This window comes from Ammospiza nelsoni, chromosome 11 (genome assembly GCF_027579445.1).
Source record: "Ammospiza nelsoni isolate bAmmNel1 chromosome 11, bAmmNel1.pri, whole genome shotgun sequence".
Lineage (NCBI taxonomy): Eukaryota > Metazoa > Chordata > Aves > Passeriformes > Passerellidae > Ammospiza > Ammospiza nelsoni.
Genome location: NC_080643.1, coordinates 18,100,422 through 18,244,600, shown reverse-complemented (window position 1 = coordinate 18,244,600; position 144,179 = coordinate 18,100,422). Strand labels below are relative to the sequence as shown.

Sequence of the window (144,179 nt, the reverse complement as noted above, 5' to 3'; positions counted from 1 at the left end):
CCCCACAAAGCAGAAAAACAAACAAAAAAATTTCCTTCTGCATTGCCTTGAGGGGATCAATTTCTTAACTGGAATGGCTAGGTAGGAATGGAAACAGCAAAAAGCTACAAATTATACTAAATTAGTTAAGCGCGGTGCCTTTGAAATGGCTCTAAAAGTGGAATTGTGTGGGCAGTATCAGCAGAGAAAAGTGTCCTCAAACTTAAGAGGCCTTTTTTCTGCTTGGATATTGGACACTTAAGAAAATTCATCTTCTCAAGGCAGAAAGGGACTCTCAGCTGGGCCTCAAACAAGTAAAAATATCTTTATTTGTGTGTGTGCAGGAGAGCATCCTGTGCTGGACCAACTGATAATGTAGGGATGTAAATCAGAGATGTCTTGAAATACCCAAAAAATGAAAAATGCAGAATTTCCGTGTTGCTGACATGCATGGAAACCCCACACAGAGCAGAAAAACAACAATTTAGAGAGGACTCCAGTGCCAGACAGGAGAGCAGGAATTCTGCAGTGCTGCTGATGGTGGAAAACTCCCTGTGCAGTTTTATGGGTGAATTAGAGCAATTTTTGGGTAAATTGTTGCATTTTGGGGCTGCAGCCTTTGGGGTTCTTGCTGTGGCCAATGGGGTTAGGCCTTAAAGCTTAAACTTCAGGAAAGTCCAAGATGTTGAAAATATTACATATTTTAGAATAAAGTTTATAACAAGTCAATAATAAATAATTATAAAACAATAAATTTATTACAAATGTCCAATAAATGTTCAATAAATGTACAATAAATTAATAATATTTTAAAAATAAAATGTCCTTTAATATGACAAGTGGCAAAGACCGTAGAGCCCATTGTGGTGACTTATTGCCCTGAATTTTTTTGTCTTGAGGACAATGATTCCTGAGGGTTTGACAGTTTCTAACTCCATCAGAAGCTGCAGGTGTTGCTGCTGCCATTATTCTGATTGGTTACCTTGAACTGTTAAGCAAAAGACAATTTTCATTCCAGCTTTTCTGGATTTTCTGTCAGCCTTTTTGGCCCCATGTTGGCCAAGCTGCCTTGACAAACATCGTCATCTCTTTGATTTATGCTGATCTTAATTAATAAAAATCCTTTTGAGAAATCATAATTCCACCAGCTCCTTCCTTTCACTCCATTCCACTGAAAGGAGACAATTTCATTTTTTATCTGACATTTTAATTCCTATCTTAGCACCCAAACGATACCAAGCTGGTGGAATTGGACAATTTGATGCTGGCCTGTGCTTTTCTGATACCACAAAAACCCCCAAACCAAACATCCTGGGCTGAAAACCCCACGTTATAAAAAATCTGAGAACAGCCCCATTTATTTCATTTTTTCGGTCACAGCTGTCTCACCCTTCCCTTCTTATGCTGACTTGCATAGAAAATGTTCCTGCAAATATTGTGATTTTTGTATTGGGGTTCCAAGGCACAAAATGCACAAGCCCCCTGATTTTGGGGTTTTTTCCCCACTTTCCATCCCAATGTAAAGTTCGTGCTTAGAAAACTCAGTAATTTTGCTTCCCCTGCCTCCCTTCACCTTTAATAGCTGCAAATCTTATTAATTACCAATAACTCACAGCAAGGGGCTGTGGCCACAGACAATTCACCAGCTCAATTTTCCATTAATATTATGAATAAAATTTAAAAAAAAAAAGACATTAGAAATCTCTTTCAGGTTGCAAAGTCAAGCACCAAACAAAGAGGAAGTGCTGGAATTAAACTTGCCTTCAAAACCTTAATTTGGCCCTTTTATGCACAAGTATTGTGATATAGACTTTAATTACATGAACACAGCCTATTTTTTCCACATCTAAATGCATAGATGTGCAAATTCTCAAGCAGTTGACTTGATTACAAGGATGCATAATATAAAAGTTCAATAGTCTATTGATATTTAGTCAGATTGCAGAAATTCCACATATTCATGGCAGCAGCTGACTATGTTGGGAGACTATGCCAAGAGCTGAACAAATGAAATCAGATTACTGCAAATGACAAGGAACAAATAGCCAGGAAAAAAAAAAAAATAGCAGGGCCACAGGAAAAAAAAAAACAACAAACCCAGCATGGTGAAGAGTAGACAACTGAATTAGGTTCAGCTGAAACAAAGCCAGAATTCTAAAGCAGTCCACAAATAATATTTAGTTTTTTCCTCTGGTCCCAGGAAAACAGAGGGATCAGCACAGCACCACTTGATATTGGCGAAGTCCAGAGACCAAACCATGGAAATGGGGTCAAAGCTGAGCTTTGAAATACACACAAAATATTCGAGCCGACATCTTGGCCCGTAGGTCTTCTTCTGGCTGCAGAAAAAAAATAGAAAAAGGTTAATTTGAAGGTTAGAACTAACCTTGTTCTGGTTTTTTTTTTCCCCCAGAGCCCAAAGCAGAGCTCATGGCCAAGATGCCACCTCGAATATCCTTTACTGTCTCAGCTGTGAGGTTTATATTAACCTTTTCTCCTAAATTTGGCAGTCAGGATGCTCTGAAGGTTTTGCTGCAGTGTGAAGAAGCTTGTCTTGATCTTCTTTTTATCAGTGACCAAACAAGCTCAGAGCTGGAAATGTTGGTGGCAGCGTTGCCCCCCTTTTGCACCTCCCAGAGCATAAACCAAGGCACAGCTGGGCTGGGACCTCTGCAAACAGCAGCCAAGGAGGGAAAATCTTTATTATTCACGGATTTATTTCTCTTTTTGATGTCTGAGGGAAATGTTTGGAGATTGAGGAACATTATCAGGCTCTTTTCCTACGTGCTGCACATTGTTCTGCTCAGTAATTCATGCTTGATCCTCACTTGGTTTGCTGGAGAAAAGTTCAGGACCAGACCTCAAAACGGGCCTGGTAAATTCCATACACTGCATATAGTCTAGAGATAGTCAGATAAGATTGAATATTCAATCCAATTTTCAGCAAAAACAGATTTTCCTTTAACACATCTCTTTTTATTTTTTTTTGGCCACTCTGATTCCAGCTGATTCTCTTCAGCCCCAGCCACATCCCTCCCCATAAACAGGGATACTCAGAGCTAATTCCAACTTAAAAGCTACAAATTGCTCTGAACAACAGCTTTACCCACTGCTTTCCAGTATTTTATTTAAGGTTCTTTCTGTGATGGTATCTTTGGTGATGTGAGCGTTTGGCAGAGCTTTTTATTTTTCATTTCCACCCAGAACTTCCCACATCCCACCTCATTCCCACCCTGATACCCAGAGCAGAGCATCCCATTGCAAAAGCCTGAACCTTTTCCTAGGCTGTTCGATTAATTTTTTTTTTTATTTATAAATGTGGTAATTGAGAAGTGTTTTTTAAAAAAATTTTTTTTTTAGTTTTATGTGAAGGGTGAGATAATATAGGTGTTACAATTTCTGTTATTATTTATTAAACTCCAATATCTCTATAAAAACTAAACCAACTAGAAATCGCTATAAAAAGTCTCTATAAAAACCCTGAAACTGGCGTGAAGCGCTGAAATTATTGTGTGATACTACATAAAGATTAACATAAGAATACTAACTTTCAATAAACAACTAAGCTGGTTTTACAGGAAACATATATTCAGTAAAGTATTTTATATATTAAGCTATTATATTAATAGTCAGCTATTATATTAATATTTTATATATTATTATTTATATATTAAGCTATATATAAGCTATTCTTAATATTATGAAATGGAGACAAAGAAAAGTAAAAGAATAATAGAACAGATGGATTTTTTGCATTTTTTTCTATAAATCCATTTCCCACATTAGCCTTTTCCAGGGCATTTTACAGGACATCCCAGTGGCATCAGGGTTGTTGGAGCAAGCGGCGCTCACCTTTTGTGCCAGGGGTTAAAATGCAAAATAAAAAACCCAAAATAATACAAAATACAAAATAAACAACCCAAAATAATACAAAAAGAAAATAAATACAAAATCTAGTGCAGCCTGCACGGGTGCACTGATGTTGGAGTGTCTCCCTGCCTCTTCTTGAAGCAAGATGTGGGAAATTCAGCTTTTAGTTCAAATTACTGAACTGAGCCTTCTGCTAATTTTTCAGTTCCGTGAGAGAGTTAAGGAGAATTTTGCAGCTCCTTCTCAGGGCTCCCAGGCTGCAGTGCACAAATATAGTCCAGAGGGAGGAAGAGCTCCAGGGAGAAGCTGTCCAAGGCAGTGTCAGTGCCCTGCCACAGCAGAGCCGGGCACAGGGGATGCCCAGGGCATTGCTGCCTCCTTGTGCTGCAAGGGGCTTTGATTTGGGGCAATTAAAGCCAGGAAGGAAAGGGATGAAGCTCAGGAAACAGGCAGCAAATCTTGGTACCTAACCGCGTTCCTGTTTTTTGTACGGAAATATCTCATGAAGCTCAGGTTTCTCTGGTTTGAAATGGGGTGTTCTGGGGAGAGCAGCACAAATCCAGGCACAAATCCAGCATAAACAACGTGGAATGAAGAGAGAAAAACAAGAAGGATGTGACTTGATGGGCTAAAGTGGTAATTGGACAATGAACTGCAAGGTGCAAATGGAGCAGAACTGGTCAAAGTGAGAGACCCCGTGCCCAGTTGTGTATTTTGGGAACAAATGGATTCTGTCTTTGCAGGTGACAGAGCAAGAGCAGGAACCACCAGTTTGGCTGTGCTGGGGACAGGACACAGGGCTGGATCTGCTCCACGAGCAGCCTGACAAGCACAGCCTTGTTATTATTATCCTGATTTATTCTTTTCTGAAGCAAATGCAACGAGGACTTTGAGGCTGCGGGAGACGGGATGGCTGCAGGCTGCTGTGACAGAGCTTGGGGCTTGTTCCTGACATGTTCCCTGCAACTGAACCCTCCCTCCTCCCAGGGATATCCAGAGTTCCATGCCCTGACTCAGTCTGGAGCAATCCCACGTTCTCCTGGTGGCAGTCTCATTAGAGACCTCCAGGAGCAAGCTGGGCATGGAGCTGTGCCACAGCCCCCTGGCCAAGCCAGGCCAGCCTCAAAGAGAGAGCAAAGAGAGCACCAGGTGCTCCTGCTGCTCTCCTGAAAAAGGAATGGAGTCAGAAATCACCTTTAATCCATTCTGTGCTGTCTGAGAGGGGGCTCTGTGCCCTGCAGGAACTCTGGGTCCATGGATTGCCAGGCAGGGAATGATGCCTCAGGTTTTGGCTTTTATATTTTCAGGTTCTGTGCTGCTTTAGTGTGTGGGTCTGGGCTTCACATCAGGGATGGTGAGCTCTGTGCACAGAGCAGGGAGACAAAACAATTCCTGCTCCAGCTGGGCACCAAGGACAAATGATCCAAACCTCAGCCCAGGAGCACAAACACCGTGGGCTGGAGAGAGAAAAACAAGCAGGGTGGGACTGCAGGGGCTAAAGCTGGAATGGGACAATGAACTGCAAGGTGCAAATGGAGCAGAACTGATCCCAGTGACAGAGCCCATGACTGCTCGTGCATTTTGGGGCCATTTTGGTTCATCTTGGGTTCATTTTGGGACCATTTTGGTTCATCTTGGGTTCATTTTGGGGCCATTTTGGTTCATCTTGGGTGCAGCCCTGGCTGGGCTCTTGTGCTGCCCAAGGTGCATCCATGGAGGAGATCCTTTTAATAAATCCCTGCTTTATTCTGCAACTCTGCCCAGCCTCTGTTCCAGGTCACCCTTCCCAAGGCATCAGGACTGTTCCTTATTCCACCAGGCAAAGCTCTGTCTCTGCAGAGGAAGACATTGCAGCTCCTCTTCACTGGAGCAATGATTTCCAATCTCATTTCAAAGAGCTGGAGTTAAAAGGATGAAGAAGAAAATACCTCAAGTATTCCCAGGTGCTCTTTCTTGTCACCTATAACTCAAATCCTCTGTCCTGCCCGTGGCCTCGCCACTGGTGCCCAGAGGCTGGCACACAATCTTCTTCTCTATATTGCAGCAGGAATTTTATTACTCTTCCAAGACAAGATTTCCCTAACTAGCTTTCCTAACTAGCTGAGAATGACATTTTTATGGGATTAACACTTGCAATAAAATGCAGCCCTGGCTCTAAAACTCAGTTAAGAGCACAGCATAAACGAGATGTGACAGTAGAAAAGATGAGACATTAAAAAGATGAAGAAAAGCTTCAACCTCAGCCTCCCATAGCTCCTTTAAACACTGAGGGCCATGTGATACTCAGTTTCCTGTCCCACAAAACACCAACAGACCTCTTTGGCAGAGGATTTTTATCACATCACCTCTGATTTCCATGCCAGTCCCATCCTCTGAGGGCCTCAAAGCCACCAGCAAGGGTTGCCTAGTGACAGCACTGAGCCTGGTGGGACCATCCTGCTACTGAGTTCTGCACTGGTAGTTTGGTTCCAAAGGATGCTCTGGAACAACAAAGGACACTAATCAATCACACTGTTTTCTTAATTAATGCTTTTGCTGGTGTGAAAGTCACTGCTTTCCAAAAAATCTAACTATTGGTCAGCTCTCTCAGGGAATCTGGGAGCAGCACATGGCACTGGGTCCAGCAAAAGAACCACAGGTTTCAAACAGCATCTGGAGATCTCTAAATCCACAAAAATGTCATTATTTGCCATGAATTATTGCTGGTGTGACTTCTGAGCCACAGAAACAAAGCATTTCAGGTGGAGGAGATGACTCCAACTCCACCTCAGCTCACTGAAGGTCTTTTTAATTAATTTTATTCCACTCTTGCAATCAGTGTGAGGCCCAGGGGCTGTTTATTACATATAAATGGATTACTTTAAATCTAGACCAAAGGCAAAGGCAGCAGTGATTTGTGTCTTTGAGAAAACACAATAATACTCTTGGGCTAAGTGGTGAATTTCTGTTCCATCCTGCCCCAGCTCAAAGACAGAAATAAAAATCCTTCAATGATTGAGGACAGTACTTTATTCCCCTTTGTTTCTGCTGATCTGAACAGATAAGTCATAGCTGTCGCTATATTAAATATGTTTCTTCTATTAATATTAAAATTTGGGAAAAAATTGGACAAAATTTGGGTAAGAAAATCCTGGGTGTCTTAAATCCCATGGCCAGCACAGTAAGAATCAATGAGACAGAGAATTTATAGACCTGTAAATAAATCAGCAAGGTGTGAAGTACATCCTAGAAATGGGTCTCAATTTGTCTTTGGGGAAAGTTTTAGGATATTCCTACTCCTTCATCTTCTGGTAGATGCTCAGGTAAGAGGCACTTAAAGTTCAGGAGCTGGAGGATTCTTCTTCCAGAAGGTTGAAATCTGCTGGTGCGCAGCTCACACCACACAGGATTTTTAAGCCCCTGCTTTGTGAAGCCTCTGTGCCTGAGCAGGCACTGGGACACAGGGACAGAGAGGGGCTGGGAGAGGCATCTGAGCAGAGTGGCAGGGACGGGGTGGCTCCTTCCAGCACAGTGAGCCAGAGGTCAGTGCTGCTGTTCACAGCGTTTGTGCTCCTGCCATGTGCAGCTCCTGGTGAGCACCACCCTCCTGACTGTCACAGATATTTTCTGAAAAATCCTTTCCTTGGGATTTTTCCTCCTGAGAAGATGGGAGGCCTCAGGAACAAAATGTAAACAATGGTTATCTGCTGCTGTGGAATGCAACAGGTGCATCTGGGATTGGTCTCGTGTGGCTGTTTCTAATTAATGGCCAATCACAGTCAGCTGGCTCAGACTCTCTGGTCAGTCACAAGATTTTATTATCATTCCTTTCTATTCTTAGCTAGCCTTCTGGTGAAATCTTTTTCTCTACTATTTTAGTATAGTTTTAATATAATCTATATCATAAAATAATACATCAGCCTTCTGAAACATGGAGTCAAGATTCTCATCCCTTCCCTCATCCTGGGACCCCCTGAGAACACCACCACAATTGGTGACCCCGAGTGAGGAACATTGCCACACCTGACCCCAGACTAAAGCCCAGACTAAAGTCTGAACCTCTCCCAGATGCTCCTGTACAAGCTGGTGTCAGACTGTCACATTCCGTGGGTACTGCACACCAAAACCCCCCAAAGATCCAGCCCAGACTGGCATTGCAATAGCAGTGATGGAATCATCCCAGGTTTGATGGGAAGCAGGATTCCACTAATTCCACATGGGAATGGATTCATTCCCACTGAAAATTGTCAGTTCTCAGCTTCTTTTCTGCCTCTGTCCAGGTCAGGATTGAAGTGCTCAAGATGGTATTTGGTGTTCAAGCTCAGGTGTTTGTTAGTTTTTATCTCCATCACAGTCTCACAAACCCTGAGTTCTACAGCATTCTACTAACTTGAATTCGCTGGCAACTCCAGCATGGCAAGAGATGAGGATCTGACTCCATGTTTCAGAAGGCGGATTTATTATTTTATGATATATAATATATTAAAAATATACTGAAAGAATAGAAGAAAGGATTTCATCAGAAGGCTAGCAAGGAAAGAAATGGAATGATAATAAAATCTTGTGACTGCTCGCAGCCTCGACACAGGTGGCTGTCATTGGTTAGTTATCAAGTAAAAACAATTCACATGTTTACCCAAAACAATTCTCCAAATCACATTCCAAAACATGAAGCTGAAGCTTCTCAGCTTCTCAGGAGAAAAGATCCTGGTAAAAGGATTTTTCATCAAATATGTCTGTGACAACTAACAAGCTACAAAATGGCTCACTCATTATCTATCTCTACAAAGCGTTTTTAAGGATAAACTGTCCAATTAAGAAATGACACCTAAATTATTTTTTACTTCTAACCCAATAACCAACCACCCCTGCCTGCAGTGTGGACTTTTTTATCCAATCACACAAAACCACCCAAACCCATGGAGAAGAAGGTGAAGAAGAAGAAGAAGGTGAAGAAGAAGAAGGTGAAGAAGGAGAAGGAGAAAGAAGGAGAAGGAGAAGGAGAAGGAGAAGGAGAAGGAGAAGGAGAAGGAGAAGGAGAAGGAGAAGAAGGAGAAGGAGAAGGACCAGCCACTGCCCTAAAACCTCCATCTTGCTTTATATCTATTACTATATTCTAAATCCTTAAACTCTGAGTTTCCCACCCTGTGGTATCACACACTTCTGATCAAACTCCACACCCTCAATCCCCGTTCTGTCATTCCATTCTGGAAGCTTCTCCACAGCCTCAGGTCAAGGCAGTGTTCTCTTGTGGGTCTTTGCCTTTCTGCACAGAAAGTTTAAAATTCTCATCAGCCAGGGTTCCAGCAGAAAATGCCTGTCCATCCATGCCCCCAGACCTGAATTTCAGCCATCAAGCTCTGCAGAGCTCTCCCCACACAGATTTCTGCCTCCTCTCCTCAAATTCAACTTTTCCTCTCTGCCTCTGCTCTGGCTGCCAAGAAACTGCAATGAGACCTCAAGTGGCTTTGGGGAAGGCTTCAACCTTCATCCCAAAGACATCAGCTGGCACCATTCCCTCTATTTTCATGGCAGAGGCAGCTCTCTTTAACAAGCGAATCCCAAACAGAGCGAGCGCTTTGACAATTATCATTTTGAACAAATATTTCCAGCTCCACGCAAAACACCGTGGCACAAAAAAAAGCAAACTTTCAATAAACAGAAAATAGATGATTGTTCTCAAATGACAGCTTTCATGCTGTTTATCCCAAAGGATCCTCAGAGCTTATGGAGTATGAAATAAATTTGCCACTGGTTAAAAATGTAAATTCTTTAAATACATAAAACCCTAATGAAAAGGCTTGTAACATTTCCCTTTTCCTGATTCCCACTTTTCTCTTTTTATCTTTGTAGAAGAAGACGTTGATTGTAATTACAGTGGGAACTAAAATGTAGGCTTGATTTTGTGTTTAAAAAAAAAAATTGGGAAGTAAAAGGAGCTCTTGGTGTGATTGGGTGTGTGTGTGTGCTTCCACACATGCATGTGTGGCTGAATGGTGTCACGGCATTAAAAAATACATAAAAGACCTGATAAATTCCATATTTAAATGCACATAATTTATGGAGAGCACACAGAAGAGAGGCTCTGCTGATGGAGATGAGAGAGAAAAGCTGCTCTGAGCTTCCAGCCCCTCTTTGGTGCTTGCAGAGTGCACTGGGATGCAGGAGGCAGGGCTGACACTGCTGTCCTTGGGCACAGCGAGGATGGAGGGATCAGATCCCTCTGCAAGAGCTCAGGTTTTGCAACCCAGATCCTTCTTTGCTTCTTTGTCTCTTAGTGAGAAGAGCACAGACACAAGAACCCCCACAACAACATTTAGTTTGTATTTTTAGTGAAATATCTCACAAATACTTTCTGCCTTTTTCCTAAAAAAATACTATTTTTACAATCAAACAAAAAAACAGTGAAAAAAAATGTACCATCACCTTCCTTTAGTTGTGACAGAAGTACAAAAGGAGCTCTAATGCTCACGTGGGCTTGAGTTCAGATTCAAATTGTGCTTTATATAAAATTTAGGCATTCTTCACGTTTTGTAAGTTCCTCACAAGGGAACTTTGACTTACTGGGTTGTCTAAATTTGCTCTGAGCATGAAGCTCGTGCTGACTGTGGGACTAAATCAGGCAGCCCAATAAAGCTCAGTCAGGTCTCACCCCAAGGTTGTGGTAGGGGAAACCCGAGTGCTTGAAAATGCAAACCCACAGCCACATTTCTGTGCTAGATGGGGCATTTTTCACACCACTCTTAGATCGTATGAAATTCATCCAATTTGCCATTGCATTAATGACAAAGGAGTTGGGAAAAGTTTAAAATACTCTGAAGCAGACTAAAATATTGATTGCTCACTTCACATTTTTATGTGGGAGTGGAGATGCTGAAAAGTTCTTTGTTTTTTTTTTTCTCTAAGTGATTTACTTATGTGAAGAAGAAGAAGGAAAGAGAAACAGATATTCCCGATCTCCTGCTAATACTGCTTCACAGATTGCAAACAGTGGGAAATTGTCATAGATCTATTACAAAGATTATAGCAATTCCAGGGCTGTGATTTCCAAAGGCCTTGTTCCATCTTTGACTACTTTGAGACCACAAAAGGATTCCAGAGTTTCCCCTGACTGGAAGTTTTCAACACCTTCCTTCCATGTCAATTTTCTTCTGTCAAAACGTGACAGTGCAGCTTTTCCCTCTGGGAGAAAAGAGATTGAATTCCCATAAATGCAGCACCTTTCATAGGTTGGCTCCTCTCTCCTTGGCCACATATTTCCAGAAACCTTTCAGTAATTCATTGTCTCGAGCCCTCTGTTCCCTTCTCTCACACAAGCACAAAGATGCCTGAGGGCACAAGGAGAAATGAGTGTCAAAACCTCCCAAGATTCATTTCCTCAGGATGAAGATAAATCAGCTCTCAGATATTTTCAGCTGAACCCCTGGCTGGAGAATTTGGGAGGATGTGACTCTCCAGCCTTGCCTCTGAGCTCTGCTGGGAGCAGTGCATGTGGAGTTTCACAGGCTCCTTCTCTTCCCACATCTCATTGTTCTTGTGCCAAAAGAAAAGAACCACAACTCTATTTTTAGAGTAGGTTGCTCCAGCTAAATGCATCCATCATCCTCTGAAGTTATTGTATGTGGGTGAACCTTCTCTTTTCATTCCAAACTGGGCTAAATTTTACAAAATGCAGGCAGGGAGCAGCAGATCTGACTGTTCAGAGAGGGATCTGCACAGGCTGGACCCATGGGCTGAGCACCTTTGGGAAGCTCCTGCCCTTGGGTCTGCTGAAATCTGGGGGATGAGGAGCTGGAGGTGCTGGGGACAGTGGCTGGACATGAACCCAGCTGTGCCCAGATGTGCAGGAGGCCAAGGGCACCTGGGCTGGGTCAGGCATGGAGAGGCCACAGGAGCAGGGCAGGGATTGTCCCCTGAGCTGGCCCTGCTGAGGCACCACCCCAAACCCTGGGGTCACTTTGGGGCCCCTCACAAGAGGGACCCGGAGGGGCTGGAGGGGTCCAGGGCAGGGAATGGAGCTGGGAAGGGGCTGAGGGAGCTGGGAAGGGGCTGAGCCTGGAGAAAAGGAGGCTCAGGGGGGACCCTGTGGCTCTGCACAGCTCCTGACAGGAGGGGATGTTGTAAAGTGAAGGAGAAGGTGAAGGAAGAGAAGGAGAAAGGTGAAGGTGAAGGAGAAGGAGAAAGAAGGAGAAGGAGAAGGAGAAGGAGAAGGAGAAGGAGAAGGAGAAGGAGAAGGAGAAAGGTGAAGGAGAAGGAGAAGGAGAAGGAGAAGGAGAAGGAGAAGGAGAAGGAGAAGGAGAAGGAGAAGGAGAAGGAGAAGGAGAAGGAGAAGGAGAAGGAGAAGGAGAAGGAGAAGGAGAAGGTGTTCTCCTCTCTCAGGGATCAAGGGGCAGGACAAAAAATGGCCTCAAGTTGCACCAGGTGAGGCTGAAGTTGGATATCAGGAAAAATTACTTCGCTGAAAGGGTGGTCAGACATTGAAAGGAGCTGCCCAGGGCAGTGGAGGAATTGTAGAATCACAATCCCTGGAAATTTTCAAAAGACACCTGGATGTGGCCACAGTGTGGTGGTGCTGGATCCATGACAGGACTCAGCCCTCAAGTCCTTCCCACCCTTTCCCCACTCCATGATTCCATCCCCCAGCACACCCTGGATCCTTCACAAGTCCCAAATTACCTGATTCGCCCTTCCAGTTTCTGTTGTGGATTCAGAGCAAAGAAGCAAAGGGGAGTTTGCACCCTGCTGCTGCTGCTGCTGCTGCTTGGAAGTCTCTGCACGATGGATTTGTCCAAGTTATTTCTGTTAAAGGCATCTATAAATAACCTGCATAATGCCTCAAGAGTGTTACAGAATTATTGGGAGTTTTGCCTGATTAGAAGAAGTAAGAAATAAAAATCTCTGAGGAAGGAGTTGAGGATTTTACCCAGCAATAAAGAACAGAAAGTGAAGGGCCATATATCTATTTGTGGGCTTAAAAATGAAGAATACACTCAAGTGTTTTGCTCAGCTGGAGGTAATTTGGGAAAAAATATTGGTCCTTATTTAGCCAATACAAAAATGGCCACAAGATGTCTTGCGTCACTCCATGTGTGAGTTTCATCTGAACTTTTAACTGCTATAAAATAATTTATTCAGTGTTCTCACCAAAACCTTGTTTGGGTTTCACTTTTCATGCCCATGATCCAGAAGCAATTTCTCAGGAGCTTTCTAGAGAATAAAGGCAATGTTAAGGTGGAGAATAAACTGCCAAAGATTGGCCTTGGGCACTGCCAGGGATCCAAGAGCAGCCACAGCTTCTCTGGGCAGCTGTGCCAGGGCCTGCCCACCCTCACACGGAAGAGTTTTATATTTAAAATATATTAATTTTATATGTAATATATAAATTATTTTATATTTTATGTATATTAATTTTATTATTATGTATATATATGCCCTAATATTTAATCTAAACCCACTTGAAGCCATTTTGAAGCCATTCCCCCATCCCCTGTCACTATTTCCCCTGTAAATATTATAAAAATGCCCTAAGGAAGGCTGTGTCTTTTTCCTGGAGCCATAATTTTGCTTGATTTGGTTGTCTCCATCCTTCCCAATGCTTTTTGATGGATTCATGGAAAGATGTGTTTGTCCATCTCCTCACTCTCAGGTGAGATTTCTTTGGAAATCCAGGTTGGAGGTGGGACAAGAATGCTCTCATGGATCTTGGGCTGCCACATTCACTGCTGGTTTAATTGATAAACACAAATTTAGGGCTGGATTTATGTGTCTGAAAACCTCTTGGAGTTTCTTTTTCCCAGCACAGAGTTAAAGCTCCTCACATCCCTCCTTTTTCACCTGAGTGATTTCAGTCTGTGATAACAGGATCAGAGGAATCTCTCTTCTTTTCACAAAACCTCAGCCTTTAATTCTCTTTTGCTGCAAAGTCAGGGTGGTGGGAGAAGCTTTTACCACCTGGGCAGTGAGTTGCTGCTCTGCTAATTTAAACTATAAATTTATCTAAAATTATAAATTATCTAAATTAGAAATCTAAATTATAGATTTTCTATAAATAAAGGCTAAATAAATATAAATAAATATAAATAAATATAAATAAATATAAATAAATTATCTAAATTATATTATACTGGATTTTGGGAAGGTGGCTACCTACTGGAATACCTTCCAAAGAGAGTTTTGTATTCCTGTGCCAGAAACCCAGGAATTTTCCTCAGCTGAAAAGCTTCCTGCTAAAAGCCAGGTTTCCACTACCTCCTGCAAATGGGGATTATTGGGAAGAGCTGACCTGGGGCCCTCTGGAGACACTGAGCTGGACCTGTGCCTTCAGTGGGTATTTGATGAGATTCAACCACCCAGCTGTGCTGCAGAGACACAGATTCCAGCTCAGGCACTGATGCAGGAAGATGCCCCGTTACCATGGATAACGTGGTGGTTTTAATATGGTCAAAAATATTACAATTTATAGTTCATCTAAGCCAACCAAGAGCATCAATGGCATAAAAGATTATGACCTCTAGATTTACTCAGATTTCTGAGGTGACCATTGCTCAACCACAGCCTGGTGGACATTTTTCAGTATAAATTTGAACAGTTTATCACCTATCACCAAAAGTCAGAATTCTCCTCTTTTGTTTGACTCAAGGGCAGAACTCAGGAGCTGAGGGACAAGGGAGCACCAAGTACTCCAGAATTGCCCAGGAAATGCCTAGAGAGTGATGCCTCAGGTTTTGGCTTTTATATTTTCAGGTTCTGTGCTGCTTTAGTGTGTGGGTCTGGGCTTTGTATGAGGGGATGGTGAGCTCTGTGCACAGAGCAGGGAGACAAAACAATTCCTGCTCCAGCTGGGCACCAAGGACAAATGATCCAAACCTCAGCCCAGGAGCACAAACACCGTGGGCTGGAGAGAGAAAAACAAGCAGGGTGGGACTGCAGGGGCTAAAGCTGGAATGGGACAATGAACTGCAAGGTGCAAATGGAGCAGAACTGATCCCAGGGACAGACCCCATGACTGCTTGTGCATTTTGGGACCATTTTGGTTCATCTTGGGTGCAGCCCTGGCTGGGCTCTTGTGCTTCCCAAGGTGGATCCATGGAGGAGTTCCTTTAATAAATCCTTGCTTTATTCTTTAATTCTGCCCAGCCCCTGTTCTAGGGCAGCCTTCCCAAGGTTCCTGAACAGTTCCTTATTCCATCAGGGAATGGATGCACAAGGCACCAAGAGAACAAACTCCACAAGCACCAGCATCCCCTGACCCAAATATTAAGGAATATATAAAATATTAATATTGAAATATTGAGCGATATATAAAATATCTCATTTCCAGACAAGAGGAGTTTGGTTTCCTCACTATGGAAGCCTCCAGAAAGGCTGCCCAAGGACACAGCCACACAATCCCAGTGCTCCCAGTCCCTCAGGAGCTCAGCATCTGTTACCAAGCAACTGGGGAGGCAATTTGGGAGCAGGCAGCACCCTCAGCACTCTCTCCTTGCAGACCTGTCCCAGCCCCAGCCTCTCAGTGCAAATAATCCTCTGCACAAAGGCTCGAGGTTGATGTAAGAAGATTATACATTTCCAGAAATAAAACTGCTTCAACACTGCTCTAATCTATAGTTAGGGGGTGTTCAGTGTGCAATTTTCCTCACAACCACTGGATATTTAATGCAACAACTGATCAGGCCAGAGCTGTTTCTAGGTCAGAGACACAGTTTTGGGGAAAACTTTGCAGTGAATTCATCTCTTGGTCAGCAATTGTTGTTCTTGCTGCCATAGCTCAGGCTGAGCTGCAGGAGGGCTTTGTCCTACTTGAGAAACTCCCAAAGATCTCAAAAGGTATTTCTGAACACACATTATGTGAGTCTCCATGTTAGATGTTGATGGACTTAATTTAAGAATTTGTATCCCAAAGATCTCAAAAGTTATTCCTGGGCACGTGCTATGTAGATCTCCATGTTAGATATTGATGGATTTAATTTAAGAATTTGAATCCCAAATATCTCAAAAGTTATTCCTGAGCACACATTATGTGGATCTCCATATTTGATATTGATGGATTTAATTTAAGAATTTGAATCCCAAAATCTCAAAAGTTATTCCTGAGCACACATTATGTGGATCTCCATATTTGATATTGATGGATTTAATTTAAGAATTTGGATCCCAAGGATCTCAAAAGTTATTCCTGAACACACATTGTGTGGATCTCCTTGTTTTAGATATTGATGGATTTAGTTTAAGAATTGGCTCACTCTGCATCAGTCATTGAAGATATTATCCAATTTACTGTGGGAAATAGCTGGTTTGTGGTGGGCAGAGGCCACAGGTTTTTTATGGGGAGCTACTGGAATATTTACTATGAGAAGGGAAGAAACCCCTCAAGTATTGAAAGTGAAAACTTACTCAAGTATTGTCAGTGAAAACTGCATAAAACAGCTGGAATTTAGGCACCGACACAAATAAAATTGTATCAAAAATCTGATGGCACTCTGGTCAAAACACTGGCTCAGACAAGTGAAAAAACAAAAAATTTTGGGTCATTAGACAAGTGACCTTTAACTTCTCAAACACTTTTTTACCTGAGCAAAATTTACATAATCTTCTGAGAGGAGACTGGCTAAGCATTTTTTGCTATCTCTTTACTATTAATTTACTATTTTTCACGATTTGTTGCCAATTTTCAATGGTTGGGTGTGCTCAGACATGCAGACATTTAACCAGGTCGGCGCTCAGGCAGTGAGAAGAGCCTGAAGGAACAATTGTCAGCAGAAAAAATTCAAATTACAGGGTGGTGGGGGCTTCAGACAGCAAGCAGGAATCAGCTGAGCATCTCAATTTTACACCATGCAGTCAGTCAAGGTTTTGGAGGCTTTCACTTAAGAAGTGTTAGAAAAGGACAAGAGGCGGCTCCAATCTGTTTCCTCCTCTCAAAAGAAGCTGCTGTAATTGGAAGCGTTCAACAGGATCCCAACAACACCAAGTGCTCTCCCAAAACCAATATTTGTGTCCTGCAAGGGCTCCCTGTGCTGCCAGCCTACCACTGATAAGAGCTGCAGGAAATCTTTATCTAAACCCGCAGATAACTGGGCACTTGTAATGCAGAAATGAAAATATCAGGCAGACAAAACCTAATCTTGCCTGGCTTTGAGTTTAGACTGAAAACCCCTCTCATTTTCTGAGCTGTGTCTCCCATCGGGGACAGCACAATTCAGTGTGAGCAAACCACAGAAGGAAAAAACCAACCCGAACTTTCCACCTGTGCCTAAGCTCTGAGTGATGCTCAGGAAGATTTTAAAAGGATGATGTGTTTTTCCATAGGGACCTAAAAATAACATATCTCTGCTCCTAATATTGGTAGTTTTCTGCTTTTAGCAGGAAATGGGACATCCAAACATGACAGGGCTGTCCTGGGGTGGGTTGAGCTAACTCAGAAGTGTTCCAGAATTTTTATTTTCATGAAGTTGGTGGAACACAAGATTGCCCAGGGGTTGCAGAGGCTTTGATTGCTGGGAACATCCCAGAGCAGGCTGGATGAGCTCTGGTGGAACTTTCCCTGCCCATGGCAGAAATGACCTTTAGAGCCCCCAGGATTCCTTGTTGCCTTGGTTTGGAAAGCCAGGAGTCTGCTAAGGAAGGCAGGAGCCTCTCCTGAAATGGAGAATGTAAACCCTCCCCACCCCTCCCAATTGCTATGAATTTTAAATTAAGGGGCTCTCAGGCAAAAATATGGGAGCAGGAAATAGCAGTTCTTTAATAGGGAAAGGAAAAAAAGAATAAAGGATAAAACGAACAATGCAGTGCACTAGAACAGCACTGACAGAGTCAGAACCCAACCTGACACCCTGTGGGTCAGGCTGTTGGTGGCAGTGCCATTGGAAATGTGGCTCAGCCCTCCTGCAGTGTCAGGGGTGGTTCTGCTGGAGCAGGGATCCTGTAGAGAAGGATGCATTCTTCCTCTGAAGATCCAGTGGAAGGAGAGACAGCTGCTGTTCCTCTGGGGAATCCCGTGGAGAAGCCGTGCTGGTGTCTCAAACCTCTGGATTATATCTGGGTAACAATGCTTGGCTCCTCCCTCTGGATTATATCTGGGTAGCAATGCTTGGCTCCTCCCTCTGGATTATATCTGGGTAACAATGCTTGGCTCCTCCCTCTGGATTATATCTGGGTAGCAATGCTTGGCTCCTCCCTCTGGATTATATCTGGGTAGCAATGCTTGGCTCCTCCCTCTGGGCTCACATCTCCCAATGGGATGCTGTAGTTCTTATCAGCCATGCAGTGACATTCAGTAGCTGTTATCAGCAATGTCCCCTCCGGAGGGAGGAGTGAATGTGGTCACTCAGAGAGAGAGATAAGGCAAACTGCCCACTTGGCAAAGGGAATCTGCCATACAGATGGGAATGGATAACATCTTGCAGTTTTTAACACTTGTGCGCAACAGGCTCTGGGGCTGCGGATCTGCCCCAGATTATTTGACATGATAATGCAAATTTCATTATGAAAAATCTCAATCTGCATGAGTTTAAATAGGCACAAATATACAGAAGTCTTTTGATCACATCAGGTTGAGGGCAAAATTTGCAGCTCCAGGAGAGCTCTTACAAACCCTCCCCAGTCCACTGCAGATACAAAATCAAGCTTAGCCCAGAAGCACCATCTCCCCACTTTAGGAGCTCTGCTGAATTAAGCAGGAATATTCCCATGAAATCTCTTAAGCAGATTTTCCTAAAGTCACCAGAAACTTTTCACAGAAAGCCTTTTCCAGACCGCTCACCCTGCAAATTTCCTTTTTGGGTGTGTTCATCTGGATTTCTGAGGGTTATGAAAGCCCCCAGGTGCAGCAGGACAATCCTCACCTGGTGGGAACCTCACCCCAGTCCTGGTTTTGTTTGGAATCCCAGCTCAGGGGTGTTTTTATGAGCTGCAAAGCTGTTTAGGTGGAGATCTGGGGGATTTAAGGTTTGGTGTAACATTCACCAGAGCAGATTTGAGGCCAAGTTTTAGATAAAAATTCTCATCTTCCTACAGCAGGTGCCAGGAAGAACCACCCCACACCCTGTGAGGTTTTTGCATGGCAAGAATGCCAAAATAATGCAAGGATTGATCCTAAAAGGACTTCCAGCAAGAGCTTTCATTGCTGCTCCAGGAATGTAAATGATGTTTAGGGCCATGGAGCCAGCTGTGCTTGGTTAAACTTGCAGTAAAATGCACCAACAATCAGCCACTGTAATCAAGCTCCTAATCAACCAAAATAGCTTGAAATGCACCACAGCTACCTGCTAGAAATCAGTTTTTATCTTATTTTTATTGCTGTTTTACTCAAAGCTTGGGGAGGTGCAGTAAAAGAAAGACAGAGCCAGGCAGGGAGTTGCCAAAGCAAGGTCAGGTATAAATGTATTTATGGCTAATGAGGCCAAAAGTGCCTGGTGAATAAAACAAGACACACGAATAAACAATTGGTGTTAAAACAACCAATAATCCAATGCAAAAGAGGAAATAAAACCCATTCACTGTGTCACCATTGCCTCACAAGGGCTTTTATTTCCCACCCCCATCTCGCCAGTAGTTGAGCATTAACAAATAATTGATAAATTGAAGCATTAATAAATAATTAATAAATGAAAGAGTATCAGAGAACCCCAAAAAAGTATCAGTGGCGTTGGGCTCCTTTCAGAGGAGTTTGCAGCAGCCTCTCATCTCTGCAGGTTCAATTTTGGGGCAGAAGGTGGAAGCACATCACAGCCCCAGTCCCATTTCCTCCCTGGCTCTGCAGAGCTGTGGGGCTGCCTCTGCTCTCTGCAGCCTTTTCTCCCCACAAGCCTGGGTTTGGAGCTGAGCTCAGCACATCCAGCCCTCCTAAAAGGGTGGGAATGGGGTTTTGGCTGTGGCCACACCAACCACAGAGCTCTGTAAGGGGCACCTCATGGCCGTGAGTTGGCACAGCCTCAAAAATAAGAAATAAACTCAGTGGGAATATTTTCAGAATTACAGGCACATCCCCTCTTTGATGACAGCCCTTACATATGAACAGAAAGAGAGAGGATTTGTTTTTTTTTTTGGTTTTTTTTTTTTTTTTTTTTTGTTTTTTTTTTTTTTCCTGGGAAAGAGCTCTGTGCATCTTGCATTTTGTATTAATGAGCCTTTGGAAACTTCCAAGGGCTGCATTTTCCTGCCCATTTACATGAACGATAAAGAGGCACACGGGGGAAATGAAGGCCCTTTCCTGACACTTGTTTAAAGGGCTGAGCTATTTATGTGTCACTGGGGAGGCATTCATTGATTTCCCAGAGATGAGCTGGGTAATGGAATTCAGAGATTCTCACTTGGAGTCACTGAGTCAACTGCAGGTCATTACTGCCTCAAAAGAATCAGCCCTTTGCAGCAGGAGCTGGCTGACATCTCTGATCTCACCTCATCTTGTTGCTCCTCTCCCAGAGGAGCCCCAGATTACAATTCCTGGGATGGTCCCTCTGAGATTTCTACTGCCATCAGAATTCCAGAGGAACCTCCACCAGGAACAGATTCCTGTCGCAGACATCTTTTATGAAAAATCTTTTCTTTAGGATTTTTCCTCCTGAGAAGCTGGGAGGCCTCAGGAACAAAATGTAAACAATGATTATCTGCTGCTGTGGAATGCAACAGGTGCATCTGTGATTGGTCTCATGGGGTTGTTTCTAATTAATGGCCAATCACAGTCAGCTGGCTTGGACACAGAGCTGAGCCACAAACCTTTGTTACCCTTCTTTCCTATTCTATTCTTAGCCAGCCTTCTGATGAGATCCTTTCTTCTATTCTTTTGGTATAGTTTTAATATAATATATATCATAAAACCTTCTGAAACATGGAGTCAGATCCTCATCTCTTTCCTCAACCAAAAACCCCTGTGAACACCGTCACAGTTTCCTGCTTGCCAAACCCCTCTAGAGCAGGGCTCGAGTTAAAAGACAAACTTGTGTGACTCAGTCATCTCATTATGTAATTAAAATTTTGCACAGCGCCCTGACATTCCATTCTGTTGTAATAGATGGGGAAATTATCCAGCTTGCCACAGAACTTACATTTTGAACAGCATTTACTGGATTTTCCAGCTATCTGTATCTGGTATTAAACATGTTTTAGGAGTAATTAGCGAGTCTATTTAGATTTTAAGCACTGTCTGCAGCCTCTGTGCAGTTATTTCAGCACCTTTTCTCACACTGGGAGTAAAAGGGTGTGGAAGAGGGAGGGAGAACCAACTACAGTGAATGTGACCAGTGGTTTATAAAAGTTAATCAAGGTGGGACGGGCAGGAGAATCACAGCAACTCTACTCAGAAGAGGTCAGGGTGTCACACCTGCATAATTTAAAATGTGTTACCCAAGTTATTCGTGCAGTAGTCCATGAATGGAGAGGCTCCTCTGGTGCCCTTGATGCTTCTCCACCCTCCCAAGCACCTGAAAGGATCATTCTCTATCTCTTTTAGGAGCACCCACACTCAATTTATAATTTTTGGCTGATTTGTGGCTCAGGTTCTCTGTGCAGCAGCTCAACTCCATCACTTGCTGCTTGTCCTCAGGAAAGTCACTTCTCTGCAGAGACATTTTATGCTTGAATTTTGTAATGGCACCATTCATGGTCCCTGAGCTAAATTAACTTCTGCCTTCTTGTCACTCTTTGAAAATGGAAAGCTGAGGACAGGGTTAGATTTTATTGACTTTTGATTTGATTTGAACACCCAATTTTCACACTGCTCAGAAACTCTCACACTTTTAGGGAAATGGGACAGACAAATAGTCAGAGCTGACATTTTCCTTCTTTCTACACCCCGCAAAAGCCCTGCAGCACTGTGAGGCTCTAGAAAGAAATCCTGAAACATCCAAGATGATACAAAAATCCAAAATGAAACCTGGGATACTTTAGCCTGATACCATGTTTGAGTTATCCACAGGTTCTACATGGGAACTTCTGAATTATTTCACCCCCTTTTGCTGAGGAACCTGGTTTTACAATGGAAATGTAAAGATTTGGATTGCCAAAGCACTTTGAGCTTTGTTACAGTGACATCCAGTGGCATTGAAAGTTTCCTTGCTGGTGGCAGCTTAAAGCAGAGGAATCTCAACTTGAGCAGCAGCAGCTGTGCAAACATTTCTGCTCAGGACCAGATCAGTGACCAGGACAGGAGAAGCAAATGCGTCAGCTGAACTCTCCAGATTAAAGAAGGGCATGGAAACTGGTAATAGATTTATATAAATTACCTGCTGGTGTTGGGAAAAGCAGAACTCTCTGCTGGATTATGGAATTTATGGGAATTTCTGAAGAGCAGGATCTGGAAATCCCAGTTTATTGAGTCCAAAGGCACCTTTAAAACATCACCTCAGCAAACCCCACTAATACAATAACCACATACTCTGCTGCTAAACCTGGGGAAACATTCTCTCTTCTCTCTTTTTAATCCAGCTGTGCTGACAGAAAAGGCATCAGAACCAGATCCCTGTGCACATGTGGGCCCCAAGCCCTGCAGAAAGGAGCCCACCTCAATTAATTCTTAAATGGTGACAACACCAACAGGGGCATGAAACACTTCTCCACCCAGGACACACTAAAAGCAGGGAAGGCTCCAATCTGAGGCAGGTGTCACAGCCCAGAAAGGAGATATTGGAACAACTTGGACAAGGCTTTCCATTCCAATATCAGTTCTAACCTGTGCTACAGAAGCCTGCTGTTCCTGCAAGCTCAGGTTCCAGGTTAATTCACTGTTTCATTTATTTTATGTGATCACGCAAGTCTACACCTAGTCCAAACAGGATGGCAGAGAAAATATCCAGAAAATATTTTCATTTAAATTTTGCATGGATGTGGAGAATCCAGTCCCATCTGAGTCCAGTTCCTTGGTGCAATCTGATCTCCAAAGAGCAGCACAAGAAGGAAAAAGGGGAGGATGTGGCTCAGTTAAAGCCTGGCAGAGGGGAGCCCATGTTCAGGTTTCAGACATCGCCACCTCCTCTGATCTTTACAGCTGAGGAGGAGCTCAATGAGATCCCATCTCCCCAGGCTGATGGGCTGTGCTCCCTGCCCAGCCTGGTCCTAAATCCCCCAAAGAGCATCTTCACCTGGTCCTAAACCCTCCAAAGAGCATCTTCACCTGGTCCTAAACCCTCCAAAGAGCATCTTCACCTGGTCCCTAAATGCCCCAAAGAGCATCTTCACCTGGTCCCTAAATCCTCCAAACAGCTTCTATCTTCACCTTGTCCCTAAATCCCCCAAAGAGCATCTTTACCTGGTCTTAAATCCTCCAAATATCTTGACCTGGTCCCTAAATGCCCCAAAGAGCATCTCCAGCAGCAGCCAGAGGAGCCAAGGGAGCCCAGATGGGAGGAAGGGGCCACTTTGGGGGTCAGGGTGGAAGGCAGATCCAGCTGTGGGGCAGATCCAGCTGTGGGGCTGCCAGAGCCAGCTCTGAGGGGACAATTCCTGAGGCAATTCCTGCTGTGGAGGGGAGAGGAGGAGTCAGCACCAGGCCAGAGGAAATTCAGTGTTTTGAGCACCAACTTTTCCAAAGAAGGAGCCACAAGGAGTGGAGAACCAGAGTTGAGTCAAACAAGGGTGAGACAAAGCTGCAAATTAGCAGCAGAAGAGGCCAATGGATTTCTCTCTGTCCCCCTCCTTCCTTTCCCACACAGTTCTTGGCAAAACAGAGAGAAAAGTATAGAAAAAGTATTGAGGGATGGCAGAATTATCACAGAATTATTTAGGTTGGAAATGCCCCCTAAGACTGAGCCCAGCCACTGTTGGCACATCCAGGTACAAGTGACAGCAGAATTTAGGCTCAGCCTCCCTCAGTCTGCACAAGAAAAGAAAATATTTCTGGTTTAACACTGTCCTCCAGTTGGTGTTTCAGACACTCCTTGTCCTGCAAGTCTAATGGTGCTGAAGAGCTAAAAGTACCACACAAACACAGCTTAGCCCATGCAAAATCTGCTTCAAAAGACAAAATTGCTGAAGCAATTTCCAACATTTTTCCGAAGCAAACGTTGCTCAGACAGACAAATCTGGTTCTGACATGCTCCCCAAAAATAGCCATGTCAGGCTCAGAATTTACATCTACATAAAGAAGGTTAATGAACCAGGCAAATTGTACTGCACAGGAAACAAATGCCAAATATTGCTCTTAGCTTTTTCTTGTGAGTCAGTGGCTGCTCTGGGAATGGGGGCACTGAAATAAATAGTACCACAAAAGCCTCAGTGCAGTTGGAACATTCCAAAATGCCATGGAGCTGTCAGTCTGCATGTCAGAATCGATGTGCAAGCTTGTCAGGAGAAAAGCAGGGGGGATTTGGGGCTTGAAATAGTCACCAGCTTCTAGGGTTTAGTTTAAAAGCTATAATAGTTTAAAAGTTATAATATAAATATATATATAAAACAAAACCCATTAAATAAAAATATTTATATCTTAATATATAAATAATTTTATCATTTATATTTTGTATTAAATTATAATATTATTTATGTTTCATATATAGACATTATTATTTTTCTATATAAATAATATATAACAAATAATACATAATATCTACAAATATTTATAACATCCACAATACAACAAAATTAAGTAAAGGTAATAAATCACACACAAAAAAAACCCCCAATAACAACTATCTATTAGTTTAGAAAGTTATATATTACCTTATAACAAAGAAACTTGTAACTACTCCTAACTTATAACCAATTATTTACTGCTTTTAAATCTCACAACCTCTAATATTTATCTAAATAATAAATCATTCTTAACCTAAAAATAATCCCATTCCTTCATTAGAACCAACAACAATAATATTAGTGGTATTAATGGAAGCAAGGTCACCTCAGGATTGTAAATCAGGCTCTTTGTTCAGAACTGTGCTGTAGGAATTTACTTTTCATGTGAAATCATAGGAGATACAAATTTATTCCTGGCTGAAAAAGAAATATTCCTGTCAGAGGTGACAGGACAAATCAGATTATTTGAGGATGTACAGGGCTCCAATCCAAGACTAGACTTGGAAGCATTAACAAGGTTTGGGGAAAGAAGGAATTTGAGAAAGCAGAAGAATTTCCACTGCTATTGACAGAAACTCAGCAATGGATCCCAGAATTCCCAGGGCAAACCCTGAGGGTCCAAGCTGGGATTTCAAAGAATTCCCAGAAATTAGAGCTGAATGGCCTTGAGAATGAGAAACCTCCCAGCTGAAGCCTCAGTGTGAATTATTCCTCATTTTCCCCCTTTCAGACACGTCCTGGCCCATCTCAGGTGTTTTTTTTTCTCTCACACAGCTCTGGTCAAAAAGAACACATAGAGATGGGGAAGCCTTTGCTTTAAATGCAAGCAAAACCACAGTTAAATACAAATTGCACTTTGTTCCTCTTTTCCTTCACCTTTTCTGGTTTCCCTTTGCCTTTCCTATGCTGGTTTTCACCTGCACCTCATCACCTCACACCTGGATACAAAACAGTGGGTGTTAAGTACACCTGCTGCTAATTAAATAGGAGGTTTGCTTCGGCTGTTGATGCTGTGATTCCCAGATATTCAATGAGGAACCTCAGAACCATGGCTGAGGATGGGCTGATAGTGGGGACATTTTAGGTGTGCAGGCTGGATGTTCTGAGATGTTCCTCAGAAATATTGGGCAGGGTTCAGACGGAGCAAGAACAAAAGAAAAGTCAAATGTGAATTTGACTTTCCATTTTCATGTAACCTGGCCTGATCAACAAAACCAGACATGAAATTTATGGGAGTGGCTTTTCCTGCAGGATGTCTTGTCATCATTTTCCCTCACACCACATGTTATTCCCCATAATTTAAACATCTATAACACTCTCAGTGGCAGCTTCAGCCTGAAGATTTATGGATATGTAAGAAAGAAGTTTCATTTTATCTTCTTGTAAGGACTCATTTCATTCTTTGCATCATGATTCAGATCCAAGGAAACCTCTCCTGACCTTCTGTCTTCCAGCTCTGGGGACAAACAGATTTTGTGTTGGCATGTGCTGCCACCTAATGATAGGGAAACCAAGACTTTGGGAGGAAAAACCTCAGAACTGCATTAAAAAAGAAAAAAAAAAAGAAAAAGAAAAAAAAAAGAAAAAAAAAAAAAAAAAAGGAAGAAAAAGCAGCTACAGAAGGGATTTGTACATTTTATCACCTGGTACAGGGAAGGGCAAGTCCATGTATGAAAAGTGAGGGTAGAGCTGGGTGTGAGGTGGGGATTGGATCCAAACCCAGGTTCAGACTGCTTTCTAACCAAAAGGTGTCCCCACAGCACCACAAAAATCCTGTCCAAGGTTCCCTGTGGAGCACCTGCAGCCCGGGGTGAGGTTACCCTGCCCCTGAGGGCAGCTCAGGAACCTTCCCCAGGGAGCTGCTGCCTCCTGCAGCACAGGGCATGCGGAACAAGCAGCTTCCTACCATTCCTGATGTGACATGGGACTTTCAGCTGGGAGAAATCTGATTTTTGAGTCAGCTTTCACTCACTGTGTCCTTGATAAGGAGAATTAATCTGTCTTGGATAATTCCATGGGAATGCTGTGAATGCAGAGTGGTGGCTGCTGCAGGGAGCTGCTGCCTCCTGCACTGCACAGGGCACGCAGAACAAGCAGCTTCCTACAATTCCTGATCTGAAATGGGACTTTCAGCTGGGAGAAATCTGATTTGTGAGTCAGCTTTCACTCACTGTGTCCTTGATAAGGAGAAATAATCTGTTGTGGATAATTCCATGTGAATGCAGAGTGGTGGCTGCTGCAGGATGCAGAATCCCAGTGTGCAGAGTTCCCTGAGTTTCAGGGTTCCTCAGACAGTTCTATCGGCCCATGAAATACCCACATTTATATATATAATATTTATATCTATATTTACATTTATATTTATATTGTTTATATCTATATATTTATATTATTTATATTTACATTTAATAACAAGCCCAGGGAAGCAGAACCACATTTCCTGTCCCCAGTGCTGCCTCTTCACTCCATCCTGCCTGCAGATTCCTCCCCAAAACAGAGCTAACAACACAACTTCTCAAAGATTGGATCATTTCACAAAAAAACCCCAAACTCTATAAAAATACAGGTAAATTGAACTAAGCTGAATGGATAAAATTTATTTCACCTTTCTACAACAACTCAAAGGACACATTAATAGGATACACAATAGGATTAGTCCAGACTATGTGTTACATTTCCCAAAAATACCAAACATGGCTTTGTCAATATCTGCTGAAAAAAACCCTTTAATTCCAAACAATTTTAAACCACTTTACTTGAATTAGCCAAATAATTAGGATTTTTTAATTAGCAGCAGCACTGTACTACACAGAGCAGGGTTACAATCCAACCTGCAGGGGTGGGGTGGATAAAACAGGGGTTTGAGGAGGCTGAGCTTGCCAAGGGCAGGAATAATTAAGGAAAAACTTGCACATTCAATGAATCTAAAACCTGAAAAAAACCTCTCAATTTGGATCACAAAAAGGCCTCTGAAAACACCCAGAAGCACATGAAAAATATCACAAACTCCAGAAGTAACAACACTCGAAAATGAGTTGAAAAATAAAGGTGCCACCCCTCCTTGCTGCATACTCAAAGAAAGGAGAAACCACAGCTTCATCCCAAAAATCCAACTTCTTCCTGCCTTCTCTCCCCATCACTTCACTCTCCATCCCCAGTCATGGGCATTCATGTGCAGCCAAGTTTTTTAATTAATCCAATTAGCTAATAGGCTCTAATAGGCTCCAACAGCCCTTCTCCTTCTGCTCCAGGAGCAGAGGCTGCACTGGCAGCTGAAGATGTTGAAAGGGAAGCTCAGGTGTACAGAAGGACAAAAATGATGCCTACAGGAGATGGAAAGGAGGAATCTGTGCCCCAAGAACCCAAAAGGTTTCCTGTGAAGTCTCAGGAAAGAGCTGGGCAAAAATGCAGAGACTTTTAAGCATAACCTGGGCTTGTTTGCTGGAAATAATATCTAAGAATAAAGAGGAAAAATGAAAAGCTGATTTAAGTGTCCCTTGCACCACATCATGCTTTCATCCCTGCAAACAGCACATAGAGATTCCCTGATCCTGTTTGATCTTAATGGCCTATTCTGCTCTTATTGCTGTTTTCTGAGCTGTTTTTTCCTGGTTTTCTGAGCTGAGTTTTAGGTTCCAAGGTCTTTAGCCTGTGATTTTTGCCTCCATTTCAACCCAGCCAAAAAAGCTGATTTCACTGGGAAAGGAAACCAAAACCAGGCAAGGTGCTAAAGCCCAAAGGAATTCCTGGGCAGGTTTCTGTTGGAGTTTACACATTTGTTCTTCAAAGGTGATGTGGGGCAGGCTGGGGGAGACCTGGGTGTCTCCAGAGCAGGCAGAGCTCAGCTCCTGCTGCTCCACTGAGGGCCGTGAGCCCAGACACAGCCTGACCCCCTGGCACCAGTGAATAACCCACAGAAAGCCTGTTCTTGTCAGGAAAATTAATCCTCAAACACCAGAGGTTTGTGTCCAAAAAGGAGGAGATGAGTCCTGAAACTTGATTTAAATAAAGAGAGAGGCCATGGACATTTCCCATAGGGTCTCTCCATTTGCTAGAGAATGCAGCCTCCTTTTTATCCCAATTTCCTGGCTGCATTTCCCTCTCTCTTTCCACATTGGCTGAGACATGCGACAGGTACAGACTTCCCAGATCACCTAAGACAGACCCCTTCTAATGTACCCCCCTTTTTTCTTTTCCTAAGGAATTTCTGCTTCCTCCCATTGCTTCTTTCACCTCTCAGCTTTGCCCACAGTTTGTTTGTACAGACAGACCCCTCTCATTCCTTTCATGGATCTGTGGAATCCTTCCCATTGTTTCTTTCACCTCTCAGTACCTAATTTCATTTACCAGCAGACCCCCAGATTGTTTTTAAAGCCAGATCTCTCTCATTCCTTTCATGGATCAGTGGAATCTTTCCCATTGTCTCTTCCACCTCTCAGGACCCAGCTTTGTTTACCAGCAGACCCCCAATTTTTTTGTACAGACAGATCTCTCTCATTCCTTTAATTAATAAGTGGAATTCTTCCCTTGTTTCTTCCACCTCTCAGTACCCAGCTTTATTTACCAGACCCCCAGCTTGTTTGTAGACAGATTTCTCTCATTCCTTTCATGGATCTGTAGAATCCTTCCCATTGTTTCTTCTACCTGTCAGTACCTAATTTTATTTACCAGCAGACCCTTCTCATTCCTTTAATGGATCTGTGGAATCCTTCCCATGTTCCTTTCACCTCTCAGTACCTAATTTTATTTACCAGCAGACCCCCAGTTTGTTTGTACAGACAGACCCCTCTCATTCATTTCATGGATCAGTGGAATCCTTCGCTTGTTTCTTCCACCTCTCAGTACCTAGTTTTATTTACCAGACCCCCAGCTTGTTTGTAAAGCCAGAACTCTCTCATTTCTTTCATGGATCTGTAGAATCCTTCCCATTGTTTCTTCCACCTCTCAGTACCCAGTTTTATTTACCAGCAGACCCCCAGCTTGTTTATAAGACAGACCCCTTCTCATTCCTTTCATTGGTCAGTGGAATCCTTCCCATTGTTTCTTCTACTTCTCAGTACCTAATTTTATTTACCAGCAGACCCCTCTCATTCCTTTCATGGATCAGTGGAATCCTTCCCTTGTTTCTTCCACCTCTCAGTATGCAGCTTTATTTACCAGCAGACCCCCAGTTTGTTTGTACAGACAGACCCCTCTCATTCATTTCATGGATCAGTGGAATCCTTCCGTTGTTTCTTCCGCCTCTCAGTATGCAGCTTTATTTACCAGACCCCCAGCTTGTTTTTGGAGCTGGATCTCCCTCATCCCTTCCCTTCTGAGCCCTGCTGAAGGCACGAGGGGCCATGGCTTGGCTGTGCCCCTGTCCCCTGCCCTCCCCCTGCCCGTGGCTGCCAGGGCTGTGACACCAGTGCTGAGCAGTCCCACGTCACTGCTGCTGCCAAACTTAGCCCTGGCCCTGGAGGTGTCTGCCCAAATAGCTGCTGTGTGCTCCTCTGAGCGTGGCATGCCTCAGCTGCAGACAGCTTCCAGCCCTGTGGCAAGAGGGCAGGGATGATTCATCCTGAGGAGCAGGGCAAGGAAGGGATGGTGTCAGCCCCGGCTCTCAGCGCTCCTCAGAAGATGTTTTACAACAATATTGAAGGAAAAGTGCTGTGCCTTCTCCAGAGTGGAATGGAGGGGGGATTGAGGGGCTGGATTAGCCAGTACACTCCAATATTTTGTCATTAACCACTGCTAGCAAGGAATTCTTGACTATCCTTAGGCTTCTCTTCTTGTTTAATTGGAATACCACAAGGATGGTAATCCCTAATTCTCAAAGCCATGGAGCTCATATAAATTTAAAATAAATATAAATTATAACCATAACTATAAATATTTCCATAAATATAAATTAATTTTATAAATATATGCATTAATATAGTTATAAATATAATTTTAAAAATATAAATATAGATATAAATAGACCCGTTTTATAAATATAAATATAGATATAAATTTTTAATAGATATAGATATAGATGATATAGATATAGATGATATAGATATAGATGATAGATATAGATATAGATATAGATATAGATATAGATATAGATATAGATATAGATATAGATATAGATATAGATGTAGATAGATATAGATAGATATAAAGCCATGGAGCTCATCACGGTGTGAAAGGAGCCTCTCCATCAGCTGATATCAGCACCTTGGAAGAAACAGGGGCCTGGCTGTTACCCTGGCACAGAGCAAAACAGCACAGGAGTGGCACAGTCAGAGAGGAGTGGAAAGGTTTTGTCAAAATCCACGTTTTCCTTATTCGAGCCAGGCTTGGGTAGTCAAGATGAGAAAGAGCCTTTAAGAAAAGAATTTCATTTCCTGTGTTGCAGGCTGCAGGATAAGAGGGTGCCTCAGGGGCAAGAGCAGAATTTTTCATGAGTGTGTTGTGTGTTAAAGTAAGAATTTCTCCCTGCATGTGGGCCTGAGATATAAGAAAGGGTCATAGAAAAATTTGGGTTGGAAGGGACCTTAAAAGTCACCCAGCTCCACCCCTGCCATGGCAGGGACACCTTCAAAAGTCCCAGGGTGCTCCAAGTCCCAGTGTCCAGCCTGGCCTTGGGCACTGCCAGGGATCCAGGGGCAGCCACAGCTGCCAGGGCCTGCCCACCCTCACAGGGAACAATTCCTGCCAATATCCCATCCATCCCTGCCCTCTGGCACTGGAAGCCATTCCCTGTGTCCTGTCCCCCCATCCCCTGTCCCCAGTCCCTCTCCAGCTCTCCTGGAGCCTCTTCAGGCCCTGGCAGGGGCTCTGAGCTCTCCCTGGAGCCTTCTTTCTCCAGGTGAGCTCCAGGGCAGAGGGGTCCAGCCCTCTCATCACTTTTGTGGCCTCCTTTTGACTTATTCCAACAGTTCCACATCCTATTGATGCTGGAGGCTCCAGGGCTGAACACTTCAGGCACCCAGCAGAGCACAAAAGCATAAAATCAGAGCCCTGGCTGGGAGGTTCTTTCATTTCATTTCATTTCAGCAGCTGGAAGATGCAATTCCCTCCCTGGAGCATCTCCTGTGGCTGGGCAGGGAGCTGAGGGCACTGGGAGCTTGACTTGGGCAGGGTTTACATCGCCAGCAGCTCCTGAAGCACTCCCTGCATGGCTCTGACTGTACCAGGGACACAAAGGGGCCCCACCAAACCAGGCATGGGTGGGAAGGAAGGGCCAGCAGCAGGCAAGTGGTGACTGGTCAGCAAAAAATCTATATTTATATTAATATTATATTTATATTTATATTATATTTATATTTATATTTATATTTATATTTATATTTATATTTATGCATATATTTATGCATATATTTATGCATATATTTATATTTATATTTATATTTATATTTATATTTATATTTATATTTATGCATATATACTTATATACTTATATGCATATTAATATCTACATCCATATAATATCTATTTATATTATTCATATTTAAATTTATTATATTTATATTTATAATTTATATGGTAACTTTTTACAAATTTGAAAATATATTTTAATTTTTTAATTTCTAAAATTTATATTATTATAAATATAATATTATAAATTATACTACTTTATATTATAATTTATAGGTATAATCTTTCTATTTATATTTACTTTTGCTTTATATTTTTATCTATATTTATTTATATCTATATTTTATATATTTAGATATAAATAATATAGATATATTTATATAGCTAGATATAATAGATATATTTATATAGCTAGATATAATATAATATAATATAATATAATATAATATAATATAATATAATACAATACAATATAATATAATATAATATTATATTATATTATATTATATTATATTATATTATATTATATTATATTATATTATATTATATTATATTATATTATATTATATTATATTATATACATTATATGTATGATGTAACATAATATAATATAATTAATATATATGGCTGAGAGAAACTAAAGTTCCCTGGGGTCTATATCTATATTTATTTTTTAATATATATATATTTATACCTAAATATCTATATAAAATACAGATATAAATAGATACAGATATAAATAAATATGGATATAGGCCCCAGGGAACTTCAGTTTCTCTCAGCCACAGATTTGCTGCATGACCTCAAACAAGTTGCTAAATATCCTTTTGTTTCTCAGTTCTGCACAAGGATTTTTTTTGCTCTGCCAGGGTAGCTGGGGTTATTTAATTCATTAAGGGATTGCCATGCCCTGTACATGGATATAAACTAAAATACACAGAATGGAGTTTGCCCATTTCCTTTAATTTTTGAGAACAAAGTCAGTAGATGAAATCTTGTGCCCTTCAAAACCAAACAGAAACACAAATTTCTTTGTGTAAAATGTTACATAAACCTTAGTGGTTGTTCATTTTTATTGTATTATTTTTAATAATTCTGCAGATATTTCAGAAAAGGGCAGATAAAAAAGAGCTGGGTAAACACAGAGCTGGGTTTTTTACATTTTCCCCTCATATAATTTCAAAAATCCCCCAACCACAATTAGGAAATTCACCATCCCACTTCCCTCCCCACAAAAAGAAAAAAAAAAATCTTTTTTTTTTTTCTTTAAATCAGTAAAGTGTTGAACAAATCAGCAATTAGGAGCACACAGAGCACAGCAGTAAGAGCAGGGATGCTTTAGAGCACAGGTGAAATGTTCACAGCAGCACAGGGAGCAGCTCCTGGGCACAGCACAGCCTTCCTGCCTTCACACAAAGCACAGGGAACACTTTTTGTCCTACAGCAGCGTTTATCCTGATCCCTGTCATGCTTTAGGCCTTTAGCTTTTTTATTTTTCAATTCCTGTGCTGCATTAGTGCATAATCTCAACTCCAGACAGAGTGTTATTTACTGCCTTCACATTTTGGTCAGACAGAATTCCTCTCTGGGCCTAGAACTCAAGGACACCTCACTGCCTCAGGCCCCAAAAGTGTAAATAAAAATGAGCTGGGGGGAGCAAACTGAGGATAAATGACTTCATTATCTGCAGCTGGAATTGGAGCATTAACCCCTGATCTGTGAATGCCCAAACTGGTAATTGTGTGACAAACTCGTGCCCATGGCCCACCTTGGGTGCAGCCTCTGGAGGCTGTGGCTGCCCAAGCTGTGCCCACTGAAGGCTTTCATAGACTCCCACTTTATTCTCTTAACCCTGCCTGGCCTCTGCTCTGGGGGCCCCTCCAAGGCATCATTTCCTGTCCTATTTGGGGTTCCAAAAACACCAAGGCATCCCCTCAGCCTGTGTGGCGTCACTTTCTGCCCATGGATGGCCCCAGGAGCGGGGTCTGAACCTCTTGGCACTTCCTCAGAATCCTGATTGCCAAGGGAATGACACTGAAATCCAGACTGAGCACGACCTAAAGGTGTTGAGGAGCCTGAAATCCAGGCTGAGCACAACCTAAAGGTTCTCAGGAGTCCCAAATCCAGGCCAAACACAACCTAAAGGTTCTCAGATTCTCTCATGTTCTCATTTCTTGGCCTGAAATCCATGCCCAGCACAACCTAAAGGTTCCTCAAGTCCAGGCTGAGCACAACCTAAATGTTCTCAGGAGTCTGAAATCCAGGTCAAACACAACCTAAAGGTTCTCAGGAGTCCCAAATCCAGGCCAAAGACAACTTAAAGGTTCTCAAGAGTCCTGAAATCCAGGCTAAGAACAACCTAAAGGTGTTCAGGAGTCTGAAATCCAGGCTGAGGACAACCTAAAGGTTTTCAGGAGTCCTGAAATTCAGGCCCAGAACAACCTGAAGGTTATCAGGTTCTCTCAGGTTCTCATTTCTTGGCCTGAAATCCAGGCCCAGCACAACCTAAAGGTTCTCAGGAGCCTTAAATCCAGGCCTAACACAACATAAATGTTCTCAGGAGTGCTGAAATCCAGGTCAAACACAACCAAAGGTGCATCTCCCTTCACTGATCAGAAAATATCTTCACATTCTCCTTGGGAGTTACCATAACCCACCCCAGGACCCACGTGTGGCTTTGGGGCCTTGGCTCTGCAGCCTGGGTTGGTGGAGAGAAAGCCCAAATCACAAATATTGTTAGAAATAGTCCTGACTTGTTGGGACTTCCAAAAATGTGAATTCCTAGATTTTGGAGTGTCAATGTCAGTTCAGACTTTTCATTTTATATAAATGAATCTGTGGTTTCAATTCTGGAACATTTGTCTCCCAGTTTCCCCATGGGATTGAGTTTTGACTCTCTCTGAGGGAGGCACAAAACCATGGTTCTGTGCCTTCCTAAATCCAGGTTTCTTCCAAATGTCCTGCCCCAAGCACCTCACAGTGGAGACATGCAAACAAGACTTAGAGGATTTGAAGTCCTCTGCTAGGTTTCCACTTTGCCACACACAAAATAAACTCCTACAAAAATAAAGTAAAAATGAAATGGCTCTATTAGATTTAATGAAGTGACTTGAGACAAAGCAGTTCCATAAAAATGCTTTTTTTTTTAAGAAGTAACAGCAAGAGCTCAGAGAAGTGCTGACTGCAGGTACAGTTCTAGCCAATATTAAGATATATTTAGTGATTTCTAGGGAAATATTTCCTTGGGAGAAGGTCAGGAGCCATTTCTGTTGCTTACAACTCCAGGTGCTGTGTCTGAGCTCCGGTGGGTTGGAATTGAAGAGAAGGCAGCAGGTTTTATGATGTTTCTTCTGGGCTGTCTCTTGTCTTTGTCCCCAGATCCTGTGCAGTGCAGGATGCTGTTCCTCCACAGGTTTCTCACACAACCATCAAATAACAAAAACAAGCCAAGAAAAAATTGTCCAGAACAAATAACCATGTTTGGAGTATTATCAGGTAAAAAAACCACATTCTTAGACAAAGTTTAGGAGTTTTCATACTGCGGCATCTGCACACCTCCTGGAACAACCATCCAGCAGCTGGATCCACGTACAAAACCACATTATTTAAAGCCAGGGAGTCAGTCCAGAGCAAGGCCTGACTGACACACTGTGTCTGAGGGGTCACAGAAGCCCTGTGTGAGTCCCCTCCTGCACCACACAGAAGTGACCTCCTGGGGCTCCTCCATGCATAAAGGACATCACCCCAACCTCCTGCTAAAGAAATCCCTGCTCTGACCTCAAACTCCAGCCCAGCAGGGCAGAGGAAGCAGTGCTTGATCTGAGGTGACCTGGGAAGGACCTTGAAGAGGAATCAGAATTGCAAGGATCATCCAGCCCAGCTGCTGGCCCTGCACAGGACACCCCAAAGCCCACCCTGTGCCAGCAGAGGAGCTGGGTAGGGCTGCACTGTAGGATCCCGGATTCCTGTGGAGGGGAAATAGTTGTACAGACAGAGACAGCCCTAAAGCTGGCCTTAAACCAGCTTTTTTTGTTCTTTTACCCTCAGGACACCTCCAGCTCTGTGAAATAAATTGATCTGTTGGAGGAGCACACACAAACACAGGTCACTCCAGGGAATGGGAAGTGCTGGCCAAAATTCAGGAGCAGCCACTCACATGGGAAAATGGAAAATGTTTGGGAGCACATCCTGACAGAGACCAGGAACTTACAGCAGCAAAATTCAGAGCCCTTCAGAACCAGCCTCTATCCAATCTTCAGGAAAACAGTGGCTCAGGATGGGCCCATTCCACATTTCCAGCCCTGCTGAAGCCAGTGGAGGGTGGAGGGAAGGAGATGGGAGCAGCTGAGGCGCTGTCAGCATCACCAAACTCGCCCTGAAAGGAGATTTCTTCCCAAGCAAACAACAGGACAGGCTGGTCCCCTTTATATACACACATGGACAGCTGAAATGGGCTGAAATGCTTACAGGTTAGAAGGTCTATACAACATTACACCTGCCACAAATCAAAGTAGAAAAGTTTTACAGCACATTATACAGGTCCCTCTAAAAGTCTAAAAAAAAACCAAAAAACATTGACTGGAATCACCATATTACAAGAAGTCATCACTAACAGACCATATAATACTATTTCTTTTTCTTTTACAGAATCATTATGGATAGAGTAATTTAAAAAAATCACTTTTTAAACAAGTATACAATTTTCACTTTAAAATTAACTGGTTAATAAAATTCTGTGCAAAACAAGCCAGCTTCTATAATTAAGTGAATTTATTTATTTCTTTATACAAAAAAAATAAAACAAAGAAAAAAAAAGTTCTTTCAGAAATGTGTCTCCTTTTCTGTGATGGTGGAAATGGTGCCATCTCCTTTCAGTTTGGCATCGCAGTCATTTATTGCTGCAATGTAGGCTCCTCCTCCCAGCTTGCCCCGCATTTTCAGGTCTGAGCTAGGTGTAATCAGCTTCCTGAATTTCTAGAAAATTGGAGAAATTGCAAATCATTATGTTTTTCTTGGTCACAGACACCTCTCTTTAATAGATCCATTAGAAAAGGATTTTCTCCTGCTTTTCTCTTTTATTTCCCTCAGACCTGCAGGCTGCACCATTCTGGATAAATCCAGACCAAAGAAAGCAAAGCTCAAACCAAATTGAATTTTTATGCTAATTTAATCATCCCCTTTCATGAAGACTCTCAGCACTGTGTCTGCTCTACAGGTACATTTTGTTTCCCATTTTGTCATCCATGATGTCCACTGGAAAAAGCAAATAAACCAGAGACAGCTAAGGTGTATTGAGCTGTGATAGAGCAAAATCTGCTTTCACTTTTCTAGCAATGACATCCACAGCAAGGTTGCTGCTCACAGCAGGAAGTTGGCTCCTCAAGAAGCTCCCAGCTGTGATTCAAAGAATCCTCTTGTCATCCTGGCAGGGAAAAGATAACGACCTGTCTGCAGTGCTGCAGCTCCAGCAAATTCTTCTCACCAGCAGGGACAAGTGAATTGAGGAGATATTTAATGTTTAGATTTGTGCAGACTTCCTTTTTTGACTCTCTGAGACAACTTAATGATGGAAAATTCAGTTTTAGTTTATCTATCCAGTAAAGATTTCCTAGGCAATCTCCAGGCTGTGTTTAACCAGCTGGACAGAGTCTGCAATGTGGACAAAACGAGGCTTTTTCGCAATGTTAGAACCCAAAATGGTTGAAAAAGTTTTGCATTTTTGTTTCTTCCACTGTTGTTTCCTTCACTACCTTTCTTTGAAGCTCCCACAGAAACGAGCAGCCTTCCAAACTTAAGTTTGATAATAACCTCAGTCTAGACCTGAGCTAACCTGACACCAAATGTCAGAAAATTCCACTGAATCTCTATATTTCCCAGAGTTTCTCATTTAGAGAAGTGAAATTAGGAAAATTGTCTAGAAAATAGGAAAATGGGCAGCCCAGCTCCTGGAGAAAATACTGGCAGCACAACAAAAACCATGGAAAAAGGGAATGGCTGATACAAACCTTGAGGGATTTGGGTGATAGGCAGTCTCCAGGCTGTGTTTAACCAGCTGAACAGAGTCTGCAAAGTGGACAAAATGAGGCTTTTCTGCAATGTTAGAATCCCAAATAGCTGAAAAAGTTTTGTATTTTTGTTTCCTCCACTATTGCTTCCTTCACTGCCTTTCTTTGGATGGAGCTCCCACAGAAACGAGCAACTTTCCAAGCTTAAATTTGATAATAACCTTGGCCTAGACCTGAGCTAACCTGACACCAAATCTCTGGATCTATTTATTTGCCTGAGTTTCTCATTTAGAGAACTGAAATTAGGAAAACTTTCCAGAAAATGGGAATGTGGGCAACCAGGCTCCTGGAGAAAATCCTGGCAGCACAACGAAAACCATGGAAAAAGGGAATGGGGGGTACAAACCTTGAGGGATTTGGGTGATAGGCAGTCTCCAGGCTGTGTTTAACCAGCTGAACAGAGTCTGCAAAACGAGGCTTTTCTGCTATGTTGGAATCCCAAATGGCTGAAAAAGGTTTGTATTTTTGTTTCTTCCACTATTGCATCCTTCACTGCCTTTCTTTGGAGCACTCACAGAAACGAGCAACTTCCAAACTTAAATTTGACAACAACCTCAGCCTAGACCTGAGCTAACCTGACACTAAATGTCAGAAAATTCCACTGAATCTCTTTATTTACCTGAGTTTCTCATTTAGAGAACTGAAATTAGGAAAACTTTCCAGAAAATGGGAATGTGGGCAAGGCAGCTCTTGGAGAAAATCCTGGCAGCACAATGAAAACCTTGGAAAAGGGAATGGCTGGTACAAACCTTGAGGTATTTGGGTGATGTTACAACATTTTAAGCTACAAATTATGCTGGGACAGAGCACCTTAAATTGGTTAGTTTACCACTGGCAGCAAAAAACCCAACAGGAGTTCAGAATAAAGCAGAGAAAGTGCAGAATTCTCTTTCCAGCAGTGGCTGAGAGCCCTAACGCAGAGAACAGGGATGTGGCACTGCTGTTCTGATCAAAGGGTGCAGGTGAGTGGTGGAACTCAGGACATCCCTCTGGCTGCCCTGGATGGCTCCAGCCCCTGCCAGGGGGCTCAGAGACCCTGGCACAGAGCCCAAGACCCCTGTGACTTTGATTGTGACCCATGGAAAAAAATTACCAACCTTATATGAGGATCTGCAAGCCACAAAAGTCTAAGTAGAATAATAGTTTGTCATGGGGTGAAAAATGGATTTTTGGGGTTTCTGGAATGGAGGTTCAGGAGGCAAGATGGAGGAATCTGGGCATGTCCTGCCTTTCTCCTTCTCCTTGGCCTCCATCTTCTGCTGTGATGTTGGCACGTTTAGATTGGTTTAGAGTAGAAGCTCACTGTCTAACACAGGTGACAGGTATTGGGAAGTTATGGTAAATAGTGCACACGTAGTTTTAATATAAAAAGATAACACCGCCCTGAGGGCAGTCAGTGTGCCTCTGTCTGACCTGCTGGACGGACCTCAGCAGCCCTGAGAAAGAATTTTATAGATAAGAAACAATAAACAACCTTGAGAAAGAAAATAGAAGAGCTCTGACTCCTTCTTTGACTGCCAGCCTGAGAAAAGACACTTTCTAACACATCTCAGAGTCACTTTGACCAGCAGAACTCCCGAGAGGTGAGGATAACACCCCCCTTCCCAGCTCTTTTTGCAGCATCACTGATCTCTCTGCAGCTCTCTCTCACCTCCATGAAGGTGCCCTCTGTCTTCCAGAGCTTGATGCAGATCCACAGCGGGATGCAGACCATGGAGGAGAGTGCCATCATCCAGCCGATGCCGTAGCCCCAGTCAGGGTAGATGTACACATTGTTGTACTTCAGGGGCTTGTACTTCACCAGGAAAAAGATGAAGATTCCCTGAAACAAGCAGAGATATTTTGTCAGAGGTATCTGGGCAAAGCCTGTGTGTGTAACAAGGATTTGGCTGAGCGTTTAGGCCAGGCTCCCTGAGGAGGGAGAGCAGAGGGAAGCTCTTCACTCACAGCAAAAAACCCACCAGCAAGATCCTCTTTTCCGTACAGCTTAAATAACAAATCTCAGAGGCTCCTGCAGGAACGAGCAACCTTTCAAGTTTAATCCTATTTACCTCTTGATGACAATAAACCCAGCACTTTGATGGCAAACAGCACCTGGGCAGGAAAGATTAAGTTTTGCTGCAGTGAACCAGCTGTGATTAAATAACATGAGCTGGGTTGTCTCCAGCCTGTCAGGATGAAAAATGAAAGCCAAATTTTTTGAAGTTGCTTTAATCCAGTGTGTGTATCTGCAGTTCCAATGCTTTCATCCTGCCAAAAACCCTAAAATATCTGTCTCCATTTCTAATCAAGCAGCTTGGACCATTTCAATGTATGAAACAGAGAAAAGCTACCATGTATTTTTCCCCAAAGTGGTGAAACGAGTGCACATGGTATGGAGACCATTTCAGATTTGGTGCAAATGGGTCAGAAATTTTCCTAAGTTTGCAAATGGGAGCCTGGATGTCAAGGTGCCCCAGCTGCTGTGGTTTGCAGTTGCCATCACTGGAGTGTTGCACAGCTGGAAGGGGTTTTGGCATCTCATCCTCAATTTTAAGGGCAATCAGCTCATGCTGCTTTTGGAACTTTGTCCCTGTGATGCTGTCACATCTCTGCAGAGCTGGCACCAGCTTCCTTCCCCTCCTTGATGCCTGTGGGATGGGCTTTTGGCCTCTCCTGCTACTTTTAAAAGTAAAAAATGTCTTGTCTCCTTTGGAAAATATCCACTCCCCCCCAAAGAGAGAGGAGAAGGGAGGAGAAAGCAGCAAAGGACCCAGCCCAAGTCTGGATGAGCTTGGGCTGTGTGTTGGCACACAAAGTGCACCAAGCACAGAGAAAAACATCTCTTTTGTTCTGGCAAATCTTCATTTCGGGCCCTGGCATTATTTGTGTCCCTATGATTGTACATACTAAGGTTTTTCACAGAATATTTAACAATTTTACAGATATTTAACAATTTTACAGATCCTACAGAGTGTTTTTTATTTGCAATACATGCTATAAATCAACAGGCATTTCTCTCAACTATTAGCAGCAGCAAAAATAGAAAAAAGATTTCCAGAACCCCCTCTTTATATCTAAAACAAGTGTTTTGGACATTCTGTACTTACTGCACAAATACCTGGAGTTAGGACCATCCAGCACCACTTAATCAACGACACAGGTTTGTACCCAATCATGTCTTCAATGTTCTCATAAAAGCGATTGCTGCCTGCCCAAAACCAAAGGAAAAGCAGATGTAGAGTGCACATGGAAGGGGTTGTCCAAGTCAAGATTTAAAGCAGTGAAATACAGACAGGGGAAGGCTGAAGCTGCTCCTCTTTCCCTGTAAAACTCCTCCCTCCCATCTGCCCTGTGTTCATGGCATGGGTTGATCTACAGTTCCTGATGCTATAAAACTTCTGCTGCTATGAAACTTTTATTTCATACAGATCGTTGTATCTCTTATCAGAGAGGGAGGTTTCATTATTGTGGCACAAGCTGTCACAAAAATATGAACATTTTGTTTGGTCCTACTCTCCTTTTTCCTCCACACCTTGAGTTTTGCTTTCCTTCAGAGCAAGTATAATCCTAATATATTCTGCTTAGTTGGTTTATTCTCTTTGTTGTGGGATCAGGTTGTAAACAGCCCCAGCCAAAGAGTATTTATTTTATATATAAATATAATTTGTATATGTAAATATATTTAGGTGCTCATGTGTGAACCCAAGGATAGCTGGGCACGTGATCTGCAGTTCTATGGCGCTTTACAAAGTGAAATTATGCAGAGTGAGCATCTTTGTGGAGAAAAAGGCATTTATGATTTTTTGGGGGGAATAGGAATGTGGAAGGTCCTATTCCGTAAGGGTACAAGGTTGTCACTTTGTTTTTATGCAAATAGAAAACTTTGATACGAAAAACAGAGGGATTTTCATCACTCACCATACACCCAGCCTATGCAGACACACTCAAATATGGCCACAAAGAGCAGGCACATCCCACTGGCTGCATAGGAGTCAAAGAGCTGGAACACATACATCCCACCCTGGAAGAGAAAATGGGAAAGGGGAAAAAAACCCTGGGTTGGCACCAGTGGGAATATTTCATAGCAAATCTCTTTTAATTACACTGTCATGCTGCTGGCTCCCTGGCAAGCTTCCTATTCAAGTTGGTTCCTTCTTGAACAAAGAATTTTAATTTCTTGGTTTGTTTTTTTAATCTGCACTTCTTTAAGGGTGGTAAATCTGGAGTGGGGAGAAGTATATTTGATTTTTTTTTCCCCAAAAATGCTCCCCCACCTCCCTGCTTTTACCTCTGTTTTTTTTTATCACATCAAGCTGTAGATATTCCCAGGTGATTCTGACCTCCAGATCCTGGTTCTGTATCTGTGTTGTTAATATGTAAAATATTTAATTAAAATGTGGGGAAAGAAGGTAAAATCTGTAGCTACAAAAATCCCTCTCTGATGGTGTAGGGATTAAAAATTGAGTAAAGTGACCTAAAAAGTGTGAATGCAGCTTACAGACTTGAAGCCACATGGCTGAAACAAGTCTTTATTATTTGTCACAAAGAAAAAGAAATAAGAATTATCCAATCAATAACATTAGGGTTCAAATAATTAAAGTTTTATGGATAATATTATGCTTTTTATGTAAGACATAATTAAAATTATATGGATAATATTACACTTTTTATGTGAGACACAATTATTTATCACATCTGTATTTAATATTGAAATAATGAGGATCAGGAGTTCACAAGAGAGCATTTCAATGGGAAGGAATTCCAAGGAAGGAAAGAGGGGCTTGAGATGAGCTCCTCAGTTGGAATGTAATATTTTTTGGGGAGCTCATGTGATCCATTACATCTCAGACAACTTTCTGCAGATGGAAGAGAATCATAAAAGTAGGAAAAAAATGAAATTTCTACTGCAAATTCATCATGGCTCAGCAAATACCTGAGCAAATTGCAAATTTAGAAATCAACCAATTAAGACAATACAACGTAAGGAGAACAAAACCCCTGCATGGATATTCCTGCAGTTTGCACCACTTGCTTCCCTTTCACTTCTCAGTTTATATTTTATATTTCTTTTCTTATATTTCTTAGTATATCTTAAAATCTCTGAGTGCTCTCTTCAGCATGTGCCCTGTGGAGGGGTTATTCCAAGATTTCCCATTTTGCATAGCAATGATTTATTTCACTGAGAATAAGAATGATTTACAGGTAAATATAAAGTCAATAAGAATATAAAATTTCTGTTCAATGCATTATTTCACACAGAGCATCATATCTCTTATCAGAGAGGGAGATTTAATTAGTGTAATCAAATATTAATGTTCCAAATTCCAGATTATTCCAAGTTGGAAGGGACACAAAATTTCTGCTCAGAGATTGGCAGCACTGATTGACATGGCTGGTGATCTGGAAACCAAAGATCGTTTGATTTTCTCTTTTCACTTTATCTTTATTGCTCTTTCCATCCAAAATGTGGCTGTTCCTGCCCAGGGCAAGCAAGCAGAAGCCATGATCAGTGTGTCAGTCAGCTGCGCTGATTGACATGCCCTGGTGATCTGGAAACCAAAGATGCTTTGATTTTCTCTTTTCACTTTACTTCATCTTCTTTATTGCTCTTTCCATCCAAAATGTGGTTGCTCCTGCCCAGGGTGAGCAATCAGGAACCACAATCAGTGTGTGTGGCTGGCTGGTGCAAAGCAGATGGAATTTCCTTGGCTGGGCTGTGTATTTCTCATTAAAATATCTCCTGAGCTCAGCTGATAAAACAAAGCCACTTTTCCAATTTCAGATGTTACACAGGAGCTGAGAACAGTCTCTCAAGGATTTTGTGGCCACATTCCTGTCTGTGGCAAAGGTTCTTGTGCTTTATCTGTGGTGGTTGTAACCAAAAGTTCTTTCTCTCTGAGCAGTGCAGGAAAAGCAGGGGAGAAAGTGGGGGAGAAGGCTGTGGGGAGAAAGTGATGCATTCATTGATATCAGAAGGCCAATCAATTACTTTATTGTCATCATGATATTTTCTGAACAATCCCTTTGCCAGGATTTTCTCCTCTGAGAAGCCTCAGAGGAAAATAAAATCAAAACTTATCTGCTGCTGCTGTGGAATGCAACAGGTGCATCTTTGACTGGTCCATGTTGGTTGGTTCTAATTAATGGCCAATCACAGTCAGCTGGCTCTGAGAGTCACAAGATTTTATTATCATTCCTTTCTATTCCTTGCTAGCCTTCTGATGAAATCCTTTCTTCTGTTCTTTTAGTATAGTTTTAATGTAATATATATCATAAAATAATAAACCAGCCTTCTGAAACATGGAGTCAAGATTCTCATCTCTGCCCTCGTCCTGGGGCCCCTGTGAACACCACCACATTTTATTATACTATATTATTCTATATTATATTAGACTACATCTAAACTGAATCTGCACAAGCACCCAGCTCAACTGCACAGAATCCTGTGACTGTCACCCAAGAGTCTCGGCACACACACTTGGCCCTGAAAGGCCAAGGAAATAAAACCCCATCTTTGGGTGAATAATCTCCACACTGCATTCTGCTTTGGCACAGCACAGACACAGCAAAGGAGAAAAGAATTGTTTTGATCATTCTTTTCTCTGCTTCTCTCAGGTTCAGAGGGTGTGAATCCCTCAGAGCTCTCACCTCAGTTAGCATGATGAGGCCGAGGAAGTAGGAGACGACGGAGAGGCCGAGGATGAGCAGCTCCCTCCTGTAGCCCCTGCGGAACACCTTGGGGTACATGTCCACCACGGCTGTCACAATGCTTTCCACACACACAAACTGCAACAAAGGACAGCAAAGATCCAGTCACATCTGTCTCCTCTGCTGCTGCCATTGCCATTTGCCACCTAACACTTTAAATATCCTCCTGTGTTTTCATCACACAGGGTTGGTGATCCCCGGGGATGCTCCATAAGGAGAAGCTCAAGCTGAGGGAACATCTCCAAATTAAAAAGTCCAAAGTTATGGATTTCCACCAAATTCAAACAGTTGGATTCTCTAATATTATCCCAGACTGCATTTACCCTGTAGCAGGTGGACTAAATGAAAATTAAACCTTTCAAATGTGGCTTGAATGGGAATAAATAATGTACAAACCCTTCATTGGGATCATGTCACTCCAGGCACTTTTGCCAGTTTTGCCATGCATCTTCCAACCTGCTAAAGGAGCAGCAGGGTTTGGGGGAAGTTCTCTCCATTTACCAGAAGAGAGAAGTTCCCCAGAGCTGTTGAGTGCCCAAGCCAGGTACCTCTAACAAAGTTCAGTGTCTTTAAGCATCAAAAAAAGCAAAAGCCCTGAGCTTCTGAGTCAGGGCTCTGGAACAAGGTTTCTAAAACAAACTAATTCTAACCTAGTCAGATGTCTATGAAAAGTCAAAAAACATGGTGTTCTTCTTACACAATGGAAATGGAATCAGAACAACCTATTAGGTACTAGCAACATATTCCTAAAACTTATTACCTTATAAAGAACTATCCCCATTAATCACCATATAGACAGCAACACTATCATTAAAATAGAAGCCCTTTTAGTATCACCACCTGGAAATTTACAACATATATATATATATACACACACACATATATATAATTTTACATCAGCTTTTAAACATATATGCCTGAAAAAAACCAAACTCTCCAAAATAGACATTGGAATAGTCAAAAGCAGAATCCAGAAACTGCTCACTTAAAAAAAAAAAAAAAAAAAAAAAGACTTTTAAGAACCTGTTAGATCATTAAAAAGAACAGTTATTAAAACATTAAATTTAAGGATTGGAAATGTCATGCAGAACGAGCACTGCTGAGCTTTAGAATCATAAACTTTCTGCACCCAGTGATGCCAAGGGCTGAGCTGCATGCTAAAACTCTCAGGCATTTCACGTTTTTCTTTGAGCAGCTTTTGTAATTTTTACAGTCACACAAGGACAACGACTTCTGTGCTGCCCCTTTGCTGCAGGATATGACTGCACATTCCTTGCTATGGTATCTTGCAGTAAAAATACACCACAGAAAATTACATTATCCCTATCTGATATTCAGCTTCAAAATTCATTGCCAAGTGCTTTAAGAATGGGCTGGTGTTTTACTGAAGCGTGAATTTTAATCAGCCCTGTTGAAGTTCAGACTGATTTCCATGTTAATAATGAGAGCAGGAGTCAGGCTGAGCCAGCCTTTGCAGTGAATCATGAAGGAATATCCAGAATCACGACTGAGATTTAAAATAGCAGAGAATCAAGTTAGGGTTCAGTCTTTCATCAGGCTGATGCTGTTTAGGGGCGATTTCCACCTTTTGGGGAGGTGGAAATAAAAAGCTAAAGCTCATTGCAGTGGTGTTTGTTTCATACCTGACTGTCCAAGCCCAGGAAGATGAGCATCATGAAGAACAGAGCTGCCCACAGAGGAGACAGAGGCATCATGGTGACAGCTTTAGGGTAAGCAATGAATGCAAGCCCTGGTCCTGAAAAGGAGTAAAGAAATTAAAAGTTTATATTTGTGTGGGAGTTTGAGATGGAGTTCAGCTCCTCCAGAGCAGCCTGAGCTGTGGGAGAACAGCACTGCTGCCACCAAAAGTGAGCAGGGCTCACTCAGCATCACTTTTTACACTGTTTTATGTAGACACAGCCATTTTCTCACTTTTCTTCTTCCTGCTCCCTTCCCCATCCCCTGTGGAAGCTGAGAGAGTGAGCAGCAGTGTGGATGCCCAGCTGCTGCTCAGGGTCAGCCCACCACAACCTGATCCTTCTGCTGTGGCAGACAAGAGGAACTAAACCCAAGGCTGAACCCTTGACAAACTCTGCATCTCTCATAGTCTAAACAATTTTATCAGAAATGGCACAACCCTGGACAAAGGATGCTCAGCTTCTCTTCAGGCATCCCAGTGCTTTCTGTTCCCCTTTTTTGTGTGGATGTGCAGCTCTACAAACATCCCTGAATAAATCATAGCTCTGCTCCTGTGATTGCCTTATGTAACTTAGGAACATATCCTGGAGTCTTCATCTATAACTTAGGAACATATCCTGGAGTATTTTTTTTTTCTCCTATTTTTCTTCAAGTTGGTTCCCATCCTGCTCTGTGTTTTGGGGTGCAGCTGCTGCTGCTGTGTGACATCGGCTACATATTTAGAAAAACCTTCAAAATAGAACATTTTTGTAACTGATAACTTCTCAGATCTGCTAAGGCACCTTCTCACCTTGCTCATGTTTTTCTGGTTTTATTTATCAGCTGCTGTTTATGAAGCCAGCCAGCTTTCAAAGCAGGGGCACAAAGGCCAGTAAAGGAGAACTCTGTGCTCCTGCTGCAGTAACTTCAGTGCAGATCTGTCACACTCTGCTGCTTCTTCATTTAAAGCAGCATTTACAAGCTCCTATAATAAAGTGGAAGCCAGTTGTATGGATTTTAGGAAAAGATAAATATTTTCCATGAGAGCATCAGTGAAGCCCTGCTTGTTTTGCACTTTTCCTGGGATTAACTCCATGAGAGTCATTTTTCGTCCTCAACAGCTCAGCATTACATTGGTTTGGTGTTATATTTTTTAAGGGGTTTTTTGTTTTTGTTTTGGTTTGGCTTTTTTTTTGGGTTTTTGGGGTTTTTTTGGGGTGCATTTTTGGGTGTTTTCTTTTTGGGGTGCAGCCTCCTGGTGTTTTCTTCTGCTTGAGGATGTTACAGCCACAAAGGTGTAGAGTAACTTCTATTGGATCCCCAGCTCCAATGATGGTTGTGGATGGTTAATTTTTCATAAATCTGGGCCTGTGTGCCCTTCTGATTTCTCATTTTTTTCTTTAATATGCTTTTTCATTTTTTTTTCCAGAAGGAAGAAATATTTGTGGATTTCAGTCTGTCTCATTGAAAGAAGGTGGAATGCAGATGAGGAGGATTAACACTCTCAACTGAGTTTATCTCTGCTGAACAACATTCTGGATGCTCAGCTGGAGAAAACTTGTGTAATTTGTGACTCCTTGAATTCATGATTTCGGTTCTATGCACAGCAACATTCATCTTTTTCACACACAAATGCGTGGCCACAAAAACAGAGTTCAGAACTCTTCCTGCAGCAGTTATTCCATTGAGTCATCTCATCCACAGACTGTGAACTCTGGCCTCAGCCTCTGGGCAATTTTGTTAACTCAGAAACCTGCTTTTGGAACTCACCTGACTCTGCAACTTCTGCAATGGGCACGCCTTGTTCATAAGCCATAAATCCAAGAACTGAAAAGATAGCAAAACCAGCAACAAAGCTTGTGCCACTGTTCAAGCAGCAGAGCATGATGCAGTCTCTGAAAATATAAATAAAAAACACTGCAGTTGATCTCCAGAGCTGGGGTTTCTTCCATCCACTCAGCCAGAGGACTGACACAACCCTGGGCTGCAGGAATGGAAAGTTCATTAACAATGTTGTTCATTAGCAGTCAGCTCCCAACTCAGATTATTCCTGAGAGAAACCGGGAATTAGGAGGATTATCAGAATATCCTTGCTTGTGTTCTAACTGCTGGGGTTGACTTGTTGCAAGGCCCTTGCAGTTTTCAAGTAAAATCTTTAAAAAACATGTAAAACTATGTCAAACATGTAATAATTGTTAAGAATAATTTCTCCATAATAATTATACTAATAGATTCCAGAGGGTATTAGAACTCATTAATAAACTCTATAAAATGGTAATGTTTGTTTGCTGGGGGAAAAAAACCCAAAATGTGGTCAGATCTCAGCTCCTTCTATCCCTGTTAAAGAACATTGGAAAAATATATCCATGCAATATATTGGCAAAATATATCCATGCAGTTTGATTGCTAGACACATTTAAGAAAAAAAAAAGGTAATAAATAAAATTTAAAAAAATAAAAATAAAAAGAGGCAAAGGCTGTGCAGGACCAGAGATGTCTCAGACAATCATATCCCACACTTCAAACCATGACAAGGACAAGGCCAAGGTGAAGGAGGATTTCTTTGCCCAGGCTGGAAACGTCACCAGAGTAAATCACTTTGCAGAAAGGGAAGATCCTCCTGCAGAAAGGTGTGATTTCCCCCAGAGCCCAAGGAAATATAAATATTGCTGTTCCTGCTGCTCTGACAGCTCTCCAGGAGTGACAGGTGATTGATGCTGACAGTCCCTCCTTGGGGACTGCTTGCAGAGACAGCTGTGTGCTTGAGAGAGTAACAATCCAACCTGGATGTCTGGAGTAAATAAGAGTTCTAACCCACTGAAACACAAGGCAAGCCTGGGCTGTCTGCAGCCCATCCCTTAATCTGCTTTATCCCCATCCCACTGTGGCTCTGAAGCAGATTTTTGTGCAAGTTATCAATAAGAAGAAAGGACCCTGTAAAATCCAGCAGATTCCTAATTCTCAGCTTCAATAATTCAGTAAAGGATCACATCTTTGTCACAGATTTGTTGAGAATCAGAGACAAATCCTACTTCCAAGTCCTGGCAATTATTCCCTCCAAACTTCTCTGCTGATCTCCCTACTAAATATTTGTCTCATTTAGTATTTTTTTCCTGCAACTTCTCATCCATTTTTGGAGCTCAGAATGAGGTGAGCAGTTCCAGCATCTTGTTCCTTCACTGATGAGCGCTGCAGTGGCTCCCAGATGTGCCCAAAGCTCTCCTGCCTGCCCTGGGACTCACTGGGCACCAGGCACACACATTTCCATGGCAGGGAGCACCTGCACCTCCCTCAGCGGCAAAGCCAAGCACCAGCTCAGCCTCTGGGCCATGGGAGGTTTTGGCTCCCTCTCATCACCTCAGCTACACTTCATTTGACCTATTATTTTGGGAAGATTTTATGTTTTCACAACAAATTCAGAGTGAAAATAATCTCTGTGGCATAACATCTACAAATTGCTAAAATATGCCCAGCAATGAAAAAGAATGAACATTCCCATTTGTACTGGAGACTCAGACATGGACAAGTGCAGTGATGTTCACACTTCCTTCATGCCTGGACTCTCTCTCACACTGTTCATTTGCAATGAAACACTTGCTGAAAATACAATTCTAACCTTTATTTATTTGCTTTTCATAAGAAATTCTCCCTGTAGTTGTGACCAGCCAGGCCAGTTCTACACTTGGGACGTTTTAAAGCAAAATAGCAATCCAAAATAAAGGACTGAGGAGCACAGAGGCCGTTGTGCTTAGCAGAAATAAAAAAAAAAAAAAAAAAAGAAAAATCAGCCCCTTTTTGACCTTCTGAGTGAATTTCAGCTGTGAAGAGCTCTGGGGGGACTATCACCCCACCTCTCTCTCCTCAGCAACTGGTGAGTTCAACACCAAGAAATTGAAACTGAGTCTGATGAAACCCTGTTGATAAGAGAGGTCAGAAAGATGAATTTTATCATCCTCTGGGGGGAAAAGAGAGCTCCTGCTTTGGGAGGATGCAGCCATACGATGCCTCCACTGGGCACGGGCTGTTTGCTTCAGATAAGATTTGCTTTAGATAATTCCCTGCTCCAAATGCAGTCTGAACAAGATATTTCCTTCTGAGGAATGCTGTGGCACAGGGAATTTGAGAGCTGCTGGTTCTGAGTGGGAGATAAAGGCTGAAGCCTCTGGCAGTGATGCTTCAGGTTTTGGCTTTTATATTTTCAGGTTCTGTGCTGCTTTTGGGTCTGAGCTTCATGCGAGGGGACGGTGAGCTCTGTGCACAGAGCAGGGAGACAAAACAATTCCTGCTCCAGCTGGGCACCAAGGACAAATGATCCAAACCTCAGCCCAGGAGCACAAACACCGTGGGCTGGAGAGAGAAAAACAAGCAGGGTGGGACTGCAGGGGCTAAAGCTGGAATGGGACAATGAACTGCAAGGTGCAAACGGAGCAGAACTGATCCCAGTGACAGAGCCCGTGCCCGGCCGTGCATTTTGGGGCCATTTTGGTTCATCTTGGGTGCAGCCCTAGCTGGGCTCTTGTGCTGCCCAAGGTGGATCCATGGAGGAGATCCTTTGAATAAATCCCTGCTGTCACAGACATCTTTTATGAAAAATCCTTTCCTTAGGATTTTTCCTCCTGAGAAGCTGGGAGGCCTCAGGAACAAAATGTAAACAATGATTATCTGCTGCTGTGGAATGCAACAAGTAAATCAAGTAGATCTGTGATTGACCCATGTTGGTTGTTTCTAATTAATGGCCAACCACAGTCAGCTGGCTCGGACAGAGAGTCCAAGCCACAAACCTTTGTTGTCATTCCTTCTTTTTCTATTCTTAGCTAGCCTCCTGATGAAATCTTTTCTTCTATTCTTTTAGTACAGTTTTAATATGATATATATCACAAAATAATAAATCAGCCTTCTGAAACATGGAGTCAGATCCTCATCTCTTCCCTCATCCTCAGAGCCCTGAGGATCTGGATCCATTCATTGTGAAACCAATGAGTTTTAAACCACAAATGCTCAGGAACCAATGAAAGGGCAACATGAATTTTTTATGTCCACCCTTGGCAGGAGGACATCAGAGCCTAACTGAAGCCCAGACTGATTTCAAGTGAAAGGGAAACTTCAAATTTTTATGAAAACTTCACATTCTTCCAAATTAAACTCCTGCCAATCACCTGAATAATTGAAGATGTGCATCACTTCTCCTCTCCCTGTCTGACAGGCAGGACACTTCTGAAAATTCATCCTGCCTTCCTGAGGAGCCTCTCTGAGCCCACAGAGCCCCTGGCATCCCTCCAGTCCCTTCCTTGCCTTTATGGGTTCCTCAAGACCCAATTGAGAAATTCCCATTTCTCTTTTCCTCCTAGGCTAGAAACTTGACAAAGGACAAATCTTCAGGTCTTAAAAGTTTTATCCATGTGAGAAATCCCTCCTTCATCTCCTGCTCCACAGTGGGAACAGGGGAAATGACCCTGCACTTGTACCTGGGAATGGGTTTGGGATTCTGAGGTGGAAAAAGATCAGAAGAAACATCAGTACACGTGTGTGTGATCCCTGTGGGGAAACACTGCCAGGGTTTCACCTTCTCAGATCAGTCACTTGGGATCCAAACTCTGGGACACCCAGGGAGGAGCAGTTTTATGTTTTTCAATAAAAAATATGTAAGGATGATAAAAATTAATTTCCCATTCAAAGACATGAAGTGACTTTTGCAATTCATTTACCACATGACTGAATTAAATCAGGTTTAAATCTTTAAATTCTTTAAATTAAAATCTTTACATTCACAAGGCACATGTGCAGTTGAGACTTTCCCAATTCCTGCCATTATTCCAACTCTTGCCACTATTTTCTCCTGCCATTTTCCCTTAGGAAAGGGAAGTAGATGGAGTAAAAAAGAGCAGAAAACAATGATGGTACAATCAGACTGTGAGAATTGTAGCAGAATAGCCCTCCAGCTTGATTTTATTATTTTAAAGTGCTGGTTAGAATAAAAAATTGTGGTTTTCACATCAGAGCTCTGTTATATTTTTCAATGACAGTTACGTAAGGATGATAAAAATTCATTTCCCATTCAAAGACATGAAGTGACTTTTGCAATTCATTTACCACATTAACGAATTAAATCAGGTTTAAATCTTTAAATTTTTTAAATTAAAATCTTTACATTCACCAGGCCCATGTGCAGTTCAGACCTTCCCAATTCCCACCTCTTGCCATTATTTTCTCCTGCAATTTTCCCTGAGGAAAGGGAAGTAAATGGAGTAATAAAGAGCAGAAAACGATGATGTTACAATCAGATTGTGGGAATTGCAGGAGAAAAAAACACCTGCTTGATTTTATTATTTTAAAGTGCTGGTTAGAATACAAAATTATTGTTTTCACATCAGAGCTCTGTTTATGTCTTGCCCTGCCCAGCTTGGCCACGTTCTGCTCATCACTGCTGTCCTCCCCCTTCCTTCAGACTCATTAAAAGTCACATGTCAGGACACATTAACATCTGTTTCCTAGCTGGGAAATTTGGGGAATGTTTTGTGAGGGGAATGGTGGAGCCTGGATGGAGTAAAAGGTGTTTGGCTGCAGCATCCTGCTCTGGAGCTTCAGAGCTGAGCCCCAGGGTCAGGGAGAAGGAAAGAAAATTCCATAAATCCAAACTCCTGCTTTTTGTAAAACAAAACAAAAAAACTCAGGAAAAACATTCCTGCACTCCTTGAGGCACTGACAGTTTCTAGCTGGGATACAGCTGGAAAGAAATAGAAATAAATATAAATAAAACTGAATAAGAAAGGAGAGGAGTGTGCTTTTGCTAAAGCTTGTGCTAATTAGGGAAAAGGTTCATTAGCAGCAGCTCGGAAGGACTCACACCACTTTTTGCAGCAAAACATTTTGTTTTGCTAAGACATGGAAAGAAGGAGCATTTCCTAAAACTGCCTCCTGAGGTCTCCGAGTCAAACTGTAATTAAGAATTTAAATAAATTTGGGGGTTTGGGGGTGGTTTGTTTAGGATTCTTTCACTTTTGGACTGTGTTATTTTCCTTACAGAAAAATGAAATTTTAATTCTCTGTCTGGAGATCTCAATGGAGTCACTACAACTGAAATTCCTTGTAGGAATTTTAGGAGAACTAATCCAATAGCCATGAATTCCAGAAGAAAAGATTGGTGCTCATATTGCTGCCCATGCCAGAGATGTGGAACAGGGATTTTGTGCAAATCAATCCTTTGGCCATTGACTCAGGAGAGATGAAAACCTCCTGAAGGCATTGGCAATTCCCTCCTTGGGAATACAGAGATAAAACATGAAATGCCCCCCATTCCCTTTGGGTTGGGGACTGTAAACCTCCCAAAAAATGGGGAAAAATGGCAGTCAGAGCATGGACCAAACTGAGGTGATTTTTAATGACAATTTCTGGTAGCACTTTTCAAAGAGCAGCTTAAGTAATGCACACACATTCAATGATACCTGCCTGAAATCCTGTATTTTACATGAAATTTCTATCTCTGTGTGTGCTGAGGGGTTGTGGAAGGCTCAGATTTGACCAAAAGGGATGAAAACAACACATTTTGGATCAGAGTTCCTCTGGAGCCATTCCAAAAAACATTACAGATGTCTGTCCTACAAAACCACCTATGGGAATACAGAGATAAAACATTAAATGCCCCCCATTCCCTTTGGGTTGGGGACTGTAAACCTCCCAAAAAATGGGGAAAAATGGCAGTCAGAGCATGGACCAAACTCAGGTGATTTTTATTGACAATTTCTGGTAGCACTTTTCAAAAAGCAGCTTAAGTAGTGCACACAGTGTTGTGGTTTGAGAGGAAGTGAGTTATTCGATGATACCTGCCTGAAATCCTGCATTTTTACATGAAATTTCTATCTCTGTGTGTGCTGAGGGGCTGTGGAAGGCTCGGATTTGACCAAAAGGGATGAAAACATCACATTTTAGAGCAGAGTTCCTCTGGAGCCGTTCCAAGGAACATTACAGATCTCTGTCCCACCAAACCACCTGTGTGTGCTTATGGTTATCCACGGAAGAAGGGGAAGGGAAGTGGTTCCAAATGCCACCCCAGGAGCAGAACTCCAGGCTGGAGGGTGTTACCTGTAGCAGTTGTTGTTGTAGTTGTTGTAGCTCCCCAGGGCTGTCAGGCACCCCAAGCAGATGGCGTAGGAGAAGAAGATCTGTGTGCCAGCATCCACCCACACCTGGGGACAGAGAGCAGGGAGAGCCTCAGAAAGCAGCCAGAGAAATCCCCTCCTGCCAAATATTGTCTGCAAACCTGCCCTGGTGGTTCTGCAGGTCTTGGAAAGCTTTTACAAATCATAAACTCCAAAAAAATAATGTGCTGAGAGGGAAATTCCCCTCCCCATCCCAGCTGGCCTTTACAGACTCAACCTAAAGGGACACAGAATTCCTAGAGAAGAACCCCACCCATTACATTCATTAATTGCTTCTAGATAGTTCTAGTAATTGCAGCCTAAATAGGATCACCTGCATTTATCTCACTCCCGTTGGACAGTTATTTATTCAAATTTTAAAATTTCGCGTGAATAAATGCTCTAAAGACAAAATGTGCTATTCCTATATATAGCACATAAATATATATATTATATATAATATACAATTATACATATTTATTACATGTAATAAATCTATAATAATTATATATTATAAAATTATATAATGATATAATATTATAATACAGATAATATATAAATATATTATTTTTATATTAATTAATATATTATAATACAAATAATATATTTATTAGCTATTCCTATAGCACATAAATATATTATCTGTATTATATAATAATATAATACAGATAATACATAAATATATAATATTTATGTATTATCTGTATTTATTAATTATAGCATTATAATTAATATATATTAATTATATATATTAATGTCTATAATATGTATTAATTATAATAGTATAGTTCATAAATATAGATAATGCATAAATTAAGCTGAGGAAAGAAGGGACAATTTATCCAGGGAAAGGATGTTTTCAGCAAAATTTAATGGATCAAACAGGCAAAAAAGTTACAGGTTTGGTCACTGTACAATCAGCAAACAAAAGTTCTGTAGAGCTTAATGAACCAATAACTCTGTAATGCCATAGTGGGAACATTTGTATCCTAAAGTGTGGGAACATTTGTATCCTAAAGTGGTGCAAACAATTTGAAATCAGAGAAAAGCAAGTGCGAGTTGCCACAGTGAGATTCTTCTCCTCAGAGCAGCCTCAGAACATTAATGAGCAGGTTCATTTTACTTTTAAAATATTGCAACAAAGCCATTTATTTCACCTGACCAGTGTGGGTGTATTCCCACTGAAGGTACCCCTTGAAGTCCTGGATATGGAGATATGGAGACCCCAAACCCACAGAGCTGCCATCCAATAAAATCCTGTTTTCCTGGGATAAATGATCTCTTTAAGTCCTTTGTTTTCCTGGGATAAATGATCCCTTTAGGTCCTTTGTTTTCCTGAGATAAATGATCCCTTTAGGTCCTTTGTTTTCCTGGGATAAATGATCTCTTTAGGTCCTTTTTTACTGCAGAGCAACCAAAACACCAAACCCTGAGTGATGCTCAGAGGCAGTGGCTGTGCAGCCATTCCCTGCTGAAGTTGGAGCCAGGGGAGAGGGAGCACAGGAATTATTTCAGTACCAATAACAGCCATCAAACCCTCCTAAACACACCAAGGGGATGTGTTTGTTTTACAGCTGATCAAGTGAGACCTTGCTCTCTGGAGCTGTTGAGTGTTTCTGTTTAGAAATAACATTAAGATCACATTTGATTTACATCAGAGGCTTAAAGGGTTTCGTTGCTGTCACCCCGAATAAGACACAGCTGGTTACATCCCAGAGCTTCACCAGGAAAAGCTGCACACAGAGAGCCTTCTGACAGACAGGCTCTTTAACAGGACTGGAAGCTCCCAAAAAAGCTGTGAGGAGTGTGGGTCAGCTGAAATGCTCCTTCTGCTGGGGCCCACACAAAAGCTGGGAAACTGGATCAGCACACGGATCCTTCCTTTCCCTTTCCCCTTCCCTTTCCCCTTCCCTTTTCCCTTCCCCTTTCCATTCCCTTTTCCCTTTCCCTTTTCCCTTTACCCTTTCCCTTTCCCTTTTCCCTTTCCACTTCCCCTTTCCCTTTTCCCTTTTCCCTTTTCCTTTCCCTTCCCTTTTCCCTGGGAAACTGGGATCAGACTCAAGAGAGGTTTTGTTGCACTCTATGACATCAGTCTAGAAATTGCCTCAGAACTTAGAGCTGATGTTTAAATAGGAGTGAAGAAGCAATTTTATTTGCTGAATGAAATAATACAGTCTGTATAGCTTCTTTGGGGTTGTATGCTCAGAGGACAAGTGACATTTAATTCTTTCAGGTTTCTAAAATCACAAGAAGTGATCAGCAAAGTGGCAAACATGAACATCCATTTAGAAACCACAGGTAGATTTTCTGTGGCTAAGAAACCACGAGAGCTGGAGTAACCCTGGTGTAAACTGCCAGACACACCAACACTTTCAAGCCCTGAAAATGACATTCCAGATCAGCTCTCCATCCCCTTGCCCAGCAGCCAGGGACCAGCTGACACTTAGCCTCAGATGCAGCGCTCAGTTCGTGGCAGGAGGATGTGGTGAGGTCTCAAATTGTTCATTAGTCTGACTGTTCATTAGTCTGACTGTTCATTAGCCTGACTGTTCATTAGCCTGTGTCACCCCAGTTTGCTCATTCCCAAAAGACACCTCAGGGAAGGTGTTCTCATTCCAGCTCAATGGGCTCCTGCAGACACCAATCCCAAATCCAGGTGCCACCCACCCAGCTCACAGCCACCAAACCGCGGTGGGACATTTCTGAGAGTGCTGAGTCTGCCTTAAACCAGGAGCTGTTCTCCTTTCCGTGCAGAGCAGTGACACTCTGAAGGGCAGGGACACAGAGCAGGACCTGGGGCACACCAAAGAGGACATTTGTCTGAAAGGTGACACAGCTCCATGAGGAAAGGACCTGAGAACACCCTGTGGGTGCTTTATGAACTTTGGGCCTTGAAAACCCTTAGGTCAGTGATAATAAATTCAATTTAACACTCACTAACTTGGGATTGGAACAGTTGTCTAGTTTCTATCAGCTCCTACCTTAAAGAAAGTAAATAACTTCTTTAGCTTTATTCAATTCATATTAAAAGTTTCCATGCCAAAACAAGACTAAAATTAAAGCTCAAAAACTTTGATAATTAATGCTGATATTTGAAAAATCACAATTTCAAAGGGCAGAACCTTACAAAAGAATAAACAGGAGCATTTTTTACTAAAAATGGAAAGTGCTGCTCTGCAACATCCAGCTCTCAAGCCTGGAAACGCCCTCAAAATTTAAACTCTGTGTGTGTAACCTCAATTTGGCCTTCTTGTGGCAGGTCTGGGGCACAATCTCCATTTCCATGGGTGTTTTCTGTGCCCAGGGAGATGAATGGAGCTGGCCAAACACAGGATGCTGCTGTCTGGAGGACGCCCTTCCTCCTTTGTAGCTCGTGCCATGAAAGCAGGAGGAGGAAGAAAGAGGAGGGATGTGCTGTAGTGCAGACAACACAGCCCTGCTCTGGAGAATTGGGATCTTTTCATGTCCCTGCCATAAAGTTTCTATGGGATGTTATGTCCATAAATCACTTCAAGCCACCTTTTCTCACATGCTGCTTGACTTGGCTGTGCCCTAATGGGTGTCCAAAGCAAAGGAGAAAGTTACTGCTGCAGATAAAGTGAATTAAAGTCACTTCTTGAATAATTAAAAAACCCCACAGTTTAACAAACCAAACTGAAAATCCCCAGAAGAGTGACAGCTCCTCATTTTAGTCTCAATATAAATGTCTTTCTGTCACTAAGATGGGGTCATGCCATACACTGAAAATAAAATAAATGAGGTGTTCAAGCACATGGCCAGTGCAGAAATAATTCCCTTTGCAAGGCCGAGCCTTGAGGTTTTTTTGTCATGATCAAGCCTTATGCAGTGAATTTAGAGGGCAAGGGGTGAGAGGGATAAACCAAAATATTGCATAAGTGTCCTGAGCTGAGCTCAGTGCCTGAGCAAAGCAGAGACCCCAGGGACAACCTGGGATGTGTTGGTGCTGATTATTTCCATCATGCATGGAAGAAAAACCAATTCCTTCAGGTGGAATAAAGAACAATTCATGGAATTGTTGTTTCTTTTGGAAAATTGAAATCATTGAATAAAGACCAATTCTTTCAGGTGGAATAAAAAAATAATTCATGGAATTGTTGTTTCTTTTGGAAAAAAACCCAAAATAATGAAATAAAAACCAGTTCATTCAGGTGGAATGAAGAACAATTCATGGAATTGTTGTTTCTTTTGGAAAAAAAAATCGTGGAATAGAAAACAATTCATGGAATTGTTTCTTTTGGAAAAAAATAAAATCATGGAACAAAAAACCAATTCCTTCAGGTAGAATAAAAAACAATTCATGGAATGTTGTTTCTTTTGGAAAAAAAACCAAAATCATGGAATAAAAAGCAATTCCTTCAGGTGGAATAAAAAAATAATTCATGGAATTTTTTCTTTTGGAAAAAACCAAAGTAATGGAATAAAAAGCAATTCCTTCAGCTGGAATAAAAAATAATTAATGGAATTGTTGTTTCTTTTGGAAAAAAACCACAAAATCATGGAATAAAAGCCACAATATCTCAAATTCCAAGGGTTTCTCTAACTTTGTACCTTCTCCTTTATTTTCTGTGCCTTATTTTGAACAATCTACAGTGCAGCTGTTATGAACTCTCTCTGTGGATGCAGGAAGCATCTCCCAGGACACTCTGACTTTAACTGGCACTTCCTCCATGACAAACAGCTGAATAACTCCATATTTTGTAGTTGTGTAAAGAAAAATTTGTGTCAAATCATTCCATGTCTGGGCAACATGGGGAAATCAGTCAGCTATTTTCACTCTGATCCTCCCAAAAGACAGGCAGGGCCTTTTTTAAAAAAAGAAAATGTATTCTGTTGTCACCTGAGAAGGTTCATTTGACAGCCCAGGGACTGATGTGCAGTTTCTCTCGTAGCACACACATCTCCACTTCTATTTTGGCAGCATTTTAAATCCCATTTCACAGGTTTCTGTGAAATTCCCTTTCACAGATGCCTGGGACACTGCCCAGGTGACAATCTGGGGTTCCAGTGTCATTGACGCCTGGTGCCCAGGTGTCAGTCTGGGGGAGCTGCCACATCCAAGGGCTCTCCATGTGAACAGGAACAATGGAACACCAGGAGGCTTCTCCCAGTAAATAAAATCAATATTTTGGTTTTCTCTCTGTGCCTGGCCTTTCCTACAGCCCACACAGCTTTGTTTGCTCCCTTGAGAATTCCTGTCAAAATCAAATGCAATAATTTCACATTGAAGCCCAAGCACTGGCTGGCATCTGCATAAATATTCACTTTTTTTTCCCCCCCTCATTCTTAACAGTGAGGTTGAACACCAAAGCTGAAAGCATCCTTTATTCCAGAGTGGAAATGACAATCCCATCATGAAGCACTGCCTGAGAATATGGGAGAGCTCACAGACCAGTTAAAACCTGTGCTTGCTCTTTAAAACACGATGTTCCAAATGTTGACAGTCATTTATTTCCCATTTTGTTATCAGAGAACAAGCAATCACTCCAGGTTTTCTTTTAATTTAAATTATTCATTACTTTCTGATGAACCTCTGCAGTGTATGTATTTTAAAAAGCAGTTTGCCTTCAGTTTCAAATGAGAATTTTATAAATAAAGCCATGGCTGTCAGGAGACAATAAATGAAATTTCAAGGTTAGGGCATAGAATGACTGCAGAATTTTATCACAAATGCCTGAATAAAGCAACCTGTTGCCAGATAAGTTTAGGTATGACAGAACTGCAGGAAACCAGCAAAATGTGAATGCTTGACCTTGAGGTAACACCTGCACTGAAAGAGTGACCCCCCAGCAGACATGGGGCAACTAGCCACAGGTTTAAGAGCACTAACAGAAGAATAAAAATTTTTGGAGAATAAAAGCATTTCAAAAGTACCTGCCAGAGCTCTCCCTAACAAAACTTCCCTTCCTCTCATGTGGAATGAGGTGGGAGAGTATCACTGGCAGGTGGTTGTGTACAAATCACAAATGGGATGGGACTGCTGGAACGCGCCTTGAGCTGTTTGATTTTCCAGCATCAGCCTCATTCCATGGTGATGGCAATGGGAAGATGCCACCAGCTCCCATCCCAGGCAGCAGACAAAGAACTCAATGTTACAAGTTTATATGTTTTTTGACCAATCATGCAAAGCAAAAGCACATTGACAGTAGTTCCACCCAACCACTATAAGCACACGTACCTTGGCTTAAACAATGCTTGCTTATTTCGAATACAATACCCACTTGTAAGCCTTAAACACAATGCACAGAGCTCCATTATTGAGCTTCAACTTTCCTAATATCTGGCTAGATAAACTGTTCTGTAGCTTAGAGAGTTATTCGAGACAAGTGTTAATACACAGACCATTGTTCTATTTGTCCTTGCTTCTCTACTTTTTAAATAATTTTTCTGCTGACCAATCTCATGGCTGCTGCTTAGTTCTAATCACAGTTCTGCTGTCTCTGAGCTGCCTTTTGCAGCTTTCCCAAACCCCTCTGATTTTATGGATTCCCACAATTCCCCCTCTCTGTTCACTTAAAAAGAAACCTTCATAATCGTGTCATTTATTACTTACATTTCATAGTCTTACTATAATATTTCTGCCTATTACCTGCTTAAAGCATTTTCTTGCTTGCACTAAGCATTGCTATATCACAACACAGCAATTTGATGCTGTGAAAGTCCAGTCAGTTGAAAGAGCATAAATTACACCTGGCAATAGTTACAAGTCATTGTTCAAAAAAGTCATGTTGATTCTAAGATCTTAATTCAAAACATTAATTCAAAATCAGAGGATCAGGTTCTGCAACCGAGCTGTTTAAAAAATTAAAAACATACAAAGCTTTGTTCAGCCTCATCTGTGGTGTGACCTCTGCTCCCCCTCTCTGTTGATCTAAAATGCCCCAAGCACTGCTGGAAGAACTCAGAACAATTTCTGACATAAACTATAGGAAACCCCCAAAATAAATGCTAAAAACAAAAAATAGGATTAAAAAATGCAGTTTTTAATAGCTTTGGGAAGAAGGTAAAATCTCAATTCCACCCTGAGCTTTCATCTGCAGCATCCTGGGAAGTTCTTTTCCATCAGTGGATCACTGGAGCTGCTTTCAGTGCCCAGCTGACTGTGAAGCTGGGATTAAAAACCAGAGGGAATTGCTGTTTTCATCCACAGAAAACATGGGGTGCTCGTGCTGAGAACACCCCAAATATTCAGGCTTGGAGAAACAGATCCCATTCTGACCTTGCTGTTATTGCCCTCACAGTGAGCTTTAATATTTCCTATTTACAGCACTCCCTTTTCCAGCCTTACATTCCAGGTCTCTCCAATAAAGGACAATTTTATCCCCAAGCTGAACTTTTGGTGACACCAGGGAACTAAGAGTCATTCTGCTGTAATGTGCAATGAAAAGAACCATTCCCTAAATTGCATTTCATTACACTCCTCTGCTACAAGCCCCATCTTTATGTAAATGTATAAATATATTTATGTATATATAAAAATATACTTCCAGGAATAATACTAAAATAGATAGCAGTGGAAGACTCAGCATTTTACCTCTGTTCTTATTCCAATAAAGTGATTTTTTTCCTCTGGCTTTTTCATTATAAAGAGCATCCAACCACATCCCAGCCTCCTCTGTTGGGCTTGGTGTGGCAGCAGGGGGAGAGAGGGAGCTGCACACATGGGGAGGGAGACAGCAGATCCACACCTGGCTGCTTCCTTCAATGCTTTCCCTGTTCCTCAGGCTGAAAATATATGTATCTATTATATATCTATAATATACCACAATTCACTGCCAGCAACACAAATCCCCGTGCAGAGTCAGGAGAATAAAACCAAGCAGTTTGCATTTACTCTCCAGTCACTCTCCTGCAATCAGGAGAAATTTTTTCTTAAATAGCAGCGAACACAGAAATCAGCTGAGTGTCTGGGCTGTGCAGCTGCCAAAATTCAGAATGCAGAGGTCAAGGCTCTGTTCTATTCACAAAATAACCCAAACACTTGGGGGATGCAGACATTCAAAGGGAATAATTCCATTCCTTGCATGCATCCTGCTGTTCCCTGACTAGCAGCACACTGATTTTATCTCATCCCTATCGATCCTGCAGGCAAAACCAAACAGGGAAGAATAAACTTTATTATCTTCATTTTCCCACATTGTCAACACAGTTGTTGTATGTGTATAGTTTACAATAGTTTATTTCAGTTATAGTTTATTATATTTGACTAAAAATAGTTAAATATGAAAATTTGACTAAAAAATAATCTTATTATATGTTTAATTAAAAAAAAAGACTACAAGCCTTCTGAACACAGTTAATTTAAGAGACATTTTGTGTTTAAAACTCAGACAAAAGAAGTTATTCCATAAAATTAAACCAGTTAATCCCTGGGGTCCCAATGAAAACCGTTTTGCTGAGTATGAAAATACAGAACTAGAATCTTGAAACACCCAGTCAGTAAAACAGACTGTTATAATAAAATTTTAAAACAGAATATTGCTTTAGCTACAGACACAAGTTAAAGCCCTGAGAATTTTTAGGATGCTCTTCAGCATAAATGACTCTGGATGTCACTGCCTCAACAAACACAATCTCTGATAAAACTTACTTCTGATATATATATATATTTTCAAATAAATACAGCCCTTTAAAAGTCAGCTTTCAACATCTTTTACCCTCCTGCATTTATTGAACCTCTGCTAGGAGTGTGAATGTGGAAAAACGAGGATATAAATCAGACAAAAATGAGGATTTAAACAGACTATTATAATACAATTTTAAAGCAGAATATTGCTTTAGCTACAGACACAGGTTAAAGCCCTGAGAATTTTAGGAAGCTCTTCACAATAAACAACTCTGGATGTCACTGCCTCAACAAACACAATCTCTGATAAAACTTACTTCGGATATATTTATTTTCCTATGGATACAGCCCTTTAAAAGTCAGCTTTCAACATCTTTTATCCCCTCTGCATTTATTGAACCTCTGCTGGGAGTGTGAATGTGCAAAAACGAGGATATAAATCAGAGTATCCACTGAAGATGTGCCTGGGGCTGCGGGAAGTGGCAGCATTGTGACATCCATCCATGTAGGAGTGTTTGCTGTGATGTTGGCCAAGTGAAGCTCAGCTCCTCCAGGCTCCTCCAGATGGCAAGAAAAGCACAAAAATATCCCTCAGTTATCTCCAAGCAGCCTCAGCTCCAAGGAGTTGTGGCTGAGGGCAAAGCTGAAGAAAATAAAGGGGGAAAAAACCCACTGGATCCATCCAAGCAGCCTGGCACCAACCACGTTACCTAAAATAAATTAAACTCTTTAGCCCCTGCCCCCTGTCCCCAAATGCCTTCTTGGAAACAAAAAAATAAATTAATTTATCTCTCCCAACTCAGTGGGAAATGCCATCAAATGGGGAATTAAACCCAGACAAAATATGAGCTGTGCATTGTGGGGAAGCAGCAAACAGAAATGGAGAGTTTTGGATGCAGGAGTGAGTTTGTGGCTGAAGTTTACTACCCAGGGCTTTCTAAACAACGCAGCTTCTGAAAGCAGAGCCTTCATTAGAGCAGGAAAACAGCACTTAAACGGCCAGGCAGAAAATGGCTGAATTAAGCTCTTTTTTTCCCTCTCTTTAATGGTGGTGATTCTCAAAAGATCCAAAGTAGGTTAGGGGAAGAATAAAACAGCTATGTTTCTAGTGTCTACCTGACAGCAGCTTTTGTAGGGGTGAATAATTACATGAAAATCACTTCCTTTCCACCTCTCTTTGGGGTTTCTGTGGGTTGCTAGGCACTCTCTCTGCTACCTTCTGCTAATGTCACTTCCAGAGGGCTGAATACAGCAAATTCATTGGGAGAATGGAAACTCGGGAGAAGAAGGACCTAAATACTCCGAGGAGTTTTGTTTATTCATTGGTGCCTTTGGAGGCCAGCACTATAGCTGGGATCACTTTCCAGCCATTGAAATGCTGATTTCCCAGGGGGTGCTGTCAGCCAAGAACCACCCAGTTAAAATGGGGCAGCGCCTTCCTCCATACTGGAGCCACGCCAGTTGCATGTTCCTGTGGCAGCGTCCAACTTGGAAAATAAATTTTTCAATTATCAATTATCAAGCAATTCTTTTTCTTCCTCTCACTGCTTTTCAGGAGTAAAATATTCCTACGCTCATTAATGTAAAATTTAGGGGCGTCTTGGTTGTCTTGGTGTGAGGAGGAGGCACAAGGTGCAGTTGTGCTCCCCTGAGCAAATCATGAGGGTGTTCATCACTGAAGGGGCATCAAGACAGCTAAAGGTGATACAGACTCCATCATCAGAAGGCATGAAAAGACACATTATTATTAGAAATCTAATAATTTAGATTTAAAATATCTAATAATTTAGACTTAAGTTCTTCTAGAAACAATGGTGGACTTAGGACCTGATTGGCTTTTAGGAATTTTCTCTCACATTATTGGTGAAATATGAATAGCACACTTTGGAGAACCATATCTATAAAGAATGCTTACAGAAAGAGAGAGAATAATTGTCTGAATTCTTTCCTGAGTTTCTTACAGATTCTACACAGATTCCCAGGATTTTCCTGGCAGAACCATGTCCCTCCTCTCTGTTCAGAGGATATGTAATTACTACAGGTGGTCACAGAGGACAGAAAATCCTGGCACAGGTGCCCAGAGCAGCCGTGGCTGCCCCTGGATCCCTGGCAGTGCCCAAGGCCAGGCTGGATGGAGTTTTGGAGCAACTTGGGACAGTGGGAAGTGTCCTGCCCATGACAGGGGGTGGCACTGGATGATCTGTAAGATCTTTTCCAACCCAAACCACTCTGTGATTGTGCTTAGGTTAAAAAAAAAAAAAAAATAGGAAGAATAAATAAATTTAGAAAATAATTTATAAATTTATCCAAAGATCCCTCTCCAGTGCAGAGTGCTGGCTGAGCAGGGATGAGTGCCTGTGGGAAGGGCAGAACCAAACCCAGAGCAGGGTCCTGAGGGGTCTGAAAGTGCCTTTGATTTCCACTTTTACCCTCCTGAGCCTGGGATTCTCTTTGATTCATTTTCATCCTCAAAGTTCCCTCACTCAGCCTGGCACAGGGAAATCCAGAGGTTTGAATTCACCTCCCTGTCAGCATTTTCTGAGGGCAGGATTCAAATCCCTTGAAATATCTGTCAGCTTTTCGTTAATTTAATTCTGGAGCATGTGGAAGGAGATACCTGGCAGCATAAAGTACACAGAATATCCCAGAGATATTATTCATATAAAATAATTTCTATCCTTATGACAACATTATTTTGGGCGGGAAAAAAGGTATCTGGAACAATTTTGTGTCTGAGTGATGGGAAACAAAAATTGTCTTCAGTGGATTGATAGCTTGACTTTGGGAAAATGGCAAGCTGAAAACATTTGTAGAAAGGTATTGATATTTAATCACAAAATCTCCTTTTAAAAGGTATTGATAACAGGCCAAATATCATTAAATCCCAATATCTCTTGGGACCAGCACCTTTTTCTTCACTTCTTCATTTCTCTTAAGTGTCAGGGCAGGAGGATGTTTTGTATTATTGTTCTGGGATGTTTTGGGTATGGAAACCATCCCACCCTGTGGGAAGGAAAATCCCTGACTGCTGAGCATGGTCCAGTTTGCTGGGGAGACCTTAAAACCATCAAAAGTTCTCCCTTCTACACTTTCACTCTATAAAGATTCAGGCATTTGGAAATAAAATAATTTTTTTTTTCATTCTGTGAAAAAAATTTCTTTTATGGAAATAATTTTTTTTTTCATTCTGTGTATGGTATGGAAAAAGCCCAAAGAATAAATACTGCCTTTCTTTCTCTTTTCATATTTCATATATTTCCATGTATATTTCATATCTTTTCAGCCCCAGAGACACCAGAATTTACCAGGTCTTTTAGGCAGCCTGTTAATGTCATTTCCTATAAATGATAAATAAAGATGCTCAATTTTTTTAAAATATATGCAGGAAGTGCAGTCAACTAATTTTTAAAATGAGGGTGTTGATTAGAGTTCCACTTTACTGAAAAAACACCAACAAGTGCTCTCAGGATGAGAGATCTGGCAGCTCCCACACCCACCAGAATGCACTCACAGGGGTTTCAAAACATTTACACTTAATTCAGCTCAGGCATTGATGGAGAGGTGACCCTGAGTAATTTCTGCACTGCTCTGAATCCAAACCAGCATGGTTTTAAGGTGTTTTTTATTCAAATATTCTATTTGTGTTACATTTACCAGAAATCAGAGCTCTGAAGTGGGTTTTGGTTTTAGGTTTTCAGGGGGGTGCAGGAGATTCAGCAAAGACAGTGAGGTTCCATTTCCCCTCACCAAGCTGATCAAAATATCCAATTTTTATTACAGATCTGCTCAATTGTAACATCCCATTGACAAAAACCTTTTTCCAATGGCTTTTTTATTAACTCCTCTCACTCTCTTTAGTTTTTTCACCACCCTTGAAGCTTGAGGAACACTGGAGATGCCAAACGCAGCATCCAGCCCTGATATTTGAAATATTTGCAAAGGGGAGATGCTTTGGTCATGATCATTATTCACAGAATTCGTATTTTGGTTATGATCATTATTCACAGAATTGATATTTTGGTTATGATCATTATTCACAGAATTGATATTTTGGTCATGATTATTATTCATAGAATTGATATTTTGGTTATGATTATTATTCACAGGTTTTCATTCAGAAATTATGAGGAAGCTGAACTTGGGTTATATAACATCAGGTGAAATGTTATTTAATCTAACTTCTTTAAAAATAATAATTCTCAAAGATTCTTTTTAAGCCACCTGAAGAATACTTATCTATCAACTGAACTCCTAACAAAGGATCTAAAAACCCTGTTCAAAACAGAAGAAAATGCAGTTACAAAAGCTGAAGATTGTTTGATCTTATTTTTTTCTTTTTCTTGAAAGCAGCCTGAGCCTTGTATAAATACCTGACCCCAAAAGATCCTCCCAGAGTGGGTTCAGGTTCTGTGGGGAAAACAGAACTGCTGCCTGCAGAGCAAAGCCCATGCCCCACCACACGGTCACACATCAAAAACATTGGTTTTTCCCCAAAACTCTGCAGTTCCCTCCTTCAGAGGAGCCTGTTTTCTCTGTTTCTGATATGAGGAATGGAAACCACTCCAGTGGGGTTTTTCCTGCTCTTCAGGAATCCCCAGGGATTTTCAGGGGGCCCTGAAGATCCCAGAGCACTCCAAGTTCTGAAGGATCTGCTCCAGCTCCATATTTCGCCTATTTCCATAATTCATCACATGCAAATGTCTCTGTGTGAGGTAAACTTACATTTAGCACTGTGCTAAATGTACATTTAGCACTCTATTTAAAAAATAGAGAAAAGGCTACTCAGAAAATAAAGTATGAAATGTTTGAAAATTTTGCATTTTTGCATTTGAAACAGGCGAAGCTTCCGCCATGTCAGGGCACAAAATTCAAAGGAAATTTACCCATCAATTTCCAGGAGGCTGGATTTACCTTGCTAGATTTTGCAGAATTAGAATTCATGAAAACAAGAAATGCAACTAAATGCTGATTTATCAGCTTCTTTTGCTTGCAGAAATATTTTTAAGCTAAATTAAATACGTGAAGAGTTAATATATAAATATATCCTTCTACTTCAATGTATCATTTGGCAAATGATGGGCTTGAGGACACAATATGCAGAGTAAAAATTAAAAAAACAAAAATTCATCCTTACATTATAAAGACCTTAAAATTGAGCTGGGTTGGAGTAATCAAAAGTATGCTATAAATACTCATCTAAATAATAAAAACAGCCTGCAGGAATATTATTTTAATTTTCAAGCAGTAAATCAAAATTTGTATCACCTAAGTTTAACTGTGTTCATCACAGCTTTATTCTCCTCAGAAATCCCTCAGAGGACAAAACTGCCAAAGCAGCCCTGAAGGTGGCAGTGGGGTATTAGGCCAGGTGGAGAAAATAGGGAAAAATAAACTAATCCAGAGACTGTCCCCTTGGATAAACTGTCCCAAAGACTGTCAAGTTCCCTGCTTAGATCCCTGCATGACCTTGGGTGTCCTGAGGTGTTAATCGTGACTTCAACAAACATTTCATAACTCCTGATAAAAAGAACTTTTTCCAATGGGGCAGTTTTGTTAAGGGATAGCTGAGGATGGGTTGGTTTTGCATACCAATAATGCAAGTTTTTTCCCTGGGTTGGATCCTGCAGTGAGCTCTGACAACTCTGCTTAATTCCTGGGATGAGGGTGGGACAGGCACCAGCAATGCAGGGTGAGCCCAGCCCTGGTGGAAACAGCTCCCCTAAAATGTGCCCTGGATGCCCTGGGAAGGCTGAGCTAGAACTGACAGAGCTAAAGAATAAAGCAGGGATTTATTCAAAGGATCTCCTCCATGGATGCACCTTGTGCAACACCAGAGCCCAGCCAGGTGTTGAACCAAAATGGTCCCAAAATGAACCCAAGATGAGCCAAAATGGCCCCAAAATGCACAAGCGCTCCCGGGGTCTGTCCCTGGGATCAGTTCTGCTCCATTTGCACCTTGCAGTTCATTGTCCCATTCCAGCTTTAGCCCCTGCAGTCCCACCCTGCTTGTTTTTCTCTCTCCAGCCCACGGTGTTTGTGCTCCTGGGCTGAGGTTTGGATCATTTGTCCTTGGTGCCCAGCTGGAGCAGGAATTGTTTTGTCTCCCTGCTCTGTGCACAGAGCTCACCGTCCCCTCACGTGAACCCAGACCCACACAGTAAAGCAGCACAGAACCTGAAAAATATAAAAGCCAAAACCTGAGCCATCACCCTTCATGGTTAAGCATATTTTTTCTTGGTTGTTTGTTCTCACATGTTCTACAGCAGCAGCTCCAGCACTAAAGGCTGTTTGGGGCAGTAAAAATTCCATTCCCACTTTCTCAGATCAGATCAAAAGCCTCCCTCAGTAGCTCCTCGTAGGGAGCTGGGGGTGTTTAGCCTGGAGAAAAGGAAACTCAGAGGTGACCTTATCACTCTACAACTCCCCGAAAGGTGGTTGTAGTCAGGGGGTGTTGGTCTCTTTTTTCAGACAGCAATGGAGAATGAGAGAACAGAGTCTAAGGCTGCATCAAGAGTAATGCAGGTTGGATATTGGTTAAAAGTTTTTCACAGAAAGGATGACAAAGTTCTGGAATGGCTGCTTGGGGAGGTGGTGGAGTCACCATCCCCGGGTGTGTTTAACAAAGCCTGGATGTGGCACTGGGTGCCAGGGTTTAGTTCAGGTGTTGGGACTGGGTAGGATTTGAAGGTCTCTCCCAACCCAGTGATTTTGTGATTCTGTAATTCCTCTGTCTTGGGGAAGATGTCATTGCTACTGAGTTCTATTTGTCCTGCCTGCAGTTTGTGCTCTCACACCTCTGCTGTCAGAGCCTGCAGCCAGCAGGTGATGGTGAGGAAATCTCTGAAGTCTCTGTCTCCTGCCTCTCTGGAAAGCAGAGGAACCCTCCCCAGAGCAGAGGAACCCTCCCCAGAGCACCAAGAGCAGCCCAAGCCCGCAGGCAAACAGAGCTGGATTTGGCAGCGTGGCCCTGCCTGGAGGGCAAGAACAGATTTCCATTCTCAGCTAGCCTGGCACAGTGCCCTGGGTGGGCACCTCCAGGCTGGAGCCTGGCCCAGCTGCTGGAATGGTGCCACTGACAGCTGCATTCTGAAAATGGAGAAACCAATGGGGTTTCTATAGCACTACCAGTGCAGAATTCACCCCGCTCTCTCTGCACAGCCTGCACCTTCTGTGCCTTCTATACTTGGAATTGGAACCAGCACAGAAGCTGCTGGTAAAGCTTAGAAAGTGCAAACAAAAAAGGTAAACTCCCCCCCAAGAGAGATTATTGTTCCTAAAGGGTTTTTTCTAAGTGGTCAGCAACCACGTGGTGGAAGGTGAAGGAAGCCTGGGTTTATATTCAAAATCACTTTGGAAAAAAATCTGTCATTGAAAGCTCTTTAGAATTGAGCAATTGTGGTTTAAGAAAGTCACTGCTGGAAAAATCTCTGGGGAACAACCTCCTGGAAGGTGCCAGGAGGGGACTGGCTGACCATGAGCCAGCAGAGTGCCCTGGAGCAAAGAGCAGCAGCTCCTGGGCTGAGGATGAGGAGGAGGATGAGGATGAGTGGGAGTTACCAGCACCCTTTCCTCTGCCCAACACCACAAATTCAATGCTGGGATCCCAGTTCATGAGGAACAGAGACTTACTGGAGCCCAGTGAAAGGTCACAGATGTGGTTGAGGGGCTGCTGCATCTTGGAAAAGGTGACATTCTTGAGAGGCTGAGAGAGCAGGGACCGCACAGGTTGGAGGAGAGAACTTGGGATTCTTGGGTATAAATAAATGTGTATAAATAAATACCTGGCAGGGAGTAAAGGACGGGGAATCAGAGCCTTCTCAGAAATGCTGACAGAAGGACAAGAGGCACAAACTGAAACACAACAAATCTCATTTAAATTAAGGAAAAACTTGTGGAGAGAGTAGTAAAACCCTGGAACAGGGGGTGACCTGAGAGAGCACCCTTGGAGAGCTCAGAACCTGATGGAATGTGTGATGGAAATTCAGGCTCTCAGGTCCAGGGAATGATTGGTACCTGACTTTAAGGTTTTGGAATGTTGAATACTCATTTTATTAAAACTATATTATATAAAATTATATTTAGGTATACTATATTTATCTATATTATATTTATAAATATATATAATATAAATATAAATACACTTTATATTTATCTATACTATATTTATATTATTAAATTGTGTTAATAATTAAATTAGTATTAATTGTGTTGGAAATTTGGGCTCTCAGGTCCAGGGAATGATTGGTATCTGACTTTAAGGTTTTGGAATGCTGAATACACATTTTATTAAAACTATATTATATTTACATTATATTTATGTATACTATATTTATCTATACTATATTTATAAATATAGTATATATAATATAAATATAAATATACATTATATTTATCTATACTACATTTATATTACATATTATATATTATAATATATGATATATTATATATCTATATATTATATTATATTATATTATATTATATTATATTATATTATATTATATTATATTATATTATATTATATTATACTATACTATATATGACATTATCTATCCTATATTATTAAGAATACTAAAGAATACTTACTATTAGCTATTGAAAAATTTGTGAAATTTGTCTGCAGAAATACAGTATACACAGCTTGGACTTGATTGTTTCTATTAATTAACCTATCTCTACTAGAATCTAATTGCTAAATTCTTTCAGATAAACAATATTTTCTAACAAATGCTACATGTGCAAGACACTAGGAGCAACAAGTAGAGATAAAAATTGTTTTCTCTCTGTGCTTCTCCAGGAAAAAACTTGAGAGAGAGAATTGTGTCTCTCTCTGTTTAGAGGACATGAGAAAACCAGAGACATGGACTTTGGTGGGGTTTAGGGTTGCACTCGATGGTTTTAAAGGTCTTTTCCAGCCCAAGTGATCCTGGGCTTGTTCTGGTTGAACCTGCTTTGGGGGGCTCTATTCAAGCAGGAATTTTCTGACCTGCTGCCATTTTGCCTCTCTTTAATTTACACTTTATTTTCCAGCAGGGACACTGAGGCTGCCCCAGCAGGGTGGACTCCCCAGGACAGGGAGCCTCCCAATAAAAGCTGCACAGAAAGCAGCCAGAACCCCGAGTTAAATCTGGACTCTTGTGTTTAACAGCTCACAATCGGCCCATCTGTAATTAATTGAATTAATTGATACTTTCAGCCTCCCACATCCTCCAGCAGGGAGTTCCACCATTTAGTCATTCATTGTGTGAAAAAGCACATTCTTTTGTATTTTTCTAAACCCACTACATCTCCATTTTTATAGACTTTTGCCAAAGCCAAGGCAGGGCTCCAGGAGGACCTCCTGAGTTCCTGGCTGCGTGCCACCCAAACAGGGAACGGTGCCTTGGCTGTGGAACCAGGAGGGCTGAGCTCCATTTCCAGGTTTGACAGTGTGTAAAAGCTTTTTTACTTTTTTTTCTTTTTTTTTTTTTTGGCCTTTTCACAGAAAAAAAAGCACCAGTGACTGTTGGGTGTATAGTGTCCCACACTGCTATTTAATGAGCATCACAAATAAATACAAACCTCTGAACAGCCACTCCAAATACTCCATTTTCTACAAATGCACCAAAACCGTGGCCTGGCTTCCAGTTATTATCCACTAAGTAACTCTATCATAATTTGATTTATTAAAAAACCTAATTTATTGCCTAAAGACCAAAAGGAAAAAAGGGAAAATGTTTTTAATTTAACAGAAAAAAATCCCTCAAGTAAACCCAGTGTTTAATAAACCTATTAAAAAGGCCAAGTGACAACTTCTGACCCACCATTGTGTCACACAAAGAAAATCCTAATTGAAGGCAGCATTGATTTCCTGCTGCCCACAGAACAGTCTAAATATTGCCCTTCATAAGCAGAATAAAAACTGAGTGCTTAGGCAGGATAAATACTAAAGACACAATTAAAAGTTAATTATGTTTTCTAAAGTAACCTCAAAACAAAGAAATGAAATCTGGGGCAACACATTGCTTCAGATACTGCTAGTGACAATATGGGTCAACAATCCAAAAGGACAGACAAGGAAGTATTTAATTTTATTCTAATTTAATGCCATTTCACTCAAAGCTACTGATGTGGATAATCCCATGCTAACTCAGCAAAAATTGGCCCAGAAATCTGTGAAAATCCATAAAGCTAACCGAGAGCATTAACCACTTTATTGAAACATCCTTTTTCATTTGAGAGCCATCATTTTCTGTTTAGTAAGGTTTAATAGCATGGAGAGGATTGAAATCACTATCAAGGCATGGAAATAAAACTGTTTTTTCACCTTTGCTAGTGATACTAGCAAAACTAGCAGAAGTGAAACTAGTGTCACTTGCTAGTTTCACTGTAGCAAGGGACTCTCATTAGTTATAAATACACAAAAATGTGTTCAGCCAGTGCAGAGGTCACTCATTGTCCTTTTTTGATTGTTGTCAGAATCCATTGCAGTGACCTCCTCCGAAATGTAGGTCACAAAACCTTATAAATTTACTGGGTGCAGCCTCAAACCTCCATAGTCACCAACACGTGGCATTCACATTCTCTGAACAGAGAAAGACATCATTCTCTCTCCCAGGATTTTTCCTGGAGAAGTACAGAGAGAAGAAAAGAAAGCAATTCTTATCTCTATTCTCTGCTCCTGTTTTTTGGCACATGTGGAATGTGTTATGGAGGCTGTGATTTGGTTATTGGATACCAGTGAAGGTTGTTTTGTTTCCTTGGCCAGTTGGGTCAAAGCTGTGTCCTGGCTGTCTCAGACATGGGTTTTTCTTTAGTATTCTTTAATAAAATATCTCTTTAGTATGTAATTTAACATAGTATTAGTGTAATATAGAATAGCTTAATAAAGCATTTGCTCAGCCTCCTGAATCATGGAGTCAGAGCACATTATTTCCCTACACTGGGGTCACCCTGAATCAATACAAACACACACTCTGCTCCTTTTTTTTCCCTATAGCCTCACCCTCAAATTCCAGCAATTAAAGTACTGAGCAAGCAACAGTCATTAATTTTGCCATTATACAGAATTATATTATTATATATATTTTGCCATTATACAGAATTGTATTACATTATGCATGTTATATGGAATTGTAGAATAACTAAATTAAGTTTAGATTCATCTCTCCCCGGCTCTTAGGGTGGGGATTCCACAAGCACAGCTACGGAGGGTGTGGGACCACAAGCCCCAGGCAGGAATTTGGGGTGGCATGAGGAGAAATCTCAGATTCTGTGGCTGAATGAGCACGAGCCCAGCTCTGGGGCTGCCAGGGCAGGGATGATAACTCAGGGTGGCCCAGCTGCCTCTGCCTCAGAGTTAATTGCTGCTGAATGGTGGCTGGAATTTGCTTGGAACCAAACCAAGATCTTGGCACCCTCCCAGGATTATGTGCCAAGAATCTCTGAGATTACTCCAACAAGCTCAGAGCAACAATTTGTCCGACCAATTTCTGATTTTAAAAACTAATTTCTTTTTTAAAGAGGCGTTTGGGATTTGCGGTTTCTCTCAGTTACAAGGCATTGAGAGTCCCCCTGACAATTCAGGGAATTTAAGGAGCTACTGACAGCACCCAGGCAGAAAAATCAGAATGAGGTCCCCAAGTAATTTTTATAAATAAATACAGGGAGGGATCAAAAAAGACAAAGCAATAAAGCAAATTTGGTTTTTAGACCTTCAGGCACAAGCTTGTGTTCTCTGCCCTGTGACAGATTTGTCTGGGTGAAGTTAATTAGGAAAACAAACACAGCACTGCTGATGTCCTGGGCTTGTTGTAAAGGTTTATCTGAAGCGTTCAAAGAGTGGTTTAGGGTGGTTTTACCCCAAAACCACCCCTGGTGTGGTGTCTGTCCCTCAGAATCACTCCCTGCATGTTCCCCCTCCATGGGAAGGACCTTTGGCTTCTCTCTGCTCCGTCCAACCTGCTATTTTGGGTGAATCACCCCAGGAATTTAATCTAACCTTACTTTGGTACAAAGTATTAAGGAGAAAGATTACAGGGAAAATATGCTGACAAGTATGAGTGAGTCTTCAAGTGTCTCTGATAGAACAAAACTTTTTCCAGAATAGTTGAAGGAAGAAAAGGGATATCTTACTTTAGGAACAGAAATTTCTTCATTTCCACATAGGTAATTTATTGTGATCCTTTCTTTTAAAGATATACAAATGCAAAAGCAAACTGCATCTCACACCTTAGCCTGCCCGGTTTGCCTTTGCCTGTTTTTTGTAATATTTAAACAGAAATATCCATTCTCTCCCACCAGCCTCCTATGTGATCACTCCCTACACAGAGTGGAAAAATTCAAAAATTCGTGGGTTGGTTTATTTCTTTCCTTTCTCACTTGCTGCCAGCTCACTTAGCGTTGCCTTCTTCAGCCCTATATTTTGGAAATATGCAATCATCTCTTACTTTTAGTTGACCATGGACTTGAATTTTAAGCCAGAGCATAAAATTAAAAAAAAAACTCAAACAAAACCCTAAGCAAAGAAACAAACAAACAAACAACAAAACAAAACCAAACCAACAAAAAGCAAAAGATAAACAAAAAACCAAAACAAACCCTAACAAAAAAAAATCCTAAGAGACCATCTCAACTACTTAAAAACTAAATAACTTAATCTGCAGGTAAGTGGAGTTCTAGAAATACAAAAATACATTTACCAGCAATATACCTGTACTGAAAATCACTGTCTGCTCAGTGTCAACATGCAGAAGGAAGTCAATTAAGTGTTATTTAATTTCTGCCTGGTTCACTCAAGCTGAGGCATCTCTGCTCTGGCTCTTGGGCATTCCAAGGGCTCCACAGGACCAGGGCAAAGAGGAATTTCTGGGATTGATGATTTCTAGAACCAAACCACACTTTTCCCTCCCCTGTTCCATACAACGGCCCTGAACCACCTCACCCACTTTGTTGCCAAGATCAAATCACCAAACAGAAAATTTAAATTTAAATTTGGAATCCCTCCTCCTCGGGCACATTTCCTGCCCCCATAACCAGTCACTCACTGAGGGCTGCTTCTCCCCAGTGGAATTTTTGGCGCTGCCATCATTGCCCAGCTCTGCTGTGCTCCCCTTCGTGGCTGGATAAACAAATTCCCTGAGCCCCCCAGGCTGGGAAAGCACCGGGAGCTTTTTGTGAGCATCCCCCAGAGCGCCCATGTTGTTTTATTATTTTACACAGAAGGGATTTGGAGCATTCTAAAAGCCTGAGTTGTTTTTGGAGTGGCAGGAGCTGTGTACCCAAGTGGTGAATTTTAGTAAACAAGCCACTCAACATTCACTGGGATTCTGCTGGGAGCCTGGGCCTCTTTCAAGAGAGCTGGGCAGTGGAAAACCTCGCAATTATGCCACAGAGCTGGCAGAAATATAAAGTAAAACTGAGATTAAGACAAAAAAAAAAAAGTGCTAGGATAAAAAAATGCCATTTAGAAACCATATTCAGGACCTTACTTCTTGTCTTTTGGCCTACTAAATGTACTGACATTGATCAAATGGTTAATTTTGCAGGAAAATGGACCTTCAATTTAATTTTATTTGCAAATTTTTAAGAAACATAAAAGCATTTGGCCAAAAACTGGAGGGTTATTAAAGAAGCCAAATGTTGTTGCTCCATTTTTTAAATTAAGCATTTTCTTTTAAATTCCTAAACAAGATTTTGTTTCAAAATGTAGTAATAAGTAAAAATTAAGGATTCAAATGTTTAAAATAAAAATTCTTCTTAAGGCTCTGGTCTGTGTGAAATGTTTTCTGTTTGTTCTGCTAAAATATCAGTGTGCAAACAGAACTTTAGTGCAGAATCACCAAGAACCAGATCCCATTTCCCATTTTCAGGGGTTCAGCTGCACTTTTTGATTTAAATATTCTCTGGAATTGACCAAAAGTTGGTGAGAAATCAGTGAACCCTTACCCCAAACTGCAGCAATATCTGCAGATTTCCTGCCAAACTTGTAACACATTTTCTCAATGCATTTCATTCCCTCTCTGCTTGTGACACCCCAAAATTTTTTTCTCTTTTCCTTAATTACATACAATTTTACAAGTATTGCAATTTTACAATTTTTCCTTAATTGGAGCAACGCTGTGGGCTTGGCCCTGGTGGGACAAAACCCATTTTATTATTTTATTTATTTCTGTTCCCCAGTGGCATCAGAAGCTGAATTCTGGAGAGAATTCTGGGGAATACTCAGTTTATTGAGCCTTATTTAGTTTTAAAGCAGATGCCTATAAAAATCCATATGGGAAAATCAGTTTGCATGTGGAAACTGAGACTGTGTACACAGCTAAAGAAGGTTTTCCTTAAAATATCAATGATCTTTACAGGAATTCCTGTACCACAAAGCTTTCTGGGATTTAATGTTAACACATGACAATTTATCTCTTGAAGGACTCTCAGAGGAGAGACCATGAAGTCACACAATGCACCACAGCCAAATGGGAAATGAGGAAAATGTTCATTTCCCATCCTGTCATTTACCCTCACAGGCACTTTGGTGATATCACATCAGTGTGAATATGTGGCTGTGGTGCCAAATTTATTTTTTACCTCCCATTGCAGAGTTGTTTCTCCCTTCTGCTTCTCCCTTATCAAGTGGAAGGGAGAAACAACTCTGCAATGGGAGGTAAAGAATAAACTTGGGACAATAATCCAACAAATAATTCAACAGTCTTCTCAGGACTCTGGCTGCTCAGAGTGACCCCAAGATGTGTTAGAAAGTCTCTTTTCCAGTTGAAGAAGGAGTCAGAGCTCTTCATTTCTCAGCCTCAAGGTTGTTTATTGTATCTTATCTATAAAATTCTTCCTCCTGACCTGCTGAGGTCCGCTCAGCAAGACAGACAGAGGCACACTGATAACACACACACTAATAACTGGTGGTGTTATCTTTTTATACTAAAAACTACGTGTACAATATTTACAATAACTTCCCAATAAGTATCACCTATGTCAGACAGTGAGCTTCTACTCTAAACCAATCCAAAGGTGCCAACATCACAGCAGAAGATGGAGGCCAAGGAGAAGAAGGAGCAAGGCTGGACAAGCCCAGATTCCTCCATCTTGCCCCCCATCCTAAAAACCCCAAAAATCTATTTTTCCACCCCCTGACAAACTATTATTCTACTTAGACTTTCGTGGCTTTCAGATCCTCATATAAGGTTGGTAATTTTTTTCCATGGGTCATAATCAAAGGCACAGGGGTCTTGGGCTCTGTGCCAGGGTCTCTGAGCCCCCTGGCAGGGGCTGGAGCCATCCAGGGCAGCCAGAGGGATGTCCTGAGTTCCAACCAGTCTAAGCCAACCCTACCCCAACACAGTAACTTCATCCATAAGGAAGGAAGAGGCAGCAATGCAGTAAATCCCATATTTAAGCAGAAATGTCCCACAGATTTCAGTGGGTACCAAAACCTTGGCAGGGAATGCTGAGGGAAGCACTTTCCAGGCTCCCAGGGCAGCTTTGGGGTGCACACTCCACTTTTCTGCACATTTTTACCCAGCCCTTTTTTGTTGGCTTATTTTGAGAGTTCAGCTGTTACTCCAGTTCTAGGGTGGAAATAAGAAGAGTTTCAGAAATGCCAGGGGGATTAGAAAGCATTTTGTTGTACAGGTCTTGAAAGAATTATCTTTAGGAGCACACAGCTTTGTAAAGAGCAAATTCCAGATTTTCTGCAAGCAGCACATCATTCCACCAGTGCAATAATCTTATCTTTTCCTTTTTTCTTTCATTCCTCTGGAATAATGGGATTAAAAATCCTACTAGCAATTCTTAAAATAGCTCTGGATTTCCAGTGTCTCTATTTATATGGTATCATAAACCCACTTGCAGCACAGAAATAAGATGGAATACTCATTTGCTTCACTTCCTGACCCTCCCATTGTGCGCAATCTCCCTTGTTATTATTTCCTCATTAATATCCATCTGTCACTCAGCATTTTATATTACCAATTCTGAATTTCATCTGAAATATGCACTTTTAACAACAGCTTTTCTCCGCTAGAAGACTGGACTTATAAAGTAGCTGACAGAGTGAAGTCATTAATATTATTTGTAATCCTTTAAATGTTCAAATTTATGCAAAAGAGACTCTCTAAGTTTCTCTTGTATTTGTTTTCAGGCTCCATCATGAAAGCAGAGGGAAATCTCTGGCTGTCATGCCCATACTCTGAGTTAATGTGTGGATCCTGTCTCCCTCCAGTGGCAACTGCACCAGCCATAAATTCTGATATTAAACTGCAATTAAAGCCACTCTGCCACTCAGATGATGCCTCCCCACTGCCAGGCTTGCTAAGGGGCTGCAGGGACAGCTGAGGAGCTAACCCAGAAGTCCCAGAGAAATCCCAAAATGAGCCCATTCTCCAGCAAGTCTCATCCCACTGCCCAAACCTGCTCAGCTTGCTGCTGCTTGGGGGCAAGAACAAAAAACACAGGGAGAAACCATGGGGACGAGGAGGCAAATCATTTGTTCAGGGCTTGAAACAACACCCCAGAGCCTTAACTGGAGTTCAGAAAGCACGTCTGGCACATAAAATGAGCAGTCACAACATGATGCTGGTGAATAAACCAGAGTTGTCTGGCGAGCCATGAAAAGGTGACTTAAATGCACTGACACACCCCAAAATTTTTGTGTATGGAATTTAGACTGAGCCTTTCCCACAGAATACTGAAATTTACCCAAACCTTTGCACTGAAAAGGTGCACAATGCACAAAATGCACAAAATACTCTTAAATGCACACAAAACTTTTGCACTTAAGCATTCCCAAAACATTTGCCCAATATAAAACCCAACGTGGTGAGCAAACAAACACGCCAGGCAGCACAGGGGGTTATTCTCTCTGCCCCTGAGTGTCTCCATCCTTTTGGGATGTGTGTTCCCAAGCAAATTCCTGCACAGAATGGGATGCAGCTGCCTGGGAGCAGGGAAAATGCAATGTGCTCCCGGGCTGGCTCTTCAATTGGGGAAATTAATTCTCTTGATTTGGGGGAAATGGGAAATCCACCCCAGGAGGGAATTCTGCTCTTGTTCAACACCTCTGTCCTTTTTCTGCATTTGGCCACTTAAATGCACAAAAAACTCTTCCACTTCAATGCAGACAAAACTTTTGCAATTAAATGCACAAAAAACTTTTGCACTTAAGCATCCCCAAAACATTTGCCCAATAAAAAACCCAACGTGGTGAGCAAACAAACACCCCAGGCAGCGCAGGGGGTTATTTTCTACCCCAGGAGAAGCCCCTGAGTGTCTCCATCCCATCCTTTTGGAATGTGTGGTCCCAAGCAGAGAATTTTCTTTGGAGCAGGGAAAATGCAATGTGCTCCCAGGCTGGCTGTTAAATTGGGGAAATTCATTCCCTTGATTTGGGGGAAATGGGAAATCCATCCCAGGAAGGATTTCTGCTCTTGTTCAACACCTCTGCCCTTTCTCTGCATTTGGGAGTTGTTGCTCTCTCTATTCTTTAAAGCCACATAATCCAAAGTGCAAAATCTGCAGGATATATTAAATGAAATATTCCTCACTTTGGAGGTTATAAACTGCATTGTAGGAAAAATATCTCTAAGCATCACACTGGGCTGTACCCTTGAATTTAATTCCTTACAATTTCAGACCTCAGTAATTTGTAATGGTGGTGCAAACAGCAGACCTGGAGAAGAATTAATTCTTTTCCCAGTTTAAATTTGAAAATTTAAAGTTTAAATTTGGGTAGGGCAAATTTAAACTTTACACAAAACAGCACCACAAGAACCTCACCTCCAGCAGCAAGGCTTTCTCCTTTCACTGAGAGAACACTTTGAAATTTAGATTATTGCTTGTTCAAAGGTCCAGGTAAAGGGGAAGCTGCAGTTATACAGATAATAAATTTGGCTGACAATTTTCATCCTTACAGCTTTTGTATGGATTTCTGACTTTCACTCTTGTTTTAATTTATTTCAACTCACACCTGGTTCAGACTGTGAATACCTGCTGAGGGAAACAATCCAGAGAATGGGAAGAAAGTGGGAGGAAAAACAGCAAATTCCACCCCTTAGCAGAACTGAACAAATGTGAGGGGAGCTGGACATCATCCTCCTCTCATTGCTACTATTTTTTCTCAGTTAATTTCTTCTTTTTTTTTTTTTTTTTTTTTTTTTAATTGGTGCCCAAACTCTTATAAAAGCCAAAAATGCAGTAAATCACTGAAGGGTTTTCTAACTTATTAGTGCCAAAATTCAGGTAATATTCAGGATGTTTGACCTGTCTCTGAAGCATTTTTCCAAGCACAACCCTTTAAAAACTCACCAATGAGTATTGAAGATATCCTATGGAGTAGTTTCTCATTCCACTGCAAGCTTTTCCCTTAGGGAATCATGGAATTATTAAGGTTGGAAAAGACCTCTAAGGTTATTACCTATCACATTTAAAAAAAATTTTAAAAAGCATCCAAAAATTCTCCAGCAATCAGAGATGATTTCATTGCCAACACCTGAAAATCCCAAGATTTCCATAGTTGAAGGTTTAAATGCAGGACAGGTCTGAAATCGCTGCTCAGCAACCTGGATTTTCTCAGCCTGAAAGCAGCCAAAAATGAAATCCAAATTTCTTTTACAACCTTTTCTTTTTTGGAAAAAGCAGAGCCCTAACATTTATGTTTGGATGCAGCATTTTGCTCCACTCTCAGAGGCAGAAAAGGGAATTTTCCTCTGCCTGGCAAAAAGGCTTCCCTGGCCTCGAGGTGGCGACAGCATTGTGGATTCCAGGGCTGCAAACCCTAAAATTGACTCAATCTCCTCATTTCTTCTTCCTAGAGCAACTCAGCCCCACTAAATCTTGGAAACAAAAAGGGAAGAGAAGTTCTCAAATGGGAGAATTTCTCTCAAGGGAAGAGGAATTCTCAATGCTTTTGCAGTTTGGGTTTTCAGATCAGGGTTTAGGAAATATCACCTCCACACCGATCCAGTATTCCCAAATTTCTCTTATCTGTATGTATATTATAATTAGACTGATTGGGAAGAAATTGTTTGCGGTTTTGCTGAGCAGCATATTTTTAAAAGAATATTGTTATTTATTTGCTGAACCAGATTAATATTATGTTAAGGAGGGAAAAAACCAGCACAATAAACTCCTGCTAATACAAAAATTACGAAATCTAATGAAAAAATACAATTTCCAGGGGGGAAATAAACAATGTGCATTCATTTTAGAGTGACTTTCTACCAGAAAAAAAGTGTTTTCTCTGAAAGAGAGGTAATAAATGGTTGATTTCTCTACAACTACACATGAAAACGGCATAAATGCCACAGAGGAAAAAGCATTTTTTGATCTAGAGGGCAATGTAAGGAAGAGAGGGGTCTCAGTAAGGAAGAGAGGGATCTCAGCAGTGTAAAATCTACCCAGGATAAGTGGGTTATCAGGTCAAGCCGATGCTCATTGCTCTGCATTCGTGTTTTGGCGCTCATTTTCAAGAAGGAAAATCCAGCTGGATTTCAAAATTCAAGCCAGCCAGCCAAGTCTCAAAGGAAATTGATGTGCAAAGTCCTTCTGGAACCATCTCCCCCTTGTCACCTGCACATCCCAGCTGCCTAAAAGTGAATTCTCCTGGCTGAGCTACCAAAGAATTGCAGAAATATTTCTGCCACCACAAATTTTATTGCTATTTTTTCCCTCCCCCACTGCAAATAAAAGACCTGAGAAACCTAAAACCCATTTACCTGTCATGGCTCTGATTTTCCTGTACCTGATTAATTTGGCTTCGTTCCTCAAGCTCAACATTCACATGAGAGTCTATCAGAGATGAGCTACAACCTGGATTCTTCCCACAGAGAAAAGGAAATTTCTCCAAGATTTTGGAAATCAGCTGTTCAGTGCAATTGTGGCTGTGTTGATAGATGCTCTCATGAATATGTTCATTAAAACATATTTTTAATGACTTTAAAATTTAAAAAAACTTTAAAATTAAAAAACACCTTAAAATTAAAACTTTAAAATAAAAAAAACCTTTAAAATTAAACTTTAAAATTAAAAAACCTTTAAAATTAATAAAAACTTTAGATTTAAAATTAAATTTTCAAATTAAAAAACTTTCAAATTAAAAAAAAATTAAACTTAAAATTGAACTTTAAAATTAAAAAACTTTCAAATTAAAGAAACTTTAAATTTAAAATTAAACTTTAAAAATAAAAAAAAATTTTAAATTAAAAAAAAATTAAAAATAAAAAACAAAAAAAAACCAAACAAGGAAAAAAAAACCAAATAAAAAAAACCCAAAACCCAGAAATTTGGCCAATTTTTAGCATAAAAACATACAATAGAGAAGAAAGCTTTATTCTTATTTTCCTCCCCTTTTTAACAAGCCACTGTTACAGCAGGGGTTAAATTGATGTGATTTTCCATACAATTATCCATACTGGTACTTCCTGGCCCATCAACCTGCTACATCTGCCCCTCCCTGAACTTCTTCCAGGCACAAATGTTTGCAAAATCCTCTCACAAAGCCCCAAATGTTTAGCCCAGAAGGGCTCAGTGAGCAGCACACACAATGCCAATGACCCCAGATCTGTGCAGGGACAAGCAGAGCCATACTCTGAGTCAGGCTTGCACACAAACCCCAGAACAATCCCATTAACTTGCTTTTGTGTGAGTTACAACCCAGCACAGATCCCTTATTTCGGCTCTAAACAGCACCTGTATCTCCCAGATTAGGGCAGAGGGATCTATTTCAAGCCAATTTGAGCATGAAGATTGTTGAGACCTTTTTGTTGATGAATGAAAACACTTCTGAGGCTTAAACAGAGCTCCAGACTGTTACAGCTTCCACTGACGCAACACAAAGTGATTGGAGTGAGCTGTACACGTGACAAAAAATGGCATTTTCAGAGTGAGGGGATTGGGTCTGCTGGAAAATAAAATACAAAAATGAAATGGAGACCAAAGGCCTTGGAAGCTGAGGGGAGCAGCAAAGATGAATGGCTGCTCACAAAGCTTTAACCCACCATGGAATGCAAATTGCACAAAGACAGAAGAGTCCAGAACTTCAGGCTGAAGTGAGCCTTGAAGAGAAATTTCATTTATTTAATCCCCAGCAAACAGAGCTGGCTCTGGGGCTCAAATACCTCTCTCTTCATGCAGACCCTGCACCCTCCCTGAAATATTATTGAAACAGGCCTGCAGCTGAAGAGGAAAACAAATCCTGCTGGTCAACATGATTAATGCTCTGGCATTAGGGAGTAAATCCAGTGAAATGAGTAAACATGGAAACTGGAAACACAAATCTCCAGGTAGTGTCAGTGTGTTCCTTGGCAAAAAGCTCCAGAACCAATTGGCAAGAGGTTTATGGATTGGGGGAGGTTCTCCTGATAGCTGTGGGTTTGAACATTGAATTCTGCATTTCCATAAAATGGAGATGCATAATATATTATATATATATACATATAATATATATATACATAAAAATAATAATAATATTATTTCTATATTATATATTATATATTATATATTTACACACATTATAATACACATATTATCACAATCAAAAGTGCCTCTAAATCTATCTTGTTACCATTAAAAGTTGCACTAAAGCTGGACCAAAATCTCTTTTTAAAACAAAACTAGTTGTGCCAAATTCTAGTTTTAAGTCTGAAGAACTAAGCTTCCTCTGTATCTTGAGAAGTGACTAAAGATTGCACCCATTAGTCTGAAAGCTTTCTTCAAGTATTGAATTAATTATTCTCAAAAACTTATTTCAATTTTGGTGAAATGACAGGTTTTTCCAACACAACATTAACTCTATAAAACCAATGAATACTACACATTTCAATTACCTGCATTGGTGTTTGCCATCTCTGTTATGGCACATTTTTTCCTACTAAAAGGTGTTTAAATCCAACCGAAGAACAAGAAGTTGTCAGTGAAAATCTCCCTGAGCCTGAGGAGGATTTGTCTTCTTAAAGCACTCCCAAAAGGAATTCCAGCCCCAAATATGAGGGACAGACAGACACAACCCACATGTCTCCAGCCCTCTGGGCTTCCCAGGCTGCTCCCACCAGCCCATGGGCTTTGCAAATTGTCATGGCAACACGACTTTCTTTTACAAGTACCACCAGGGGAGTAAATAAGCATATAAACCCTCCCTGGAGCTGGCAATCATGTCCCTTAGGTTGGCAATAATGTCCCTTAAGCTGGCGTGCCCTCCCTCAATGACAAACACGAGCAAGGGTGTCAGTGGCATGTGGGAAATCCACAGGCAGGGCAAAATCCTGTTAGGAGGCTCTAGAAAAGCACTGGGCAAGGGAAGGAAGCGGATTTTAAAGATCAGCACTGAGCCCTGCTCATACAGAGAGCTCAGCTCTGCTGGCACAGCTGGGATTGTTCACCTGGACAGGAGAAGCTTTGGGGTGACTGAATTGTGGCCCTGCAGGGCCTGGAGGGGCTGCAGGGAAGGTGGAGAGGGAGTTTTTACAAGGGATGGAGGGACATGACCAGAGGAAATGGTTTCACATAGACAGAGGACATGGATGGGATGTTGGGAAGGGAGGTGAGCCCTGGCACAGGGTGTGCAGAGAAGCTGTGGCTGCCCCACCCTTGGAAGTGTCCAAGCGCAGGTTGTGATGGCTCAGGTTTTGGCTTTTATATTTTCAGGTTCTGTGCTGCTTTACTGTGTGGGTCTGGGTTCACATGAGGGGACGCTGAGCTCTGTGCACAGAGCAGGGACACAAAACAATTCCTGCTCCAGCTGGGCACCAAGGACAAATGATCCAAACCTCAGCCCAGGAGCACAAACACCGTGGGCTGGAGAGAGAAAAACAAGCAGGGTGGGACTGCAGGGGCTAAAGCTGGAATGGGACAATGAACTGCAAGGTGAAAATGGAGCAGAACTGATCCCAGGGACAGAGCCCGTGCCTGCTCGTGCATTTTGGGGCCATTTTGGTTCATCCTGGGTTCATTTTGGGGCCATTTTGGTTCATCTTGGGTTCATTTTGGGGCCATTTTGGTACATCTTGGGTGCAACCCTGGCTGGGTTCTTATGCTGCCCAAGGTGCATCCATGGAGGAGTTCCTTTAATAAATCCCTGCTTTATTCTGTAACTCTGTCTGGTCTCTGTTCTTGGGCATCAGTTCAGCGGGTTTTTTTCTGCTATGGGAAGAAAAACCAGAAGGGGGACCTGGATCCATTGATTGTGAAACCAATGAGTTTTAAACCACAAATGCTCAGGAACCATGGGAAGGACAACATGAATTGTTTATGAGCACCCTTGGCAGGAGGACATCAGTTGGACGGGGCTTGGAGCAGCTTGGGACAGTGAAAGGTGTCTCTGCCATGGTTTGGTTTTTTGGTTTTTTTTTTCTTTTGTTTTTTTGTTGGTTTTTTTGAGTTTTTTTTCTACTCTAGAAATATTACTTGTTTAAAGCAAACAACACAGATATTTCAGAAGCCCCAAGGAAATTACCTGAACAAGCCCCTCTATTGTCTTTTATTTTATTTTTTATTCAAAAAACAACATGTCTTAAGTAAGCAGAGATTTTAAAAAAATTATGCTGCCACATCTTCAGTAGGCAGATTAAAAAAAAATCATTTTGACAAATATTCCCAAATTCCTTTCTGTCTGCTTCTCAGGATCCATTTAATAATGGAATAGCCCCAGGAGAAACACTGTGTAATGTCTTTTACAGTGCCAAAGCAGATCAGTAAATGCTGTCTGCAGCCTGTCAGGTTCTACAGAGATTGTGTCACTTTCCGCCTTCAATATCACACAAATGATGGACAATAACTGCTCTATTGTAATCCTCTGTCACTGGAAATTTAAAAAAAACCCAAACTTAATCCATGATTTCCATGTTCTGCTCTACATTGGAAACAACAAAACAGGCAGATTTCCTAGTTTGAGCACTTAATTCCTCCTCAGCTGCATATTCTGCTCTAAAGACAGCAATCATCTGAATAATTTCTCTGTCTGAGATTTAGATTTGGAAGGAGCAAAGAACCAAAAAATGGCAAAATCCCAGATAAATTTGTTCCCACTGAACTGGTGGCAATGTCTCTCAATGGCAGAAGCACCAACTGCAACTGGCTCTGCAAATCCTCATTTATCAACCAAAGTACTTTCCAATTTAAAAACTGATCTGTGCCAACACACAGCATGGCTTTACAGCCCTATCCCCAATTCCACAGCTCCAGTGTAGAGCTGGGTAACTTTCATTGATTGAGTTCTTTGCCACCTATTTTTATTTCCTTGTTCTAATCAATTAAGCAATAAACACATGGGATGGACACGGTCCTGCTCTGAGCCTTAAATTAGGTGGAAAGGATGGAGTGGCCAGCTAATGCTTTTCATTTATTTTGCTCTTTGCCAGCTATTTTTTCCTCCTCATTTTAAATCAAAAGTTGCATTTAACAGAGGGCAGTCAGCAGACACATCCATGTGATGGCACTGAAGGCCTTGTACATGTAATATTTGTAATATCTATAATATTTCCTTGTGTTTCCTTCCAATCCTTTTTTCCTTGCAATCTGCAATATTTCCTTGCATTTCCTTCCTTCTCTGCCCTGCTGTGCAGCACACCCACTGCTTCCTGCACATCCCACATGCCTGGAACCTTCTACCTGAGCAAATACTGGGATGTGCAGAGGCAAATTCCTGTCCAGGTTGCGTTGCGAGCATTTTCTCTCTTATCTCCATCAAATAACGGCCAACATTATTAATTTCTGCAGCCAAGAAAGGCCAGGGACAGGGGGTTGGATTAAGCTCTTTTCTGATCCAGAGATGGGGCAACTGAGAGGTGTTTTAAGAACTTTTATCCCATTTTCACTCTCATGAGAAGGGTGAGGCAGATATTATAATATGGACATTATAATCCACACCATCACAATCAGAAGTTAACTATTTCTTAATTACAAGACACTATAAACATTTCTTGGCTATCAGCTTTTTGCCACACCATGCTGTGAATGCCTTAAAGCCAAGTCTAAAATTACCCCTATTGGGTCCTACCACAATGCATCTTTCACAGTTCTATTTCTCCAAAGCATCTACTCTTTGCAAGGCCATTCTTTGAAACTTGTTTCTAGTTCAATTTCTCTCTCAACAATGCCTGTGCTGTTCCATGGCATTTCTCAGTCAGCATTTCTTATCTCCAGGTTTGCACAGAGATGCACACACTGTGTGAGCTCTCTGTCAAGCTCTGAGAATTCCCCACAAATTCATTTCCCGGAGGGATCTGTGCAATCCCCCAGCAGTCCCCTGAGTTCAGACTTCAAACCCAAGGGCTCCTGCAGTTTTCCCCGGGCACAAAGGCACACAGGGATGCAGCCATGTCCTACCTGTGGGTCGGAGAGCCGCGAGATGTCGGGGTAAAGGTAGAACTTGATGCCCTCGGAGGCGCCGGGTAGCGTCACCCCCCGGATCAGGAGGATCATCAGCATGATGTAGGGGAAGGTGGCTGTCACATACACAACCTGGGGAGGGAACAAACAGCAGAAAAGGATCTGGTGAATTCTGTGAGTTCTGTGAATTCTCTTCCAGCTGCAGCAAAACCAGCTTCTTTTCACACCCGCTGGAGGAAAAGTGCTTTGGGTGCCTTTGTGCAGGTGGTTTTGTGTCGGGGTCTCCGGCTGGTCAGAGTGACCCTGAGAAATGTTAAAAAGTCTCTTTTCCCAGCCCAGCGCTGGATGAAGGAGTCAGAACTCTTCAGTTCTCATTCTCAAGGTTGTTTATTGTGTCTTATCTATAAAATTCTTTCTCCTGTCCTGCCGAGGTCCGTTCAGCAAGACAGAGGCACTCTGCCTGCCCCAGCCTGGTGTTATCTTTTTATACTAAAAATTACACATATAATATTTACAATTACTTTCCAATACCTATACCTGTATTAGACAGTGAGCTTCTACTCTAAACCAATCCAAAAGTGCCAACATCACAGCAGGAGATGGAGGCCAAGAAGAAGAAGAAGGAGAAAGGCTGGACACGCCCAGATCCCCCCATCTTGCCCCCTGAACCCCCATTTTCAAAACTCCAAAATCTACTTTTTCACTGTCATTCTACCTAAGCTGCCGTGGCTTGCAGATCTTCATCTAAGGTTGCTATTTTGCTCCACGGGTCAGAATCAAACCCACAGGTGTTCTGGGCTCTGTGCCAGGGTCTCTGAGCCCCCTGGCAGTGTCCTGGCCATCCTGGACAGCCAGAGGGATGTTCTGGGTCCTGACAATTTTTGTCCCCCAACCACATTCCCTTCTAAACTCCGCAGGGTCTGTGGGAGATGTCAGCACTTTTTTATAGAGATTAAGTTCTCTGTAAGTGTATGATTTCCAAACACACGATAACAAGTAATTAATTACATTTTTTATAACAAAATAGCAATTGATTCTCAGCCACACCAGAATTAATAAACTGATTTCCCTTCAGACTGCTCTGCCTGCATGACTGGGTTTCAGGGATAAGCATTTCATAAAACCCAAAGGTTAAATTCTGTCCATATCTCTTTGGGATTTGATAGAGAACCCTTATCTCACAAAGAACCTTCAGGCAAAATGTCTGAGGTGCTGAACCCCAGCAATTTCTGTTTTCACAGACATGGCCACACTTTTTTATTTCCAGAAATCAGTTTGTTCTCTGCATGGGCAGCAACAGGAAACCTGCAAGAACTCACATTTTCCAAAGGAAAAATGGAGAAGAACTGGTCCTGTTTCACATTCCCAAACCTGAGAGCAGCACATGGCCATTCAAACTCAGAGAAGGAATAAATAATAAATTCCATGCCACTATCAATATTTTCTTTATGTGACAAACACACTCTCTATAAATTTAACTCTCTATAATTTCCTGTTGCCATTTCCACCTGTGTAACGATTACACCTGCCTTGCACCAGTCAAAATTAGTTAAGCTGCAAGGATGAAAAAAAAAATTGGTAAAAAATACAACCTCAAAAAAATATGTTTTAAACTGAGGAGTCCAATTTCTGTCCTCTATGTCAATGAAAGGGAGACATCAAAGAATGACCTGTGAAAGGATTCTCAGACTTATTTTTGTAATTATTGAACTGAAATTGGATTTTCAGACTATTTAACCCCAAACATGACATGATCTCATGTGCCTCATCAGGTACCCTCAAAAATGGAGGAACTCTTTTGCTTCAGCAGATGAGTGCACTGTGCTCAGAGAACCATTAATTCCTATTTTATCCCCTTCCCCAGGAGCTCCTAAAGTGAGGCAGGATGGGGAATTTGGGAATCAGTGCCACTATTAGCATCATCATCACATCTGTCAAAATTAGTTCAGCTGCTGGATGGAAAAAAACAATTTGGTGAAAAATACAACCTCAAAAAAAGATGTGTTTTAAACTGAGGAGTCCAATATCTGTCTCCTATGGAAATGAAAGGGAGACATCAAGGAATGACTTGTGAAAGGATTCTCAGACTTATTTTTGTAATTAACTAATGAAAATGGATTTTCAGACTATTTAACCCCAAACATTAAATGCTCTCGTGACTCACCCTCAAAAATGGAGGAACTCTTACTTCAGCAGGTGAGTGCACTGTGCTCAGAGAGAGCCATTAATTCCCATTTTCTCCCCTTCCCCAGGAGCTCCTGAGGTGAGGCAGGATGGGGAATTTAGGAATCAGTGCCACTATTAGCATCATCATCACATCTGCGGGGCATTAAAAGTTTCCTGAATTGTTTTCTTTTCTTTCAACACATCGAACCTATCTGAATATCAATGTGAACACAACTGTTTCTAATTACACCACATCCTGTTTTAATTGACTTTAATTGCTTGCTATGTTAATTTGCATCCCAATGCTCAAAATGCTTTTTTTAAACCCTTGTCAGAGCCATGCCAATGTTTAAGCAGTTGGAAACAAAAAAATAATTTCTGGCAGGCGAGTTTCTGCACCAAGTTCTCCTCTCACAATGTGCTCGAAAGAAAAATTGACAAGGATATTTAGACATACAAGTAGGTGGAAATGCACCCAACAACTCTGAACTACCCTTGGGTGCTTAACTGAAAGTACATTGGAACCAAAGATCCTGAAAATTGATATTTTATTGGCGGCCACCAGCTTTAAGTATCAAAGAATAGGAGATAAATTGAGTAGCAAGGACTCAAATTTAAATTTAAATACCAAAACCTTAAAGAGGCTTAGATGTCACTGAAGGTTAATATAGAGATATCCAGGTAGCAATAAAAGGATTTCATGAGTGAGGCACCATAAAGACTTTGAGAACTGAGCTAGATTTCAGTTTTATCTTTTCACGCCTAAATATCTCAACAGCACAGACATGTGCCTGTGTTCCAGTTTGTCCCCTGGGAGTGCTGAACTTCTTGTCCTCAGTGAAAAGGTGTTTTTGTGAGCACCCCAGGCAGACCATGCTGCAGGGTTAGGGGATCAGGATTTTGAGGAAAAATAGAAGAAATTGAGGATAACCCTGCTGAGATTGAGGAAGATTTCCATGCAGTGAACTGAGCCCTAACCCATGGAGATCTCAAAGCCCTAAATCAGATTTCTTTGGCCAAAGCTCCTGCAGGGCACAGCAGCCTGAAGCAGTGAACTTTCCTCCTTTGCTTGGCTCTTGTTAAGGACACACAACCAGAATTCCTGAACTAAATATCACTTGAGTTCAGGAAAGTGATGGAATTCTCCCCTGCAAGCTGCAATGTTCAATGTTTGCACTATTAGGAACTATAAGGGTTTTATAAATGGGATAAAATTTATCTTGATGCTTCAGAAAATTACTGTCCCCTGAAATCCTCTATTGCTCCACTGGGCTGTAAACATGAGGAATATCAATGCAGGAATTTGCCAGAACTCACAATTGAAGTGCTTATGGAAAATCAGATCTGCCCCCATGTCCTGCTCATCCTTATTTTTCACATTGTTTTAATCTTGGTGTAATTTATCTTTATTTATTTATTTATGTATTTATTTATTTGAAACCATGAGCATGGAGAACCAGAGTGACACCCCAATTGTGCCCACACTGCACTGCACTCCTTCCTGTGCAGAGAAACTGCTCAGGAACCAAAATTTCACCCAGGGATGCAAGAAGGACAAGAAGGAAAAGAGTAATTTTTTTATCTAGGGGAACAAATTGGCATAAGTATATATATATATATATATATGTGTGTGTGTGTGTGTGTGTATATACATATATATGTATATATATGTGTATATATATATATATATGTGTACCTGTATATATATATATATATGTGTATATATATATAATATATATAAATACATATTGTATGTATCATATATAATTAAGTATAATTATGTATAATTATTTAATTATATATATATATATATATATATAATATCATTATATATAGAAATATAATATATCCCTGCCTGGCAGCTCAGGGATATATTATATTTCTATATATAATTATAATTAGGGATGAATCCTCAGGATGTTGCTGAGGAGCCACACCCAGGAACCACCAATCTGGGCAGGATTTCCATCAAAAGTTTTCAAATTGTCCCACAAGCCCCAGTCAAACCAGACTTGGTCTCACTGATATTTGCCAGTTTCACAAATTCTAATTTCTTTGATAGTACCAACCTACCTAGATGATAAAAGAGATAAAAGATTTTCTTTTTCAGCTTCCATGGGATAGTGTGAAATATTCCATGCAGCATTGTTGGGAAAAAAGGCTTTTGTTCATCTGACTCTACATCATCTACAGAGCCACAACTGAAAAGGGAGATTTTCCACATTAATTGGATTTACAAGTAAAATGGCGTGAAATGGTATAAAGGAATGACAGCTGATTCACAAGGTTTTTAAAAGGATGTCAAAAGGGAGAAAACATTGGAGATCCACCAACACTTTAAAGGTAAAATTTCATATGTGGAGAAAGAAACACAAGGAAAAACTCAAGAGAACAGCAGGTAAGTGGATTTGTATAATGGAATGAGGGGAGGGGTTAGAATCAGCACAATGGCTGATTTTTCTATTTTCTGTGTGTATTTCATGGATTTATTCAGCATCATCTTCTGTTTGTCATCTTTGTTTATCCACAGAGGGAATCCTGCACCAGAATAATTCTGTAAAACCAACCTTAACCAGATTGCCTATGAACTGCAGAATTCCTTCTGAATTATCACTGAATCATGTGTGAGGGCAGGAATAAATTCAAACCCCAACAGCTAAGAAAATTTAATGAGATTTGAGGTCTGAGGAAAAGGAAAAATCCATTTGGGAATGAAAATTCAATGAGATGAGATACAAAGAGGGGCCAGGAGAGGACGCTGGGTGAAGGGATGGGAGAACCTGAAGGAAACAGAAGTTTCCACACGAAATAATAACTGCAGGAAGGAATAATTCCAGCACCACATCACACTGAGGTCATTGCCTGGGACACAGAAAAATCCCAACCTGGTAGAGCTGTGCAAGTCCAGAATTTTTTCCACACAGTGGTGAAGACAATAAATAAATAAATGAAAGTCTGAGCCCTGCTGGAATGGTTTCCTTCACAATTAAATGGAGACTTCACTCCAAAATTCATTGAGTCAATTAAAAAAATCCAAAAAACCAAATCAGAATGTTCTGCTCAATTTTGGTTTGGCATTCTTTTAACTGAATGGGCAGAAGGGAGTTCTCTCTAGAATGAAAAATGCTTTAACAAGCCCAAGTTGTTATTTAGAAGCCTTAATCCCACATTAAAAATAGGTGAAAAAACCTATTTTCCATATATTTTGCAGCACAAATTATTCTTTACATTGGGTCTGACTATATAGACTTTTCAGCACTGCCCAAATTCCACTTCAAATATTCTGTGTTCACAAAACTGCCTGCCTGTGGTCCAAAGTTCCAAAAGAAAGAGAAGTTATGGTGGAAGGCTGAATCCAAAATGCTCTATTAGAAACCCAGGCATGCAGCTAAAATTGGAAAACAATGAGACAGCACCAAGGGCAGACAATATCCATGCACAGCAGCAGCAGCTCATTTTCCCAGCTGAATTGAGGGAACAATTCTCTTCCACGATGAGCTCCTGCTCCCCATAAATATTCCTAAAGCAGCAGCAAGTTTTCTAAATATGTGTAATTTCCCAGCTCCTTCCAACAGCTGGGTTTGCTTCCAGCTTGCCCAGGAGCATTAAAATCAAGATCTGTCTTCTTTCTGCTAAAATTGCTCTTCAGGCTTGCTAGTTCTTTTGATGAGGTCTACAGATCTCTTACTTAATAAGAAAAAATATCAGATTTCCTTGTATTTGAATAAAAATTCTCTTATTACCAGATCTTACCCTAAAACATTTGTTTGTAAGACTACCAAGAACAGAATATGCAGTAAAAAGTCCCAGTCATGGACGCCAGAACACACAGAAGTACCCATAGAAAATGCAGAAACCCAAAGAAAATGTAGAAAAGTACCCATAGAAAATGTAGAAAAAGTGAATTTTATCCCATTATTGGAATCATTTATGTGAGCACCTGTATTTAAACACCATAATAAATTGAATTGTAAAATAAATAAATAGTAATGGCAAGTAAGTTTGTTAAGAATAAATAATTAAAAATAAATAAATAAATAATGGCAAATGGAGATAACCAAATTAATTCTTGATATATGCATAGGTTAATCAGTGACAAATAATTTGCCAACAGCTTCAAAAAAAAGGGGGAGTGATCATAAATAATGGGCTGGATCCTGAAAAAATGACTTGATGTCACCGTTCCTTTTATTTCAAGGATTAATTTCAACCAGAATAGGCTTGGTCAAGTTCATAGCGCCAAATTCACAGTAAAATTTACACATTGAACAAATCAGTTCAGATTGTGATGACAGCTCTGGAGTGGTTTTAAATGTTCACAAGTGAATCCACTCTAAAAAGGATCAGCTTGAACTAAAAGCTGAGCAACTGCTGGAAATGTTTAATTCATGTCATTACATTTTTGCTGCCATTAAATACCAGAAAGAAAATAATTTATCTATTTCATAGTTCAATATCTATATTAAATACAACTCAGGAGCTCAGTGCCTCCTCCCAGAGCTTCCTCAGGCTCCAAAATTATATTTCCCACACTCAACATTAATTCTCCACTCACCAACTGTTCTTAGAGGAGTTATGATGAAAAAATTGAAGGCTGCAACAACCCTCAACACCAACAGTCCCACAAATGTTCTCTCCATGTGTTGGGAAGTGTGTTCCTCACGTTGGGAACGTGCTGTTGGCACACTGCTCTGACAAAAATCCCAACAGTTGTAAACCCTGCCTGCCCAAAATAGCTCTGGGGGGCAGGGGAAGGCTGGGATTTCTCAAAGGCAGAAATCCTTGAGCATAAAGGAGCACTGCAATTTGGCAATTTCCCAGGGGAAATACAGAAACAGAATCCCAATGCTAAAATCCTAAAATTCTGGTGTTATTGTCCCTAATATTCCAAAAACCTGGATGGTCTTTGTTGAAAGTTTTTCTTTAAAAGCAGTGCATGTTTTGGGGTTGAAGGTTTTTTTACCAAGAAAAGACAATTGATTGAAGTTTATTATCTCCACCACTAATGGTGATGATAAACCAGTGCAATAACAGCACCCTATAAGTGTAATTTGAATTTTTGTTTAACATTCAAGGGTACAAAGAAGATCTGCCCTCTGGTTGCAGGGAAGGGCTGGGCTGGCATTTCTCAAAGGCAGAAATCCTTGAGCATAAAGGAGCACTGCAATTTGGCAATTTCCCAGGGGAAATACAAAAGCAGAATCCCAATGCTAAAATCCTGGTGTTATTGTCTCTAATATACCAAAGACCTGGAATGTCTTTGTTGGAGTGTTTTTATTTTTTTAAAGCAGTGGATGTTTTGGAAGGGTTTTTACCCAGAAAAGAAGAGTGATTGAAGTTTATTATTTTATCTCCACCATAAATGATAAACCAGTGAAATAATGGTATCCTATAGCTAAACCATGATTTTTTTTTTAGCATTCAGGGGCACAAAGAGGAAGAGCTGCCCTCGTGGTGGGGAAGGTCTGCACTGGAATTCTCAAGCAAAATGAGCATGACTACTTGGCAAGAAGACACAGCTCTCCCAGTGGAAATACAAAAGATTTCCAATGCTAAAATCCTGGTGTTATTGTCCCTGGAACCTGGAATATCTTTCTTTAAAAGCACTGAATGTTTTGGGATTGGAGAGGTTTTTACCCAGAAAAAAATTCTTGATTGAAGTTTATTATTTTATCTCCACCATTAATGGTGCTGATAAACCAGCGCAATAATGGCATCCTAGAGCTATAATGTGATTTTTTGTTTAACATTCAGGGGCACAAAGAGGAAGAGCTGCCCTCTGGTTGTGGGGAAGGGCTGTGCTGGAATTCTCAAGGAAAAGGAGCTCTACAATTTGGCAAGTAGACACAGCTCTCCCAGTGGAAATACAAAAGCAGATTTCCAATGCTAAAATCCTGGTGTTATTGTCCCTGACACCTGAAATGTCTTTGTTGGAGGTTTTTTTTCTTTAAAAGCAGTGGATGTTTTGGGTTTTGTGGGGTTTTTACCCAGAAAAGAAGACTGATTGAAGTTTATTACTTCAGCTCTTGACTGAAGTTCTCCACCAATAATGGTGCTGATAAACCAGTGCAATAATGGCATCCTATGGCTACAGTGTGATTTTTTTGATTAACATTCAAGGGCACTGAGAGGAAGAGCTGCCCTCTGGTTGTGGGGAAGGTCTGTGCTGGAATTTCTCAAAGGCAGAAAACCTTGAGCAAAAGGAGCACTACAATTTGGCAAGCAGACACAGCTCTCACAGCGGAAATACAAAAGCAGATTTTCAATGCTAAAATCCTGGTGTTATTGTCCCTAATATTCCAAAGACCTGGAATGTTGTTGGAGGGTTTTTTTTTTTAAGCTTTGGATGTTTTGGGGTTGGAGGGGTTTTTACACAGAAAAGACAATTGATTGAGTTTTATTATTTTAACTCTTGAATGAAGTTTATTATTTTATCTCCACCATTAATGGTGCTGATCAACCAGTGCAATAATGGCATCCTAGAGCTATAATGTGATTTTTTGTTTAACATTCAGGGCCACAAAGAGGAAGAGCTGCCCTCTGGTTGTGGGGAAGGGCTGTGCTGGAATTCTCAAGGAAAAGGAGCTCTACAATTTGGCAAGCAGACACAGCTCTCCCGGTGGAAATACAAAAGCAGATTTCCAATGTTAAAATCCTGGTGTTATTGTCCCTGGAACCTGGAATATCTTTCTTTAAAAGCAGTGAATGTTTTGGGTTTTGTAGTGTTTTTAACCAGAAAAGAAGACTGATTGAAGTTTATTACTTTAGCTCTTGACTGAATTTTATTGTTTTATCTCCACCAATAATGGTGCTGATAAACCAGTGAAATAATGGCATCCCAGAGCTATAACATGATTTTTTTTTTTGTGTAACATTCAAGGTTTTGTGGGGTTTTTACCCAGAAAAGAAGATTGATTGAAGTTTACTATTTCAGCTCTTGACTGAAGTTTTTTATTTTATCTCCACCATTAATGGTGCTGATAAAGCAGTGAAAAAATGGTATCCTATAACTATAATGTGATTTTTTTTTGGTGTAACATTCAAGGGTACCAAGAGGAAGAGCTGCCCCCTGGTTGTGGGCAGGGAGAGGAAGACTGATGGGGAGGAAGCAAATTTCAGCCTCTTGGCTGAGCTCATCACGGCAAGCCAAGTGTTTATGTAGAGCTCCCATCAAGGAGGGAATTTGCAGAGCCACAAATATCTCAGAATTAAAGACTTCTATTTAATCAAGTAAAAGTCAACTTCAAGAATCAATCAGGAAGAATTTTAAATATAAATTAGGACTAATTAATCAACTAAGGGTTGGTGTTTTTTTTCTATTTTTTTAAGGTGTTTAAAATGTACAAGCTTTTATAAAACAAAGCTGTTCTTTTCCAGAACCTTCTAGGATTTTCAGAGCTCTCAATGCCATCTAGTTTACCTTCACAGACAAACCTGATATTGTGAGTTACACCTACATCCAGAAATTTACATTTTGCTTAAAAAATTATGTAAAATGGGATGGCTATTCCTCATAGCACCCCCATTTCTGTGAAAATAATTCAGAATTATCCCACAGCAGCCCCTGAATTTCCAGTTGTGTCACTGATTTTCCACAGGCAGAAATAGGGGCTCAATAATGCATTAAATGAATTGGAATTTGTAGTTATTCTAGACAGCCTTCCAGTTCTCACTCCTCAGGTCCTGACCCATCATGAAATTGTTTAACCTTCAGCTAAAATGTTTAACCTTTAGCTAGAGATGCAGAGCAGGAGGTGACTTTTCCTGTCGCTTCAAAATGTGTAAGATCATAAATGTGTGCATTGGAATGGACTCAAAATTTTTGGCCAACTCCTTCTCCTGGTTCAGGGTTTGTTTGCTCTCTAACTCTTCCTGGAGAACATGAAACTGGGTTTTCTGCAGGAGTGTTGTCCTCATGGAATTATTATGGATTATATGATTATATAATGGATTTTATGTAATAAATTTACATATATATATATATATATATATATATACACACACACATATATATATACACACATATATATATGTTCTAATTTTATATATATGATTATATATATATATAATTATGTGTAATTTATATATATAGGTATAAATATATATATATAATATATATAATATTTATAATATAATCTATATTTTAGATAATTTATATATTAATTGTTTAAAATTTATGTATTTATAATATATACACATCATTTTAAATATAATATATAATTATATAACATATATATTTAATATGTATTATATATTTATTTATATTTTTATATATATTATATATTATTCTATTATATCATGGATTCCCTCCAATGATTCGTTTCAGTGAATCAACATTTTCCAATAAAATCAGGATTTACCAGAGCATCCCTTATCATCTCCAGCTTAGATTCCTGCTTGAGTTTCCTCACCTGTCTTTAAAAAGCCCTGAAAATAAAACCAACAACACAAAAACACACTCCCAAATGAACATCAGCACTGAGGTAAAAAAAGAAGCTGGATGAAGTCTGAGAAATGCTATGACCAAAGGATTATAGGGGAGGTTTTCAGAAAAAGGTAAAAAAGGTGGCCTCAAAAGGTGAAAGGTGCCAGCTGGAAAAGATCAATGTGTCAGCCAGACTCTGCTGTCACCAAATAAATTAATAACATTTCAAATAATTGCAAATATTAAAAACACAGAACATTAATTTAATGGTAAGAAAAATTTTCTCTAGAATTTTGCTCCAAAATGAGTCATATGTGAGGCTTTGTTTGAAAATGATCCTATCAATCCTCCAAGCACTCCAGCAGGTTTGGGAATGACCATCTCTAAATCTAGCAGTCACTTCTGCAGTTTTCTGGGCACCACAGCACCATTCAATGTGTTACACTGTAAATAGTGTGAACTATTTATTTATTTGTGCAGTAAAATCTGGGGGGAAAAAAAGATTTCTAAACTGGCAGGCAGAGATATCCTACAGCATAGGAACTCTTTTTTGTCTTTGGATGGTTTTTGTAATCATGGTGTTGAAGGAAAAGGGTCAGACTTCCCCAGGATGAGCAGTGGAGATTTCTGCTCTGGTTTCTGCTCTCTGGGACAGGAGCCAGGGAAGGGCTGGGGCTGGGCTGGGGGGTCAGGGAGGAAATCAGGGAACATTTCTGCCCCAGAGGGTGCTGGCAGTGCCCAGGCTGCCCAGGGAATGGTGACATTCCCAAGGCTGCCAGAGCTCCAGGAGAGCTTGGGCACCACTGCCAGGGGTGCCCAGGGTGGGAGTGTTGGGGGGTCTGAGCAGGGCCAGGAGTGGGGCTGGATGATCCCTGTGGGTCTATCCTTACTCAGGATATTCCCTGAATCCATGGACTGTCCTGTCCCTTCCAACCAAACCATCACAACCCAAATCTGGCAGACCTTGATCTTTCCCTAGGTGATAAATTGTGACCATGTTCACAGGGGTCTGAGGATGAGGGAAGAGACGAGGATCTGACTCCATGTTTCAGAGGGCTGATTTATTATTTTATGGTATATATTATATTAAAACTATACTAAAAGAATAGAAGCAAGGATTTCATCAGAAGGCTAGCTAAGAATAGAAAAAGAAGAAATAATAACAAAAGCTTATGTGTCAGACTCTCTGTCCAAGCCAGCTGACTGTGATTGGCCATTAATTAGAAACAACCACATGAGACCAATCCCAGATGCACCTGTTGCATTCCACAGCAGCAGATAACCATTGTTTATATTTTGTTCCTGAGGCCTCCCAGCTTCTCAGGAGAAAAAATCCTAAGGAAAGGATTTTCCATAAAAGATGTCTGTGACAATAAATCTGTTAAACTGACAGGCCCTGTCTTGGAATGTTCTATTTCTCTGTAATGATTAAAGGGTCATAGAAATTTAGTACAATTCAGGTTGTGAATTATAGGAAGGGCATGTGAATGGCTTATTGAGCATTTCACTGCACAAATCAGGAGGAAAAGATCAGGACTGGCTGGATTTGGAGTATCTCCAAACACAAAAACTGTCACCTCTCTGAGCACCTGTTCCAGCATCTGAGCATCCTCAGAGTGAAAAAGTGATGCTGTGCTCCTGTGGGGAGCCCAGGACTTTTGCAGGAGAATCAAGAGCTCCCATTTCTTTGGGGGAAGGTGTGTTTGTGTGCCCCCAGCACGACAGCCCAGCTCCTGCCCGCCCCTGAGCAGCACCAGCTCTTATCTCCATGGTGACAGCTGAGGGATGGATGCACCATGAAGCATTTACAGCACTCCTTGTGCATTAAGTATCATAACAAAAGCACAATAAATGGCCTCAGCACTCAGCCTAACAAGCACCCTTATCATCCTGACCCTGATTCTCCACGTTTCCCTTCCCTGTGGCTACTCCACCCCCCTAAAGCAGTTATCACACCTTGATGAGGGTTTATTGCTCTCTAACTTCCCTCCCTTTCAATGTTGCTGCTCAATCACCCCAAGGCTGCCTTGTAGGACACCAATCTGACAGTGCTGCAATTAATTTGTGGGTTTGAGAAGAAAAGGGGGTGTGATGCATAGAGAAAATGAGAGGGATCACACAATAAAACCCTTGGGCTGAAGAGAGGGTGGGTGAGGAGGCTGTGAGTGCCACAGACTGATTTTCTCCTGATTTTCTCTCTCAGGGAAAGGCTTTGATCTCTCAGCTCTCCCTTCACGCCCTCAGCCCTGCAGACATCCTCTGGGGATGTAAAGGGGCTCTCCCTGGGGAGCACAGACCTCTCCTTGTGCTCATCCTCAGAGAAATAGCAGATTTGTCTTTCCAAACAAGCTGTGGGTCTGCAGGTGGATAAAACCAGCACTGGGAGATAAAAGAAACAATGGGAAGGGTTCCACTGATTGATGAATGGAAAAAGATATTTGCTTTTACAAATAAACTGTAGGTTTGCTGGTAAATGAAATTAGACATTGAAAGATGAAAGAAACAATGAGGAAGAAAAACCCCTAAGAATTAAAAATTAAAAGGGAGGGTGATACATCAGAGGGAAATGTTTGGTATCAGGTGTTTTGGGAAGTCTGAACCTCTCAAGTACCTCAGAAATGGGGAAAGAGAGAATGGAAATGTGGCTGGGAAATTGAGATAAAAAGAATTGTGTTATACATTAGAGGGAAAGGGAGGGTTGTGCATTAGAGGGAAATCTCTGGTATCAGACTTTGAGAAGTCTGAACCTCTCAAGTACCTCAGAAATGGGGAAAGAGAGAAGGGAAATGGGGAATCGGGATAAAAAGGAGGCTGCATCCTCCAAAAATGTGAGAGATTCCAGAGGAATGCCCTATGGCCTCTCCTTTATTTAAATAAAGTCAAAGGACTCCTCTGTCTCCTTTTTGGACATAAACCATAAATGGGTTTGTGGGTTAATTTTCCTAACAATCCCACACTTGGAGCACTGAGATTCCACCCTCAGCAAGGCACTCCAGGGACAAGGGACACACAAACCAAAGCACAAAAATCCTCCCTGACCTCAAGAACTGCAATTCTCCCAAACACATTTTACACCCACAGGAAAGAACCCAGAATTTTTTACTCTTTCTGCTTGTATTTCCCAGCAGATGAATCTATTCTCTTATTTTAGGGCCACATGCCAGTGATTTTTGCACGACTGGAAATGACAAGGCCTCAAGAGAGGCTCTGCTATGAGAGGTCCTCAATAAACACAGAGTTACCCCATATCAGAAATATAAGCACTGTTCAATCCTATTTTTTAAAATTGACTTAATTCAGAGTCTTACACTTTCCACAACATCACTATCTACTAATTGTCCAGAGTGTCTGCTTTCCATGACCCAATCCAGCTTCCACAGGATGTTTTGAGTTTCTTCCTTCCTCTTTTTGGAGGCTTTTTGCAGCAGCAGAGTGAATAGCAGGTGCACAGCAGCCAGCTCCCTCCTGGGGATGTGTTTGAGTTTCCAGCCCAGCACCAGCAGCTGCCTGAAGCTGCCTTTGTTGAGGCAATTCATTTATTTATTTCATTGGGCTTTGCCATTCTTGGGAGTGAGTTTGGGTCTGGGCCACAGGAGCTGACACTGGGGTGGGATACAGGACTGCAGTTTGTAAATCTCACAAGAACAGCCTTGTAAACAAAACTTGTACTACAAAGACATCTTCAGGCTGGAGATAAGGGCAGAAATGTGGGCTTGGCTGGCTGCAGAGTGCAGAGCCTGCCTTCCCACTGGCAGGAATTTGGGTTAATATAGCCCTGGCATGCAGGGTATGGGAATGGAGAGCTAAAATTGCAGTTCAGGAGCCAGTCCTAAAGCTGGACAGATCAGCAGAAGCTGAGGACAAAAAACTTGTGTGAAAATAGGGAGTTGTAACTATTCTGTTTCATGGAGAAGAAATATGAAATTGGAGCAGCATTAGGGAACTCAGAGCTATGAATGTTTGTGTATCCCTGTGTGCTCCTGCAGAAGAAAAGGGGCAAATAATATTCTAAATATACAAAGTAAGACTGAAGACATTGCAATTTCTGTGCAGAAATTCTGTGCACACATAGAGACCAGGATGTGGCAACCACAGAGTTTTGGGAAGGGCAGCTTTGGAAACCCCTCAGTTGTAAATCCCACTCAGCAACAGTGCCCTGCACTTGAAGGAATAATATTTTAACCCTGACATGTGCATCAATAATGATAATAAACTGGAAATGTTCTATTTTGGCTATAAATTTGGGGAAGAGGGTGGGTAGGGAAGGGCAGGTTCTGAACAATGAAGAGATCATACTCTGAATAAATATCTATTAATAAGTATATATCAATAAATCTATATTTATTTATTTAAATATATATAATAAATATATATTAATAAACATATACTCATAATAAATGAGTGCAGCTGTCACATTGCTAAAGCCTCTCTGTTGGGTCAGTGTAATTTGGATAATGAGCTAAAAGTTCCTGGTAGCCTCGATGGCAGAAAGAAGCTGAATTTGTTACCTTTGGCCAATCAGGGCATTTTTCCTCCAGGGATTGCTGTGCTCATCTGTGCCCTGGGGCTTTCCCTTGAATTTTGCAGCAATTTTCCCTGCATTGCCACAGCAAATATCCCAGCTGGCTTTCCACCCTCTGCCCCTCCCTGCCCCTTCTGCTCTCTCATATTTAAAGTTCACAGCCCTGGTGATTTCTGTGCCCAGAACCTCTCCCACCTGCCCGTGCCCTGAGCTGTCCCTCAGTGCCCTCAAACACCTTTTACTCTCTTCAGCTGTGGACCAGGGCTTAGATCCACCCTAAATATTCATATGAAAGTGGATTTCCCCACCAAGGTGTAGCTGGGAAGGACTGAAATCATAAAATCACGATTTTGATTGAAATTTCCTACTTATGAAACCTTCCCCAGCTGTCCAACAGGTCAGGAAAACCAACGAGAAGCAAAAAAATGAATTTTTTTTTAACAAACCAGAGATGTCCTTAAATGCTCAGAGCACAGGAGAGTGGAGAAAAAAAAATGAGTTTAGAAAGCTCAGGGAGAGGAGGAGGAGAGCAGGAACTCTGCATGCATCTCATGAATGTTCTACTTTCCCCCTCTGAATGCAGACATCAGCCTTGGCCACGGCCAAAGCCTCGCCATGAAGGGCCGTTCTTTGCTGTCACTTCAGCCTCAAACAAAAGACACTTCAGGAGATACAATCCTTGCTGCCCAGTTCCTTTTCCTGGGCTCTTACAATGGGCCCTAGTTCTTTCTTTTTTTTTCTTTTTTTTTTTTTTTTTTTTTTTTTCCCTTCCACACATCTTTCTCTTTTTTTTTTTTTAATTTTTTTGTTTCTGTCCTTTTGCTCCTTCTTTCTGCCTCATTGAATCCATTAAGGCCTTTAGATGGGCTGCTATTGAGAAATAAATTTTCTTTGGGGCTAGTGACTGAGTTTTAACTGCTGGCAAGCAAGGCTTAACTCCTGAGGGGAGGGAAAATGATGGGCAAAATATAGAAAAAAACATTTCTGAGTTTGGGATCTTCAAGCAGAATGGATACTAGCAATGCCTTGCTCCTCAAGGGAAAGGAATAACCCAATCCCAGGAATTTCCCCACTTCTCCTCAAGAAAAAGGAATAACCCAATGCCAGGAATTTCCCCACTTCTCTCACGCATCAATCTTGGCACACTGAGTTATCTTTCTTCTGGTATTTCTCAACAGATTAATATATTCTTTTATTGTTATTTTAGTGAGTGATTTTTGCACACTGGAAATGATAAGGCCTCAAGAGAGGCTCTGCTATAAGAGAGGTCCTCAATTAACACAAAATTACCCCCAGTCAAATATTTTTTGTTCCAGTCTATTTTTTAAAATTATTTTGAATTTTTTTTTTTGTTTTCCATCACAGAATTGTTGACCCAGCTCCATAAGTGTAAACTGCAGAAACAGAAATCCAAATTTCACCTGATTTTCTTCCTCAGTTTATATCCCAGAAGTAGCAAAGGACATATTAGCTCCCCTTATTAGGGGTTTTTTCTGCTTTGTGACTCAGGGACTGGAGACAGCTGCAGAAATTCTGACTTTTTCTGGCTGTTGGTTCAGCCTTGCTGCAAATCTTAACGCAGAATAGAGAGGCTCCAAGCTTTACAGAGAGGTAAGTAATTAAATTCAATCATCTTTAAATTAAGCAATTAAATCCAACCAGCTTTAAATTTTTAAGCTTAAATTTTAAGCTTAAAAAAGATGTTGTTCTTTGGAGAAACCATTGAAACTTACTGCTTGGTATTTGAAATTCTTTGGTTTAGGCAGGAAAAAAAATCACATTTGGAAAGAACAGAGAGAGGGCTGAGTTATTTTGTTCTCCTCATTATATTTTATAATTTTTTATTATCAAAATATTACTAATAAAAATAATATTGGACATAATTGGGGGGAACATTATGGTGTGATGGATTATTTCATAGCCACCAACGCTCAGTTCAAACCAAGAGGGCTGAAATTCACCTCAGAACCAGGACAAAAAACCTTAAAACTCAAAGTTCTGAGAGTGATAGAAATAATTCACAAAATATAAAGAAATATGAGCTGGAAGTGTAGGGGAGGGGGGGTGTGCAAAAATAATTTATTATGTCTGGAAAATGAAGTTTTTTGGGGATATTCATCCAGCTCCCCTCCAGGGGGAGGAGGGAGCACAAATATAAAACCAGAGCCAAGGGAGAATATTTTGAATTCAATAGTGAAAGGTAAAACCATACTCAGTCAGCAGGGGCCTGGGAACTCCAGTTTTGCATTTTAAATTGTTCACAAAAATTCTGGGCATTTTCCTCAACAGCAAAATGAAAAATAAATTATAACCAAAACTTAACTACAGTTGCAGCTTTATTTCATGTATTTAATTTAGTAGTGCACAGTGTAGAGCCTAATTTATTGGAATAAACTCCCAACAGGTCAGGGGTCTATTTTATATTGAATTATTCAGAATTGCAGCCTGGGACAGGTGGTCCTCAAAATTGTAGCCATGATATTTTCTGAAAAATCCTTTTGCCGGGATTTTTTCCTCCTGAGAAGCTGAGAGGCCTCAGAAGGAAAGAAAACCAATGGTTATCTGCTGCTGTGGAATGCAGCAGGTGCATCTGGGATTGGTCTCGTGTGGTTGTTTTTAATTAATGGCCAATCACAGTCAGCTGGCTCGGACTCTCTGGTCAGTCCAGAATTTGTTATTAATTCCTTTCCATTCCTTGCTAGCCTTCTGATGAATTCTTTTTTTTATTCTTTAGTATAGTTTTAATGTATAATTTTCTTTTAATATAATATATATAATGAAATAATAAATCCGCCTTCTCTCATCCTGGGTGTCAGATCCTCTTCTCTCATCCTGGGACCCCTGTGAACACCACCACACAAAACCATCATAAAATAAGAAAAACCTGAGGTCTCTACCTTTATTTACACCTTGTTAAAATGTGAGTGTGAATTAAGGATTTTTTAGTACATTTCCTTGGCCCCCTCAATTATTCATTACAAATGGTCCAGCTTTCAGTGACTGTTTCCTGCCCATCACAGATTAACAATAATGTCAAACCCCTTTTCAGGAGATTTTTCTGTTGTTGTTAACACGAATCTATGTCAAGATGTCCCAGCAAACAGGGTGTACCTGTTGTCTTTCATCTCTGGGGTCTTGACAGATATAATTAATCTAATATAATTAGATTTCCAAAATTTTCCTGACATTTCACTGGCCCTTCAGTGGCACCAGCACAGCAAACCAAAGTGATCCATAGCACTAATTACCACGTGATCCCTGGCACTAATTACCACGTGATCCCTGGCACTAATTACCAAGTGAACCATGGCACTAATTACCAAGTGAACCATGGCACTAATTACCACGTGATGCATGGCACTAATTACCATGTGATCCATAGCACTAATTACCACGTGATCCATGGCACTAATTACCATGTGATCCATGGCACTAATTACCAAGTGATCCATGGCACTAATTACCACGTGATCCCTGGCATTAATTACCAACTGATCCATGGCACTAATTACCATGTGATCCATGGCACTAATTACCAAGTGATCCATGGCACTAATTACCACGTGATCCCTGGCACTAATTACCACGTGACCCATGGCACTAATTACCACGTGATCCATAGCACTAATTACCAAATGATCCCTGGCACTCATTACCAAATGATCCCTGGCACTAATTACCAAATTATCCATGGCACTAATTACCAAGTGATCCGTGGCACTAATTACCAACTGATCCATGGCACTAATTACCAAATGATCCCTGGCACTCATTACCAAATGATCCCTGGCATTAATTACCAACTGATCCATGGCACTAATTACCACGTGAGGAGCAGTGCAGCACAGCAAAGAACAGCAGCTGTGCAGTCAGAACATGAATTTCAGGGAATCACAGAATAATTAAGGCTGGAAAAGACCAACCCCAAACCCAGCTCTGCCAAAGCCACCGCTGTCCCCAAGGGCCACATCCACGTGTCCTTGGAGCCCTTCCAGGGATGGGGATTAAACCACTGCCCTGGGAGCCTCTTGCTGTGGCTCAGCACATTTTCAGGGCAGAAATTTTGAAATTTTTCCCAGTATCCCACCTAAACGTGCTGCAACCTGAGGCCACCTCCTCTCACCCGGTCCCTTGTTCCCTGGGGACAGAGCCCAACCTCACCTGGCAGATTTCAGAGAGCAACAAAGTCTTCCTTGAGCCTCCTTTTCTCCAGGCTGGGCATTCCTTTTTGTTCCTTTTGTTCCTTTGGGAGAAATTTTTCCCAATATCCAACCCAAACCTGCTACAACATGAGGCCACCTCCTCTTATCCGTCCTGTCCCTTGTTCCCTGGGGGCAGAGCCTGAACCCACCTGGCTGCAGCCTCCTGCCAGATCATTATAGAGAGCAATAAAATCCTCCTTGAGCCTCTTTTTCTCCAGACTGGACATTCCTTTTGTTCCTTTTCGTTCCTTTCAGAGAAATTTTTCCCAATATCCAACCCAAACCTGCTGGAAACCAAGGCCACCTCCTGTCCCTTGTTCTCTGGGGGCAGAGCCTGCTCCCTCCTGCCAGATCATTTTAGAGCAATAAGGTTCTCCTTGAGCCTCCTTTTCTCCAGGCTGAACATCCCCAGATCCTTCAGAAATTCATCTTAAACCCCTCAGACTGCTCACAGCTTTAAATGCACTCAGCAGCCTCTGCAGGACTCAGGTATAAGTTTTGCTTGTAAAGCTTAAATTAAATGCTCAAAGCTGGAAATATCTGGGGATCTGAATGGAATCTACCTAATTTTTCTAAATGGAACGTTTAGAAAACATTACAGGTGAAGGCAATAAGCACAATCACAGGGAAAAGAGAAAAAAAATCACTAGCAAAAGAGTAAAACAAGAAATGATGCCCCCATTTGCAAATATTCAACCCCAAATCCTGCTTCTCGTGGTACCTACAGCAGCAGAGCTGTTCCTTTGAGAAAATAAAAACTTCTCTGCTTTGCTCTGGTGTTTGTAACTTTTCCAGTGGGGTTGTGTAGAAAGTGGAAGATTTAATGAATAATGAAGGTGGCAAGGACAGCATCAGAGCCCCTTGTCCTTTTATGTTTATATCCAACAGCTACAAATGATGCCAGGTCATTTCTCAGGGTTTACAACAGTGAGCTGCAAACTGAGCAGTGTCCTAGAGCTGGAGTGATAAATTCCCAGTGATAAATCAGGGGAAAAGAATCCTGTGCAATCATGAATCTGCTATTTTTTTGACTCACAGGAGTATTTAATCATGAATATTGTGGGGTTTTTTTTGACTCACAGGAGTATTTAATCCAGCATTTTAGCTCATGTTTCTGCAGAGAGAGGAGCCACAGCAAACCCTCCCAGCAGAGCTCTCTGGGCTGTGGGTGACAGATTCTGCAGGGTGGAAAGGGGTAAAAAGTGTCTGACAGGGCCCCAACATTATCAAAGGCTTGATGAGAGCGTGCTAGACATTTGCAAATTAAATTATGACCTGGAAAGCCAAGCAGATTTATTTTAGAGCAATACCCACAGCCTCTTGGCTATGGGGCTACAACATCCCTGCTCCCAGCTCTCAGCACCTCCCCTTGCATTTAAAATATAAAATATTGAGAGGCAGCTTAAATTCAGCACCTTCAAACATCAGCAGGAAGTGGGAATTCAGGGAACTTAGAGCACAAAGAGGGTGAAAAGATCAAAATATTCAGAAGTCAGAATCAGAATAATATTCAGTGATTATGGCATGCAGAGGAGTTCCAGGAAATGTTGAAGAAAGGATTTCTGTGAGATTTTTCTCTCTTGCAGCTGGTTCTGCACAATGAGAAGGATTTCTCATCGCTTATTAACCAGTAACTAATGTAGAAGTAAAAAATCACTGAGCAAGAACTGTTTGAGTTTAGCTCTGGCAAAAGAATATTTGCATGATGTTAACAAGAACCCATTGAAAAAGACCCAAAATATATGAGAATTCAGTGTTCATACAATCAGTGTGATATTCTAATACTCAATAAATCCAGAGGGAGAATATTTTGCAACTTCACATCAGAAAATGCTGGCTTGGTGTTGAGTCATACATGACAAAAACTCATCCACACTTTAATTAATGTGCTGTGGGTGGGGTAAAATGCTCTGATATCAATAAATTAAAAATGATACAAAGACTGTGAGGGTTTTAATACTTTTGATTCAGCTTCTCCTCATCTGCAGCACAAAATCCTGAAGCATCTCAGTGCTGATTTGCTCTCATTCCCACTCAAGAGGTCGAGGCAGGAAAGCTAGATTGTTTTTTAACTTGAGTCTATTAATTGAGATTATTAATACAGAAGTCTTTTCAAATCAGTAGTTGGAGACACTCAAACCCCTACTCTGTAGCGACACAGATGATACAAAAAAATAGGCATTGATTTGAGCTGGATAACAGAAATGTAACAAAATAATAAAAAAGAAATAAATTTTAAACAAAATTAAATATTGTAATGAAGCAACATGTAGGGAATAATTGATTAATGGAGGGAAATTAAGGATTGGAAGAGGTTTTCTCAGGACATGAGCAATCCCTGTCCTGGGAGGTTTTTAAGATGCAGCCAAACACCAAGACAACAGTTCCAAGTTCAGTGCTGAACCTTCTTTGACCAAGAGGTTTCACCAGAGACTTTCCAAGGTCCCTCCCAACTTTTACACTTTTATAACTCCAAGTTCCTGCCAGGGCTTCTGACCAGGGATATCAGCACAGGACTGGGATGTGTTGACGCACCCAAAAATTAACCAGGAGCAGGAAAGACAACTTCAAATGCTTTTCTGTTACTTTGAGTCCTGCAGGCTCCTCCCTCCAAAAGGAATGGGACAGAGAGAGCTGAACTCAACGGAATGGTTTGTTTGCAAAAATTCTCATGAAAATAAAAAATAGAAAGGAAAATATTAGGGGTACTACCTTCAGCAAGTAACTTAGGAAAAATGCATTGGCAGCTACTGGGGTTGCTCTCTCAAAGTTTAAATTTAGTTAAATTAATAAATGGATAATCAAGATCCATAAAAGAACAGGTTCCCTTCTACCTGAAGATTGCATTAATGAAATGGGAAGATAAAAAAAATTAGGGAGACTGAGCAGCTCAGTGTACAATATAGAAAAACTGAGAATTTTCATAACCACAAATCAAAAGAAATCAAAAAGTATTTTGGAAATCAAAAGAAACCAGAAATCAAAAGTATTTTGGAAAAATCAGATACTGAACCAAACCTAATGATCAGAGACTGGAATGATAATTTAAATGTTAAAAAAGTTAACTTTCTTCAGACTTCTAGATAGTTCTTACCTTATCTTTGGAAACATTTGATCTCAGCTGCTGACAGGTCTTCTCCATGAGGTGGAGATCAGATATTAACAAGAAATTTTCAAAATACAAAATTATGGTAACTGCACTGGCATATTTTTCTCCTTCTGATTTTGAGTTTCTCATTGAAGGATCCTGCATTTTTGCCTATTTGCAACATTTAAAATGTAAAAGCTTGCGCACAAATACCTTCAGATTTAAGATTGGAAGTTCAGGGCAAGAAAAGTTTGAATAATTAAGGGCACAAATCCATTTCACCTGAAAGCTGCCAGAATCACCTGGATTTATTTTGCCGTTTCATAGCTGTTGGAAGGGCAAATGGAAATGCTTTGTGAGAAAGTGATGGATTTCAAGAACAGTAATGGAAAAGTTTGGAACATCCTGTTAACAGTGTAATAGGCACTTCTTCTGGAGTTAAACTTGATGTTAGTCTTAACATATTTAATATCCTGAAATATTAAATATTCATGATCTGTGGTAGTGCTGGTTGGAGAATGATGGAGTTATTTTATAACAGCTTTTAAGGCTTGGACTCTTTTTCCATCATGCATTAGAATGCAGAGTAAAAAAGAGGAAAAGGATGAAGAAACCTCCTGAATATTTCAGAAAGCACAAGTGTGTGGAGAGGACACACCTTCTCCATCTCACCTCTGGCTCCCCTGTCCTCTTTCTCTCCCCTCTCCTGTCCCACAGACACCTCCCTTTGAAAATGTTTCCAAGGTAATAAAACTTTAAGAAGTTTTTTTGCTTTAAATAAATGTATTTTTTTCATTGAAATTATCCAATCCAATTAAAGTATGTAATAAATTTAAAAGACTGTTACATTATTATCATAAAAAACCTCAGAAGTCAATTTTAAATGTTTCCTGGAAATGAGCATATAATAAATTCAATGTAGTGGGAAGGATTATGGATGAGCTTAAATATGAATTTTAGAAATGACATTAGATTTGAAATGGAAACTTCAGCTGAGAAATCTGCTAAACCATTTATATTTCAGAACATTTAATCCATTTATAGCATCCCCACCACCTGAGTGCTGCCTTTGTTTTTAAGCTGGGAAGTTTGCTGCTCTGGGAAGGCAATGCCATGGCCCAGATTCCCAGAGACTGGGCTGGAAAAAGTGGAAGAATATTGAATAAACAGAATTAAAAAATTAAAAATAGTGAATGTATGCCCAGGGAAAAAACCTGCACTGCAGAAACAGAGCTGAAAAAAGGAATTATCAATATTATATCATATAGATTATCAGTATGGTATTGAATTATCAATATTGGCTAGAACAAACATTTCATTCATTTATAGCATCCCCACCACCTGAGTGCTGGTTTTGTTTTTAAGCTGGGAAGTTTGTTGCTCTGGGAAGGCAACGACATGGCCTAGAGATTCCCAGAGATTAGGCTGCAAAAAGTAACAAGTGGAAGAATATTGAATAAACACTGCATTAAAAAATTAAAAAAGGTAAATGTATGCCCAGGGGAAAAACCTGCACTGCAGAAACAGAGCTGGAAAAAGGAATTATCAATATTATATCATATCAATTATCAATGTGACATTGGATTATCAATATTGGCTAGGACAGATCCTTACTGAGAGCCATGGAACCTGTGGAAAGGCAGGTTCATGGGTACCACAGGCTCTCCTGAGAAATGTGGGATTTACCAGTGCTGAGGAATTCCTCAGGATTCTGGAAACAGATCAGCTGCTCATGGCAAACTGATTTAAATGGTGCAATTATATCATGATTCTGCCTCTTACAGAACCCTGGTCTAAATGTTTTAAGCTTGAGATCTATAAAGCTGAATATTGAGCATGAATTCCCTTCTCTTTGCACTTCTGTTGCAAGACTAGAAGTTATTTCTGCTTGTTGAAATGTTTATTATCCCATTTCTCGTGCCCAAGACAGGCTGTTCTCTCCCAGGCTGACCTCATCAGAGAGGTGCTTCTCAAAATCACACTGAAATAAAATCAATTCATTCCACCTAGCTAAAGCTGAGGGTTTAGCCATCAGAAAAAGAAAAACGCCATCAGAAGCCATCAGAAAAAGGAAAAAGAAAAGGTCAGACAGGTTATCCACCTTCAAAGCGCAAGATCTGATTCTGGGGAAACAGTATAAACTGAAAGAATGGAAGAGCAATAAAATCCTGGATGTAAACTCCAGAAATGTAAAATAAATCCTTTCTAAAGTCACTTCAGCCCCTTCTGAGCCCAGGCTGCTCGCGCTGCTGTGTCTGTGAGTGCCTCTGCCCAGCCTCGCGTGCGTGCACACACCTGCAGCCACAGAGCTTTGCCTGCACCCCTGGGGCGCATTAAACCATGCTAGAATACATTTCCATCCTCAGACATTCCTTCTGATGGAGAAAAAAAATCCAGTTTTGCTCAGTTTCATTTCTTCCCCAGCAGATGCAACCTCTCAGAAAACTCAAAAATGCTCGTGCACCTCCCTGAGCCCACGGCAAAGGTGTGAGGACATGGATCTTGTCATTCCCTTGGATCACTTTGGCTTCTCCAGATCCAAGTCTTTAGGATTTTCCCCTGCCTCTAAACTATTCATTCTCATCCTGATGCTTCAGGTTTGAGCTTTTATATTTTTCAGGTTCTGTGCTGCTTTAGTGTGTGGGCCTGGGCTTTGTATGAGGGGATGGTGAGCTCTGTGCACAGAGCAGGGAGACAAAACAATTCCTGCTCCAGCTGGGCACCAAGGACAAATGATCCAAACCTCAGCCCAGGAGCACAAACACCGTGGGCTGGAGAGAGAAAAACAAGCAGGGTGGGACTGCAGGGGCTAAAGCTGGAATGGGACAATGAACTGCAAGGTGCAAATGGAGCAGAACTGATCCCAGGGACAGACCCTGGGAGCGCTCGAGTGTTTTGGGGCCATTTTGTTCCACCTTGGGTTCATCTTGTGAACATTTTGCTCCACCTTGGCTTCATTTTATGACCATTTTGGTCCAACTTGGGTTCATTCTGTGACCATTTTGGTTCATCTTGGGTTCATTTTGTGACCCTTTTGGTTCACCTTGGGTTCATTTTGGGGCCATTTTGGTTCATCTTGGGTGCAGCCCTGGCTGGGCTCTTGTGTTGCCCAAGGTGGATCCAAGGAGGAGATCCTTTTAATAAATCCCTGCTTTATCTCCATCCAGCCCCTGTTTTATGTAAGCCTTCCCAAGGCATCACCCCCTGTCCCTGGCAGCATTCTCAGCAGTGATTTTGTGATTTTCCCTGCACTGGTGAAGGTGGGGCTGCAGGAATCTCTGTGTGTGTGTGTGTGTGGAAATTCTTCTTACGTGTGTGGAAATTTCTTGGGAAATGCAGCAGCAGCTTGAGTGGCACAGTTGGCAAACACACTCAGAATCAGCAACTGGGAACAGCCAAAATGTTGGTAGTATCAAGGATGTGTGCAGTTGACGCAGCTGAAAAATTTCACTCTGGTGTTTTCTAAATTTCAAAATTCCATTACGTGTCAAATATTTCATTTATAAACAGAGGTCACTAAAACAGGAATAAAAATATCCTCAACCACAACCCAAACTACATAAGAAACAATTGAAAATTAGATATTTCAATGCAGCAATTTTGTTCCTGGTTTCCTTTATTTCCAGCATGAGAAACCAGTGATCATTTTTTAGATCCTCCCTCCAGATCTGTGGCTCTTTTCCTCTCTCAGTGTTGTTGATTATTCACAAATTCTACTCAGAGCTGTGGCTGACACCATTCCAGGGGCAGCTTCCCCCTCACCCCATGGCTCCCTGCTCCCAGGATTGAGTGGAATTCACTCAAAAAGTCCTAAATATTTTTATTTTCCCCCGTAACATTCCTGTCTTGGTCCCTCTCTGAGTGCTTTCATTATTTCTGCTCTTGGTGTTCAATATGTATTTTTAAATTCTCCTTTTATGTACATCAAATCTCTCAGTGACTCTCTTTTGGGGCTGAGAGTTTTGAATCCTGGCGGTTTGGGGCAAAATCCAAATTTTGCAGAATTTACACACAGAAATCAACACAACCTGGTTTCTTTCCAGTAAAGCTCATTGCTAGATTAACAAAAATAAAATGTATTTTAAAATTCTCTTTTTATGTGCATCAAATCTCTCAGTGACTCTCTTGTGGGGCTGACAGTTTTGAATCCTGACCGTTTGGGGCAAAATCCAAATTTTGCAGAATATTTACACAGAAATCAACACAACATGTTGTTTGTTTTTTTTCCAATAAATCTCATTGCTAAATTAACAAAAATAGAACAAAACCACCCAGCCTCACCTAAGAGAATTAGAGAAAAAGCAAATCGCGAAACCAAAAGGACCGAAAAACATGAAGAACTCCTAATTACAATTAATTACAGTTCCTCACACATGTGAAATTCCCCTGTTCTGGTGGAAATAAATATTTCAGGCTCACCTTTCCCGTGGATTTGGTGCCTTTCCAGATGCAGAAGTAGCAAATAGTCCAAGCAGCCAGGAGGCACAGGGCGAGCTCCCAGCGCAGATTCCCAATGTGCTCAATCCCATCGGAAATCGCCAGCACCCTCCGTCTTCCATGGGGGAAAAAAAGGGGGAAAAAATTAGAATATTGAGCTAAAACAGCACTACATGGGAAATACTGGGGTAAAAGTCAATTAATTACAAAAAAAAAAAAAAAATTGAATATTGAGCTAAAACGCTGCTACATATGAAATGCTAGGATAAGAGTAAATTCATTGCAAAAAAAATTAGAATATTGAGCTAAAAGAGCACTACATGGGAAACACTGGGATAAAAATGAATTAATTGCAAAATAAAAATCAGAATATTGAGTTGAAACAGCACTGCATAGGAAATAGTGGGATAAAAGTGAATTCATTACAGAAAAAAGATGATAATAGCAAAGAAAGCAACATTGCATATGGAATAGTGGGATAAAAGTGAATTCATTACAAAAAAAAACCCCAGATTTTTGATCTAAAACAGCACTACGTGGGAAATACTGGGATAAAACTGATTTAATTACAAAAAAAATAAGATTATGATATTGAAGAAAATGGCATTATATACGAAAAAGTAAGATAAAACTGAAATAATTACAAAAAATTCTTAAATGGAGCTTAAATGGCACTACATGTGAAATGCTGGGATAAAACTAAATTAATTACAAAAAAATATTATAATACTGAAGCAAACAGCATTACATATGAAAAAACAGGATAAAACTGAAATAATTATGAAAGAAAATTATAACATTGAAGAAAGCCATCGCTACATATGAAATACTGGGATAAAAGTGAATTAATTACAAAGAAAAGATGATAAAGATGATCATATTTGAAGAAAAGCAACATTACTTGGGAAACAATGGGTTAAAACTGAATTAATTTAATTCAATGACTGCTCTTTACTCACTACTGAAAATACCTCGTGCTACAATAGAGAGAGAGAAAAGCAGAATATTCCAGGTATTTTGTATCCGGTTATAAATGAACAAATGTTTCACTTTTTCAAGTAAGTGACAAAATTTCAATTTTAGAACAACTTTTCTTTAAAGTCAAACAAAAATAATTTATTTTAATTATTTACCAATTTATATGAGCTAAAATAAAAACACTTCCTAAATAAATGGTTTTTCAATTTTATTTGTTTTCCCAAAAAAATTTTCTAACCTTTATTTTTACCTGTTAACCTTAAATTTAATGAATTTCCTTTTGTAATTAGAGCTATAATATTAAAATATTTCTTTTCAAAACATTTTGAAGCAACTTAAAACAACAAATGCACACATAAAGATGTTCACATAAAAAGTTTTTTAACATTATCCTGAAATAAATCATCCTAGGAAGAGATTTATTTAAAATCTTTATTTAAAGTAATAAAGAAATAAATAAAAAGATAAATTATAAATTAAAGTTGTAAGTTAATAAATAAATATAAACTACAAATTATTACAACCTCAGACTTGTACTCCTCTCCCTCCCCACTGTGACTGAAAACCAATTAATTGATTTTCACAGGTTTCAATTAATTATATAATTAATATCTACACAGATATACACATAATTTAATTACAATTTAGAAGAAAGGTTAAGTATTAAATCAAACCAAGCAAACTACAGTTAAATATATAAAAGAATTCTTCCTTTTGCATTTGGTTCAGTTATTGTCTGAGTCAATAAATTTAGGGATATAAAGTCTGATCTTGTAATTCCAGCTAATAAAAAATGACAGTTAAAGGATATAGAATATTTATATGAAAAATATAATGTTTATAGGAGATAGAAATATTTAAAGGAAATAAAATGAAATTTTAAAAATGAAATAAAGGAGGAATCTGTGAAGGGAAATTCCTGGAGTGATGGAGTGGGAGGCTGGAGATGCCAAGAAGGAAAATGGAAATATTGAAGCAGCACCTGGGCAAGTTCCACACCTCCAGAGCTGCAGCTGCTGCTCATAAAATATGAGTTTAAAATTCCCTCTTTAGCTGGGGAATGACAGAATTAACAGGGTAAGCAAAAATCACACTTAAAAATCCAAAATCACAGATTTTATCTCCATATTTCCCAATTAATAAAGACAGATCTTCCCACTCAAAAATAAAAGGGGGCAGGAAGTCAACACAAACTTTTTGAGAATTATCTTCTTAAATTAAAATTGCTGCCACCTCATCCACATCTCCTCCCCATCCAGGAATTTGTTTTATTCTTCAAATGTTTTTTCTTTAAATCTTTATTATTCAAATCTCCACCAGCTTTTCTGGGGGAGATGTGATCCAGCACGGAGCACCCTCAGTTAGCCAAGACCTGCAAAGTGCCTGAAGTTCTCTCATTAAAATGCACCCAAATGAGGAGAGGTGGCTTTTAATGAAGGGTTATTTTAATCAAGAAGAGGAAGGACATAATTGATACCTGCACACAACACCACTGAGACATAATTACACAGAGGGGTGATGAAATGTATCGTTAAAATTCAAATTCTTCTAAGCTGTTTGACTGATGAAGGTGGAATTTTACCTAGGATGGAGTCCACCCTCCTCACAAACCCTCATCAAATCCCAAATGAAGTCCTTGAATTCTTAGATCACCCAGAAGAGGAATTAATTGCAAGAGAACCAGGACAAAATTTGGCATAATACGATAAGAAAATGAATAAATAATACAGGGCAACAAATACTAAAAGGCCTTTTAAAGCAGTACATTTTTAAGATGAAATCTGAGACAAAATATTTATGGTTGGGCCACAATAATAGTGAAATTTCATTTAGCTGTAATTTCACTGTGAACTAATAATGAAAAATTTCCTTATGTTTTAATCAAATCGGCTTTTTTATAGCTGTTTGGATTTATTTATGTACATGTGAACCCAAACATGAGTGAGGTTCCTTTTCCACAATGGGTGTGCAAGTCACTTTAATTCCTACACTGTTCCCTATCTGCAAAACTTCATAAATAAATGTTCTCTCTTTCTCATGATTGAAATATTTCACCCACCAGAAGATGCCTTTGCCTTAAGAACATAATTTTTTCTTTTTTTCATACTTCTTCTTAAGAACATCATTTTTAATGAAGGCTTGGGGTGAAGATTTTGAAAAGCAACCAATTCCTGGGAGCAGAACGAGCTCAGATTTTTCTGGATGCTCTGAAATCCCAAAGAGCAGAGACACCTCCTTCACCCACGCAGGACTCTTGGCCAGATAATTTTGTAAAGTGTCACAATGGCAAATTAATGGGATAACCATAATTAATTATCCCCGCGGGTCCTATTGAGAACAGACACGTGGTGCCAATCAAGGGCAGCTGTCAGCACCATAATGAGGAGTTAATTACCCCAAAGTGCTGTCAAGGCTTTGGATTCCCTTTGTTCCAGCAGAACAAAGGGTTGGTGTTTCCCTCAGAAAGGGAGCAGCAGCAAGTCCAGAAGTGATAATTAATCTGTAACATGAAATGTATGGAAAGAATGGAGCCAAGGAGGGGAAATCCCTCACAGCTCTCCCTAAATTCTGCTGCTGGAACCATCTCAACAGCATCAGGGAATGAAGTTTTGATAGAAGGGAGCAATCAGAATGTGAAATTCTTCTCACAAAGCCTCAATTCAGTCAAATCTGCCCCCATTCTTTTAGTATTCAACTGAAATAACAAGAAAAAGGGAAGCATTTTGAAAATCAATGGTTGTCCCTGTGTCTGAGATGTGAGGTTGATATTCAGGGCTCAGTAGTGCAGCTTCTACCTAAAACCTGCCATAAATCACTGAAAACAACAACAAAACAAGGTTCTGTAGCTTCTTCCAGTCCTTCCTCCTCTTCCCTTGCCTGCAAGAGCCCTGCACTGCCTTGTTCTCCTCAGTTCTTCATGCACAGAGCACAGAAACAAGCAGTAAAATCAGCACTCCACGTGCTCCCTTCTGGTTTGAAGGAGCAAACATTTGAAAAGTTCTGTAGTGAATCTATAGCTCAGCTGCTTTGCATCCCATTTGGGTGAAAAGAAAGAAATAATTTTATCCTGTGTATCAAGACTTGTTAAAGCTGAGCATCTTTAAACCCTCTTAAATCAAATGATAAATGACAGATGTTTCATTGCAATCTCACTAGAATTCACTGCTGCCACTTCTTTATTTGAAGAAATTATTATCAACAATGTTCATTGACAGATAAAAGCCCAAGAACCTGGGAGATCACATAGCTGGCAGTACAACTGTAGATAACCATTTGATACCCCAGAACACCAAATCCCTGCTTGGTTGAAGCAAAATTTGCTGGCAACAACTTCAGGCTGTGAGAAACTTTTCTGTGAGAAAGATTTCTCCTGCACTGAAGACACAAATCATTAATTACTGTTGGATCTCATTGAAAACAGCAAGTGATGAGAGTTTGAAAGTTTTTATTGTAGGTTTTGAGCTGTTTGAGGGGAGTGTTGTTTTGTTGTGTGAAAATATTCAGCACTTCAGCCCCTTCAACCCACCCAGAGCCTGGGAGAGAGGCCAAGGGATTGATGGCACTTAAGGTTTTTGGGCAGAATATTGAGGGAAACACATTCCACTGCCTTGGGGGGAGTCTGGGATCAAAGGTTAATGCAAACCAAAGCAAGGTTTTAATTCAGCAGTAGCAAATATTAATTCTCCACAGCATATCTTGCTTGTAAGTAGACTATTAAACCCCAGCCAGAGTGGATTTGGGGTGTCTCGCACTGTGCTTGAAGAGTTCATTGCCTCTGATCACACACATTTAAATTGGCTAAATGTTGGTGAAGGTTCTTACATTTCATCCTTTAAATAATACAGAATAAAAGTGGCAAAAGTTCCAGGAATCTAATGAATAAAAGAAAAATTTGGGGGGAGTAATAGGGCACATCTCCAAAGGGGGGCTGTCAGAAATGCTGAGGTCTGGTCACAAGGGTCTGTGCAGTTGGGCTGAACAAAATCATTACAAAATTACTACAGTGTAGGTTAATTCCACTTAGAGTAAAAAATATTGTAAGCCTGGCTTCAAACTCACTTGAATCTAAATATAAATGTGGATTAAAAAGGAAATAAAAATGGATAGTCAGGAACTATCTAAATAGTTAGAACTACAGAACTATAGAGAGAAAAATTTCAGCATATTTTCAGTATGCATAAAAAACCAATAAACCAATAAAATAATAAAACAATAAAATAATAAAAGAATGAACCCAGGAAGAAATTATGCCTTGTACAAGGATCTGGTGCTCCCCACATGCCTGGGACACCCCATTGCCAAGGATTACCTCTCTTCCCTCACTTCACATCACTGCACAGGCAAAATTTACACAAAATTTACCCAATAAAATCCCACTGGGAGATGATTTCAACAAGTACCTACTGAAAATTGGACTAATTTGTTTGAGAAAGTAGAAAAACACATTTCCATTTGGTGCCTCAGTTCATGGGAGAGGAAGAAGGGCCCCTCTGTTGTTGGAATTGCTGGAGAGGGGAAGGTTATGAGATAACTGAAAAGCAGCCTTTCCACCCAAATTTGAAAACAAACCTTCTGAAAGCTTACACGCTATTTACTGGCTATGGGAACACGGGATTTTCCTGGGAAAGAGTGTCTTTAATAAAGTTGGAGAAGCTGGAAGAGCCTCTTGAACAGAAAGAGGATTAACAGCTGCCAACGCAGCATCAAAAGGAACGTCCTGAGGTACTTCTTGAGTTATTTCATGATTTGGGAAGCTGAAGAACAGCTCCAATCTATTTGAGGAAGGTCCCTTCATGTTCCCACTTGCATTTGGAGCAGTTTCCAAGGCTTTGAAAAACCCAACAGCAAACAGCACCCCAAGAGAGGAGCCCCTTGAGGTGCCCTGTCCATGGAGATGCGCCCAACCAGAGCATCCTGAGGGCATAAAAACAACAAAATCATGCAGTGCCCCTGTACAGAATCCTTTTTATTTTATATTTATTTTATATTTTATATATTTTATATATTTTATATTTTGGTGCACTTTTATCCCTGCAGTTGTCAAACCCATCCCATATTTACTTTGTGAACCTCATCACTAAGCTCCTTCTTCAAAAATCAGAACACACCTGAGGGTGTGCAGATTTCTCACCAGTTTAGGGGAAAAGGATTGAGATCTTTTAGACACTCTTTATTCCTGTGTGAAAGCAAATTTAAGTTTCTATCTAAAGATATTTCCTTAACTCACATCTTTCTTTCTCTCATTGCACTTTATGCAATTAATATTCATTTATTTCTGTGAAAATTACTTTGAATAATTCACACCCAAATGCATTCAGGTATCCTGTGCAAACTCCTGTGCAGAGTTTCTGACTGAAAAACTTGAGCAGATATAACTGAACTCTAAAAATTCAATATTCCAATTCCAGGCACCAGAATCCTCTGTGGATCTTGAAGTGCCAGGAGCTTTCCCTGCCAAAATACCTGTCAGGAAGGTGGAACATTTCCCTGTGCCTGTCTAATCTGAGCTAATTGCTGTCTAATTTAGAGAGGCAGATCCATGCATCCAGACTGCAGATGGAAAAGAAATAGCTGAGAAGGAACAAGTTGTTTTGCAAGAACCAGAGAACACAAGATATTAAAGATTTGAGATATTCTCCACTGCTTTATCTGCTTAGATGACAACTTTGGAAAACGATACTGATAAACTTAAAAAAAATCTATGCTGAATGCTAAATATAAAACTGTGAAACCAAAAGGCTGGCAGCTTACTTTGTGAAATTCTTGGATTTTTTTACTTAAGATAAACATGTTTTATATAGATCAAGGTAAAAAAAATCTTTCAATAAACGGAATATAAAAAGAGTGGTTTTAATTCTTCAGTCAATTCATTACTGGATTTCATGTACTGGTTTGCAAGGTTTCTCTTTTCTGATGGGGTTTGTTATCTTTTGACACTGAAAATGTAAAGAATGGGGCAATCTTGTCCTAGAGAATGGGTATGGAACATTCTATGTCCTGGAAGCATCAAAGCTGAGAAACATTTTTCAGCTTTAACACCTAAATCCTCTTCTGTACATTACAGGACTGTAAAAGATAACTGTCAGATTAGAGACTTTTTGAGTTTCATTGCATAAACAAAAATTAATAGAAGATCACATACCTCTGATGAGGGACTTGGGCAAAAATGTGTGGGAGAGCTCTCCCTTTTCCAGGATAACACATATTTGAGCAGTGATAACCTTCATGAGCTTTAACCCCAGAGCAGCACAGACTCATGGAATGGTTTGGGTTGGAAGGGACCTCCAAAAACACCAAGTTTCACCCCCTGGCATGGCAGGGACATTTTCCACCATCCCAGGTGCTCCCAGCCCTGTCCAGCCTGGCCTTGGGCACTGCCAGGGATGCAGGGCAGCCACAGCTGCTCTGGGCACCTGTGCCAGGGCCTGCCCACCCTCACAGGGAACAATTCCTTCCCCATACCCCATCTAACCCTGATCTCTGTCAGTCTGAAACTATTCCCAATTTCCTGGCACTCCATGCCCTTGTCCAAAGTCTCTCTGTTGGATGTCTTGTTTGTAGTTCCATTTCTCTCCCAACAATATCTCTCCTATTCTACAACATTTCTAAATCAACATTTCTTTTCTCAAAGTTTGCATACAAACACACACTATATAAACCTTCTACAAAATTTTAAAATTTTTCTACAACTCCATTTCCCACATCTCTCCATCTTCCCTGCAGCCCTTTCAGGTGATGGAAAGCCACAATTCAGTGACCCCAAAGCTTCTCCTGTGCAGGTGAACAATGCCAGCTGTGCCAGCCTTTGCTCCCAGCAGAGCTGCTCCAACCTCTGCCCATCCTGGAGCCTCCTGTGCTGGCCCAGGGTTGGACACAGCTCCTGCCCTACACAGAGCACACCCTGAATCACTGTCAGAATCCAGAATTCAGCAGGACACGCCTCAGGCTGCACTAAATTGGTTCTGACCTTCCTTCCACCCAAATCCTCCAATGTGGATGAGCAGGAGAGGAGGAGGAGCAGAGACACACTGGGCACTGCCTGACCCTGCTCTGTCTTGTGCCCTGATGTGATGGTGGCATGGGCAGGAGTGGCACAGTGGCAGCATTAACACCCTACAGATGGCAAATAACTGACAGAGATAATGCCTTAAAATGAAATTATTCCTTTCAGACTTTCTTTCCCCTCCTTTAGAGTCTGATATTTGGGAAGAATAACTAAACATGGGCTGGTTGTGCCAGGTGTTTTCCCAGGGCAGTGGTGTGGTAATCACTGAAACACCTCCAGAACAAGCACAGATACAACTGCAAAGTTAAATAAATCCCAGTGGATTTTTTTATTTTTTTTCGCACATTTAGTCACTAACTGTGTTTAAAATCAAGGGAGAGTCTGGATGCCAAAGTCTCCCTGCAAGTAAACATGAGCTGACGCTTTGGCTTTTCTGGAATATCCAGAATAAGAGCTCCAGGCTCTGTGTAGTGTCCAAACCTCTCTTTTCAGGATTTACTGGAAAATCTAAAATAGGAAAAATACCCATAGGTTTCTAAAAGAGCTAAAAAGGTTCTTGACAGATACTACTGGATACCCACATGTACTCCCCAGCCATCAGTGCCCAAGGATTGGAAAGAAGGAATTCAGCTTTTAGAAGATAATCCACGGGTTACAGATCGAGAGAAATTTATTGGAAATTCTTTAAAGTGTAAAACTTCATTTCTGGAAATCCACTGAATTCCTTACTTGGCTTGTTTTTCAAAGCAGCAGACAGATAACTCCCTGTGGTCACATTAGCAAGAATCCCTCAGCTACAGCATTATTCTGAAATATTTACCTCTTCGAGCAGTTCTAGTGTGAATTACACATAACAGAATTAATCCTTCCTGTCTGAGTCACATTTGCTCTATCCAGCTCCTTCTCCTTAAATTCCTGCCAGGGTTTAACATTGTTCCATTCATTACCCATTTCTACACACCTCCAATTTAAGAGTGAAATTTCCTCTGCAGAATCTTTGTAGCATTCACATTCTCTGGAAAATCCCTTTGCCCAGGGTTTTTCTCCTGGGAAGCTGAGGAGCATCAGAGAAAAGGAAAACAATTCTTATCTCATTTGCTTCTCCTGTGTTGTGCTCATGTGGAATGTGTTTGGAGATTGTTTACCCACAGGTGATTGTTCCATTGCATTCTGCTGGGAGTTGCTTTCACTCTTTGGCCAGTCAGGGCCAAGCTGTGTCAGGACTCTGGAGAGAGTCACGAGTTTTCATTATTATCTTCTAGAATTCTGTAAATATCCTTTCTGTACTTTTAGTATAATTTAGTATTCTTTACTATATTAAAGTATCATAAAATAATAAATTAGCCTTCTGAGAACATGGAGTCAGATTCCCCCCTTCATCAGGAAATTTCCCACCAAATACAATAAATTTTCTCTGAAATTTTTACTACAGGTTGCAAAATATGAAAAGAATGGCACATTTCTTGTGTCAACCCCTCTCTCATTAAGGTCAGTATAGGTTGACTATATAAATAACAATATAATGTACAATAGTGTATATGTGTAGTATAATAATGTATAAATATATGATTTTTTCATTTTTACATGTGTGAGTCTCTAATTTTCATTTTTACATGTGTGTGAGATAGTGAGGGATAAACTCAGAACATCCCATTCCTGACCTATTTTCCTTACTCCTCTTTCACTGAAGTCATGGCAACTTAACCAACCCCAAGGGTTTAATCCTGTTAAATCACTTTTTGTGCTGCTCCACTCACCTCTGCTCTACAGTCTCTTTTCTCAATGTATCCAATGACTCCTCCAGGCTTTTTTTTTTTTCTAATTTTCCCTCTTCTCCTCTCTGAAGAAGTCATCCAGCAACAAAAATCTCCCTTTTTATTCACCTTGAGTGGTGTAAATTAGCTCAGCACACAGCGCCAGCTGTGAACTGAAAGCACCCAGAAGAAATCAAGTCAAGCTGATGCCTCTCAGAATTTGTGTGGAGCCTTTTAAAAAACCTGTACAGTTGTACTCATCTTTTCACTATTAATTAAATGTTCATCAAATGAGAACTACTGAGCACAAAATATTAAGACCTATTGCATGATTTTGTAAAACAGACCTTCACTGTGAGTTTTTGGCTACAAATTCACATAACAAATGAATGGTGATAAGCTCTTATCTCTTCCTCACAGAACAGGCCAAAAGAAAACCATTACCTGACTGGCAAAAAAATTCTAAAAATTGAAAAAATTCCTCTGTCAACATATTTCTTATCTCACTGGCCTTAAACTCTAGTTACAAAAAAACCCCTAAGATGTAAAAAAGAGCAGGGGCACAAGGAATAAAAAACCACTTACCGCTCAAAAGGGAAAAAAAAAGCTGTAAATGGACAGGAATTATTTTGGGAGCTCTCAATGCTTTGTCCACATTTGCAGCTCCTGGGTCTTCATAAAATATCACTGCTGTAGCACTCACAAATTACAGATTATTAATTAAATCCAGATTCATTCTACTGGATCAATTTTTCCTGTATGAACTAAAACCTACGGACACCATCTATGGAATAAATAAAGAGGAGCTGTGGAAGGGATCTGGGGGGATTTCAGTGATTTCCTTGGTGCCCAGAGGACAGCAGTGCCCATAGTGATGCTTCAAGGCCTGCACTGATTGGTGTCCTGGAGCCTTTCCAGGAATTCCAGGGCAATATTTAATAAGTTCCTCAGGAAGTCCTCCTGACACAGCCAAGCAATTCTGCTGCCATATGAGAATACAGTGCAAAACAGTGAAATTAAAAAAAAAAAAAAAAATGTTTCTTCCAGCCTGTGCTTATTATAATTTTTGCACATTAAAAACACTTCATTTATTTTGATTTAAAATCCCAAGCAACCACCCTTTCTGTTAACATCCTGAATGTACAAAGCCATATTTGGGAAATACTCTTAAAAAGTGTCTAAACATTTGATTTTTCTCATTATGATATTTTTCAAGAGCCAAAAGTAGACAGAGGCTTGATGAATTGCATGGAAATCTGTCCTTTACACAGTATCCATGCTGAGCTAGCCAAAAAACCAGAGGAATGTGATTCCTGTTAAATGATATTTTCAGCTACTTGTATATCTCTAAAATCTCTCTAATTCCCAATTCCAAGGCAGGGAGTAAACGTACTGGACACATTCCTGAACAGCTGGAAATAAAAGTCTCTTATTTACTTGGATATTTAAGGGATTACAGAGGTATGAAAAATATGCCATGGAAGAGCTCCATGTGATTTGTTGGCACTTCCAGTCTTGAGCATCTCTTTCCTGTGGTCAGCCGGTAAAGAAAATAATTCCTGGAGTGGGCAACTTTGTCAAACATGGATGGGACTTTCCAGCTTGTCCTGTGGGGAGCTACTGGAGGGGACTAATTGGTTTCAGCCAGAAAATGGCACCAGAAGTATCCTGCTGTCAGTTTTCCAAATTTAAAAGTTTATCTAGACAGTTCCTAATTTCAGTTCTAGATACTTCCTACTTTGAGTTTTCCAAATTTAAATGTTTGTGTAGACACTTCCTACTTTTACTTTTCTAGAATTGAAAGTTTGTGTAGACACTTCCTACTTTCAGTATTCTAGAAGATTTAAAAGTTTGTGTAGGTTATTCCTAGTTTTGGTCTTCCAAATTAAAAAGTTTGTGTAGACACTACCTAATTGCAGTTTTCCAAATTTCAAAGTTTGCGTAGGTTCTTCCTAATTGCAGTCCTCCACTCCAGATTTTAAAGTTTGTGTGGACACTTCCTACTTTCAGTTTTCTAGAAGGTTTAAAAGTTTGTGTAGATATTTTTAGGAGCTTGTGCATAATAAAGAAGAATGTACACAATAAGGAAGTATCCTACTTTCAGTTTTTCAAATTTAAAAGTTAACAAAAGTCAGACAGTTCCTAATTTCGGTTCTAGATATTTCCTACTTTCAGTTTTCTAAATATTAAAAGTTTGTTTACACGCTTCTTATTGTATAGAAGGTTTTAAAGTTTGTGTAGATACTTCCTACTTTCAGTTTTCCAAATTTCAATGTTTCTGTAGACACTTCCTACTTTCAGTTTTCTAGAAGATTTAAAAGTTTCTGTAGATATTTGTAGGAGGCTGTACATAATAAAGAACAATGTACATAATAAAGAAGAAGTAACCTACTTTCAGTTTTTCAAATTTAAAAGTTTATCTAGACAGTTCCTAATTTCAGTTTTAGATACTTCCTACTTTCAGTTTTCTAGAATTAAAAGCTTGCATAGACACTTCTACTTCCAGTTTTCTAGAAAATTTAAAAGGTTATGTAGATACTTATTTCTTTCAGTTTTCCAAATTTCAAAGTTTGTGTAGACACTTCCTATTGTCAGTTTTCTAGAAGATTTAAAAGTTTGTGTAGATATTTGTAGGAGGCTGTACATAATAAAGAAGAATGCACATAATAAAGAAGTATCCCAATTTTAGTTTTTCAAATTTAAAAGTTTATCTAGAAAGTTCTTAATTTCAGTTCTAGATATTTCCTACTTTGAGTTATCCAGATTTAAATGTTTGTGTAGACACTTCCTTTCAGTTTTACAAATTTCAAATTTTGTGCAGGTTCTTCCTAATTTCAGTCTTCCAGATTTAAAAGTTTGATTAGACACTTCCTTTTGTCAGTTTTCTAGAAAATTTTAAAGTTTGTGTAGATACTTCTTACTTTCAATTTTCCAAATTCTAAAAGTTTGTGAAGACACTTCCTACTTTAAGTTCTCTAGAAGATTTAAAAGTTTGTGTAGATATTTGTAGGAGGCTGTACATAATAAAGAAGTATCCCACTTTCAGTTTTTCAAATTTAAAAGTTTATCCAGACAGTTCCTAATTTCAGTTCTAGATACTTCCTATTTTCAGTTTTCCAAATATTAAAAGTTTATGTACACACTTCCTGTTGTACATAAGGTTTTAAAATTTGTGTAGATACTTCCTACTTTCAGTTTTACAAATTTTAAAAGGTTGTGGAGACACTTCCTACTTTCAGTTTTCTGGAAGGCTTAAAAATTTTTAAGATATTTAAAATTTTTTTTCTGTAGATATTTGTAGGAGGCTGTGCATAATAACTCAGGATAAAGGGGATGAGCTGGTTTTATAATTGCATAAAACCAGATATAGCTGAAGGGAGGCCTTTCAATGGAAGACTTTTAATAAAATTTTTTAAATTAAATTATTAAATTTTATTAAATTATTTAATTTTTAAAATTAAAAAATAAATGATTTTTTTTTTTTATAATAAGCAAAAAATAATTTTAAAACTCCACACAAAAAACCCAGCAAACCAGCATGTTATGAGTAACCAATGAACCCCTGACAAAGGCAGAAGAAAAATTATTATTATTTTTCTTGGTTATTTTGGCTTGTGCTGCTCCTGGCTGGTTTGGCCAAGCCCATCATGGCACCACTGAGGTTTTGCTATTTTAAACCTCTCATTTTATATTGATTTCCCCCCTTCAAGCAAAATGTGCTTTTCTCATGTAATTCTTTCCTACAACAGCAAGAAGTGCATATATAGATGTACAAGTCTAAACACACATTCCCATCTTAACCCCAGCAATGAAAAGCCCTTGTTGGTTGCAAATAAAAGAGATTTACCATTTTTCAGCAAAACTGGATATCTAAGCCAGCAGCTTCTAAAGATCATAATTTTCAAGCTCCTCACTCAGTTTCTGTGCATGTTTACCCACCATTAATAGCAATAACAGCATTTCTAGAACTTTAATAATTGTGCAATTAAAGGATATTTTAAGTAGCTCACATATGACCTTTGCTACAAAAATTTAATTTCTGGTTTTGACACTACTGCAAGCCAAAACTCGACTGTGTATTAACACAAGAACCAACCAAATGCTACAAATTCCCAAAGCAATACGAAGTCAGGAGAATTTGCAAACTTGAAGGTTATTTTTTCATCATCCACAGCGAAAGTGTTATGTACAACAAGAAGTGTAGAAATCAAAAACCATGGAAGTTCACCCACTTGGCTTAGGGTCCAGCCTTCAATACAGAAAAAACTGTTGGACAGGAAATGTAAAAATTAAAAACCATGGAAGTTCATCCACCTGACTTAGGGTTCAGCCCACAATACAGGAAAAAATAATTGTCAGCATTTGGACAGGAAATGTAAAAGTCAAAAACCATGAAAGGTCATCTCCTGACTCAAGGTTCAGCCCCCAATACAGGAAAAACTGTTGGACAGGAAATGTAAAAATCAAAACTATGGAAGTTCATCCAGCTGACTTAGGGTTCAACCCTCAATACAAGAAAAATGGGCAGCATTTGGACAGGAAATGTAAAAATCAAAAATTATAGAAGTTCATCCACCTGACTCAGGATTCAGCCCTCAATACAAGAAAAATTGGCAGAATTTGGACAGGAAATGTAAAAATCAAGAACCATGGAAGTTCATCCTCTTGGCTTAGGGTCCAGCCCCCAATACAGGAAAAACTGTTGGACAGGAAATGCAAAAATCAAAACCATGGAAGTTCATCACCTGACTCACGGCTCAGCCCTCAATACAGGAAAAACTGGCAGAATTTGGACAGGAAATATAAAAATCAAAAACAATGGAAGTTCATCCCCCTGGCTTAGGGTTCAGCCCCCAATACAGGAAAAACTGTTGGACAGGAAATGTAAAAATCAAAAATATAGAACTTCATCTACCAGGCTTAGTGTTCAGCCCTCAGTACAAGAAAAACTGGCAGAATTTGGACAGGAAATACAAAAATCATGAAACGTCATCACCTGACTCGGGGTTCAGCCCCCAGTTAAGGAAAAACTGTTGGACAGGAAATATAAAAATCAAAAACCATGATAACTTTATCCACCTGGTTTAGGGTCCAACCCTCAATAGAGGAAAAATTGGCAGCATTTTGATACCCATCCCATTTGCTTTTTTCGGCTGAAGTCAGGCAAAGTAAGTGATCTTGAGGCAAACCCAGATGGAGAGCTCACGGGGCTCCAAAGAAAAAGGGATTTTCACGCAGCCCCTCATGAGCTGGGCAGCAAGGGGAGGGTCTGGCACTGTTTAATGCCCTACCAGACACCCACAGAGGGGCTGGTTGTGTTTAATATCCTACCAGACACCCACAGAGGGGCTGGTTGTGTTTAATATCCTACCAGACACCCACAGAGGGGCTGGTTGTGTTTAATGCCCTACCAGACACCCACAGAGGGGCTGGTTGTGTTTAATATCCTACCAGACACCCACAGAGGGGCTGGTTGTGTTTAATGCCCTACCAGACACCCACAGAGGGGCTGGTTTGGGGTGCTGCTGGGTCCCCTGGGCACTGAGCAGGCTCAGCTCACCCCTGACTTCTCAGTGTGCTGGGGATTAACCACAATGTGACTCCTGCACTCGTTTGCAGCCTGAATGAAACAGGAAAAAACCTCTTTTTTGACTTTGCAAGGAAAGGGTTTGTGCCTTTTCCTCTTTTTATTTTTTGCTGAGAACAGCCCCTTTTCTTTTAGGCCAGACAAAACCAATGTTTTTTTTTTTTTTCTCACTAGGCTTTACTTGGAAAGGCTGGGGATGTGTCACCCCCTCCAGAGAGTGACAGAGCTCCTTGAACAGAGCACCAAGTTGTTGCTACACAGCCAATAAAAACCCATTGAGGTGGAATCAGCCACAAAACCGTGGCTCCTCTGTCTGTCCAGCTCCTTCCCAGGCTCTGGAAAGCTCCAATTCCTGCCCCTGGGGACAGACTGGAGCAGCAGCCAAAAGGGCACAGGGGCAAGGCTGCAGCCCCCACACCTGCCAGGGCAATTTCCTCTCCTAGGAAAGCAGAAAAAGGATGGAGCAGAGCATCTCCCCTCTGCTTGTAAATACACCCTCACGCACAGCCACGGTGATTTTTTCATTTCCTGCTTTAATTTATCAGTAATTAGCAGCTAGCAGTATTAACTATTCAAGTTTTGGAAGCCAAAAAATTCTATGTGCCACGCCTTGAAAGTGTGATTATTGCTTTTTCTTAGAAAATCCTTAAACTATACAAGTGGGATGAGGGCAAGGCCATAGATGGGAGAAAACAGGTCAAGTCTCTGAATGCTGGCACGGGTGTGAAGGGAAAAGTGGAAATTCAGGCTCTTGTCTGTCCTTTGGAACACAGCAGCAGTGAGTTTGAAGAATAAAAAGTGAATTTTTATCAGTTTAGCTGCTTCCCTGTACACACGGAGTTTGGAACTTCTCAAGGCTGCAGCTTGCAAGGCTTCTGGAGTAAGAAATCCTTTAATCCCCTAATTTTGATCAGTTGTCAGTGGTGCCTGCTCACTCAAATGAAGCCTTAAAACACTGACAGAAGCAGATATTTCTAAGCAGGAAAAAAAGAAAAGAGTGTCCAAACTGCCAAGTTTTGCTGTACCTCCAGCAGGGTCAGCCCATTTCCACTGTGCAGCTACAGAAAAGTTGTTGTCAATTACAGCCTCACAAAAATATTTAAGGTTTAATGGGGTTCTTTGGAGCGTGCCAGGAGGAAAACAGCACCTAGGACCTGCTGCAGGATTTCTCTCAGAATCTTTTTTTGGTTGGTTTGTTTTAACAAAGATTTTTAAAATTAAAAATTTTAAAATTTAAAATTTAAAAATTTTAGAATTTAAAAATATTCTAAAATTAGGCTTTCACCCTCTGTGTGAGGCAGTTAGCAAAGCAGGGAGAAAAGATGAATTTTCAGAAGTCAGAGTGTTCCTGCTAAAGGAGCAGCATCCTCTGGGCACAGCTGGGGATGGGAAATGGAAAACCCTCACGGCACTGCCAGCTATCCTCTGCCACCTCTGCCTGACTCCAGCCACAGCTTTAGGACTTGCCAAGGCTGCAGAAGTAGCAAAAGCCACAAATATTTCAGCAGAGAGGCTGGAGTTAGGGTTTGCAATCCTGAAACCAGCTGAGGATTTGGATTTACTTCCAGTCATGAGTAAATAAGGGCAGAGCCTTACAGCCCAGCAGCACCAGGTAAAAGGGAAAAAATTCCTTTCCAAAGCCAGAAATAAAGATGGTTTGGGCCTGGTGTATTCATTGACACGCTTAAATCCAGCTGCTGGCACTTTGAGAATGTAAATCCTGTGTGAAACAACAACCTGAGCCTGCCCAGCACGAGGAGCTCTCAGACCGGGAGCAGCACAGAGCACTGCAAAGCCACTGGGGAATTGCTGAGCCTCTCCTTGCTAGGCTGGGTTTAGTTAAAACCATCTGAAGAGAGTGTGAGCATGTAAAAAGCTGTGGGATATGGCTGTGAAAGGGGAGCTGCAGCACCAGCCTGCCACTTTACAGGTGCAGGGCTGAGTTTCACATGTAAACAAACTCACAGAAAGCAACCAGGATCACTGGGCACAACAATTACCACTCTAATCCACAGATTTAATCAACAGACAAAAAAAAAAAAAAAACAAAAAAAAAAAAAAAAAAAAAAAAAAACCCACAAAAAATATCCCACAAACCCCCATTTCCCCCCCCACAGCCAACCCTTCATGCAATAAATTGTCTTTATGTGGTCACAACTCAGAGGAATTTCAATGGCAGCCTTGGCATTGCAGGGAGCACCAAGTGTGATGGTTCTGAATGGTTCTTCTGGAGCCTCCCCCTTCCCTACTCCAGCAAATCTCCTTTTTTACAATTTGTTTCAACAGGCTTACAATGAGTTTATGACTCCTGGCAGCAGAATTTACCTCATAAAGCAGCATCACAAAACACCACCTCTAGTTGAGGGAAATAACATTGCTGATAACACTTATCTCCACACAAAGTACCTCTTCTAGTGATATTAACTGCTCTGTCATCTGCTCTTTATACAAAAAGACCCTGCTCTGCTTTTATGTTTGATATTTAGGACACAATTTAATTATAATCTTAATTCTAATTAGTTATTTCATAGCAAAATCAATCCTGATTTTTAATAAAGTTCATTCTTCCACTTTGAAACTAGTTTTTCATGTTTGGTTTGTTCTTTGGGTTTTTTTTAATTTTGAAGCCATGCAACATCATAACTACTTAAATTTCAAACAAGGCAAGCACTTTCCTTAGCAGGAAGAGAGTACATTTATTTCCTGTGTGCAAAACTATGCAACTCCGGTTTTACTTGGACAGAGAAAGTAGAAAAGTTGAATATCTTAAGTTACTTTGGCCAGCAAACTGTTGGTGTTACAAAAAGTTTGTCTGTGACACAATAAAGAAAGGCATTCCAAATAAATAACAGATTATTTAATTTACCTTTTTTTTTTCTTTCCTTCTTTTTTTTTTTTTTTTTTTGTGATTTTAAAAGGTTTGGAGTGTGTATTTTCAACTTTTTATTGACAAGACTGTAAAACCAGCTAGAGAAAAGGCTAAATCTGATTCTCCCTTCTAGTTGCATAATTTATTCCAGATTTAACAAATACCAGGTAGGGAAATATGCCCCAAAACTGAAGGGTTTAAAACCCACTTCAACCTGATTGCAAGTGGAGCTGGAGAATCTTGTTTAGCTTCATTTTCAGAGATCTCTGAGAAGGGACATCCTTAAAATGGATTTGTGTGTGCTTCAAAATAACACTGAGCCAGGAATTGAGGCACTCCAGAGATGAGCACTGACACAAAACCCACAAAACCACAGAAATATGAGGGTAAAACCACACAAATATGAGAGTGTAAAGCCACAGGAATATGAGAATATGAGAGTGTAAAATTTACTCTGTGCTCTCCATAGAATTGAGCTAAACATTTCCTACTTCTCTGGATAACCAGAGTCACCATCAGTGGCAGAGTTGGGAATTTTGTTGAAAAATCATATAAATGCAGGGGGTAAGTTGGCTAATACATGAGAAAATATATTGTTCATTTATTCCACTGATGTTAAGTCTTAATTCTCCTTATCCCAAAGAACCATATGATATTTTTTGCTAAAATAAAATAAAGTTGTAGCATTAAGTGATGCCACCTGAGAAACTCTTGCTTATTCTGAGATATTATCTGTGGGTAGTTATGTTTTGATTTAAGATGTTAGGTGTTCAGATTACTGAAAATTTTAACAGAAAATAAAATTTCAGTTTTACCCAGAGAGTGCATATGTCGCTCATATTATTCAGGTTTAATTTAGTGTTTGGGGGGTTTTATTTTTAAATAAAACAGTATTATTTGCTGAAATAACTAATGAAATCTAAGTTTACTGATGTAGCAAGAAAAAGACATTCAGGCAGACAATAGCAAGTCCTAAGATTGAAGGAAATTATGTCAATGTAGAGTTTTCCCTTCAAGAAGTTTTAATTCCTGTTTCTTTAAAGTGTAGCTGTTGCTGTCCTGAACACAAAACAGCCTCAAAATAAAATCAATGGGTCCTCAAGAAATTGTAGTAACCCAGAATTGTATAACTGGCTTTGAATTGTGAAATCACTCAGAATTCAAAGTAACACTGCATTTCTCTGATTGGCTTAGCACACACTACACCCTGCAAGGAACAAATGGGAGGCTGCACTGCACTGATTAAATATTTATAGCCAGAAGAAATATGTCACCACAAAAGCAGCTCATCTTGTGCAAACATCTGATTTCCTTCCCTTAGTCTAGCAAGAAATCAGAGTCAGGGGGAGAGGACAGAGTTAAAGTCTGCTGTTATTCTAGCTGAATAACTAACACTTACACAGTCCTTTAAAAAATAATGAGATCCAGAAGCCAGAGTATTAGTTAGCTGAAACAAGGATGAGGATTTAGCTCCCCAACTCCTAAGGGAAGAAATATTTAGGGGGGAAAAAAAAAAGAAAAAAAAAAAGGGAAAAAAGGAATATTGTAAATCATTTTCTTTCTTTCACCTTTGCCTCCTCATTAGTATGGGCTGGAGGCTCTTTCCTCCAGCAACAGGAGCCAAGCTCCCAAGCAAGTGGCACACTTTGTTCTGTGTCCTTTCAGGATATGGAATTCCTTTCCTTGTGTCCTCTTAAAAAAGAGTTAAAAACTCTCATTCTGACCGTGGCAGGGTAAGAAAATTTCCAGCTGAACTCGCTCCCTAAGTGCTACAGGGTTACGAGGTGTAAATGGTCAAATCATTGCAAGGTAATGAAGAGTCTGATCAAATATAAAGGCAGTGAACAGTCTGATCAAATATAAAGGTAGAAAACAGTCTGATCAAATATAAAGGTTTTTGTGCACTTACTCCCAGAATTCCATCACTGGAGAAGTGGCATTTTGTAAAGAGACTTGACTGCAGTTGCTCATGTTGAGTTTTTGAAATTCCACACAGTTTTCTAGAAAAGAAGCACAAAAGTAAGGAGTTTGCTATGTTGACATGCAAGCACAGCTCTTGTTCATGTCCCAGTTTGTGCACCTTGGGAAGCCCACACATTTTATGGGTGGGTTAAAGGGTTTTTGGGGGCACTAAGGGCCACAGCTGCTACTTCTGCAGCAGCTATCAGCTATTGTTATCATAACCCAGAGAAACATCCATGAGGACTCTCCTAAAACACTTTCCAGAGGCACAGGGCCAAAAAATCACCTCAGGCAGAAGGAAGAAACATTCAGGCAATGGATTGGGAATTAAAATTACAACGTGCTCCAACTCCAGCTGCTGGTTCAGTGGTTTATGGCTACCAAGGGAACATGGCCAGCCATAAACTGCCACTTTTTCCTGATAAGGAAAGTGGGTATTTCCTCTGGCTTATCACTATTATAATCATTATTATTACTATTGTTATTATCTCTAACACAAAGGCCAAAGCAGCTCAGCCCTGTGGAGCATTTGAGCACTGATAACACTGGCCAAGCTCCTTGGCAGGGCTGTCAAAATTGGTACCAAAGCCTTCCACATCCACTGGGCCCAAAATTACCTCCCCAAGATTTCAGAAATTAAGGTTTCAGGCAGATTTAGGTGTGCTCAAAGAACACCAAAAATGGCCAACTAGTGCAAACTATGAAAGACAACATGCTGGGTGCTTGATTTGAAACTGGATTGTACATAAGGGATGAATGCAAAATTTCAGGAATAAGGACAGTGGGATGAGATCCTCCCCATGGATGTTTGGGATCTAGAGACTCAAAGAGCAGAGAATGACAGATATTTATATAAATGAGAAGACAGATGCAGAGCCCTGCCCTGCAAACCCTCCTGAATACCTCATCCTGCATGCAGGAGGCTCCTTTACATGCACAGCAAGGATTATTTATGAGACTACATTTCCAGAAGTAGCTTGATGAACATTATCCCTCAACATCTGGCATTTAAAAGAGCAATTCCAAAGATCCACATTTAACATTTTTCCCTCTCCATTCAAACTCCTCCTGACTTCATTAGAGTGAAAGAGCAAGAATGCAACCTGTCATCAGGTCATTCTCTGCTGCAGAATTCACTCAGTGTGCTCAGGGAGAATAGATATGATTGCAAATGAGAGTCTTGGGATTTAGCCAGAAGATCTTACAGAATTAACAAATCCATAGTCTTTTTCTGCTGACATTCTATTCTAGAGGAGTAAATGCTTTACAATGACCTAACCCAAAAAGGCAGTTTCACTCCAGGTTTCCTTTTTTTTGGCTGTAGTGGGATGAGATTGGCCCATTTGCACAGATTTTGCTACACACATAGCTTTGTTCAGGACATTTCAATATAATAATCAATCATTTGGGAGGATTTTATAGTGGCAATCCCTGCTGAGGTCATACCTGTATTCCATTCGTGGCCACAGGAAGCCCAGGGAAGCTCTGTAGTAAAGCAGTTGAACAAATAGAAGATAGCCCATGCTAAAATGATGATGTAATATACATTTAGGTGTGCCTCTATGACTTGGGTAGCATAGCCAATGCCTGGAGGAGCAAAATAAAAAGTGAGATACAAAAGAAAACTTCTGCTTTTCAGGCTGTATTTAATTTAAAAACAAAAGCTTACTCTTAAGTATATCTTAACTTCAATTTTGCTACAGTTAATTTCATTTTACTTCAAATGGAATGCTTTCTTTTGCAGTAGAACACAGAATTGTTACCTTCAAAGAGAGGGCAAACTTTCCTCCAGCATGTGATGCCTCCTTCACTTGTGAACTGTCCCAAGGCCGTCTCCAAGAAAAATACTGGGATTCCACAGCAGATAAAAAACACCACGTAGGGGATGAGGAAAGCACCTGGGGGTGAACATTGAGGGGGTGTTGGTTAGAATGAACAGGGCTCCTCAGGAGCACAGGGAGGATTTTTCCATTAAAGGAAGGATCTTGAGCTGGGAGCCATCAGTGCAGTGCAGGAAGGGTTTAATTCCTGCCCCAAATATCCAAAGTTAACCTGTAAGCCAGGGTTATGGGCTGAAACAGAGCAGATCAACGTTCCTCAGCCTAAAGTCAGTCTCTCAAACACAGAAAAGATCCCAGCCATGCTCAGCTCAAAGTTCTGCTCTGCCCAGCACTATCCTCCTTGCTTTTCTCAGCAGTGAGGAAGTGTTACAGATATTAAATCTGAGAAACCCATTTCATGTTATTTATATTATAAGGATTGCAGAAAGAGAATGAGGAAAAAAACTTCAGAACTACTCGCAAGGACAAGAAAGCAGGACCTGGCCTTATCAGCCAGAAACATTGGTGTGAAATTCTAGGAAAATAACAAAGCATCCACATTTTTGTTGGGTGCTGACAGTGAACTCCAGCACAGGTGGTGAAGCACAGCAAACCCAACCACAGCACACCCCCACCCTGCGACAGCTGCTGGGTTTCAGTCACCCTGGTGAGAAAATTGAGACAACTACATCCACCTGCTCTGAGTGAGTTTCCTTCATCTCATCAGCAAGAGTTCCTTCCCTCAGCCAGGAAATTTCCCTAGGGGTGAATCCCAGGTGCCTCTCAAGCAATCCATAGGGATTCCACAAAACATGGAATATTTCCCTGGATAATTTACTGGCCAGTATCATCACACACACTCTCACAGCGAGCTGAACAATGCAACTTGTGGAAACCCAAAGTACCAGCTTGTTTTTCCAACAGGAACATTAGAAAACATCAGGATTCCCAGCTTACAAAAAGATCATATTACAAGAAATACCTCATTCTAAACACACAAAGAAATTATTTTTCCTCAAAACCTGAACATCCACAGCCCAAACTTCCAGATGATTTTTCCTACACTCCCTGTTATGATTTGGAGTAAGTGCCAGAGAGGTCAACCTCACAAGTTCCAAACTACAGCTTCTAGATTTGTTCTGTTAAAAGCAATTTATTTCACAACTAGCTCAGATATTTACCACTGTCTTCCCCCAGCACACACCAAGGAGTTGGATGCATCAGATTTAAGCACTAAAAACAAACTCTGGTCTAATTCCAGCAGGGGGTTACACAAGCTCACAGACTGAGCCTCCATTGACTAAAACTGGTCAATGGCAAATGTCCCATGGTGCCAGGACACGAGCAATTAAATCACACCCACTTATTCTATTCTTAAAGAGTACAGTGGTGATTTAATATGATATTTAGGTAATTACTTTTTCATCAAATCACCCAAAACAATGATGGAAATTCTTTCTACCTCATGTTACAGCCTTTAAAATAATAGCAAGCTGGCACACACTCACAAATGGGCACGTAAAGCTGCAGGAACCAAAAAACTACACAGCAAATATATATTCCTGTCATTTCCTCTGCCAAAAGTTCTCTGGGAACACTTTGACCATCAACAAAAAAGGCTTGTGTATATGATGTGCAGCATGTTAACATTCAGGATCTGGTAGCAGCACTCTCCAAAGAGCTGAACTCTTGTTGCCTAAGTTTGGCCAAAATACAGAGACATAAAGAAAGGAACTCCCAACAATAAAAACAATTTGCACAGCAGGGCTTGTCTTGTAGGAACAGCACACAAAATGGGCTAAAAACCATCCCTGAGTTCAGATAAGGAGGGACAAGGAATAGAAGTTTGGCGCAGCAAACCAACCCATCAAGGAGCAGATCAGTGCTTATCAGCCCTCAACATCCTATTTTTCTTCCAGCCTCTGTGTTTACACTGCCACTGACTCAGGCCTTAAGTGGGAAGAACCCAGTCCACAGAATTCTAAACTGAGTTTGTAATTTACTTTCCTTTCTTCCCTGCTGCCCAAGCTGATGTGCTTATTCTCAGCTGTCATTTATCTTACACAGTTTACAGTTGGCTATAACCAATACGTGCCACATGTTATACTCTGGAGAAGTTGAGTCTGCTCTTTCCTCTCTCAAATAACATTCACTATGTTGTATTTATTAGGGCTTGCTCTCTTCAACCTGTAATTTTACATCTTTTCTGCCTTGTAGGAATTGGAGAAGTATGAGGGGAAAAAAAGAACATTGAGGTATAAAAAATTTCATGAGACAAAGAAAATTAATTTAGTCTTTGTGGCATTGTTAGGGAAAAAACATATTCATCCTCTCCAAAGTACACTGCTGTGACAAATGAAGTGCTGCCTTCTTTTCTGTGTCAGACAAACTTAGTTAAGTATGCCTGGGTGTGTATTCACATGCAGAAGACAGAGTGTACTACTATAACTGAATGCTGGCTTCTCCTGCATGAAAAATGCTCCTGAAAAAAAGATGTCAATTTACTAACGTAACAGCAACTTGTAAAAATAAACCACACAGTGTTTGGAGAGAGGGAAAGGGAAACACAACGATTTTTCTCAGTTGTCAGATGTTAATGCTTCCCTGTCTGCACATGCACTGAAACCCTGAACACGTCTCTCTTACTAGTGCAATAAATCACAGCAAGGCACTCTTAACTGTTTAATTCCCGTGTTTAATTCCCATCTAAATCTACATGTGATGCCATCTTACCTCCTCCATTCTTGTAGCAAAGGTATGGGAATCTCCAGACGTTTCCCAGCCCAATAATCTCCCCTGCCACAGAAAGCACAAATTCAACCTTGTTGTTCCAGTGCCCTCTTTCATGAACTTTCTTATCATTGCTGTGGACGAGGTTGGTACTTGAGGCTTCTGGGTCCAAAGCATCTTCTGGCTTGCCATTAATTATAGGAATAGTCTTTTCAGCTGTCATGACTTTTCAGCCTGGTGGAGAACAAAAGAGGAACACACAGGTGTGTTAGGACACTTGCTGGCACTGATCTTCAACCTCTGAAATCTCCCAGGGTGGCACTGGCCTCTTGTTACCTCTGGAAATCTGCGGGTGAAAATGAGGGAGGCAACTCCACAAGGCTGGAAAAGTTGTAAAGCAGGGGAAAAAGGAGAAGAAAGGGGTGGGAGTGAGAGAGAAGGTTCTGTGCAAGGGAAGGAGTAATTCCAAGTGGTGACAGCTAACTTGCTAGCGGACAAGGAAACCTTTCAAAAATCCCTCCCCAGGCAAGGATGCCATCCTTGCTGACCTACCAGAGGCCGAGGATGCGCCGCACCTGCCGGGCTCACACCTGAGGGCCGGGATGGCTGTGGCCTGCCCGCGGGAGCTGCGGGATTACTCACCCAGGGCTGTGCCCGTGCCTGCCTGCGCGCCGGGGCCGGGGGCCGGGCTGTGCTAGCGCTGCCTGCGGGCGATGCTGCGGCTCCGGCGGCGCGGGCAGGGCACAGCCAGGAGGGGAGGAGGCGTTCGGGATCCCCGCGAGCCGGGAAGCCTCGTCCTGCCCCGCCGCTGCTGGCGGCCCGGCGTGGGTTGGAGGATGCTCCCCGCGCTCTGGATGGAGCCGCAATTTGCAAATGCTCAGCCCTCCCCGGAGCGATGGTTTAACACCCGCCTCCCCCCTCCGCCCACCTCAGGCTGTCCCGCCAGCTCCCCCCTCCTTCTCCTCCTTCTCCTCCTCCTCCTCCTTCTCCTCCACCCGGCATCACCACCGAGCATCACCAGCGAGCGGAGAGCAGAGCATCCCCGGCTGCGCTCCCCGCCCGCGACCAGGGCCGAGCCCGCCAGGTTGGCAGCCGCGTTCTGCATCCCCATCCCCGGCAATCCCATCCCGGCTCCGCAGCATCGGGCAGGGATGGGACCGCGGGTAGGGCAGGGCCGAGCCCGCCAGGTTGGCAGCCGCGTTCTGCATCCCCATCCCCGGCAGTCCCGTTCCCGCTGAGCAGTCCTCGGCAGGGATGGTACCCGCGGGCCCGGCAGGTTGGCAGCCGCGTTCTGCATCCCCATCCCCGGCAGTCCCAGCCCTGCTGCACATCCCTCGGCAGGGATGGGATGGCGGACAGGGCAGGGCCGAGCCCGTCAGGCTTGCACCCGCATCCCCATCCCCGGCGGGTCCTGGCCCCGCTGTGCAGTCCTCGGCAGGGATGGTACCTGCGGGCCCGCCAGGTTGGCAGCCGCGTTCTGCATCCCCATCCCCGGTGGCCGGCCCCGCTGGGCATCCCTCCGGCGGGGATGGGACCGTGGGCAGGGCCGAGCCCCGCAGGTTGGCAGCCACATCCCCCTCCCCAGTGGGTCCCATCTCTGCTCCGTAGCCTCGGGCAGGGATGGTATCATGGGCCCGGCAGTTTGGCAGCCGTGTTCCCATCCCCATCGCCGGTGGGTCCCGGCCCGACTGTGCAGCCCTCGGGCAGGGATGGGAGCCGGGGGCCCGCCAGGTTGGCAGCCGTATTCCCCTCCCATCCCCGGCAGCCCCATCCCTGCTCTGCAGCCTCTGGCAGTACCAGCCGTGCAGGCTGGCAGCCGGGTTCTGCATCCCCATCCATCCCCGGCAGTGCCATCCTTGCCCTGCATCCCTCAGGCAGGGACGGCACCACAGGCAGACCCAGCCCCGCACCTGCCTCGCTCGGGGGCTGGCACAGACCCTACAAGTTAAAAAAAGGAGCCCGGCGGGAACAGATGACACAAACTTGAGCTGGAAAGGGCTCAAGTGGGGAGAGCCGGGGGACAGACGGGATGAAAAAATAAACGGAGGGGGAACATTTGGGAAGTGTGGAAACAATGTGGGCGCTTTCGAGTTGCAGCAGGGAAATGCAGAAGCAAGCAGCCCATGAGGGCATTGCTGGCTGGGGCTTGGCTTAAAATTCAAGCTGTAAAAGAGGCGAGAAGAGGGAAAAAAATATTACAAATGGTTTTGTTTCAGGTTGAATCAAATATTGTGAATAGAGATTTTTTTTTCCATCTAACCCTCTCCTTTTAAAATTTTTTTTGTAGGTCAGTCATTTTCACCCTAAGTTTCCAAAGCCAAATTAAATACCTCTTCTTTCTTCATCTCTGCAGGTTCTCCTTGGCAAATGGCAGCACCCAAGCCAGGTTCTTGCTTCAGAACCCAAGCCAGGTTCTTCCACACTCTGCTGCAGTTATGATCAGCAAGGCCTTGCTCTGCAGCTCCAGGGGATGCACTTTGGAACTCACAGCTCCTAAATCCAGCAGTCTGTGCTGGAAATGTCCCAGGGACAGTCAGATCTTGTTCCATGTGAATCCTCTCCCTCTCGCCCTCCATCTCCAGGGGCTTTTCCCACTGCCTGGCCACCTGTTAGCAGTGCTCCTGGAAGACAATGGAAAGATAGATTTTAAATTAACTCGAGCTGACTTTGTACCCTGCTTGCACATTACCCACTGGAGCTTCTGCTGTGGTTAAAGTTTGCAGGATTTTGCATTTCAGTGATGCCTGTCACAGGAGTGGGTGCTGGGGCCTCACCCTGTCAGCTCTCTGTCACATCAACCCTTGCACCTAACAGGGGCAGGATGAGCCTCTCTCTTTTCTTCTTGATGCCAGCATTTAGAGTTCTACTCAAACTTATCTTGGGAAAGGAGATCTGCCAGTGGGAAAACCGAAAAAAAATGGCAAAATTCTTATCTTTTTAATTTTTTTAAAGCATCCTTACCACAGAGCTAGGTTTGATTTTGAGTGCTGTATTTGTGGCTTTGTTTTCAATGCAGCTGGTATTCATTAATTGAGGATAGAATAGATTCATTTTTCCCAAGCTGACTTTGCACAAACTAAACTCAACTTGGAGGGCTTTTTTGTTGATTTATTTTTACCTCCTCCTTCATCTTGTTTTCAGCAGGGATCAAAACAGACCCTGCTTTTCTGTCTCCCGGCCAGGCCTAGCAAACTCAACAGGATACACTTAAACATCAAAGCTGACAGTGAATTCTCATTTTATTCCTGAGAGTAATTCTAAAAACAGAGGGAAGCTGAGGGACAGTAAACATTTGATGATTCAATAGAGAGGAGAGACCAGCCTTCACCAAAGAGATTGATGATCCCAAATTGAAGAGCCTGCTGCAAGGGGCAGTCTGCAGGCCGATGCTGAAGGTGTTTATTTGCTGATTTGTTCAGTATTTTAAATGATTCATTCCTGCTGTCAAGTGTTTTATCCACTGCTGTATTCCTGCACCAATTCCCATTCAGCCTCCTCCCAGCTGAAGTGTTTATGGAAGTAATTGCTGGCTGCTAATCCTTGTGAGCACTCCTCAGTGTCTGCAACAAAAATTGACAAATTTTAGAGCAGGTTGAGAACCCTTTTTATTTAAATTCTGGTGGAGCCTTTGCTGTTGCAATGAGGGAAATTCCCTAGTGTCAGTTCATGCTCTCACTGTGTCTCTGGTGCTCCTCATCAGGAATTCCTGCCTGTTCCTCTCAGCCCGTTGGGACACCCTGGCCATTAAAATGATGTGCCCTAAAAAAGCAATTCAAGTTCTGCTTTATTCAGGTTTATCTCCACGCTCCCAAGGAACCCTTTACAACTCTGTGCAGAAAGTGCAGGGGTGGGGGTGGAAATCAGATGTTTCTGCTCACCAGAGAATGGAGCTGTGAAGTACCAAATGTTCCAAGGCTGCATTTATTTAGATTTATAAACTAAAATTAATCAGGAGAAGCCATTCATACCTAGAGCAACTTGGGAAAACAACCTCCGAGAAAAATCCACATGTCCACAGGATTCCGCCAGGCTGCCAAAATTAATGTCAGCTCATGTGATGTAGCTTTGGAAATTTAAATCTGGGGCTTGGCTCATTTCTTCCCCTTATTGTAACTCTGAATTTCTGTGTTGTTCCTGCAATAGAAAATCCTGTGACAATATAACTAGGGGGGAAACAACAATCCTCTCCAGATTTAAAACCTTCAATTTAGATTTGCTATAAGCATGATGTGCACAAGCCTTCTATAAAGATTTCATAAAGCTGGACTCTTTGTGGGAAATAGCTACACAAAAGCAAAGAAATACAATCAGAATTTCAGCAGTGATAACAATCTGACAATATTTTGGATCAAAAGCCTAAAATCACAAAGCCATTTGTGAACAGGACCAACACATTTAGCTGTTTTATTAGAGGCTGACTTCAATCAAAAATAGGCTGATTTGTGCCTAATCAGTTTTCTGTAATGGGAAAAAATATATTTCTTTGCTGCAGATAACTTTAAGTAA

The 144,179-nt window shown here is 41.0% G+C and overlaps 1 protein-coding gene across 3 annotated transcripts; it reads right to left on the bottom strand.

Annotated features, from left to right (window-relative positions):
- Positions 1–34,740: 34,740 nt before the first annotated feature.
- Positions 34,741–141,159, bottom strand: SLC6A11 (solute carrier family 6 member 11). 3 transcript variants are annotated; one of them, XM_059480189.1, is made up of 15 exons: positions 141,121–141,159; positions 139,677–139,907; positions 136,887–137,021; positions 136,570–136,710; positions 135,071–135,161; positions 114,950–115,082; positions 88,125–88,259; positions 54,186–54,289; positions 47,877–48,001; positions 46,073–46,185; positions 44,370–44,507; positions 41,640–41,742; positions 40,829–40,929; positions 39,391–39,561; positions 34,741–36,648 (listed from the first exon to the last, which is right to left on the bottom strand). In XM_059480189.1, exons 2-15 carry the CDS (start codon positions 139,894–139,896, stop codon positions 36,496–36,498), a joined length of 1,863 nt encoding a protein of 620 aa, XP_059336172.1. In that variant the 5' UTR covers positions 139,897–139,907; positions 141,121–141,159; the 3' UTR covers positions 34,741–36,495. The 3 variants fall into 3 exon arrangements, with proteins under 3 accessions (XP_059336172.1, XP_059336171.1, XP_059336170.1); XM_059480188.1 differs by lacking the exon at positions 141,121–141,159 and adding an exon at positions 140,316–140,529; XM_059480187.1 differs by lacking the exon at positions 141,121–141,159 and adding an exon at positions 140,226–140,337.
- Between the last annotated feature and the right edge of the window lie 3,020 nt (positions 141,160–144,179).

What these genes read in the sequence shown, in the direction of transcription:
- SLC6A11 (XM_059480189.1), bottom strand. Translation starts at nt 139,896, where the DNA reads ATGACAGCTGAAAAGACTATTCCTATAATTAATGGCAAGCCAGAAGAT. An exon ending in TGCAGAAGTTGCAGAGTCAG is followed by an intron (nt 46,186 to 47,876) that starts GTGAGTTCCAAA and finishes ACTCCTTTTCAG; the next exon opens with GACCAGGGCTTGCATTCATT. An exon ending in CAGAGGGCACCTTCATGGAG is followed by an intron (nt 36,649 to 39,390) that starts GTGAGAGAGAGC and finishes CCAATTTTCTAG; the next exon opens with AAATTCAGGAAGCTGATTAC.